At 36.1% G+C, this 124,006-nt stretch overlaps 1 protein-coding gene across 2 annotated transcripts; it reads left to right on the top strand.

The window, feature by feature from the left end:
* Positions 1 to 61,515: 61,515 nt before the first annotated feature.
* On the top strand, positions 61,516 to 110,770 carry LOC145680984 (putative inactive 1-aminocyclopropane-1-carboxylate synthase-like protein 2). Of its 2 annotated transcripts, XM_081752234.1 has the most exons (9): positions 61,517 to 61,837; positions 68,971 to 69,171; positions 76,463 to 76,627; positions 86,063 to 86,220; positions 90,677 to 90,812; positions 93,095 to 93,236; positions 105,022 to 105,198; positions 107,399 to 107,515; positions 110,543 to 110,770. In XM_081752234.1, exons 1-9 carry the CDS (start codon positions 61,754 to 61,756, stop codon positions 110,602 to 110,604), a joined length of 1,242 nt encoding a protein of 413 aa, XP_081608360.1. In that variant the 5' UTR covers positions 61,517 to 61,753; the 3' UTR covers positions 110,605 to 110,770. The 2 variants fall into 2 exon arrangements, with proteins under 2 accessions (XP_081608361.1, XP_081608360.1); XM_081752235.1 differs by lacking the exon at positions 68,971 to 69,171 and having other exon boundaries at positions 61,516 to 61,837.
* The last annotated feature ends 13,236 nt before the right edge of the window (positions 110,771 to 124,006 follow it).

The following is a 124,006-nucleotide window of genomic DNA, read 5'->3' as shown; positions in this document are numbered from 1 at the left end:
TTTCTTTCAGGAAATGGAGATTGATGCTGTTATCTTCATTTATCATCGCATGAAATCAGTTGATTTTAAGTTTAACGCTCCTTTTAGTAGCAAGGCTATATGAGACGTAGACCTACTGATTAAAGTGGAATCTGAACCACATGAACTCCCGTCCGAAATCGAACCCAGATCTCTCACGCCAAAGGTGCGTACGTGGTCAACAGTATTGTGAAGTTTAGTTGACACAATAGTTTTTTTTTTTTTTTAAAATTAAATTGTTATGAGTTCTTCTCGTGAACTGACCGCGACTTCGAATTTATAGGGTAAAATGTTTTTTTTTTCTTGGAAGGACGTCATATCCAAAACATGCTGTTTCCTTTTCAGCCCTAGAATTGCAGTACACATTATTCGAATTGCCAGTGAGCAGAGTAAACAAAAACACAACAGTAGTTAAACGGCAGTTCTATTATTATCAGCGGCACTAGCGCTCTCATGTGGTTTCTCGAAGAGGTACAATTATGGTCAACGATTATGAGAGTTATATTGTTATGTAGAACCATTCATGACGTTAATCTTATATCAAATTGTAGCGTGTTGCGTTATGTTGCGGAACATATCCCCGGTGTTTCTGGATGGGGGCAGCTCCAATTTGGGATATTTTCTTATTTTCTATTATGTGTCCTCTGGGAGAAGTTTGAGTCGGATCTGATCCTGCCTTGTTCTGTACGTTGCTTGTGAGGCACTTAAGAAAGCTCGATGTTCGTGTTCGTCATAAACTCAAAGAAGTTCATTTAATGGCATCATCTGTGATATTCTAATTAAAAGTCATGAATAGGTTTGTTTTCAGAAGCTACTAATAACTGATAATCGTGGCATAATCGTGGGACGTAAAACTAAAGATTTCATTTGCACCAGTGTTAGTCCATCTCATCAAAGGGATAACAACCAAAAATCAAGTATTCTTCCCAAAGTTCAGCAGCGAAAATAGAACCTACTAATTAACGTAAAATCCGAACCGCATTTAGCTCCTTCCGGGAATCGAACTCTGGTCTCCCACGTTAAAGGCGCATACGCTAACCGGTTTTTTTTCTTTTAAATACTTTATTGTACTCTTATTTAGCCAATTACGTCAGAAAGGATTAACAAAGAAAATTGTACTGTGAGCATCCAATTATACCAAAAAAAAAAAGTACAATAGACACATCAATAAATTGCTGCTAGAAAATTAGCAAACTTTTGTTTACGAATTGAAAGTGCTAGAGTTTGCATACGGAACAATAATTGATTGACATACAAAGTCACATTATTATTAAAATCATTACATAAAAGAATATCGATAGTTTGGGACGTGATCCATAAAATTGCGTTATGTTTAGTGCTGGGATAAAATTGATAATCCGGAAGCAGCATGAATGACGTACAGTGAATATTAGAAGGAGTTGTTCTGCAGATACGGGCAATGATTTTTTGATAATGAAACCATATAGCTGTGTTTCGTGGGCAACTTTCGAGCCGGTGTTGGAGAGTATCGAGAACATAACAAGTACCGCAGAAAGAAATATTACAGATACCCAATTCATAAAGTCTCCCGTTAGTAAGATATATATTGTGAACAACACTGTACCAAAGAGATTGCATGGCAGGAGACAATACCGGAGTATGAATGTTTGACCAGATTTTCTTCCAGTGTGTCATTGGGTAATGTTCTACAATACAGGGAACCGAAGTTGTGGTGCCATGATAATGATTATATAATTGTCTAACAGAAAGATCTTCAAGGTGACTCCGTGCGATAAGCGAGTAACTAATATCAAGAAATACGTCCTTGAGGTATGGCACAAGGGAAATCCAAGGTTGTATATGCAGGGGAGCTTGTAACTCAATATGACGTAGTGGTACACATAACGCCTTGCTGGAAAAGGATTCGGAGTAGGAGCATAATGTTTGGCAGACGTGATGAATCAGCAGCGAGTAGCTCTGAAATTTAATGTCTTTAAGGCGAAGGCCACCATCACGTTTTGATAAACACGCAGTCTCGTGACTTACACTTAGGCAGTGATTATGCCACAACAGTTGCCCTGTGTGTTTTCGTATGATACTTAGGTATTTCTTCGGCAAGGAAAAAAATTGAGTCAGAAACCAAAGACGACTAAAAATAAAAACATTTAAAAGGTATACTCTGCCTGCAAGACTGACCTGCCGGACTTTACTTTGGTGTATGAGTGCAACCAAAGTACAGGTTGTGGTATGAAAATTGTAGTCTATAGTATCTGCTATGCGACGTTGCCAAGTTACGCCTAAGATTTTGATGCGATCAGTAAAGGGGAACGTAGACAAATACACGTGTTTGGTCAGCCGGATTTATACACATCAGGCGTGACTTTTGTTTATTGAGAATAGCACCTGAAACGCACTCGTAGTTCGATATGAGAAGTTCAACACGTGACAGTTCCTGTGGACTGGTAATGAAACAATGTATCTATAAATGCTTGCAATTTTAAGGATGTTGCACCAATCTGTATACCTTGAAGTTGTTGTTCCAGTGTTAAAAGAAAGGGAACAAGAACCAAGCTATATAGAATGGAAGACAGGGGGCAACCTTGTGCAATACCTCGACGTACATTGATAGGATATGTAAGTGCACCATTAACCTTTAATCTTACATATCGTTGAGTATAAAGAAATTTAATCAAATTAAGAAAACTGTCTCCGAAACCATAGTTTTCAAGTACCTTAAACATGTAATCATGTGACAATCTGTCAAATGCCTTATGAAAATCAAGCGCCAATAAAGCGACCTGCGGAGAACTTGTTTTCTGACACCAATGAATACCTTCTCGTATATTACTTAGTGCTAAAAATATAGGTTTTGTATGTTTTAAACCATACTGATCATTGTGTAAGACTTGATTCAGAAACGGTTCTAAACGAGAGGCAAGGCAACGAGATAAAATTTTCTGGTCAACATTAAGGAGGGTAATCGGTCTAAAATTATCAAAGTCATGCGCACCTGCATGTTTAGGTACAAGTACCATTATGCCAGCGGTAAAGGAAGAGATGCACGTGGGCGTGAGTCGGAGTTCGTTATACATTTCTGTGAGAAAAGGCGTAAGAATGCTGTGAAATTGGCGGTAAAATTCTAATATAAGACCATCGGGTCCCGGAGATTTATTTAACTTCCCCGCAAAAATAGCTTGCTTGACTTCTCTTTCTGTAAAGGGGGCATTGAATATGTTACGAGCCTCCGGGGTGAAAGTACCGGTCGGACGCTCGAAGCAAGGGTCAGAAGATTGGGTTGGAGCGGGGGAATATAGGTTTTGGTATGCATCGTACAAAGCTGGGATTACCTGATCATGCTCGTGAACTACACCGTTAGGAAAGGAGACCTTGAAAATAAGGTTTTGTTTACCTCTGCGCCTTTCACAGATAACTGTATGTAAAGAGGGAACTTCATGCTGAAGCATCGTTGTTTTGCCTCTCGTGAAAAAACCTTGATTTTTTTCGATGTAAAGTGAGTAGGAGTGCCTTAATTTCCTTAATACGAGGGAGTACGTCTACTCCTTGAGCAAGTTCTTTATAGTAGTCACATAATAAGTGATGGTAATAATTATATTGCTCTTTAAGAAGAGAGGATTTGTCTTTGCAGTGCTGTTTACAGATAGACCGAAAGGACGGTTTAATGTGATGTAACCACCATGAAAACAAACTTTTCTTTTGAGATTTAAAGTGCATTAAATAGTTCCACCTATTGGTAATTAGCAACTGTAGATCCTCGTCAGGTAAAATGCTGTTATTGAGTGACCAAACAAAGGATGATTTTAAGTACTTACGGATGGGTAGATCAATGGTACAAACCACAGCACAGTGATCAGAAAAGCATACCAGTTGAACGTTTATGGAGCGCACAAAATTAATTAAAGTGGTACTGACATAGATCCTATCCAAACGTGAGGATCCATTTCGTCGAAAAAAAGTGTGCCCTGGGGTGTTACCTTTATAATGACGCCATACGTCAACTAACTTAAAGTCTTGAATCAATTTACGTAATGTAGGAGAAGTATTGTAACCAAAACTTGAATCCATAGGATCTAACACTGCATTGTAGTCTCCTACACAAATCAAATCTCTGGCACCAGAATGTAACTCCATTGGAACGTCGGTGAGATAGAAGGAGTTTCGCTCAGCACGTTTGGTATTCCCGGACGGCGAATATAAATTACAAAAGTGTATGCTTTCATAATTGGCTGCGATAATACGTCCTGACGGAAATTTTGAGAAAGCGGTTAATGAGATATCTTTGCGATATATAATAGCTGTTCCAGAACCAGTTTCGGAAGGATTGACTTCCCACAAATGATTAAAAAGAAAGGAGAAATTGTCAATATTGCATTCTTGCAGGAAAATTATATCCAGAGACGATTGGTTGATGTAATCGGCTAGCGCTTTTTGCTTGGTGAGACTAGAAATGCCATTGACATTAAGAGTGGCTATACGCGTGGCATACATATTTAATGGCCACAGAAAAATAAAAAGACACCAAAAAAGCACGACACAAAGAAATGACACAATACACTTGAAAAAACAAAGACGGGGGGCAACACTCGCACACATTCCCATTCTATACTGGAAGGTGATATGATCACTTGTCCGAAGAGGTAGCACTATCATTCGTCTTAGCACTTGCTTCACTATGATGGGGATCTACTCGTGACCTCGTGAAACCAGACACACAATTGTTGTTTACGGGGGCAACACTCTTAGTTTTCTGAAGTTTATTGGCTCTACTGGATGTATCGAGCACGCGAAAGATAAATAATGTTTGCAGGGACATATGAACATCAATCTATTCGATTTCCATGTGCACATTCACAATAATACGGCTTTAGACCCGAATATCCTATTGTATTTGGAGCAAAATCAATATATGTCTTCCTACTAATATGTGGAGATCGTACCTAGAATTTAACGGTGTGAATATTTTCTTTCAGGAAGTGGAGATTGATGCTGTTATCTTCATTTATCATCGCATGAAATCAGTTGATTTTAAGTTTAACGCTCCTTTTAGTAGCAAGGCTATATGAGACGTAGACCTACTGATTAAAGTGGAATCTGAACCACATGAACTCCCGTCCGAAATCGAACCCAGATCTCTCACGCCAAAGGTGCGTACGTGGTCAACAGTATTGTGAAGTTTAGTTGACACAATAGTTTTTTTTTTTTTTTTTTAAATTAAATTGTTATGAGCTCTTCTCGTGAACTGACCGCGACTTCGAATTTATAGGGTAAAATGTTTTTTTTTTCTTGGAAGGACGTCATATCCAAAACATGCTGTTTCCTTTTCAGCCCTAGAATTGCAGTACACATTATTCGAATTGCCAGTGAGCAGAGTAAACAAAAACACAACAGTAGTTAAACGGCAGTTCTATTATTATCAGCGGCACTAGCGCTCTCATGTGGTTTCTCGAAGAGGTACAATTATGGTCAACGATTATGAGAGTTATATTGTTATGTAGAACCATTCATGACGTTAATCTTATATCAAATTGTAGCGTGTTGCGGAACATATCCCCGGTGTTTCTGGATGGGGGCAGCTCCAATTTGGGATATTTTCTTATTTTCTATTATGTGTCCTCTGGGAGAAGTTTGAGTCGGATCTGATCCTGCCTTGTTCTGTACGTTGCTTGTGAGGCACTTAAGAAAGCTCGATGTTCGGGTTCGTCATAAACTCAAAGAAGTTCATTTAATGGCATCATCTGTGATATTCTAATTAAAAGTCATGAATAGGTTTGTTTTCAGAAGCTACTAATAACTGATAATCGTGGCATAATCGTGGGACGTAAAACTAAAGATTTCATTTGCACCAGTGTTAGTCCATCTCATCAAAGGGATAACAACCAAAAATCAAGTATTCTTCCCAAAGTTCAGCAGCGAAAATAGAACCTACTAATTAACGTAAAATCCGAACCGCATTTAGCTCCTTCCGGGAATCGAACTCTGGTCTCCCACGTTAAAGGCGCATACGCTAACCGGTTTTTTTCTTTTAAATACTTTATTGTACTCTTATTTAGCCAATTACGTCAGAAAGGATTAACAAAGAAAATTGTACTGTGAGCATCCAATTATACCAAAAAAAAAAAGTACAATAGACACATCAATAAATTGCTGCTAGAAAATTAGCAAACTTTTGTTTACGAATTGAAAGTGCTAGAGTTTGCATACGGAACAATAATTGATTGACATACAAAGTCACATTATTATTAAAATCATTACATAAAAGAATATCGATAGTTTGGGACGTGATCCATAAAATTGCGTTATGTTTAGTGCTGGGATAAAATTGATAATCCGGAAGCAGCATGAATGACGTACAGTGAATATTAGAAGGAGTTGTTCTGCAGATACGGGCAATGATTTTTTGATAATGAAACCATATAGCTGTGTTTCGTGGGCAACTTTCGAGCCGGTGTTGGAGAGTATCGAGAACATAACAAGTACCGCAGAAAGAAATATTACAGATACCCAATTCATAAAGTCTCCCGTTAGTAAGATATATATTGTGAACAACACTGTACCAAAGAGATTGCATGGCAGGAGACAATACCGGAGTATGAATGTTTGACCAGATTTTCTTCCAGTGTGTCATTGGGTAATGTTCTACAATACAGGGAACCGAAGTTGTGGTGCCATGATAATGATTATATAATTGTCTAACAGAAAGATCTTCAAGGTGACTCCGTGCGATAAGCGAGTAACTAATATCAAGAAATACGTCCTTGAGGTATGGCACAAGGGAAATCCAAGGTTGTATATGCAGGGGAGCTTGTAACTCAATATGACGTAGTGGTACACATAACGCCTTGCTGGAAAAGGATTCGGAGTAGGAGCATAATGTTTGGCAGACGTGATGAATCAGCAGCGAGTAGCTCTGAAATTTAATGTCTTTAAGGCCAAGGCCACCATCACGTTTTGATAAACACGCAGTCTCGTGACTTACACTTAGGCAGTGATTATGCCACAACAGTTGCCCTGTGTGTTTTCGTATGATACTTAGGTATTTCTTCGGCAAGGAAAAAAATTGAGTCAGAAACCAAAGACGACTAAAAATAAAAACATTTAAAAGGTATACTCTGCCTGCAAGACTGACCTGCCGGACTTTACTTTGGTGTATGAGTGCAACCAAAGTACAGGTTGTGGTATGAAAATTGTAGTCTATAGTATCTGCTATGCGACGTTGCCAAGTTACGCCTAAGATTTTGATGCGATCAGTAAAGGGGAACGTAGACAAATACACGTGTTTGGTCAGCCGGATTTATACACATCAGGCGTGACTTTTGTTTATTGAGAATAGCACCTGAAACGCACTCGTAGTTCGATATGAGAAGTTCAACACGTGACAGTTCCTGTGGACTGGTAATGAAACAATGTATCTATAAATGCTTGCAATTTTAAGGATGTTGCACCAATCTGTATACCTTGAAGTTGTTGTTCCAGTGTTAAAAGAAAGGGAACAAGAACCAAGCTATATAGAATGGAAGACAGGGGGCAACCTTGTGCAATACCTCGACGTACATTGATAGGATATGTAAGTGCACCATTAACCTTTAATCTTACATATCGTTGAGTATAAAGAAATTTAATCAAATTAAGAAAACTGTCTCCGAAACCATAGTTTTCAAGTACCTTAAACATGTAATCATGTGACAATCTGTCAAATGCCTTATGAAAATCAAGCGCCAATAAAGCGACCTGCGGAGAACTTGTTTTCTGACACCAATGAATACCTTCTCGTATATTACTTAGTGCTAAAAATATAGGTTTTGTATGTTTTAAACCATACTGATCATTGTGTAAGACTTGATTCAGAAACGGTTCTAAACGAGAGGCAAGGCAACGAGATAAAATTTTCTGGTCAACATTAAGGAGGGTAATCGGTCTAAAATTATCAAAGTCATGCGCACCTGCATGTTTAGGTACAAGTACCATTATGCCAGCGGTAAAGGAAGAGATGCACGTGGGCGTGAGTCGGAGTTCGTTATACATTTCTGTGAGAAAAGGCGTAAGAATGCTGTGAAATTGGCGGTAAAATTCTAATATAAGACCATCGGGTCCCGGAGATTTATTTAACTTCCCCGCAAAAATAGCTTGCTTGACTTCTCTTTCTGTAAAGGGGGCATTGAATATGTTACGAGCCTCCGGGGTGAAAGTACCGGTCGGACGCTCGAAGCAAGGGTCAGAAAATTGGGTTGGAGCGGGGGAATATAGGTTTTGGTATGCATCGTACAAAGCTGGGATTACCTGATCATGCTCGTGAACTACACCGTTAGGAAAGGAGACCTTGAAAATAAGGTTTTGTTTACCTCTGCGCCTTTCACAGATAACTGTATGTAAAGAGGGAACTTCATGCTGAAGCATCGTTGTTTTGCCTCTCGTGAAAAAACCTTGATTTTTTTCGATGTAAAGTGAGTAGGAGTGCCTTAATTTCCTTAATACGAGGGAGTACGTCTACTCCTTGAGCAAGTTCTTTATAGTAGTCACATAATAAGTGATGGTAATAATTATATTGCTCTTTAAGAAGAGAGGATTTGTCTTTGCAGTGCTGTTTACAGATAGACCGAAAGGACGGTTTAATGTGATGTAACCACCATGAAAACAAACTTTTCTTTTGAGATTTAAAGTGCATTAAATAGTTCCACCTATTGGTAATTAGCAACTGTAGATCCTCGTCAGGTAAAATGCTGTTATTGAGTGACCAAACAAAGGATGATTTTAAGTACTTACGGATGGGTAGATCAATGGTACAAACCACAGCACAGTGATCAGAAAAGCATACCGGTTGAACGTTTATGGAGCGCACAAAATTAATTAAAGTGGTACTGACATAGATCCTATCCAAACGTGAGGATCCATTTCGTCGAAAAAAAGTGTGCCCTGGGGTGTTACCTTTATAATGACGCCATACGTCAACTAACTTAAAGTCTTGAATCAATTTACTTAATGTAGGAGAAGTATTGTAACCAAAACTTGAATCCATAGGATCTAACACTGCATTGTAGTCTCCTACACAAATCAAATCTCTGGCACCAGAATGTAACTCCATTGGAACGTCGGTGAGATAGAAGGAGTTTCGCTCAGCACGTTTGGTATTCCCGGACGGCGAATATAAATTACAAAAGTGTATGCTTTCATAATTGGCTGCGATAATACGTCCTGACGGAAATTTTGAGAAAGCGGTTAATGAGATATCTTTGCGATATATAATAGCTGTTCCAGAACCAGTTTCGGAAGGATTGACTTCCCACAAATGATTAAAAAGAAAGGAGAAATTGTCAATATTGCATTCTTGCAGGAAAATTATATCCAGAGACGATTGGTTGATGTAATCGGCTAGCGCTTTTTGCTTGGTGAGACTAGAAATGCCATTGACATTAAGAGTGGCTATACGCGTGGCATACATATTTAATGGCCACAGAAAAATAAAAAGACACCAAAAAAGCACGACACAAAGAAATGACACAATACACTTGAAAAAACAAAGACGGGGGGCAACACTCGCACACATTCCCATTCTATACTGGAAGGTGATATGATCACTTGTCCGAAGAGGTAGCACTATCATTCGTCTTAGCACTTGCTTCACTATGATGGGGATCTACTCGTGACCTCGTGAAACCAGACACACAATTGTTGTTTACGGGGGCAACACTCTTAGTTTTCTGAAGTTTATTGGCTCTACTGGATGTATCGAGCACGCGAAAGATAAATAATGTTTGCAGGGACATATGAACATCAATCTATTCGATTTCCATGTGCACATTCACAATAATACGGCTTTAGACCCGAATATCCTATTGTATTTGGAGCAAAATCAATATATGTCTTCCTACTAATATGTGGAGATCGTACCTAGAATTTAACGGTGTGAATATTTTCTTTCAGGAAGTGGAGATTGATGCTGTTATCTTCATTTATCATCGCATGAAATCAGTTGATTTTAAGTTTAACGCTCCTTTTAGTAGCAAGGCTATATGAGACGTAGACCTACTGATTAAAGTGGAATCTGAACCACATGAACTCCCGTCCGAAATCGAACCCAGATCTCTCACGCCAAAGGTGCGTACGTGGTCAACAGTATTGTGAAGTTTAGTTGACACAATAGTTTTTTTTTTTTAAAAAATTAAATTGTTATGAGTTCTTCTCGTGAACTGACCGCGACTTCGAATTTATAGGGTAAAATGTTTTTTTTTTCTTGGAAGGACGTCATATCCAAAACATGCTGTTTCCTTTTCAGCCCTAGAATTGCAGTACACATTATTCGAATTGCCAGTGAGCAGAGTAAACAAAAACACAACAGTAGTTAAACGGCAGTTCTATTATTATCAGCGGCACTAGCGCTCTCATGTGGTTTCTCGAAGAGGTACAATTATGGTCAACGATTATGAGAGTTATATTGTTATGTAGAACCATTCATGACGTTAATCTTATATCAAATTGTAGCGTGTTGCGTTATGTTGCGGAACATATCCCCGGTGTTTCTGGATGGGGGCAGCTCCAATTTGGGATATTTTCTTATTTTCTATTATGTGTCCTCTGGGAGAAGTTTGAGTCGGATCTGATCCTGCCTTGTTCTGTACGTTGCTTGTGAGGCACTTAAGAAAGCTCGATGTTCGTGTTCGTCATAAACTCAAAGAAGTTCATTTAATGGCATCATCTGTGATATTCTAATTAAAAGTCATGAATAGGTTTGTTTTCAGAAGCTACTAATAACTGATAATCGTGGCATAATCGTGGGACGTAAAACTAAAGATTTCATTTGCACCAGTGTTAGTCCATCTCATCAAAGGGATAACAACCAAAAATCAAGTATTCTTCCCAAAGTTCAGCAGCGAAAATAGAACCTACTAATTAACGTAAAATCCGAACCGCATTTAGCTCCTTCCGGGAATCGAACTCTGGTCTCCCACGTTAAAGGCGCATACGCTAACCGGTTTTTTTTCTTTTAAATACTTTATTGTACTCTTATTTAGCCAATTACGTCAGAAAGGATTAACAAAGAAAATTGTACTGTGAGCATCCAATTATACCAAAAAAAAAATACAATAGACACATCAATAAATTGCTGCTAGAAAATTAGCAAACTTTTGTTTACGAATTGAAAGTGCTAGAGTTTGCATACGGAACAATAATTGATTGACATACAAAGTCACATTATTATTAAAATCATTACATAAAAGAATATCGATAGTTTGGGACGTGATCCATAAAATTGCGTTATGTTTAGTGCTGGGATAAAATTGATAATCCGGAAGCAGCATGAATGACGTACAGTGAATATTAGAAGGAGTTGTTCTGCAGATACGGGCAATGATTTTTTGATAATGAAACCATATAGCTGTGTTTCGTGGGCAACTTTCGAGCCGGTGTTGGAGAGTATCGAGAACATAACAAGTACCGCAGAAAGAAATATTACAGATACCCAATTCATAAAGTCTCCCGTTAGTAAGATATATATTGTGAACAACACTGTACCAAAGAGATTGCATGGCAGGAGACAATACCGGAGTATGAATGTTTGACCAGATTTTCTTCCAGTGTGTCATTGGGTAATGTTCTACAATACAGGGAACCGAAGTTGTGGTGCCATGATAATGATTATATAATTGTCTAACAGAAAGATCTTCAAGGTGACTCCGTGCGATAAGCGAGTAACTAATATCAAGAAATACGTCCTTGAGGTATGGCACAAGGGAAATCCAAGGTTGTATATGCAGGGGAGCTTGTAACTCAATATGACGTAGTGGTACACATAACGCCTTGCTGGAAAAGGATTCGGAGTAGGAGCATAATGTTTGACAGACGTGATGAATCAGCAGCGAGTAGCTCTGAAATTTAATGTCTTTAAGGCCAAGGCCACCATCACGTTTTGATAAACACGCAGTCTCGTGACTTACCCTTAGGCAGTGATTATGCCACAACAGTTGCCCTGTGTGTTTTCGTATGATACTTAGGTATTTCTTCGGCAAGGAAAAAAATTGAGTCAGAAACCAAAGACGACTAAAAATAAAAACATTTAAAAGGTATACTCTGCCTGCAAGACTGACCTGCCGGACTTTACTTTGGTGTATGAGTGCAACCAAAGTACAGGTTGTGGTATGAAAATTGTAGTCTATAGTATCTGCTATGCGACGTTGCCAAGTTACGCCTAAGATTTTGATGCGATCAGTAAAGGGGAACGTAGACAAATACACGTGTTTGGTCAGCCGGATTTATACACATCAGGCGTGACTTTTGTTTATTGAGAATAGCACCTGAAACGCACTCGTAGTTCGATATGAGAAGTTCAACACGTGACAGTTCCTGTGGACTGGTAATGAAACAATGTATCTATAAATGCTTGTAATTTTAAGGATGTTGCACCAATCTGTATACCTTGAAGTTGTTGTTCCAGTGTTAAAAGAAAGGGAACAAGAACCAAGCTATATAGAATGGAAGACAGGGGGCAACCTTGTGCAATACCTCGACGTACATTGATAGGATATGTAAGTGCACCATTAACCTTTAATCTTACATATCGTTGAGTATAAAGAAATTTAATCAAATTAAGAAAACTGTCTCCGAAACCATAGTTTTCAAGTACCTTAAACATGTAATCATGTGACAATCTGTCAAATGCCTTATGAAAATCAAGCGCCAATAAAGCGACCTGCGGAGAACTTGTTTTCTGACACCAATGAATACCTTCTCGTATATTACTTAGTGCTAAAAATATAGGTTTTGTATGTTTTAAACCATACTGATCATTGTGTAAGACTTGATTCAGAAACGGTTCTAAACGAGAGGCAAGGCAACGAGATAAAATTTTCTGGTCAACATTAAGGAGGGTAATCGGTCTAAAATTATCAAAGTCATGCGCACCTGCATGTTTAGGTACAAGTACCATTATGCCAGCGGTAAAGGAAGAGATGCACGTGGGCGTGAGTCGGAGTTCGTTATACATTTCTGTGAGAAAAGGCGTAAGAATGCTGTGAAATTGGCGGTAAAATTCTAATATAAGACCATCGGGTCCCGGAGATTTATTTAACTTCCCCGCAAAAATAGCTTGCTTGACTTCTCTTTCTGTAAAGGGGGCATTGAATATGTTACGAGCCTCCGGGGTGAAAGTACCGGTCGGACGCTCGAAGCAAGGGTCAGAAGATTGGGTTGGAGCGGGGGAATATAGGTTTTGGTATGCATCGTACAAAGCTGGGATTACCTGATCATGCTCGTGAACTACACCGTTAGGAAAGGAGACCTTGAAAATAAGGTTTTGTTTACCTCTGCGCCTTTCACAGATAACTGTATGTAAAGAGGGAACTTCATGCTGAAGCATCGTTGTTTTGCCTCTCGTGAAAAAACCTTGATTTTTTTCGATGTAAAGTGAGTAGGAGTGCCTTAATTTCCTTAATACGAGGGAGTACGTCTACTCCTTGAGCAAGTTCTTTATAGTAGTCACATAATAAGTGATGGTAATAATTATATTGCTCTTTAAGAAGAGAGGATTTGTCTTTGCAGTGCTGTTTACAGATAGACCGAAAGGACGGTTTAATGTGATGTAACCACCATGAAAACAAACTTTTCTTTTGAGATTTAAAGTGCATTAAATAGTTCCACCTATTGGTAATTAGCAACTGTAGATCCTCGTCAGGTAAAATGCTGTTATTGAGTGACCAAACAAAGGATGATTTTAAGTACTTACGGATGGGTAGATCAATGGTACAAACCACAGCACAGTGATCAGAAAAGCATACCGGTTGAACGTTTATGGAGCGCACAAAATTAATTAAAGTGGTACTGACATAGATCCTATCCAAACGTGAGGATCCATTTCGTCGAAAAAAAGTGTGCCCTGGGGTGTTACCTTTATAATGACGCCATACGTCAACTAACTTAAAGTCTTGAATCAATTTACGTAATGTAGGAGAAGTATTGTAACCAAAACTTGAATCCATAGGATCTAACACTGCATTGTAGTCTCCTACACAAATCAAATCTCTGGCACCAGAATGTAACTCCATTGGAACGTCGGTGAGATAGAAGGAGTTTCGCTCAGCACGTTTGGTATTCCCGGACGGCGAATATAAATTACAAAAGTGTATGCTTTCATAATTGGCTGCGATAATACGTCCTGACGGAAATTTTGAGAAAGCGGTTAATGAGATATCTTTGCGATATATAATAGCTGTTCCAGAACCAGTTTCGGAAGGATTGACTTCCCACAAATGATTAAAAAGAAAGGAGAAATTGTCAATATTGCATTCTTGCAGGAAAATTATATCCAGAGACGATTGGTTGATGTAATCGGCTAGCGCTTTTTGCTTGGTGAGACTAGAAATGCCATTGACATTAAGAGTGGCTATACGCGTGGCATACATATTTAATGGCCACAGAAAAATAAAAAGACACCAAAAAAGCACGACACAAAGAAATGACACAATACACTTGAAAAAACAAAGACGGGGGGCAACACTCGCACACATTCCCATTCTATACTGGAAGGTGATATGATCACTTGTCCGAAGAGGTAGCACTATCATTCGTCTTAGCACTTGCTTCACTATGATGGGGATCTACTCGTGACCTCGTGAAACCAGACACACAATTGTTGTTTACGGGGGCAACACTCTTAGTTTTCTGAAGTTTATTGGCTCTACTGGATGTATCACGAGGGGAAGACTGAGATCGACCTTTGCGACGTCTCTTCTCGGGTAGAGAGGGAAGCTGGGATGCTTCTGGAGATGGTGAATCTCTATCGAAAGAATCCGTCACTTCCTGGTGAGAGTCATCAATGCCCACTAACGGTGGGGTACTTACCGTGATTTCAGGTAGCGTATCCATCTCCGATGCGGAAGATGCTGAAACAGTAATGCTCTGTTGTGGAATATCCGAACTATTAGGCGCTATGGTAGTGGAACTGGAAGAGTCACTCTGCGTTGCATTAGAAGCAAGGGTCTGCTGGGAGGCAATAGCAGGAGAACTGGTGTGAGATGCAGCTGTAGAACTAGGGGGGACACCAAGCGGACAAGTGGATTCAGTTTCATTGAGTGTCTTAGCAAAAGGACTTGCAGCAGTTGCAGTTGAAGGTGGAAGGTTCTCCTGTAAAGTTGGAGGACGTTTCTCACTTAACACAGGAAAACTAGTAAACGAATGAACGTTCGGTTGAGTATCCACTTTATTCAAATTGCCGGGCATGGGTGGGGCTCTGGATGGTGAGACACTGGATACTGAAGCTGATACGGTTGGAGGAAGACGACGCTTTGTACATTCCATCAGAAAATGATTTGGTGAGTCACAAATGGCGCAGGTTTTAACTTGACCTCCATACGTTAACCACAAACGTAAACCACAGATAGTCACATAAGAAGGTATGGGGCGCTTAATGCTCATACGTATTATCTTTCTCCCAGTCCTTACTTCATAGATGTGTCCAGTAGAATACATTTCGTCTGCAATTGACTTAATTTCGCCGTACTGAGAAAGCACACGAGAAATATGATGATCTTCCAACTCGGTGGGTACCAAATGTAAACGGACAGTCATAATATTGGAACTGGTAGAATCGATTAAAATGTTATAAGTACCAAGATCATCTGAATAACTAACCTTTCCATTCACTCGAAACAGAATTTGTTCACAAAGCACTTGTGAGATTAACTTAACATATAACTGTTTGCGACTATAATCAAACTCAATACTGACAACTTGATCAGGAAGCAGATGAAAAGTATTGCGGATCCATTCATGCAAGACCAATGTGTTAGGCTTGTTCACAACATCTTGAAATGACAAACGTAAAGTATTCACTCGGATAACAGACATAATGCACTTAGTAGGTAAACCTGTACTTCACACTAGACAATATGATGAAAAGAGTAAATATAACTCGAACTACTTGGTAGTAGAAAATACTCCACTTGACAATGCAGGTTGAGTTGAAGCAAGTTAACACACTCACTATTTCCACTCGAACACCTACCGGAACAACGAGGTGAACGGCACGGCGTCTGCCGAGCAACCCATTAGCCACAAAGGAACTCCAAAATTTTCGAGTTTCATATTAATACTAATACTAATTTATACTATTACTGGGGTCTACTAATTCATAATGTAATAGATCATCAAGAAAGAGATCAAACCTTGTTTTGGTAATTTTATACCCATAAGCTAAAAGCTCCAAGCTAAAAATACCAGTTCAGTGACGTCAAACGAACATATTAGCTCGGACCAACTACCTTTAATTCATTCATACCAGTAGAGGTGCGGTGGCTCAGGTGGGCAATATTACGCTACATTTTCCCCACACTTTCATTCATTTCTCATCGTCACCGTCTCCTTTAGCCTAAATGGCATAAGCGTGGGACGTAAAACTAAATATTTCATTTGCACCCGTGTTAGTCCATAGGATAACAATCTCCAAATTTTATGCCATAAAAGGGAACGAAAAATAAAATGCATTCGTAAACCTGTACTATTTCATAACGTAATGAATCATCAAGACCATATTTTTAGTAATTTTGAAGAATCATCATGACCTCTGATCCAAAACTCCCAATTCTATTACGTCATAGCAGGGCCAAGGTACCTCTGACTCATTTACACCAACGTGCATGACCCCTGAATAAGCATAAGCAAAATTTCAATTGGTGACGCAATTCCGGGCCAAAGCATCCCTAATTCATTCACTATGGTCCATGGGGACCCCCGATTTGGATAATCGAGAGTTCGATAGTAGTGCTCTCAAACGGGTCGGGAATATTCTAAATCAAATCTTCTAAATATCTTGATCTATTTATTGATATTTTTTTGCAACTAGTTTCTCTCATATTTAATGAACTTTCTACTTAATTCATTGTAAAGAGATGTGCTTTGCTCGAATAAATTTTTTCTATCATTTGTGTGCGCCTTACAGGTACATATATACAGAAAGGGAAAGTAAAAGATGCCACCAAAAAGTACAGAAAGTGCTTAAGTTCAAAAAGAAAACATAACAATACAGTGATGACGCCAGAGGGGGGCAAGCGCCCCCCCCCTAGTAGCTACTTCTGCCCCCCTGACTGCCACCTAGACTGCCCCCCCCCAGACTCGTACAATCTTTAAACATTCTTTATGTGGTATTATATATCAGTATCATAACCAATCTCATTGACAAATTGTAGTCTACTTTCCATGAATTTACTATGTGGCAGATTAATCCTCAAGCTTTCTTCTTTGAGCGTCTGGGTATGCACGCATATTTCTGTTTTCTAATTTAGCCCCTTTTGAGGTAAATTTTAGTTATACTTCTTTCTTATGATTTTTAATAATTGTGCCTAGCGAACAATAGTAGATTTGGTCGACTTGTTTTCTTCTCATTGGATCAACTTCGATTGGAAACAAAAGAAAGGTAAAACCAGTTACGTAACTTGTTTGTATTTGTCCAGGTTTGAAGTTTTCAGTTTCATATTTTGTTTTATTTAAAACTTCTTTTTTCTGAAACATTATTCTCGGCTTCCAATATTCAGAGGATGTGCTTATAATAGCTTAGTTTGCAACTACCAGGGCTTAATTTTTTGAAGGAGATAAAAAGAGTTGTGTTTTCCCTTCCTGCAAATGATAATAATAAAATTATGGAATGAAATTGATTCCCAATAAAATGTATTGTCAGAGTGCTGATCTTTAGTTAGTAATTGGTTTATACTAGTGCTCCTTTACTTATTTTGTTTCAAAGTACTGACGTGACGTCTACCACATTGACTAGGAACTGCTGAAAAATTCGTAGCCCAACCCAGAAGGAGTGCACGTGGATTGGTGAAGTTTTACTTCTTCTTCTCTTCTCCCGAGAGTCAATATACTACCTTGTACAGTGCTCCAGCTTTTGCAGAAAAGTTAAAAAAAAAATCTAGATTTCCTCGCACCACTGTTCGTAGCACTACCCCTATCTGATCTAAAATGGCGTCTTTCAAGTGTTATTTAAGTTTGGGAAATAAGTACACGTAATAGTTAGACGGAGCTAAATCTGCGGAATAAGAATGATGATCTAGACATTGAAATCCTAGATTATGCAATGTCAGTTATGTTCGCAGGAGCTTGATGGACAGGTGTATTCTCCTGAAGGAACATAATTCCTTTCTTTTCATTTTCCGCAGCGTTGAACTTTGAATTTTTCTTTCAGTTTTGTAAGTAATGTAGAGATTCTGGATTAAATATCTGACCATTGAGGAGGTAGTCTACCACTCCATACTTATACCAGAAGAATGTTCCAAACAGTTTCTCAACCTACTTCTGTGTCTTGAACTTCTTGGGGCGATGGAGAAATGAGTGCTACTACTCCATTGACTGTTGTTCCGATTCAGGATCATAGTGGTACAACCATATTTCATCTATGGTTACTATTCGTCAGCGAAATTGATCAGCATTACGGTGTCAAATTGGAAGAATACTTCTCTTAATGCCGTTACCCTTTTATTCTCCTGACATATATTTTGGGAAGCCATTATGCCGAGAACTTGCGCATACCCAAGCCATTCTGAATTATGCTACCGAGGAGTTCCAAAGAAATGCCCAGAATCCCTGACACAAGTTTTGCTGAGAAGATAAAAACTGAGAAAGCGGGGTGCAGACCTCAGACTATAATAAATATAAATAGCTTAAATTATTTTTGTCACACAAAAACTGGGGTGGCCTAGGCCCTCCGGCCCCGGCCTATATCCACCACTGGCTGAAATGCTGCAATTTTCAAGAATAATGTCACAAATTGCATCCATGATTCCAGGAAGAGTCATTGCTTTTAATCATCCTGGATGTAAAGCATAATTTGTTGAGAAATTGCTACGTTTATACTAAGCCACTTACTTCTTCACCACTATATATAACGGAGGAGAGTCCCGTGGTGTTTCACTGATTTCCTAATTAATTTACTTCGGTGACTTTCCTTGGTGGAACAAAAATGTTATAACAGTAAGGATCTGGATGTTCGTGAAATTATCTGTTTGGGCACACATAATCACTTCAGAGGCCTGAGAAACAATAAGAATTTCATTATTAATATGAAAATTTATATTTGTACATACAGAGATATGTTTTTCTAAACTACGATTTCATTTTTCTACCTAGTACCTACACTCCTTCTGGATTGGACTACGACATTTTCAGCAGCTCCTCGTAAATTTTCTCTCTGTCTCTCTGTCTCTCTCTCTCTACATACATATATATATATATATATATATATACAGAGAGAGAGAGAGAGAGAGAGGGAGAGAGCGAGTGATACGTAGCATACATATAGACGAATGTGTTACTTGTAGCATACGCGAAAGTAATTCAATTTATGTTTAGGCTTCAAAAGTTTCATTGAAAAAGATTTCATGTGCAGACGTTACTTATTTGTTAGTTACAAATTTTATTTGAAATAAGTTTAATTTATAATCATATAGATCTAACATAAAAACAGCAACGAAATACACAATGTAATGTAAAATAAGTCAAACGTAATAAATATGTTATTTTTGGTATGGCAAATAGCCGCCCCCGAAAATGTATCTGCCCCCCCTTTGTCCCCCTAATAACTTAAAGCTGGCGTTGTCACTGTAACAATGTAGTATGGAGTTCTTGCATACTATTCATTGTTGGCGGAAAAAATTCTTCTTTTACTTTCTTTTCTCCACATCAAAGGATTACACCGAAAAGTTTACAGAAACGAAAATAAGCTTTTCATTGTTGCATTGTTATGTTCTCAATGATTTTGCATTGTAAATATTGGCTTTAAAAAATATTAACACAGTATGTTAAACTTTCAGTTAAAGAGAATTTTCCAAGAATTGTGCTATAGATTTTAAATTATGCTTTATGCTTTATTTTCTAAAATTATGCTTTTAAAACTAGTTTCCCAATGTGAGTGCATTTTGGCGTTCACCCAGTGTCGTGACCATAGTGCTCTCAAACGGGTCGGGTTGACCCGACCCGACCCGTGACCCGACCCGACCCGACTCGGATCGGGTCAGTTCGGGTCGGGTTACGGGTCGGGTCGGGTCGGGTCAACTCGGGTCGGGTTGTCGGGTCGGGTCAGTCGGGTCAGTTCGGGTCGGGTTGTCGGGTCAGGCTACTCGGGTCGGGTTGTCGGGTCGGGTCAGTCGGGTCAGCTCGGGTCGGGTTGTCGGGTCGGGTTGTCGGGTCGGGTCAATCGGGTCAGCTCGGGTCGGGTTGTCGGGTCGGGTTGTCGGGTCAGGTCAACCGGGTCAGCTCGGGTCGGGTTATCGGGTCAGGTCAATCAGATCGGATCACGGTTCGGGTCAGTCGGGTCGGGTCGGGTCATCGGGTCGGGTCAGTCAATTCGGGTCACGGGTCGGGTCGGGTCAGTCTTCAACCCGACCCGACCCGACCCGTTGAGAGCACTATTCGATAGGGTGCTGCAATTACTACTAATGTGTAGTCGGCAATTGGAAAGTTGAAACGGAAACATCATTCAGAAACGTTCAGAACTTGTTAATCGTGAAAAAGTTACGTTTCAGCACGACGATGCAAAATTACATCCTACCGTGGGACGTAAAACTCAAAGATTTCATTTTCAAAATGACACTCAATTTTGATTGTTCATAAAAAATTGAAGCTTTGATAGGATATGTTGTCACATCCGCCAAAGGTGCCTAACCTTGAGCCATCTTACTTCCAGCTGATTCATTCTATTCAGAACTCTGCGTGTAGTATAACGTTCAGTTAAGATGAGGCAGATTCTCGCCGAGAAACAGTTTCTTTTACTATGAACGAGGATTTATGCAACTCACTGAGAAGTGTCAAAATGGTATAGAACAAAACAGCCAATATAGCCTATTGCATATCGATCTTTCCTCTTTACATAAGTAAATAACTTTGAAATACATAGAAAACACGTCATAATTTTTGAAACAACTCAATATTTCATTGTGTGTGGCCAGTAGAGAGAGTATGTATAGTGTACAAAAGTTCTTATTTCAGATATGATATGCACTTTATTGGAGATGAAGTGCTCTCTATGACTGACTTCGATGAAAAACGAAAATTTAATAGCATCCTAAGCGTTAAAAATATTCCCGATCCAAATAATACTCATCTTGTATGGAGTTTGAGTAAGGTAAGTGAAGTTAAAAAACAAATTATTATAATGTATATAAAATACGTTGTAAGAAGGTATATGAATATATATATATCCTATACCAACCGTCAAGCGATTGTATGAACCTAAGTATAAATCGGAATTATGTAGTTTTGATTAAGCACAAACAGATGTTACGTGGCCAGTGCGGTACCGTAGTAAACAGCGCTCGGGGAGAGAGTATACAACGGCACCTCCGTACATATATGTGAGACCAACCATGGTTGGCGCGAAGCGTAAGAAAATTATCAAAAGCAAACCCAGATTTTCCTTGATTTTGAGCACTTTTTACTACTTTCTACCATTATTTTATATGTGTGCACATGCATTTTCCTAGTATAAACCTGGTCAAATTAAATATTAGACTGAAAAATACTGTTGTTGTCCTAAAATATTCCAAATAATTTTTCCTACCTCTTTATTCTTTCCTTCTTTTCTTTTCTCTTTTCCTCCCGAATTTTGTGCCGCCTTACTTCGGCGCCCAGGGCCATTCCCCGCTCACCCGTTCCCCCCCACAGTACAATACTGTATGAAGCAAATTGACGTTATGATAGACGGAAGAAACTGTTTGCGTTCTGGTATAGTTACGTCTGCCGGGTATTGACCAGAGGAATGCTAGAACCTTTCTATTTCAATTGTGCCCTCGATGGCGCTGCTGTCGATATGTGATCTATCTTATCTCCCTCGAAAGGGGAGGGAAAAGTAGTTGCTCCCGAGATCTTTTAATGCGGAAGCGTTGCCACAATGAATTATTTCACGGACTTTGCTGTGTTCTCTTTTGTTAGCCACTCTAACAAGGAGAAAGCTGACTTTGGTAAATGAAGTTCGGGGCCATTTTTTGCAGGGTGATAGTGCGCATTTAAAGTGTTCATATTACAAACTGGGAGTGCGCAATGGCCTAATATAGCAGAGAAAGAGCGTCTTAAAGTTTTCGGCTGGCCGCATATGTCGTACGTTGCTCAAATCTATCAAGGGATGGCGGGGCAGAATCAGTATCATCTGTGACTTACGTGCCAAGGGTCACGGGTTCGATCTCCACAGGAGTCGACTTTTGTTTTTGGCTTCAACCAATAAAGTAGCCACTTGTAGCTACAAGTAAAATGTTAATTCACCCTATATTTATACTGAATTAGAACAATAGAAATATTCAAATCAGTTGTAAAATCTTTCAATGTTCCATGTTAACTAGCAAGGAAATGCAATCTATTTCGTAAATATATTGATATCACGAGTTATATTATGGATACCACAGTCGTTGTGTAAAAATTATTCTTGGCGCTTCGTGTCTACATCTGTTGAGTACTCACAGTATTCAACCTCTGCTCGCCTGTCATGTCCTCTGGGCAATATACAGCCGCCTTGCACTATAGCTGAAATTCCAGTTCCTCATAATGGGTTCAATAGAATTCTGAAAAGTATTTAAGCCCATTCCTTCGTTATAATATGTATTTCAGTGAAAATATAATGGTAAAAAATCATTATGTTACCCCTTCCTACTAAAACCCTTCACTCCTTCTTACTCTATATCGATAGTGATGAACTTGGATTTAAACACTACCGAGAGTCTTATTGTTCAACTCAGTGACACCGTAAACTATGGATTGGACACTAATGTCGGTCGTTTTCGATTAGTGTTACATTTCACCACCTCCATTCCTCACCCTTTCTAATTTCTCATGGTGATAATGCAATGAAAACCTAAGTTACGCAATAATCCACTCATGTACTAAAAATTATCACAATTGGTCCAGCAGTCTAGGAGAAGTGAGCTATCTAATATATTTATAGGCTATTTCATTTTTATGTACTGCATGATGTTATGAACGTTCTTCGCATGAAGACAATAGGATTATGGAAATTATTCGAACTTATTCCCCACTGATGATACACATTTCAATGAAAGTGTAATAATAAAAATCCATAATGCCTTCCATTCAACTTCCCCTCACCCTTTCTCACTTCCATGCCAATGAGGGTGAACTTGGGTATAAACGGCATTGGGAATATCACTGTTCATCTCAGCGACCCCGAAAAATAGGATTTGATATTAATGTCGGTCGATTCTAATTTATTATATTAATGATATAATTATACTAATATATTATATTATTATATTAGTGCCTTTTTTCTTGTCACCCCCTTTCCAAATCCATAAAGATGGACGATGCTTTGGGGCTTAAATGGTATCGAAAGTGTCACTATTCATTTCTGCGATCCTGAAAATTTTCTAATAGATACTAATATCGGTAATTTTCAGTTATGTTGATCATGTCACTTCTTCTCACCTCACCTGTAACTCCTACACGCCGACGAGGGATAATTTTGAACTTAAATGGTATCGAGAGTGTCAGTATTCACTGCGTCTCTAACAACAATCAAACATTTTTGAACGAACTAATAACATTTATTAGGGTCTAATAAGCATTTCACCTCTAAATACAGAAAGCTAAACAATAAAGGTCATAGGGACGTGGTGGCTCAATAGCAGAGCGTTCACCTCTGGGCATGGGGTCCATCGTTCGCTCGCAGCTTGCACCAAGTGAGTTTTGTAGTGGACAAACGCCATAGGCTTGGGTTTTCTTGGGGTTCTCCCGTTTCCTCTCACTTTTTCATTCCACCGTTTCATTCATTTCTCATCATCACCGTCTCTTTTACCCTAACCGGCATAACCGTAGGACGTAAAAATTCAAGATTTCATTTTATTTCAATAATCGTCATGTTTACTATTCTTTATGCGTTTTAAATCCCATTGACTAGCATCACAATTAGCAATGTGATGTAAGAATCATCCGATATCAGCAAAATATGTAAATACTCTGAACCATACGTACATCTAGTGTCGTTGCTTCTTCATAATCCGTTTGTTGCTCTATCATGAGATATTTTCTTATTACATTCTCCGATGCCTGTGTCATGGAAGTTATTGACAGTAGTAGACCTATTTATATGCAATATACAGAACACTAATCAGTGAAGAGAGAAAAGAGGATAGAACAAAATGAAGGAAAAAAGATACGTAAAAAGGTATGTAAAGATGCCGAGGTACGACACCCCTAATTTTAACGTCCAATCGCCGCCACTGTATATTGTATTAAAACTTTCATTGTGATATTACTGTAGTAATATGACAGTATACAATATTGGTAATGAGAAATTATAATCTAAAACTATCATTATTTTTTAAATGTAAACATCTTTCAATTGATCTTTTAAGGGTTGTATGTATTATACATATTAATTACAATATTTACTCAGTGAGACTTATAGGAATATAGTGTTACTATGTACTCACTTCACTTACGTCCGTTACTGCAAACGATTACTCTTAAATAAAATCATTTTTATTATTATTGCAATAGACGGCTAGAGTGATTACCTCAGTCAAGTTCGTTAATGGTGTCAAGGCGTTAAAGTCTTCATGTGCAACGTCAACTTTAGCAGTACGTAACAATTAGGGTTTCCAACTGACCGGTATTTTTGTCAGGCTCAAGTATTTATTACAAAGATAAAATACAACTACTCCTCATATGTTTTGAGAATTATGAGCAACTGTCGGTAATTTTATTCGAGAGATTTGGCAACCCTAGTAGCAATCCATATCCTATTTTCTACTATTGAAGCAAAAGATGATAGAAGTTATCCATCTGGCCGTTAGATGGCAGCAAGCATCCAGCAGTTGACATCTACAGGACGAAATTGAAACTTCTAGCACGCGATTCAAGAATAGCAACGTAGTCATCTCCACCACAGAAGTGTTAAAAATAACGCATCCATAATTTAGTTTTTCTTATGGCTTGATGAAAGTTATTTTATTTACTAAACAAAGAGAAAATTAATTTTATCTGATCCGTGTCTTTGCCGCGAGATTATTTTGTGGGAAACATATATCGTCTACATGTAATATTTTCTATCTTATACTAAATAGAATTTACATTTAATAAAGAAAAAACTCACGTAATTACCCAAGTCCTTTTACTTTAAGCTAAACATGTTTCTTTATGTAGAATGTTTTAGAACCGGAAAAAATGAAATACTTCAGTTTAAGAGCCTGCCTTACTAAAAATAATACAAAATTTACCATTTATCTTTTGCTTGTTTATTCATCAGTGAAAGGAGATAATAAAAACAAATCACCACAATTATAGATAATGCTATTCTACAGCAGAAAATATGAACCTGAAGAATGTTCAGTGTTGCCATCTATAGAAATTACAGTGTTGCCAGAAAAACAATTTCCCTAAAATCTAAGTTAAGGCAGCGAGTAGAGGAACAAACACAACTGCATTTGGTTACGTATCGTATTGTTTTGGTTTCTTGTGAACTACTTTTTAAATAATAGCTGTATTTAGTTTGTAATAAACAAAATAGTTTTAACATACAGTTATTAAAACTAAATAATAATGTTAATTAAAAAGTAGTTCACAAGAAACCAAAACAACAAGATACGTAATCAAATGCAGTTGAGTTCATTCCTCTACTCGCTGTCTTAACTTAGATTTTAGGGAAATTGTTTTTCTGGCAACACTGTTATTTCTATGGATGGCAACACTGAACATTCTTCAGGTTCATATTTTCTGTTGTAGAATAGCATTATCTATGATTACATTTCATTATCTCGTTTCACTGATAAATAAACAAGCAAAAGAAAAATGGTAAGTTTCGTATTATTTTTAGTAAGGCAGGCTCTTAACGTTCCACGATTGTGCCCTTTTAGGCTTAGGGAGACGATGATTAAGGCAAGTGAATGATGATGGATGAATTTGTGGAATGAGAAATTGAGAGAAAAACGGGAGTATTCGTGAAAATCCAGGGACACTATATTGTCCAACACAAACTTACTTGTCTGGGGATCGAACAAGGAATCACAGCAGAAGTAAGCGCTCTACCATTGAACCCATTGGTCCCCCTACTTTGAACCGGAGAATCGCAGCTTCCAGTATTACTTATTCTCTAGTAATTTACTTACTTATATCACAATTGCAGCATCGTATTAATATCAATTTTATCTTTTTCATGTTGTTATTCTCGCTACAACAAGCTTTTTGGAGTACCTGGTTTCCGTGTAGCCACCTTGGTTACGAGAAACGAAATTCTGAAGCAGTTTGTTAAAAGAGACGCTCGTTTTTATGCAGTACCTCGTTTCATCACAAAAATAGCAGTGAATATTCTCAAAGATAAAGGTGAGACTATATGAACGTATTTTTACAAGTAGTATGTGCGACATTGTTAGAGAAATTAAGCAACAAAATACATACAATCTGGTAGTTAATAGTGTATGTTTTTCATATACAGACATAAATAAATAAACATACAGTACATATGCAAGTCGTGTAAAAACTATTAACTGCATTAGACTGACAAACGATCAACTTTTTAGCATGATAAAAATTGGTTTTCCTCATTTTTTATGCCACTGGGTTCAACTCGATGGGAGTCATTGAATATATATATATATATATATATATATATATATATATATATATATATATATATATATATATATATATATATATATATATATATATATATATATATATATATATATATATCGGGTGTTCTAAAGATTGCGCCCATGAGCTACAGAGCACTATTCTATAAGTTAAAATAAAGCAAGAAATAGTCTATATATAATTGTATACGGTACCTTTCGGGTCCTTCTCTACAGACACGAATTACACTACAGAGTCCGAAAGAAAAATGTATACTGTAAGGATCCCCACGTCGCCGTAACCATGCATATCCATGCGTACTGCACGTGTTGATTATAAACACAAACAAAAAGACGATGGTCCCGAAGAGGAGTCGATCACCATCGCCAACAGTCGGAAGGACGAGAATCAACGAAGGAAACCGACAAGACAGGATAAAAAGGCCCTGCACGCCTCGACCAACATCAATCTTCCCGGATTGATCGAAATACCTAAAACCCCTCTCACGACGCTTGGTCACCGAGAGGTACCCATCCTTATACCCACGACGCTTGGTCACCGGGTTCCTTTCCTCTTTCTCACGACGCACGGTCACCGAGAGAGAGATACTTAATCTACACCCCTCTCACGACGCTTGGTCACCGAGAGTACCTCACCTCAAAGCCCACGACGATTGGTCACCGGGCTCCTATCTAATCTTACCTAAATATTAGTGGAATTTCTTATTATAATTTGTGTACATAAACTTTTTATAATAAAAGGTTGAAGGGAAAAGTCCAAATCCCGAGTACATTTTATTGCTCTACCCAAGAAATTTTACATGGTGGAGGCGCCGGGGTAATTTTACAATACACTCTTTGTTATCCAGTATCAGGATACTGGCATTGACAATTGATCTTAATTTAAGTACGTTGTAGTATGGTTTTTCGCCCAACTGATGTCCGCATTGTCAATTGTCAGTTGCGTAGCAGACTTCTCTGGTGACGTTTCAAACTTTTACAACACGAGAGCCGACGAAGTAGGACTTGTTGCTCTAGGTGTTCTTCCCGATATTTCTTTGTGAATATAGCAAATTGTTTCATGCGCCTCAAACTTATCAACAATGCGTTTGATTGTTAGGAGGGTTTGTGGTTCAGCACGAAACTCACCTCTCCACTGACGGTGCACTTCGATAGCATTTCATATGCCTGCCATATGTCCTGTAAAAAAAACGGGACAGTCCCGATTTTGGGCCCGAGTGTCCCGCATCCCTGTAAATTTAGTTGGTACAGGAAAAAGTCCCTATTTTAATCCCTTCCCATTTCTGCTATCAATATCAGCTTACTCGAAAAGTGAAAAATAAAAAATTCTGACATTGGCTGGGAATCCTGTAATTAATAAATGAACAAGAAGCTGTAACATGTAACAGCTTCAAGTAAGCTATCACATCACTCTCTCCGATTTGATAGGAGCAAGCCAATAGACGCGCAGCGCAGAGTTGCAGTTATCTGTCTGCAGTTACAGGGATGTGCAATTTTTTGATAAAGTACACGAGCTGAGCTATCGTAGGAAGAATGCCTAAACTGAAACGTACATTTTCTTCTAATTTGAAGGACAAGTACCCGTTTCTGAATGCAATGAACTTAAACTATGAAGTTGACTACAAAATTTTCAATGGTACTATTTCAATTGCACCTGCTAGGAACTCGGACATTTTGCAGCACTAAAAGAAGGAAAAAAAAAGCAAACATAAGATGGCTTCGAGTGTTTCTGCATATACAAGCACAGGGAAGATAAGTGACTTTTTGACTTTTTCTCCAGCAAGACATTAGATAATTTAACACGAATTATAAATAACCTTTTTGAGAAGCTAGGGCCGGAGAATTGTGCTTTGGTCTAGAGTTTAAATATCTTCTTCTTCTTTCTCACCTCAACCATAGGTTGGTGGGCAACATGGAAATTTAAAACTTTTCTCTCCCTTGGGAGAGCTGTTTTATACTTTGATAAAGTCTCTTCATAACTGCATCTAGATATTCTATATTTGGTCTTCCTCTTCCTGGTTTTCCTTTTGCCTTTTCCTCTATCAACACGGTGATCCAATCAGAGTGCCGAATAAGATGACCAAGCATGCTGTTTCTTCTTTTTTCCTATTATCTTCATTATCTGTCGTCCTTCATTACCTTCTTTTAGTACGTCTTCGTTCCTTTTCTTTTCGGTCCATGGAAAGGAAAAGGTATCTAAATTCGGCCCTGACAATTACATACGACGCAAGGAAAGAAATCAGCTGTTTTCATCAGATTAAACTGACAAACACAATTTTGGCAAATACAGCCATGTAAACTATTATTGCTAAACGCGCGAAGAATATTGAATGCAGATTGTATCACTGATTTAAATAAAATTATATTATTTGCATATTGTTTCCCATAAAGCATTTTTATAAGACGTCATCTTGAGTTTTTAAGGCGATTCTTTTGTAGTTGGATTGTAAATATTTTCACTCCATACAATTAATTGCAGGAAATTGCAGGAAAAAGAGAGAAAAGTAGCTACAGGAGCTACAGTTCATTGGATTGTGTTGGAAAGTTTGTGAGGGGGTTGGGGAATCGAAGATGTCCCGTATTTGCATGAAAAAATATGGCAGGTTTACGATTTCCAAACCTGATAAAACATTTCAAAACGTACTTATGCGGCTCAAACTTCAAGCGTGCCCTTGCCGCTTTTTATCTCACTAACCGTACTGATACAGCTGACATCTGTTGAGCGAAAAAACGTATTATAACATACTTTTCACTGAAACCAATTATAATACAACGTCGCAGATAAAGAACCACAGAGTAAATTTACCAATCTATCAAATAGTTGAAAATGAAATGAAATATTTTAAGTCCCACGCTTCTGCCGGCTGGGCTAAAGGAGACGGTGACGATGAGAAACGAACCAAATGGTAGAAGGAAGAATGTGAGAGGAAATGGGAGAACCTCGAGAAAACCCACGCACAGAGGTTTGTTTGTACACCACAAACCTCACTTAGCGCGAGCTGGAGTAGAACCAAGGACCCCACGCACCAGAGTTGAGCACTCTACCACTGAGCCACCGCACCATCATCAAATAGTTACATCGATTCTTTCCAGATAGCAGTTAAAGTCGATACACGTGGATACTAGCACCACTCATTAACGTAAGAATCGATATAACCCTTGGTGGATGCATAGAGCAATGCTAATGGTTCTAAGGTACAATGCGACGTTGCCACATAGTGAAACTTTTGATCTTCTATAGCGTCTGAAGGAGGCCCCGGTGAATATACAAGTATATCATATTTTCTCTTTATTTTGACCTGAAGAATAGCACTGTGTTGCCCGTGGGAGCCATTTTTAGAATATCTGATAAATATAGAGTATATTTAATTTTCGGATAACATTTTCTTTCGACAGTCATTAAAGTTTAACAGTTAATAATAACTTAGAGCTATATCTCATTCTACATACTACGTACTGATGTCTTGTTACCTTCATAATGAAGAGACTAATCAGTAAGGCCCGAATTTAAATGTAAAAACATACAGGAGTTGGACAAAAAAAAAAAAAAAAAAAAAAATCTAAAACGTTTGCAAAAGTGTGAAAATCATACCTAGTATGGTGTGGGGCCTCCTTTTGCGTCCAAAACAGCTTGGATCCGACGCGGAATGGACGTATACAGCTCCTGAATCGTGGTGTGTGGAATTTTGTATCATTGTTCCTCCAAAACATGCTCCAGTTCCGTAAAGGATGCTGGTGGAGAGTAATGAGACCGAACACGCCTTTCTAACTCAGACCACAATGGCTCAATGATGTTCAGATCTGGTAATTTTGGGACCCATGGGAGGTGTGATAGTTCCTGGTCATGCTCCTCAACCATGATTTCACCGTTTTTGCAGCGTAACAGGGTGCCAAATCATCTTGGTAGATTCCATCACCATCAGGGAACAATATTTGGGCCATGGATAGAACCTGGTCCCCCAAAATGGCCTCACACGCCTTAGCATTCATCATTCCATGCAGGGCTATGATGGGACCTGCAGAAAACCACGATATCACTACCCATACTGTAACAGAACCACACCCCAATGCTTTACAGTTGCGGGAAGACAGTCCGTATCATAGGCCTGCGACGGTGTTCTCCATACGTAAACACGACCGGTTGTTGGAAACAAGGTGAAGGTCGATCCATCGGACCACATTACGTCGTTCCACTCCTCATGAGTCCACGTCTTGTGGTCCTTGCACCACTGGATACGCCTCTTCGCATTTACTGCTGTGACCAGGGGTTTGGCGATAGCGACCCCGCCATGAATTTTCATTTTATGAAGTTACCGTTGCACTGTTTTCGATGAAATCGAGTTCTGTAGGCCGGAATTGAGTTCAGACGTAATTTTCATTGCAGTGGTCTTTTTAGCTGCTACAATCCGTTATAATGCCCTCCGGTCCGGTCCCTATCTGACAGAATTGTCTTTCGACCACTGTTGTGCTTTGCAGACGTCGTTTGCCCATCAATTGTGTATGCCCTTGTGACATTGGGATACCCCCACGATGTTTGCCACTGTTGCCACTGAAGCTCCAACCAGACAGGCACCAACTATCATGCCTCTTTGGAAGTCTGTCAGGTCGCTCATTTTACCGCACCACTTTCACACCACGACACTCTCAGGTGAACTGGTTACCGCTGAAGGAAGAGGAAGATCCACATGACATATTGAAAACAAAAAGTGATCGGCAACCGCAACACGTGTTGTACAGTGAAGGGCCAAACTTACATGTCCTGTATGAAGTGTTTTAGATTTTTTGTCAACCTCTGTATTTTTTCCTAAACACGTACAAACCGAAAACAAAGTTTATTATCTCAATTAAGATTCTGCAAGTGTAAATTACAAATTTTCTTTCACATAAAAAAACATCTTTTCTAAAAAAAAAAAAAAAAAGTTATGTAAATAAATATTTTGAACATTTTGGTAATAAATACATATTTTTAATAATTTTCCGTTATTTTATTCTAAATTTCACAACGATTTTTTAAAAAACTTTCTGTCGAAAGAAATTAACATTGGGAAAAGAATAGGCTACATGAGTCTATCCATCGTATTTATATAAGCAATTTTCCATCTACAGAAACAGCGTTGTCAAATTCTGTTTGTCAACGCTGGGGTAACTTGTGGCAAACAAAGAACTTCCAATGGAGGGCTTTGTACTAAAGTGAACAAGTTATTGTCAAATGAAAAAAAAATCGTAAAACCGCCAGCTAGAATTTAACTTTTCGAAGAAACAAATCCCGATCTCTTTCACTTTCTCCAACACAAGTGTAATCCCGCGGTGGGGTACCTGCCTTAATGTAGCACTATGTTATGTGGAGAATTTTGAAGCATTTGTATCTTTAGTAACTAAACTAAACCTAGACGATACTTTATGCATTGAAATTGTTCAAAATTTAGTAAATGACAGTGGCTTGAAATGTGACTTGACTTTCCTATGTGCCAATTTCGGTTTCTTGACTCGCTCTATAAAGAAACTAGAAACTACAAGAGGTTTATTGACTAGTTCGGTTAAAGAAGTACAGTGCGTTGAAAGAAAGCTGAATGATCTTTCTGCTTCGAATGCTGAAAGTAAGACAAAATTTAAGGATTTGTTTGAGATAAAGATTGGCTATAAAACCCTATGTGAAATATCCGAAGTATTGTAAGGCCAAAATACAAGTGAAATTGATAGTGTGAATATTCGGGATGTGTTACTTTTAAAATACGCGAGGTTAATATAGTATAATGTACGTAGAACGTTCCTTTTCTCAATTTAAGGAATTATTCCGTGACAATAGGCATGACTTTAAGATGGACAATTCGGAAAATACGTTAGTTGTTCACTGCAATGCCTGTGGAATTTGGACATCTGATGAAAAGGAGCTATTTGTGAACATGAGTATTTATTTTCTTACGTTAGTGTTTTCCCATACTTTTCCTTGTTATTTTTTGTTAAATATTTTTTTAAATTTTTAGCAAATATTTTTTTTCAATTTTAGCACATAAAAAATAAATATTTTACAGTTTTTTAGCGCATAAAAATCCGGGCCCTACTAATAAAAATATACTTTGGTATCAGTTTCAGCGTAATAGGTGATGTGGTTGTTGTACAGCCACGAACATAAATAAGCAGAGGTTGGAGCCATAAGAAATAAAGACTCTTTTTCCTACTTATTTATGTTCGTGACTGTATAACATCAATTTTTAGTTTTACTAAATGTCGTTTTTCTCGATTTTCTCAAAAACTGCGCATGAGGTTTTATACTTACATAGGCCTATACCATTTTGTTCAGATGAATGATATCACTCAATTGGTATATGTCTTGCCTTTGGACACTTACCGGTATGTTTTTGTTAAATGCCAATAATATTGTAAAATTAAGCAGTATTGACAATTTTGATGCCTCTGAGCGCGAGCCACATTAACACATTACAACCTGTCAGATATGACCGTTGCCTCCTTGGCCCCCATTTAAAATGGGAATTCTTAAATTCGCTGCGATACGGATTAGCTTATTTCAGAGGAAGAACTGATACGCCAAATTGAATCTTTTTAAGTTGAAAGGATCGTGAGATACTCAATTTTTTACATAAATTTTGAACCCCTGGCCCCCTTAAGGTACGTATTTTAACAAAAGTTGTACGATAAAACGTAGAGAGAGAGAGAGGGGGGAAACACAAATTGAGTGTTAAAAGCTAATTTTTCGTCAAGTATACCCCATACATTGAGGAAGCAGAGTGGTAAGGACCAAAATTGAAGTCTCTGAAAAGTAAGATCCCAGAATTCCTCATGAGAGTATCCCTGAGACCAAGTTGAAAATTTCGAAGGGCAACATAGGTCAAGTGGTGCCCGATCTATATATCTTTGAAAACGAAATAACTTTGGTAGGAAGCAATTGTTGATATGGGGAACCGTTTTGAAAATGGCCGCCAGAAATGTCCTATTTCAGATAAACTTGCATGGTCCGTACTAGGAACACGGTAGGAGATAAACCAATGAAATAAACATTGTAGTAGAGAATGGCACATTGATGACGGAAAATAAAACACTACATTATATAGACCGAAGTAAGTACCGGTACATCATGTTACAAATGATGCTCAATTCACATCTCCGTAAGCGTCGGCGTAGAGATATATGCATATCATATAGCATCTCTATGGTGATTGGTGCACCCGCATGTGAAATACACGCCTTCATATCGGCAATGGTTGGGTACTGTGGACATTATTCGGTTTAAGGAAAGCCAGCGGGAAAAAAATCAAGTAGGGTTAGGTCAGGAGATCGTGGAGGTCAGTGAATTGGACCTCCACGCCCAATCCATGTAGCAGGTATACAATTCAACATGCTTTTCACCTGACGTGTGTTATGTGCTGGAAAACCGTTATGTTTATACCACGTATGCATAGGTTTACCGAGAGGAGTGTCTTCCAACAACTGTGGGAACATACCACTGACAAATGGTATTACCAGTAAGATTTTCATCAAAGAAATGTGGTCCAATAAATGGTCACTCAGGATGTCACACCATACCACTGATGGTGATACGGATGTGTCGCTGCCATAGTAAAGTGTCCGTAGCCCAAAAATGGATGTTATGTCATTTTACGCGTTCTGTATTTGTAAATGTGACTTCATCGCTAAATAATATGGTGAATACTAAATTTTTCCATACTTTCCAACCATACATAATATCACAGCACTCTTGCATTGAAATCGTTTACTGATAGTTCCTGTCGTAATATAAAACAGTATGGATGTAAAAGTTCCTGTTGAAATATGAAATAGTATTATGCAACTTATGCGCCTATTGGTGTAAAATACGTTCTACAGACTTTTCACTGATACACTGTCCTGAGCAAGGCTTCTTGTATTTATATTAAGGTTTACATTTACTGTTGTCAAAATTGCTGTTGCAGGCTCACCATTTGCTATAGAAGGGAAAAGACTCGAACCCCGTCTTTGGACGATTCTACATTTCCGCAGACGTCTCTTCAATCACAGAAATGCCATATTAAAAGGTTCTTGGCGTTATGGGTAACGTATTTCATATTTGTGCTACGTTTCAAGATTTCGGCTACATTTCCCTAACACTAACAGCATATCGACACAATGATTAAAAGCTTCCATTAACCTATAAGTACGTTGCTCGCACTAACAGTTGGAGCACACACGGAATTGCCTTGCAACATTGATACAATTATGTGTCTGTTTCTTTGCATGCAATATTCTTCACCACTTCACTCGGAGAAATCCCATGCTTCTTGGTACTACGTTGAACTCTTCCACATGTCATGTATTCAACTCCAATATGCATACTCCATTACAATGGATACATCCTCACTGCTACTTCTACTTCATGTCACTCACTACCACTCTCACAAACAGCCACAACGTAGATGTTGAACAGCGATGACTTGAACAATACTCAACGAGAACAGACCACTGGTAGTCATGTTGGATTTACTACTTTATGGTATGACGAAAAACGAATTCTCCTTGTGTTCATGTGTCATGGGACAACACAATGCTTTAAGAGTCTGATCACTGATTATCATCGGCGCAAATCTGTCTTCAATATTGAGGGGGACGGGTAAGACCGTTCCCATATATATATATAGTATTGTTGTGCCTGAAATGCGAAAAACTAACAAATTTATTTCGGAGAGATCTTGAGCTCAGCCCGAGAGCTTGTTTTTCAACTTCATAAATATTTTGAACTTCCCTTATATATATATATATATATATATATATATATATATATATATATATATATATATATATATATATATATATATATATATATATATATATATATATATATATATATATATAAGGGATGTTCAAAATATTTATGAAGTTGAAAAACAATGCTGTGAAGGATCAGCAATTGAAATGTTCCAGCAATTGAATTCTTCTCTTTGCTTCCGAATCATCCTCTCTCAAAAGAAAAATTGGGACACGCGGAAATACGTAGGAACAAACCATGGTTCGACCTAGCAGACAAGAGAAAACAGGCAAAATTACGTTTGCTACAAAATCCGAATGAAATAACTACACAAAATTTCATAGACATCAGGCGGGAAACTTCCAAAACTTTTAGAACAAAAAAACGCGATTTTGTTTAAAGCTAAAATTAAGGATCTTGAAGATAATAATAAAAATAAAAACATTCGGGACATGTATAAAGGCTATCAACCTCGTGCTTACATTAAAGAAAGCTGATGGAATAGTTCTCACCGATACAGATAGCATTTTAAATAGATGGAAAGATTTCTTTGACGATTTGCTTAACACGCAGTCAAAAACTAATGTGCGTGCAGAAAGGGAGATACACACCGCAGAACCGTATGTTCCAGAACACAACCGAAGTAAAAAATCGCTATAAAGAAATTAAAGAAACACAAATCTCCGGGTGTAAACAAAATTCAGGCTGAATTAATTTTACCTGCAGGCGAAAAATTGTGGAACAAGATACACAAACAACCTCCTTATCTACAACAAGGAAGAATTGCCACAAGAGTGAAAAGAATCAATCATTGTTCCAATCCACAAGAAAGGCGACAAAAGTGACATCAATAATTATCGAGGCATCTCTCTTCTGTCCACATCCTATAAAATCCTTTCAAACATTCTATTAGCAAGACTGACCCGATACGCAGATAAAATTATTGGAGATTATCAGTGCGAATTTAAACCAAATCGATCAACTATCGACCAAATATTTACCATTCGACAAATACTCGAAAAGAAGTGGGAATACAGTAGCCCGGTACATCAACTATTTATTGACTTTAGAAAGGCTTACGACTCGGTTAGGAGAGAAATATTGTACAACGTTCTTACCGAATTTGGAACACCGAAAAAGCTAATTAGATTAATGAAGGCATGTTTAAATTAATCCCAAAGTAAAGTCCTTGTAGGAAAATTTTTGGCCACGAGCTTTCACGTCGAGAATGGCCTGAAACAAGGAGACGCTTTGTCGCCATTATTATTCAACTTTGCCCTGGAATACGCTATAAGGAAAATCAAAGATAGCAACCAGGGCCTAGAGTTGAACGGTATTCACCAGGTTATGCGTATGTTGGTGATGTAAATTTAATAGGGAATGATATGAGAACAATAGAAAGAAATGCAGAGAAAACTAAATACATGGAGGTGCGTCGGGACCGTAACACGGCAAATTATGAATGCGTTAAAATATTAAATACTTTTGATAAAGTGGATACTTTCAAAAATCTAGGATCAATATTAACAGACGAAAATCATATTCACGAAGAAATTAAATATCGACTAAAAACAGGGAATTCGTGTTATTGTTCAGTTCAAAATCTCTTGTCGTCGCGAATTCTGCCGAGGAATTTGAAGCTTAAAATATATAAAACGATAGTCATGCCTGTTGTTTTGTATGGTTTTGAAACATGATAGTGTACTCTGAGGGAAGAACATAGACTGAAAGTATTTGAGAACAAAATTCTCAGACGAATATTCGGATCCAAGAGGAACGGGAATGGGGAATGGTGAAAACTTCATAACGAGGAACTACATAAATTATACGGCTTACCAAACATTGTTAGGGTCATCAAGTCTAGGAGGCTTAGGTGGGCAGGACATATAGCCAGGATGGATAAAGTATGAATGCTTTCAAATTGTTAGCGGTAAGACCAATCGGAAAACGACCATTAGCAAGACGTAGGAGCAGATGGGAAGACAATATTAAGATGGATCTCGCAGGAATGCAAAGTAGAAACTGGATCCAGTTGGCTAAGGATAGAAGTCAATGGAGAGCTTTTGTGAACGCGGCATTGAACCTCCGGTTTCCATAGAGTTGGCTTACGAAGCATGAGTAGATGCCTAGGCTGATACCACAAATAGATGAAATGCGCATTTACTGAAAAGATGGATTCTACTGACATTGGGTAGTTTATATACTCTTCGTGTTCTAGGGCCTAGGGGAGAGGAGGAGATAAGATTTCACATCAGGTTACGTCACACACAGTCGCACACCTTCATTTTCATTAAAAATGGAAAAACCAAGAGAAACCAATTTCGTCTCACTTTCCTTTGTGTCAGTCGGACAAAAATCATCACACTTATCTGCAAAAAAGCACTTTTCAAATCGGATTATTGGAAGAGCCTCCAGTTCCAATGTTGGGGGAAATGTCTCTCCATTTCCTTGGAATTTGTGCCCGTACCTACAGCTGAGACAACTTTCCAGCATGAGGAGAGGGGCATATCCTCCTCTGGCATTTATTGCAATTTGTGCCCAAGTAGCGGAAGTGGAATTAACACATATTGATGAGACTACTAAACGCACTACAGCACGAAGTTCAGTTTGAATACTATAGTATACGATTCTTTTTAAAAGAAATGGAAAAGTCAAGAGAAATCAATTTCATCTCACATTCCTTTGTGGCAGTCGCACACAAATCATCACACTTTTCCCATAGAGCACTTTTTAAGTCAGATTATTGGGGGGACAGTCCCCCCAGGTCCAAGATTGAGGGGGACATATCTCCCTCGTCCCCCCAGGATTTCCGCCTGTGCTGATTATGACAAGAGTGATACATATAAAATGTTCATTAGAAGTCACAACTTTTTACATTTTAGAGGTGGGTTCGAATTAACATTCTCCGCCATTCTGACGGCGACCTTATTGATACTTGAACTAAGAAGCCTTTACTACGTTCATAGAGTATGATGTTGTGTTTTTACTACGAACCATGCAAGTTCGCAAGTTTATCTGAAACAGAACCGATTTTTGGCGGCCATGTTGGAAACTGTCCGCCACATTGACACTTGTTTTCTATCAGAGTTGCTTCGTTTTCCGAGATGTATTGAACAAGGTATCACTCGAACCTATGTTCCATTTGAAATACCACACCACTTGATGTGCGCCATGCCATTCCAATGTTTACTCCAATGTTTGTTCCATGTTCTTATTACGACAGATGTAGCCAAAGAGTTGAAACTGATACATTATTTCTTCCATAGATTGCACAACCGTATATTCTGTGAACAGTTTATTAAAGGCAATATTGCAGTATTAGATAAGAAACTTTTGGAATTACTTTCGTAGTTATTTTGTAAGGCTTGTTTTCGCTATCTGGAGATCTTTCTACCATATACTTCTTATTAGAGTGTCACATTCTTAAATGATTATGTAATGTGAATTCCAATATGTTTTCTTTCCTTAGTTTTCCTCACATTTTCAACAGTATTGAAATCAAAAATATGGCATGTTGAAACTATGTGGAAAATCGTCAAATGTTTCCCAACACAAAAGAATCACAGTTGTATGCAATCGTAACACTTCTTTCATACCATCTAGTACCTGCAGTTTCATTGAACAACGGATTGACTGTCATGTGTGTCTCTTTCTCAACATTGACGTTATAGGAGACATAGATCTACAGTTTCATGTGGAATCGAATCCATATTTGCTCCTACCAGGAATCAAATCCTGGACTCCAGCATCAATATAGGATCTCTCGTTGTCATGAAGAAAAACAATATTGCTTCATACTAGAGTTTGATAAAGTGCAATTCGCAATCTTATAGCAATTGCAGTACGGTAATTAAAACTAGTGAACCAATAATCCTTATTCGTGCTTCCACTGAGGAGTCAATTTTAGCACGCAGGAAGCTGATAATTTGATTATCTCTTCATTGGCACTACCTAGTACGCTTTACTTCCAGTACGCGAAAATACCGCTCCCTGGAGCTAACAGTTTCAAGAATATTAAATATTTTACTACTTTTCTTCCTTTACAGTGTTAAATTAGAAAACATTTTTACGTATTTCTTTCTTTTAAATCTTCAGATTGGGTTTACGAAGAATATATTCCTCGTATGCATGAGCAACTTCGTAATAATTCATCCATGGTACGTAACACTTTGGAACCACTTGGGGTGTACGTCAAACCAGCTACGGCCGGATTCTTTGTTTGGGCTGATTTCCGTAACTTTATTCCAGAAAATAATTCATCGTCTCAGAAGGGTATGTATGCTCTTATGTTTTCTGATACGTGTTAAGTTGATACAAATGAAATATTTGTTTTGACGTCTGACGCGTAGCTCAACTCAGGAACATAACACAGGGATGGACTAAAGTCACGCATATTACGTCATAAACACTGTATACATCCAACAAACAGACTAGGCTACCGCATAGTCATGAAATTGTGCAATGTTGAGCAGGGTCGTATGAAAAGGAACTATGGCAAATACTGAAATGCGAATGATCTTTCTTACAATTCAAACTGGGACATTCTGCACAGCAAGCTGCAAGAAACACTAACAGTGCATTCGGGCCAAGAATAGCAAATGAGTGTGCCATTTGTCATTAGTGCCTCGCCGTGAAAACCGACCAACATCATATTGGGATGAGTTCCTCAGGAACATCGTAGAAGCGACCCTCGGGAAATATTCATGCGCAGATAAGTTACGCATTCGCCAAACTACTGTTGTTAGGTGGCTACGTGCAATCGATAAGATGAAAATGTTTGACTCATGGGCTTAACATGAGTTGACACCGGCCAACTTTCGCCATCGGGATGTGAACATTTTTTTAAGTGTAGGGAATAACCGGGAAATTTTCCTGCGTTGTATTGTCACATTTGATAAAAAAATGGCTATCCTAAGACAATCGTAAACAGTCGGAGCAGTGGTTAGATCTTGATCAAAGTCCAGGAAAATTTCCAAAATCCCTAGAAAATGTTGTAGCTAGCATACCAGTCTATATAGGGGTCGATCCGTCATGTCTTTCTCTGTCGAGACAGGACTACAACTGCGGATCGTTACAGGACTGGGTTCCATGCAAGCCACTGTAAACTTTTCCGCATGCATCCGACAATAATAAAAAGAAATGTGTTCTCATGTTGGATGACAATCCATGCGCGTATGTCGCTTACAGAACATTGCAGGCTCTCCATGAGTTGCAATATGAATCTCTTCCTCATCAAACGTATTCTCCTGACGTCTCTCCCATCGACTGCCATCTCTCCTGACACCTCGAGCACTTCTTGGCAAGGAAGACCTTCTGATCGGTGTAACATTCCGTTCGCATACCCCGGACTTATTTCGCTATGGAATCCAATAGTTGGCTGAGCAGTGGTAAAAGTATACGGTTGTAGACGGCGACTATTTTGGTTAACTAGGTACTGGAGGGATTTTTCTTTTAAAATGACGCACATAGGCCGACAGTTCATTCGCATCAACCTAACACATCCAAACCTTCACTCACGTAACTCTCTATTTATAGTCCTTAAGTATTAAGTTCGTTTTATACGGTATTATTTGCTCACACAAAGGGCATTAAGCAATATTATACATTGCTCAGTGAAAGTACGTATTGTAAAGGAATCAGCGTGTTTATGCCTGGGCTCACACCGAAGATTGTTATTAATAATTTATTGATTTTATGCCAATGACTATTATTAGCAGACAATGGTGTGGGCAACATGTTTTTGTTAATTTTATTTGTGTTTAGTAAAGTTTATGTATATTTTTAAAAAGGACAAAAATCTTTTAGTATAAGATTATAATTGCTAACAAAAAATATATGTGTAAAGAAAACTTGCGCTCAGAACAGCCAGCAGCCAACTAATCAATGTTTTGCTGCATCAGCATTTTATAAATATAATGTGTGTATAAGTATAATGTGTAAATAAATATAATGTAAAGTGTAAGTATTTACACTTTGCGTAACGACATGTAATATGCCTACCACAGAGTGGATCAACCGGCTAACCCTTTGGAATTATTATTGTTGAGATTATATTGTTTGATACGCTATGTGTTACGAACCATTTCATGTTTGCAGTTAATTTTATGTTCTGATGCCAATGGCCACGACAGATTGTAACTATTAAAGTCATGGTCGCTCTTCTAAATGTTCCGTCCACTACGAACGGGATATTTCTTGTTTAAGTTTTAAAAGTTTACTCTGCAGTTAATTTGTAAATGTTGGTATATTCTAAAAACAGTTCTACGAAGGAAAATAAAAAAAAAAAATCTTTGCGATTATTGATTTATTGCTAACTTACAGACCATAATCGGAAAACACGATATTCTACGCACCTTTGTCTATTTTCCCACATAATCATCATATCTGTTGAGGTGGTGATCCGATTACAACGTACCACAAATTTCTCGATGCCCGTTGCGTAGAAAGCGGACGGTTGATCATGGAACAAACGTATCAACGTTCTCTGCTTTCGCGTCGTTCGTAAACCTTCAATCCAGCCAGTAACTTCTTCAATGGATCAAAAATATGATAATTACTCGGAGCATAGTTTGGTCTGTAAGGGGGTGCTCCATAATCTCCTACCGCTAAGAGTGAAGTTTGGTGATTATTTTGTTCGCCACGTGCAATTTTGTGTTGTCATGCAGGAAAACACATCGTTAAAATTCCGAATACCCTAACGCTTTCGTTTAATGGGACAGTGTGCGACAGTAGCGTCCTGCGTTAATGGTTTCACCTCTTGAGAGAAAATCCAGAAGAGTATTGGCGACTGTCTCAAAACACTGTGAGCATCACTTTATGTGAGTATGGTGTTGCTCGGAATTTATTAGTTACTGGCGAGCCGGGATGCTTTCACACTATGCTATGCTGTTTTGACTCTGGAATGTAATCCAGTATCGACGTTTTGTCGCCAGTAACAATGAGGTCCAGGAAATTGTGTCGCAACTAGGTATAATAATGATGATGATGATTATGACGATTCTCATTTTAGCGGCCCTTTTCAGCAGTGAGGGTATATGAGTCGTGGACCAACAGTTTACCGTAGGATCCGAACCATATGAGCTCCCACAGGGGATCAAACCCGGGTCTCCCACGCCAAAAGCGTGTATGCTAACCGCTTAGCTACAAGAAAGCTCACCCTTCTAGACGTAACGGTGCAAATGGTTCAGTAACGTGAACATTCGCTTGCTCTTGTTGACATCATTACCCGTAAGAAATTTAGGAATTCACCGACATGACACTTCGTGATTTCCTAACGAATCGTGGACAATGTCATAAACATTATCAATGGAGATCTCAAGCTTTCTAACAATATTTTTCAGGTGAACACGTCGATCCGCTTTCAGCATTTCGCCAAGAGATGTAATGTTGTCTGGCGTCAGCAAGGAACGTGGTGAGACCGATCGCTCATTGTCCTGAACCTTTTGTCGTCCATTTTCAACCTGCTTGCACAAGCACTGTATACTTTGCTCAGCTAAACACTTGTCCCCATACACCAGCTCCATTTCCCTGTAGATATCTGTGGTTGTGTGTCACTTGCACTATAGAATACGAAATACGAATGACACTCTTTGTTCATAGTTCGGCCTCGATATCCTGAGCACTTCGGCTATATTTGGCAGCTGATAACAGCCCCATGTGCTGGAAGAAATCAAAAGTTATACACTCGGGTCGTTCAAAGAAAAAGTCTATTGCATCGTTCGTTCGTATATCTCGATTGTATATTAAAATGTATTAAGCGCTCAATAAAAACATGAGTAAGCGCAAAGACTTTTAATTTTTCTCGTATTTCTGTTTGTTTTACGGTATCAATAATTTAATACGTATATTTCTTATTTATTATACTAAATGTTGGGCAGGGATTCGCCATGAAATTTTATATAAGTTTGTAAAACTATTTTTCTTTTGAGATATGAAAATGAGATACTAATTTCTTGCTTTAAGAAGTAAAGATTGATACGTTACTACAAACTTAAAATTTAGGTGAAATTCGCACACAAATACTTACAATATGGCGTAAACCAGGGGCGGATCCAGGACCGACTTCTGGGGGACGGCTGTCATACTGCTATTTAGAGCTACTTTTAAGAGCTTCAAACTCTGGAATGGGTTTTATTTCTATATATAAAATAAAAGTGTACTCTTCTGGGGGGGGGGGAGATCGGGGCGATCGTCTTCCCCTGGATCCGCCACTGAGGTAAACACTGCTTTGTTGTGTCTTAAGTCTGTTTGGTTAATGTAGATAATGTTTTATGAGATTGATGTAGTTGTAATTAGTAAAATGATGGCTTGCTGCTAAGAGTTCAAGCCTAAGTTCAGTAAAATCTGAATCTTTATGCCTTGTATTACTAAACTGCATTCTTTTAAATTTTATCGAAATTGAGAAATGATACGTGTAAATACCATAGGCAGAGATAAGATATTTGCAATCAGCGTTGTTGTACACATTAGTATTTAACTGATGAACCATCGTTATGTGTGCATACTGAGCTATTGAAAAATGAAATAAAAAAAAGACGATCAAGCTTTGAAATAGGCTTTGAGATACTGAGCTATTGAGTGTGGGCAGTATAGAATCTGATGCTCTAAGCTTAATCCTATTTATTGAACGTCGATTGATGTTGATGGTTAGCCAAGCATCGCGTCCTAAAATGTATACGTAATGACAGTTCATTCTGTGAAGTAAAAAATTAGGGTAAAAATTCCGATACGCTTCGCTGCGGTGGAAGTTAATCCCATTTTGCAGGAACTTTATTGAGTAAATGACGAATTTGTATGGAGCCTGTGATTTATCAGTATTTACGTTTTATACAGTCAAAACTGACAATGCTTTGTGGATTACTCCTTACTACCTAGCTTCACTCGGTGTCTTCGGCGAACGATATTCTTAACAGCGCATAGGAGATTGGTAATTTTTTATCAGTTACTTCTTTTCTTCTAAAGCTGGCGGGGGCTAATGGAATAAATGCAATAATTTATGTTGAAAGCAACGTATGTATTGCAATATAAATAATAGGAGTCATCGGTAAAAAGATTGAATTATATTTCTAAAATCTGCGAGGCTAATTGCGACTTCTCATAGAAAGTTTCAGAAGTATCTGTGATTAAGACAAGTACTTAGAAGATGTCAGCGGTGTACGTTGCGCTTGGAAGCAGTTTGCAATAAAGTTGTCTCTTCTGCAAGAATTTATATATATATATATATATATATATATATATATATATATATATATATATATATATATATATATATATATATATATATATATAATCTAGGATCTTACTATAGTTTGTTTTAGAAGCTAGTTTTCATCCCGCAAGTGTATCTTCTTTTAAGTGCACATTTTTTGCTTAAGAAAAGTTCAGATCACAGGAAGTTAAGTAGAAGGTCATGTTGTTACACGGGGCTAGTATAGCCACAGATGAGTGAAATGATCAGAATTGAAGCGACATAACTAGAAAGAAGATCACAGATGAGTATCTGAACGGATTGAATAAATTAAATTGATTGGTTGGATATGTAAAGTGAATTGTTTTCAATTTGTTACCTTACAAAAGATCAAGACAGAGAGGAAAAAAATAGTTGTACATTTATCAATTTGGAAAGTGACCTCCGGACACTAGTTTCTGATCAGAATTCCCTCATGGCAACGTAGTTGCTCGGGAGACCGGAACATGTTCAAATGGTTGAAATCCTAATGGTTGTAAGTACACGTCTCATACATCTCGCTGTTGAAGGAAACGCTAAATTCCAAATCTCCACCACTATTACCACAGTTCTGATCAAAATTTGCTTGTATCTGCTGGATCGGTTGAAAGGATCGATTGAAGATTTATTTACAGATTGTAAAATGCATTTTCTGAGATATGTATCTGTGAGCTGAGATTAATTCCTGTCATTAAGTAGAAGCTTCTAAAACGCTTGGGGTAAAACAAGACTTATGAGAGTATCCATAAAAGAGAAGATTCTTTTTCATAGTAATACATATGTTTTTACCCAGAAAAAGTTCAAATCTGGGTTGGTTATTATGGAGGTGTCCGCTAAGGAAAGTTTCACTGAATATATATATATATATATATATATATATATATATATATATATATATATATATATATATATATATATATATTGTGACACTTCTTTGTACGTAGAGCTAGGTTTAATAAAATTAGAGTCCGGAATCGACTCCCGCTACCGGTTTATTTATAAAATCTTCTATAACAACAGTACTTACAGAAAATACTATATAACACTTTCTCTAATTTGCAAGGTAAAAATTAGGTAATCCTTGATCGTGTGGTCGCGGACAGGACCTCCACAGAGCTCCGAAGCAGGCTAAGCAGAGTGGCGTAGGAATCCCCAATGCTTCGAAGCAAGCAGTGAGGGGTTTGGAAGTCACAGAGCCCCGAAGAAGGCTTAAGCAGAGTGGCGTAGGAATCCCCAATGCTTCGAAGCAAGCAGTGAGGGGTTTGGAAGTCACAGAGCCTCGAAGAAGGCTAAGCAAGTGAGGTAGGAATCCCGACAGAGTCCCGAAGCAGGCTAAGCCAGGAGGAAAGCAATAGCTAACAGTCCCGAAGCAGACAAGAGGCTTTGGTGGTAGGTTACTTCTAATGCTAGTAGTAGGAAGCATTAGTAGGGAGCAACCAGCGGACCGGTACCAGTTCCCTGGGCGTTGTCCAAATTATAAGCGTCCAGAGCGGCGGTGGCACTGCTGCTGTAATGTCGTCGTGTCTTTTTACGAGGTGCCAGTGGTCCGTCGTCTGCTACTTGTAGTAATCCCACGTTGTTTAGCACTTCATCGCAAATCCATGTGGTGACAGGAGTATATGGCACAGTTTGTATACAGAAACACTTGGTCCATTACAATATATTGGTTTAGCAACACCGTTAATCTAGTAGTATTGCAAATCATGTCAAATGAGTATTTCAGACTACAAAATTGTGTCTTTTTTTTTTCATATATAAATTTAAAAGTTGTAATGGAGTATAAAGATAAATGGCAAACGAATTCGTACTGAAACTTGAAACAAAATCAAGTATGGGATGGAGAATAAGAATAATGTTTGCAAGAAGCAGAGAAATAATTCTTTGGAAAAATCTGAAACAAAACTCGCTCCACTCTATGTAACAAGGAAGTACAGGGTGGCACATATGTCACGCATGGGTTTTAATGCCTCATATTTTGTTTGGTAAGTTATTAATGCAAGTTTTTCTTTTTCAGGATTGTAAAGGAATCCTGGGAGATTTATCATGGAGAGATTGAGTCCTCAACAACGTACGAAACTGATTGAACTGTACTTTGAAAATCAAAGATCAATCATGCCTTCAACTGGTTTGCCGACTTGTATCACGTTCCCCTGACTTAACTGTTCCAGATTTTTTTCTTTGGGGATATCTCAAAGAACGTGTATATGTCAACAGACCAACAAGCATCGAGCAACTCAAAAACAACATAAGGACAGAGATCCGTGCGTTACAGCCAGCAACTTTTCGTAAAGTTACGGACAATGTACTGAAAAGAGCCAACCTTTGTGAGGCTGCAAATGGCGGACATTAGAAGGACATAATTTTTCACACATAGTGTTTTCAAATCTCCCAAACATGTACTTCTTTCCTGTGACAAGAATAATTAGTTGCATTTACAAACACAAACGTTATACACTGTTTCAACCCATGCGTGACATATGTGCCACCCTGTACTAGATTAATAAGATCTTCCGTGTTACACGTTAGTATTAATAAATATATTGAATTTCATGTTTAATAATTTCATAAACACATTTCAGATTTGTACAATAAATTGAAGGACAATGGAGTCATGATAAATAATGGAGAGGATTTTATGGGAGAATACGGCTGGTTTCGTATAAATTTTGTTTCGGAACCAAGTGTCCTCCAAGAAGGTAAATTGTTTATGACTATTATTATTATTATTATTATTAAAATAGTGTGTGAAGTTTAATAATGTAATATTCGAAGACAAACTTTAATACAGTGGTTTCCAACCTGGGGGGCGAAAGCTAGTGACAGAAATATACTACAGTCGTAATTAGAAGTATAGCAAATGTTGTAACAACGATGAGTTAAGTTAAATAACGTACAGACACAAAATAACTATTGACTAAGAATTGCGCTTCCATGAAGAACAAAGGTGGTAATATAATAATAATAATAATAATAATAATAATAATAATAATAATAATAATAATAATAATAATAATAATAATAATATACAATACTATGCAGAAGTTTCCTGGAAATAAACTATTAAAATTATTATTATTATTATTGAATACCGATACAGTATGCACCCCGTATTATTATTATTATTATTATTATTATTATTATTATTATTATTATTATTATTATTATTATTATTAACGTCCAATTTAGCAGCCATGAGCTGTTTACCGACTGATTAATGTGGAATCCGAACCACAAGGGCTCCCGCCAGGAATCGAACACGGGTCTCCAACGCCAAAGGCTCGCACACTAACCGCTTAGCCACGAAGGAGCTATTATTATTATTATTATTATTATTATTATTATTATTATTATTATTATAGTAGGTAACTTAAGAGAAGGCATATAATTAAAATTATAGTTGTCACGTGTGCAAAATCTCAATAATTATTGGTGTGGAGAGGTTTAAAATTTTTAATAATTTGTGGCCTCCCGCCAAACATATTTATGGCCTCCTCAAACTTTTGTGGCTGGTTGCGGGCCTGGTGCCACTCCACTGGCTGATTCCCGATCTCAGTATCATAAGTATGGAACAAAGTTTCATCCTCACTCACTAAACGTATTGAAAAAAATAGAACGACAGCCTCGAAATATCCCAAACCTGACTTTTTAGTACCAACTTTTCTAAAACCTTGTGCATGTCCGGTTAACTGTTGATAATGAAATCAACACGCTTTCATGTAATATTCAGTATCTGCGATATTTTGGGTCTGATATTCGTCTGTGCTCAAGGATCACAATCAGTTTTTGGGCACATACTCATGTATATAGTACCCTCGGTCTAAAGGCAGTCACTTGCTCACAAAGGGAAGCTATCCCCGTGTGCGGTTTCTTTTCGTACTGTCCTGTTTGGTTTTTCTCTCCCTTGAAAACTAACTGACGGACAATAAACTGATCCCAAACTGTTGCCAAATCTTTGTCAATGATCCTTTTTCTTTGACACAACCTCACACACACATAGTCATATGGATGGAAAAGAAAGAGAGAGGAAAGGGGGAAACATTTAGCTTTTTTCTTCTTAAAAAGGGACCACAAACTTAATGACGGCTTATCGTCTGGTAGAGACCTGCACGGGCCGAATTTTTCGACCCGAGCCCAATCCAGCTCGAATGTACCTAGGCCCGGCCCAGCCCGGGCCCGAAAAGTTTTGGAGATTTTCGGCCCGAGCCCGGCCCGGCGCGATTAGTTTTTTAAAATTCTTGGCCCAAGCCCGGACCGGGCCCGATAAATTTTAAAAGTTTTTGGCTCGACCCCGGCCCGATAAATTTTTAAAAAAATTAGCTCGAACCCCAATCTTTCTCAAAATTTAGTATTAAACTTGACCTAATCCTCAGAAACATTTTCTAAATTCTGGTTGACAACCTGACGCTTGCCTCCCGAATGGTACCATTGCCCTAGAACTTTGCCTGTCATCGAGAGAACAAAAACTCCATTTCCTGTAACAAAAATCTAACTTAATTGATTTTAGCATAAAGTGACGATGGCAATAATGTTTAGCGACAAGCAAAACTTTTCCACCCCTTCTTGTCATATTTCGGGTTCAGTGAAGATCAAGGTCAGAGCTCAATTTACCGCGCAATGCCTGCAATCCTCTATAGTGAAAGTGGAGCCGCTAAGCAACACAAACTGTAAATAGCTATTGCATTCTTTGTAACATTTTTCACGGGCACACTTCTTCAACGTTTGGCTTTATTCCAATTATCGTTTAACGAAAGTCAATAATTATTAAAGAATTGCAATTAATCGGTCCCAGCCTGGCCCGACCTGAAGAGAAATCAGTGTCGGCCCGCCCAAACCCGGCCCGGCCCAAAGAAATAACAGACTCGGCCCGCCCAAACCCGACCCGGCCCAAAGAAATAACAGAGTCGGCCTGCCCAAGCCCAGCCCGCGGGCTGTTCCGGCCTTCGGGCCTCGGGCTGAGTCCGGCCCGTGCAGGTCTCTATCGTCTGGGTGCGCTTTCTATACACGGTTCGCTTGAAGTTGGAGGGCAACCCACTGAGGGTTTGTCTTCAACGGTAAAATGACCAGTCTTGAAACGTGCATACAGGTTTTCAATGGTGCTGTAGAAACGACATTGGTTCCCAATATTTGTTGCATTTCAGTGAGAATGTATTTTACAGCCTTTCCTTGGAGAAACAAAAACCTTTATGACGGTCCGATATTTTATAGCTGTAGAACTTACTTGATCCTACACCACCACTACTTCAAACCTAAAAAAAAAAAAAAAAAAAAAAAAAAAAAAAAAAAAAAAATGTTAATCACAAGAAACCTATTTTTGCACACTTTATAGTAAGGTAGTAAGCTTTCATATAAATCTATCCTCCACGTTTAATGTGGACGGGTGGGAGACAAAGCCAGAAACTTTTCAGAACCCCCTCGTTTGTGCCAGTAGCTATATATATTTATAGCCTAAGTTCATTTTATTATACAATTAAGTTAAATTGATGTATTTCAGTATTCACGATTATATTTTCAGGTTTAAATCGAATAGTGGCAGTATTGAATGGTACTATGGAACAGGTACAGAATGGTACTGGGGAACAGAATGATACTGAGGTACTGAACACATTTAGAAGTTTTAAACACAAACATTTTGGTAACATAAGATCAAGACTCGAAGAAGAAGAAGAAGAAGAAGAAGAAGAAGAAAATAGTGAAGAAGAAGAAGAAGAAGAAGAAGAAAATTGTGATGAAGAAGATTGAACCAAACTTTCAAAACAGAGAGCAGTCGAGAAAGGGTTTTGGAAACCTAATTACGCTTTAACAAATGAACATTAAACATGTAAAAAAAATATATGATTCATTGAATAAATTTTTGAAATATCTGCCAGCAATTAATAATTTCCTTATTATATTAGCCTCAATCAGTGACGTATTTAGGAGGGTGGCTATCGGACTCAAGTACCCCCCCCCCGAAATAAATTTGTTATATGCAAAACTTCATTAAAATTTGTCAGCAACCAAAAGGAAAAATATAAGTGCAGATTCACGTGTTGTGCATAGCCCCCGAAACAAAATCCTAAATACGCCACTGGCCTCAATCAGGAAAGTACGCAGGGGATGGGTCCTGAGAGGTCCGGACTCCCTCTCCTGAAATCCCTGCTTTCCTGTAAATTTAGTGTAATTTTCGAGGCAATTTTTCAAAATTTAATGTAATTTATCTTCATATTGAATTTGTACTCCCCGAAATAAATTCCTGCATACATTCCTAGCTCACTCATAGCTTTAACATTTTTTTTTTTACAAAATAAAGCTACCCTATTCAGGGAGTTCTTTGTTATTACTTCCTCCGTAGTGTCCTTTATTACAGCCCAAAATTGGTCTTTATTTCTTGTTTAGTATTGCCAGCACATTAACTACGTTTCCCACCAAATAAAAGACTTAAAACCACTAGATACCACTGGAAAGATTTTAAAGCCAATAGAAACCCCTGCAGAAAGCAATACAAAAACTACAAATTTCTCACATGGATTAAACTCTGGCTTATTGAGATTTCTACTACATAATAATAAACAGTGTAAGTGTTATAGAATCAATTATACCTAAAAATCGAAAAGTAAATTGAGTGATGTTGACTCGAGAGTTATACTAATCTACTATTCGTCTTCCAAATATTTAAATTTAATTACTGACTCCCGCTATTAGCTTCATATGTCGAACAGAGTGATACGTTTAAGAACGAAGCACAACTTGCTTCTGTACAATACAGTGTAAGAATCACTAAAGAAGTCAACCAGAGTAACGTTTCATTTGCTTGTACGTACCAGGTGAAATATTTAAGGGGAACTATTTGAGTTTTCTATATTTGTAGCTTTGATATGTCGTCTATAATGTTAGAATATTTCTCTCAGTATTGCTTCATCGAGAAGAGAGGAGGCGTGGTCGGTGAGCAAGATTACATATATCAGACGGCCAGTTTACTACAAAAAGAAAGAAAAAACTAGAGATGCAAAAAACTAGAGATGCTTTTTTGAATCGGTGTTTTTTTTACATAAAAGCCGGCTTTTTTGGGGGGGAAAAAGGAGAATTTTGGAAATTTTGGCTTTTTTCATTTTCATGATTTTCCTATCTAAATAGTTTTCTTATAGTATATTCTATAGTTAGATAAGAATTCCATGACCTAAATGCCATATTTCGCTCTGAAATTCACCATCAAGATGAATGGAGCACATGTTTTACGAATTAAATCTAACATGAAGAATGTAGAATTTGAGGGCAATTTTAAAAGCTATTTAACCTTATTTTAACTTTCGAGTTATCGACTTTTTTTCTTCTCTAGATAATTTTAGTTTGTCATCCGTGTTTCATTTCTAAGAGGTTAGTACTCTAGCTTCTAGCGCAAAAGTTAAACTTACGTTTTTCTATATACCCGCACATCTTAACTATATATAAAACTACATGAACTGACATAAATTATTGAGCACTTCCTGTATGGTTACAATGATTAAATTTGGCATGATTGTAGCTTTCAGGAACTAACCCACAGGAAAATTACCAAAACTGAATATTTTTAATTTTTAGGGGGTCTAAAGAGGGGATGAAAAATTTCCCCATGTTATTTAAATGGGACTTTTTTTTTTACCTATAATCTCATGTTTTAGGTACTTAGAATTGGAATAAAAACTTGAAATTTGGTATGCTTGTACGTTTTCGTTAGCACTAAGTAAATGAGTAAAAATAAAAAATTCCAAATTTAGAATGGTTTTATAGGGAACTGAAAAATCTTTCCCATGTTATTTATATGGGACACCTTTTACACCCCCAAATTATTGAGCACTTCATGTAGTGTTACAATGATTAAATTTGACATAATTGGAGTTTTCGTGACAAACCCATAGGAAAATTCCCAAAAGTCAATATTTTTAATTTTTAATTTTTAATTTTTAGTACTTTGGGAAGGGTTTCTCTGATTGTTTCGTTTTCTAAAAAGTCCTAATTTTATTTGGGAGATGCTTGAAGTTTATGAGCACAGGCATAACTAATATTTCGTTTCCTTTATATGTTCAGCAATAATCATCCGGATACAACCTTGAAGATCATTTTACACTGAGAATCAATGGCGGATTTAGAAAAGTATTTTGGGAGGGTTTTTTTTCTTATTAATGTTTAGTTTTTCTAAACATTTGTAATTTTTATTTGATGGAAGCTTAAAATTTATCAGTAAAGGCATAACTAATAGATATTTCGTTTGTTTTTAGACATTCCGTAACTTTGGGGAACAAGCTTCAGTCCGAAAGCCCGCCCCCCTAACCTTCGCAAAACCGTCACTGCTGGTAATTAGTAATAATAACGATTTAAAAACAATAAGAAATGAAGTCGACCAACACACTATTTCTACATTCACAGATGGAATGAAGAAAAACTTTGTCAGAATGGTCGAATGCTGGGTTGAATCCCGGACTTCCCGATAGAACGCAAAAGCTAACCACGCAGTCATGTTTGTTGTGCAGTTGTATTTAGCTTAACTTAAACATATTCCGTAGTCCTTTTTTTTTGGGGGGGGGGGCGGGTTCCGTAATATAATGAATCCCTCTTGTTAAAAATTCCAAAGCTTGAGGATTGGGTAAACCGTGATGGTGGTTATATAAAACTTAACTGTGGAATGTCAAGAATATACAGAACCCAAAGCTCTGGATGTGCAGCCTTTAAGTGTATCATATAAATCTAAGTATTTCTCTTATGTTTTATTTGAATTTTATTTTGTTTCAAAAAGAGGGTATGAAATATTTTGAAGTAAAAATACTACGTAGAATTTTGCTAGTTATTTGTGTATTTTTCTTAAAGAAGTGCTTACTTTTAGGGTTGGCTTGTTTACACAAGCTGTTATTTTTTCTTCAAATAACTGGTTTAAACGAAAAAAATAAAAAGAACGAAAAATGCGAATCGTGTGGACTTCATGGTGACGTTTCCACATATCAAACCATCTGCATTAGTTTTATTTCCTTTTCCCCTTTTAATCAAGGTGTCCCATGTGCAATTCTCGATCGAACCACAATCCTTCTTTCATGTGTAAACCAAGTAGCGGTTCGGATGTCACTTTAAGCGAAAGTCTTCTCTTTGATAACCTCGGTATTACGTAAGGATGTTAAGCCTAAACATACGAAATGAAGCCAAGGTTGCTTAAATATATTGATAGAAATTGGCAAAATTTATCGATTGCCTAAGTAGCTTCCAACATTAGCTTGGATTGGACTTTCAATGATATCTGCATACTAAATTTGTAATTTAATACCTCAGTTTTAGCGTACTGATTATGATACGTTGACTTTAAATTTTACATGCAAAGCAATAATAGGATTTTCCCGTTATTGTTTTACATTTAAAGTAATGACGGGATTTTCCCAATGACTAGGGCGGGAGTTTCTCGATTTAAGAAGTTTACTGACCAGACTTCTTTAAGCTTATGGGACCTCTTCCAGCATAACCAAGGCGAAACAAACTTATTTCTGTGAATATGTAATATAAGTACATAAAGCAAAATATCTAAATAAAAAAAACTGGTTTAAACTTCCCCTCCAAAACGGTTTTTTTACATTTTCAAAAACAATCATAGTTCTTGCCAACCCTGCTTACTTTTGTATATAGGAGGTTAAAAATTTCTTATTATATACATTGGTTAATCCTTTGGGATTCATAATGTAAATATGTTGAAGAAAAATTGTTTGAAATATCTTTTCGAAATTCATGGTTTATTTTCGAGGTTTTGTATTATTATCGACATCAACCGCTAATTAAATAACTTTTTGTGTTATAAAGAAACGAAACAAAGTCTGCTTTATCAATTTAAAGCAGAATTTTGAAAAAAGCCCAAAATTTCCCAAGCATAAAAGCGAAGCAGAAAAAAACCGAGTTTTTTCCAAAACAGCCGGTTTCTTTCCGAACCCTTGCATCTCTAGAAAAAACATTACATTTCCACCAAAAGTAATTCACGAGGCATTAGATTTTCCTTCTAGCCACCAGATTGAAAATTTCTCCACGAAACAAGCATTCAAGACCACCAAATTTCGTATGAAAAGCACTAAATTGGCAACACTTTTCTTGTTGATATTTGTCAGCCAATTATAAGGGTGAGCATGAGTGACGATGTAAATATTAATAATTGAGGGTAAGGTGGAGTAAGTGTGAGTGTATACTAGTTGACTAAGGCTGAGATACCAATTTTGAACCTTACTTATCAGGCTTCCTTCACATAAAAGAAGATTCAATAAAGAAAAGAAAAGCGTGATTTGTTTCAATTTTTGCAGCATTCAGGAAGGAAAGTCGAAATTTGTTGTTCTAGCTAAAAGAGTCAACTGATACTTTAAGCATAGAGATGAATACACTCACTCAATTTGTCCTCATGAGAGTAATCCTCACCTTCATCTTGATACATTGTGGTAAAAGCGATATTCCAACCCCCTAGTCCTACTGGAACACTATTTCTCGTGAGATAAGCGAAGTTAAGCAGTGCTGGGTCTGGATACAAGAAAGATGGGTGATCATTCCTATTCATCAGATGACATTGGCATTGCAGCATCCATTCAACTTCGTGTGGATAATTAAGGAGCTATTTGAAAGAAAGAAGTAACGAACTCCGATCTACAATGTCAGAATTAACGACAAAGAGAGCCGATCTGCTGACCACGCATAATCCCAAAGGCATAAAAGTGACACAAGTTAACTGATAGGATCGGATCCCTAAGAGCTATTTTGTCAGAGGTTTAGTTTATTTTTTATATACATTTGAAAATAAACTTTATTTATTATTGGCACAAATACAACATCCTACATTATTACCAATTCCTCAACATTCATTCAACAAAAAGTGGAAATTCATAATGTTGTAATAGAACAAAAAGGGAGAAAGCAAAGAAAGAGAAAAAAACGAGACCAAAATACCCAACGCAAATTGGATATCAACATTTCCTTTATTATATTTAATGATAATTACTTAAAAGGAAAATCGGTGCTCTCCAAGAAAACCGATGGAAATTAAATAATAACAACCATAGAATGCACGTCCTCAATATTTCTTTTTCTTCACAAGTTGAGGACGACCGTAAAAGTGCTCTGTCCAGAATGACCATGTCCAATTTTATTTGGTTCCTTCATTCTGATGGAAAGAGTCTCGATGTCTTCTTTTTCGAATGAAGATGATAATATGTTTTATTTATCAATTTTACTTTACCTTGTCATGCTTTAAATTTTCAGGTGTTTTATAAGGCTTTATGTTAGGGCATCGTTGTATTCGGGAAATCTTGAAAATGCTGACAGCTAGAAGCGAAGCGTCTACAAGTACAACAATCGATCTTCAATTTGGCGATTTTTTAGACATGGTCTGGAAGCAATGTCAATTTGTTCTTGTACTTGAACCAGGGAGCAGTAAACAGAGAACATTCCACAACACGTTCCTTTTCCGAAACGAAAAACAAACCGGCTTTCCTAAAAACACCGTTCCTGCTACAAAAATATTTGTATTGGAAATTTGTAGTGTATGTTAAGACCTTTCACATCCCAAAATAGTCAAAATGTAATGAGATTCGATATTTACTTATATAGAAATGGTTGTTTCAAGTTCTGGAATTTTCTCGTTTTTTCACTCACTGGTACAATTACTGTCATGCTCTGCAGGAAAATGTATGCCGAAATAATGTCCCTTCCCTTCTGTGTTCATTGCATCTTACAAAATAAGCATCTCTGCAAAAACTACGTTCAACAAATAAAAACAGAAAATTTTGAAAAATTCAGAAATACTTCTTCGCTAACAATACATGTGTTGTTTGAGTCATGTGTTTCCCTAACAACCTTAAAAAAAATACTGACTGTAGTACATGTGTCTCAAGTGTACACTGTTCTTGCTTTAAAAAGTGAAGCCAGCAGGATCAAGAGTTTCTTGATTGTTTGTTTGTTTGTGTGTTTGTTTCATTTTATCAGGAAGAGAAAAATACGATGTTAAATCGTAAGTTTTATTTTAACTGATTATTGCTATTTAGTATCATTGTATAATTTTATAAATCTTCACAACCTTTCAATAAACGGAACACAGTCTTCTGAATGAAATTACATATAATTACAAAGAAAGTGAAAAATAAGTCCAAGTAATGTTCTTAGCATTACATAACATTTATTCAGCAAAAATTAGTTAAAGAGACGAAAATCTATTGAAAAGTTTTAAGTTTGTTTATTTATAGTCTTCGCTATAATTTGAACATAACCATTATTAACTTTATACTTTATCGGATTGGAAGACAAATGGAAATTTTATCATTCGATTTGACGATTTCTCTGTCAATTTCTGGTTAGTTTACCTGAATTTTATCCAATTTTTCGCAAAGTTTTATGCGAAACAAAAGAAATCAAACGAAGCTGGGAGTTAGATATTTTTTTTATGCAAAGGGAAACTTACGAAAATTCCCTTTTTAATGCAGGATGATCGGCCATAACGATCTGACCTTTTTATGAGATGAAACTAATTTTTCTATAACGTTGTAGAATTTACTACCTGAACAAAAAGTAAACCTCTTGGACACTATCTTTAACAGAAAGTAAAGGTAAGTCAACAATTCATATGGAGAGCTCCCTCATGGCTCGCCTTCGGCAGCTCATGTAGTCCAGATCCCACGTTAAACTATAGGTCAACGTCTCATATAGTATCGCTGCTGAAAGGGATGCTAAACTCAAAATGAAATCAAATCACATCAAGATTCATATAGAAGGATTATTATGTATTGTTATATATATATATATATATATATATATATATATATATATATATATATATATATATATATATATATATACAGTAGGGAAAGTTGCTCATCCCAGGGAACACGGCATCTATAGCTTACCGAATTTTCGAGGCAGTTATCTCTTCCTTCCAGTGAAGCCATTTTTCCAAAATGATTTGTATCATGAAATAATTACATAGAGCAAAGAAACAAGTTAACAAAAAGCCCATTTATGTTTTGCGTGTAGAAAGGGTGCATAAAAATAATTTTTGATTCATCATTTGGAACTATTTTTCTTGCTGTATACATGCATGTAAATGACAAGCAAACACTGCAGGATAATTAAGATCTACTGTTTGTACGTGTCTCCTAGAATTAGATTCGTTTATGATTTGGTCGATGATAGTACTATGAAACATGTGCCATGTACCAAAGGATAGCATTTTGGATATAATGAGCACTATTTGTTATAACGATCTTATGAACGAATCTAGTTTAGAAACCAAGGTGCCTAATTCCATATTCATTGCATGTTCTTTCAACAAATAATCTGATATATTTTCTTGTCAACTCGTATTGTTTCTCTCGTTATTAAAGCTACCATTTGTATTGTAACAAATAAATTTGTTGTTGGAAGCAATCGATTACCATTAGACTTGATATTGTTCCTAGATAAACAATCGCTATCGAATATGTATCAAATGATCTTCGCAGCAAAAATTCCTCTGCTATTGTACATATTGATGTAATTCCCTTGTAACTTATACTCTATGGAGCTATCTTGCTATCAGGAACATTTTTCCCCCCTTAGTCTGACACGAAAATTCTCACGAATATGTAAAGCAAAGTATAATAAATGTCTCTGGGTTGAACAACTTTCTTTACTCTATTTCTATTCTTTATAATTTATAGATTAAAAATAAACCAATCAAGAAAGCCTAAAAATATTTGTTTAGTAAATACAGAGAAGTAAAATTGTGTCATTTATTTCTAACACTACTGACTAAAAGATGTTGTTGACCCTAATTTAAATTTGTGTTAATTTCACTAGTCACTGATAAAATGCATTAGCGGAAATATATTTAACAACATCCAATAGAATGTTCTGGCAGATTATTGATCGTACAGATACTGATTACATGACTGGGGTATGGTGTCCGTACTTGCTGTGGGATGCCGATGGTCGTTGCCGAACCCCGAACCCACATGCCGTTATCCTATGTCCAATAGAATATACGTACGGAGGAATCAACCCGGAAATGAACCAAGTACCTTTAATTTGTTGTGGAGTGTCATATAGCCTTTATGAAATAATACGTCTGAAATCTTTTACTATCCTCGCTTTCTTCATTCCGGTTTTTTAATATCTAGGCTACAAGATCGTTTCTTAGAAGGAAAAAAAAAAAAAACTATTGGGTTGACAAGATTGAAATGTTTACTTTTACCCTATAATGGGACCAATGACTGTACCGAGGTATGTATATAACATCACAACTCAAAACATGTTCAGAGAAAGAGGGTTGGGTGCCCATCGTGTGAGAATGCAGCATGGAAAACGCACAATTATGAGTGACTTTAAATTTGCGAAGTATGCTATACATATAATAATAATAATAATAATAATAATAATAATAATAATAATAATAATAATAATAATAATAATAATAATAATAATAACTAAATCTATGGCCTATGGATCCCGAAGGTTCAATGCTGCGTTCACAAAAGCTCTCCGCTGACTTCCATCCTGAGCCAACTGGATCCAGATTCTATCCTGTACTCCTATTTCTGCGAGGTTCATCTTAATATTGTCCTCACATTTGCGCCTAGGTCTTTCTAATGGTCGTTTTCCGATTGATCTTCCAGTCAAGACTTTGAAAGCGTTTCTACTTTCTTCCATCCTGGCTACATGACCTCTCCACCTGAGTCTCCTACACTTGATAACCTTAACAATGTTGGGTAAACCGTACAAATTATGTAGTTCCTCGTTATGAAGTTTCTGCCATTCTCCATAATAATAATAATAAATAAAGAGCTGAAAAACGGAAAATAATTTATTACTATTGTCTGATAAAAAAAAAAAATGTCAAGCAATGCTAAGCTAAGCATTATTGTCTCATAAAATTACAATCGAAATAATTTTATATAAGTTATTAAATTGTTTTGCTTTTCTTTAAGAATTTCTAAAATATATTAGTAATAAATTACTCCCTACTTTTCAGAGCTTTTTATGATATTATTTTCGTCTGCTTTTTAGCGCTTTTATTCTGTCTTTTAGTGCCTTATTTTTGAAGTCGGTTCACAAATTTTTAAAAAATCTTTTTTTTTTAATCTAATTTAGAGGTTATAGTAAAATGTTCATAGAATACGTTAATACACAAAAAATGAAATGTTAGTGCGCATGTTATTGCTCTTCTACAGACTCATTCTTTTATGGACTGTTACGTACTGATGTTTGTACATGTGAGGGAAAAAGAGATAAAACGTATTTAGGGACCTAGAATTAAGTATCTGAACGATGTTAAGAAAGTTCAACTACATATCAACAGATAATACAACTAGCAAGGAACGGGCAAGGTGCTCAATAATAGAGACCACTCAGCTATTGGTGGGACGGGTCATCTGGTTTGATTGCAGCTGAAGTGAGTCTGTACTAGGCAAAATCTTGATCGTGTGGTTTCTCAAGCTCTCCTACTTTTTGCAACCAGTTCTTCCATTAATATTCACTTCCACTAACAATTCGTCTCCTTTATCCTAAATGGCATAAAATGGCACTTCAAAGTAATAATAATAATAATAATAATAATAATAATAATAATAATAATAATAATAATAATAATAATAATAATAATAATAATAATAATAATAATAATAATAAGTATTCTGCCCTTACTGGCAGGTCACTTGCAGCAGCTGAGAAGCTTCCACACTCCACGGTCCTCCGCTAACCTCTTTGTCTTCACGTATGATCTTTCGGTCTTTATATCATCCATTAATTGTAGTCTCCTTCCCCTCCCTCTCTTTCCCGCCACCATTCCCTCTAGGACTTCCCTCATGATACAATTTCTTCTTAGGGAATGTCCCAACCAGTTTCTCTTCCTCTTCTTAACAATTTCTAAAAATGTTCTTTTCTCCTCCACCATTTCTAACACCCTCTCGTTCGTTTTCCGCTCTACCCAACTAATTCTTTCCATTCTTCTCCACATCAACATTTCGAAGGCTTCCAGTCGTTTTTCAACACTTTTACGTAATGTTCACGTTTCCGCCCCATACAGTACAACACTCCATACGAAGCATTTTATGAGTCTTTTTCTCAACTCTTTATTTAAGGTCCCACAAAACAGACTTTTCTTCCTCCTAAAAGCTTCTGTCGCCATTTCTATCCTTGCTTTTATTTCACGTTCGCACTTCATATTATTACTAAGAATACTACCTAGATATCGAAAACTATTCACTTGTTCTATTTTCTCCCCTCCCACTTTTATATTTGACATAGACCTCTTCGTTCTAATCACCTCTTCTTTCTAACATTTATTTTCATCACATATTCTTCAAAGCCCATCATCAGGTTTTCTAACATTTTATTGATTCCTTTTCAGATTCTGCAACAGGCGCAAATCTTACGCATCTAATCATTCTACCTCCTACTGAGTTGTTGTTGTTTTTTTTAGTTTAGCGTCCCTTTCAGCAGCGAGACTATATGAGACGTGGACCTACTGATTAACGTGGAATCCGAACCACATGAGCTCCCTCCGGGAATCGAACCTGGGTCTCTCACGCCAAAGGCGCGTGTGCTAACCGCTTAGCCACTACCTACTACTGAAACGCCGTCTTCATCATGTAGGCTCTTTTTCACTATCTCTTCTAGATAGACATTAAATAGTGTTGGCGAGAGGCATCCTTTTCGCCATTTTACTGTAATAATAATACTATAATATAATATAATAATAATAATAATTTTCCCTGTTGACTATCAACTTCCGGATGGAGCAAAGGAAGCTATCATTTTTAACACTCAAGAAGAGGAAACATTTTATTCTGGTTATTTCTTTTTATCTTCGGATACGTCACCAATAGTTCTCATAACAGGATATTTTTCTAACTGCGTGATTAAGTTTATTAAGGTGATACGCATATGTAATCTGGTGTATATGTGTGTTAATGAGCTTTTCTAGATAGATGGAAGAAGCACAAAAGGTATAAAGGGGAATAAAGGTAGCTTAAGTGAATTATAATACTTATCGTGTAGGTATTTTGGTCGAAATCGTCATAATAACATGATCCTAGAAGGTTAATGGATCTTCCTATTTCCTCCAGATTAACTTGTGCTCTATCATCCCCTTCGGCAGGATTATAAAAACTGAATACCTTATTCTTGCTACGACCGTAAGCATTTCAGCGAATCTTGCTCTGTGAGCAAACGCTAGACCTACTAGTGTATTCAAATTAATTATTCATCCTCAGAGAAAGGATATTTGGAATGTCTCTAAAATCACGGCGTATCTATCTTTTAATCTACTTCAGTATTGTGACTTCATTCAGTGAATCAAAGGAAACTACAAAGGTTGGTCAAACAACTTATTAACAATTTAATATACCTTGTATTTATTACCATTAGGTGCTAAGTCGTGAGCAGTAACGGTGGAGATTAAAAAAAATAATAATAATAATTTAAGCGTTCTTGAGTGGCAAGGTGCCGTGGCAGCTCAGTGGTAAAGCTCTTACTTCTTATGTGTGGAATACCCAGTTCGATATCAGTTTGCGTCAATTGATTTTGCAGATGCAGATGACACCGTACAGATGGATTCTTTCGAGGCTCTCCAGTTTCCTCTCACTCTCTTCATCATTTCGTACTTTATCATTATCAACGTCTCCCTTGGCCTCGAAGCATAATCATAGCACGTTATATATTTTGTTTCCTTATACTAAGCGAAGGAAGAAGACGATAATAAAATTATTATATTAAATTAAATTTTTAGTTTCACGTCCCAAGATCGTGCCTCTTAGAGTAAAGGAGATGTATGAATAACGAAAGCGAGTATTTATTAAAAAAAAAAAAAAAAAAAAAATAGGATTTAGGATTTTATTTTTCTGGGTTTTCGGCATCTACGGCCCATGTTAGCTCGTCACGTATGGGAAATGACGTCCCTTGGCGATCACACTATCCGGGGAAAGGGAAGGAAGAAAGGATTGCAGAAGGAAGGAAGCGGCCTGGGACCTATATGTTAGGTACCACCATGGCATTTGCCTGGTATGAATGAGGAAAACCTTATTCAGGATGGCTGGTCTGGTAAACGTTTTTACACTTTTTCGACTGAGTGCCCCTACCAGGAATCAAACCCAGGACCGCTTACACAAGTTATAAAATATTTGATGGATTCGCTGAAATGAAAATCTGAGAGGTAATCGAAGAACCCCGAGACAATCCAATGGCCGTGGCCCAGGATCGCAGCAGGAAATACTCGCTCCAGATGTCGGTGCACCACTGAGACAGTATGTCCTCTAAAGAAGCAACAGAATACTATAATTACATTCTTAAGTAACTTTCGTCTCTTTACCAATCGAGTTTTAGTTTAAAATTCAAAGTTTAGGGGTTAATGATAATTTTATCTCATTAACAAGTGATATTATATCTCATTAACGAGTGTGTGTACTGTCGTCTTGCAGGTGTCATATTGAAAGGCTTGAAGGGTGTATTTTTCGTGACCAGTTACATTTTAATGGGAAACATTGATCTCGTATAATACTAATTTTCATATTAACAAAATAATTCGTTTCTCGTGATTTTCTCAAAAACTACGCATGAGAGTATTTTGTTCAGCACGATAAGATTTATCAATTAATATTTCTCTAATCTTTGAACGCGTTTTCTTTTCGTCATTCGATAATAATAAATATTATAATAAAATTTATCTTTGATATAATTTCTTACTCATCATATGTTTTTTTTTTTTTTTTTTTAAGTTAACCATAGTCTTATAAGGAATGCGTCGTGTTGTACGTGAAACGGGTTTATAAAATCAGAAGGATGGAATTATTAGACCTCTCGAGTATGTAATTCCTTCCCAAGTTGTAACTCCGAATGGTCGAAGACGACAAAGTTTCGACATAATAAAGATTTGAGGATCACGAGTTCGAGCAATGGTAGACTTTTCAGATAAATCTGGATATATTCAAACTTGGGGGGGGGGGGGAAGAGTTAGCTCGACGGACACACTTTCTTGTGAGCAGAGCTAGAAATATTTATACTTTATGTTATTCATTTTTTTAAAAATCTATTCAGGAACCGTATCACGGAAATTAAGGTATTTGCCTTAAGTGAACCTAAAATGTATCTTAAAATTAACGGAAAATACATTTCAGGTAACAGTATATCTGAGAGTGAAAAGGTAGGTTTTTCTCATTAATTTTCTTGTCTTTTATGTGATTTTCCTTTTTCAAAAGACTACAAAGATAGTTTATATATTTCATACGTCATCGATAACTCAGCATCTGATGTGAAACAGCGGTGATAGGCATTGTGATAGGCAGCGGTGCTATTCTAATTGTTTAACAATCGGTTCTAGATAGATAGATAGATAGAGAGAGAGAGAGAGAGAGAGAGAGAGAGAGAAAGAGAGAGAGAGAGAGAGTAGATTGGTATATACCACTCCCTCAGGAAACAAGCTATACAAGGTAGTCAAAAGCAAAGTTTTTACTGGATACCACAAGTGACACGTAGAAACCTACACAGCATCCTAATACAAGGTGGTGTGACGGAATTACGTAGCACTACGAATATCTTGGAAATGAATCATCCAAGATAGATGGTTATCAAAAAGTATTGGGAAGATCTTGAATGGATCGACAATTATTGATAATGGTATGTATGCGATTCAAATATATGTAATCCTCGTCACTACACTCATGTGATTCAGCTCTCATTCTTGATATCTGAGCAGTTGAGATTAATAAATAAACGCTCATACCTTGTTCTCAGAGTTCATATGTTTAACTCTGTAGTCGTAAGAATTTCTAAAAACAAAGATAGTTAAACTAAAATTTACTGTTCCTGGATATGACTGGGTAAAATTTACTGTTAGTCTGCGTATGAATATAGCAAGCGGTTCTGCGAGCTTGATATATTTTAAAAACCGGTTCTAGCTAACCGTCTGAATAGCACCACTGATGATAGGCCTTCACGATCGTAGTATTCCCAACTTATACCCCACCGAAGTTAGGGTTTGAACTCAACCAAATTTTCGTTAAAATAAATACTCTCTGGTAGGCAGTAAAAAGGCAGACGGCAGTCTACGTTTCAATTCATCTGGTAGATGTAAACCGCTTGATGACGATTGCTTCCATTTAAGGGCGAAATTTGTAACTTCTATTACATTTACAAAAAGAAGAACTCAAGAAGCTACTTTCATTCAAGAGTTATCCTTTAGAGCAAAGAGCGGACGGATATCACCGTTACCCGTTAAAATGTTAACGGCTTGACTCTGTTAACGAGCTGAGGTGAGATAATTGTTCTAGCTGTCTATTACGAGAACCATTTAAAGTCTCCGTTCAAAAGATATCTTGTAGAGTAGCGGACGGACTTAAGTCATTATTTAGCCTCTAAGGCAGCGTTTCCCAACCTTTCCCCTGTGATAAATCATTATGCATATTTTCCATTCTAATTTAAAACTTGACAACAATTGCAATGAAATATAGGACTCAGGTTTCTAAAAATACAATTCCTTCTTCGAAAACTGTATCCAACTTTCATGAAGAAGGAAGAACAGTAAATAATGAACGAACATATAAATCTCGTTTACTTTTAAAACACAAATGTAGGTAATTTGTATTCACGTTTGCTTTGTCAAAAGGATTGAATGATATTTTAAAATTTCAAGTTACGAAATTGTCTGCAACAATAAAGAAGCAATAATGGTCATAACAATGATAAGAAATACTTTTTTGAACATTAAAAATGTACAGAGAAGTAAGTCAGTATGAAACTTAAAATTGTAGATTCATAGCAGAGGTTCATAGTAATGTGAAATACAAATATACATTTTTCCCTATGTCTTGCAATTTGATTGATATAGAATTAATAATTTTGTTTCAATTTCCTCGCGACACACCAGCGGCCCACTCGCGGCGCACCGGTTGGGAAACGCTGCTCTAAGGTGTTAACGGATAAACTCCATTAACGAACTTAGCCGAGAAAATCACTTTAGGCATCTAGTGTAGAAAACAGAATTCTAAAACCTCATTTCTGTTCAAGAGTTATCGTGTGTATTAACGGATGGATGTAAGTTATTGTTGAATGTAAGCTGTTAACCGATAAGCTCTATTAACGAATTAAGCCGCGATAATCACTTTAACTACCTAATGTAGAAAGGAGAATTCAAAAACTTTGCTTCCGCTCAAGAGTTATCGTGTGGACTAACGGACGGACAAACCTTATAATAATTTGCACTTGCGTGATCCTAATAAAAATAAAGAACTCTGATTGTTATTTGCAGAAAAAAATCGTAGGAACAAACCTGTTAGATGTTAATTTGATGAATAAGAAAGTAAATAGCGAGACGGCTGATTATTTTTATTCGTATTCCACTTTGTTCTTATAATAAAGATTTGGTCATAAAGGACATTTTTTCCTTACTAATTAGGCTTTGACTGGTTAAGGTCTTATTTAGTTTCTAGGTATGTACTGTGGAAGTTCCTCTTAAATCCTGTCCTTTTACCAACGCCCTCTTTTGTAAATCTTGTTAGTTTAATACAGGGCTGCAGAACTGAATTTTCTTACGTTACAAGTGAACGGTGGAGTAACTTCCTAGGTCAGTGATGAGCAAACCGTTTTTTTTTTTTAACTTTTTTTCAATGCAGCCAAGTAAGAAAGAATAAACTTTAGGTGAACCAAGATAATTTATGGAAAACAACAGCAGTAGATAACTCTCAAACGTTAAAGTAACATTCTCATATAGTGGATGAGGAAATAAGTTACCCTGTGGTCACTAAACTAAACATAAAAGGAAGGAAAGAAAACAATAATCCACAATTATTATTATTATCCTTAAATCTACTTCTCATTCGTCAGATTAGGAATCATACCCTAGCCTGGACATAACCTGGTTCGTGAGCCATAATTTGTCCACTAGTATCCTAGGTAATGTGAAAAGTGGTACCTGATCTATATTAAATTGTAATTTCAAACGCATGCTCAAAACTAACAATTCCTAAGCTTTTAAAAGCATATCCATGTGTGAAATGGAAATATGTTAGTGTTTACAGCTCTGAAAATGTCGAATAAAAGAATGTTGCGTGTTATTAGTTTATACAATGTAACTTGATGCATACCAAATAATCGGGCAGGGAATGGAATAATTGCAGTGTTTGTACTCACAGAAGTGTTGCTTGTACGTGGCGCATATAAAAAAGGGAAGGGGAAATAATTATTAAAAAAACACACACACAAGAAAATGACAGTAGAAGAAATTTATTGTGATTGATATACAAGTGCATATCTTGGCTATTTTTCGATGTATAGTCATCATGAACTTCTAGACATTTCTGGTAGCATGGCACAAGCTTCCGTATTCCTCCCCGCTAATTTTGCATAATACGTTGAGATTATTCAGTGTTTGGCAATACACATCTGCTATAGTTGTTCGTCCTGGTTCGAATAATTCTGCAAGAACCACATCCTTTGGTCCCAAAACCCGATTGCTATGCTATGATTTTGTGAACTCATGCTGTTTGAATTTCTTCGCTTTACGAGAACCAGAGTGCTGCTATAGCATTGAGTGTTGCTTCTACTCCCCAGTGCCGTGCGACATCCAGATTTCATTCCCTGTCACTATGTAAGAAAAGAGGACATCTTCATCCTTCTTCTAGTGGCCAAAAAATCACATGCAGCTGTCATTCTTTGCTTTTTGTGAGTGTGTCAGCATTTTTAGCACCCACCTCCACACAGTTTGTGATAGCTCAGCTTGTCAGTTACAATTCGAAGCATTATTTTTGCAGACACTGCTGGAAACTCTTTGGCGAGTTCAGTTACTGTGAACCGGTGGCTGGATAGCACTTTCTCGTTAGTGCCTTCCAATATATTGTCTGTCTGAGCACTAGGCCTTCCACTTCGCTCATCGTCATGAACAGTTGAACACCTTTCCCGAACCTCCTTACATTATTCAACCAAATGTGTGTTTCCATAAGCTTAATTTGGGTTTCCTAGCAAAAGTGTTGTATTACCCAAACAATATATTTCATTAGAAATAGGGATGCGCAGGAGACGAGTCGAGACAAGATTTTCCTGACAAGATTCGAGTCGACACACGGCTCTTCCAATAAAAAATATACATTTTTCGAGTCGAGACATCACTTTTACAGCACATTTTCGAGACGAGACAGACACAAATCTTGTCTCGTGCGCATCCCTAATTAGAAAGTACATAAATATGGAGCATTTCAAGTATTATGGGCGAATTCAAAACAATATTTGTTTCCTGAAAATTCTATCTGAACGATCAAAATAGATGTTCCTTTTAAAATACTGTATTTTCTGAGGGAAATATAAAATGACTTCTACAAATTATACATAGGGATACTAAAGCCGGCTGCCACATAACAGTTGACATTACTACTTGAACACTTCAAATGTAATACCTAAGCGTTCAGATTGCACGTAACATTTGTTCGGTTTGCTCTTACTACCCGGAACGCCTCATATATTAACCCTTGAGAGACGCTATTTTAAATCAGTCTTCCTGCAAAGACGCATATAAACAAATAAATGGATAAATAGGTAAAATAAACAAATAAAACGTAAACAACTTTGAAACAGATTTACTATATTGCTATACATAGAAATGACTTACTCGGTAAATTAAACGAGTGAGGCTTATAAGCCACGCTTGTCCTTTCCGTTCACATTTTGTGTTTATATACCACCATGTCCTCAACGAAACGATTGATTGTGTATATGTTTATATGCCATGCCCGTCTCGAAAGGGTTAAGTCTACATATAACTTTGTTTTTAGTAATGTGTTAAATTTACGATAGTATCTTTGTAATTTTTAAGAAAACATAAATTTAATAGAATAACCAGAACTGTAATCTATTCTAAATTAGATGGTACTATTTATGGAAAACACATACGTTCAAAAGCTAGCGAAGTGGAGTAAACACCAAAATATTCACAATTGAGTGCTTGAGAGTGAGAAGGAGGCTGTGCCACAAACAGATAGTTTTGAGAAAAATGAAGTTTTATTAGACTAAGTACAAAACGCATAACGCATGGTTATTGTTATTGGGCAATGGCTTATTTGCTTTCAAATATCAACAGGTTAATTGGAAAAATTGTTAGCAGCACCAACAGGAACTGTATCTACATCAAAATTTCATGTTGTGTGGCATAGCCCCTTCTCACTCTCAGGCACTCAATTTTGAATTTTTAGTGGGCCGCGGTGGCTCAGTGGTAGAGCGTTCACCTCTGGTGCTTCGGATCCCGGGTTCGATCCCAGACCCCGCCAAGTGAACTTTGTGGTGGGCAAACACCGTGTGCGTGGGTTTTCTCGGGGTTCTCCCGTTTCCTCCCACTTTCTTCATTCCACCATTTCATTCATTTCTCATAATCACCGTCTCCTTTAGCCTAACCGGCATAACCATGGGACGTAAAACTCAAAGATTTCATTTTTCAATTTTGAATTTTATTTATCATTATATTTCAGCGTCCAATAAATCTTAGTATATCCGATAATCAGTTATCAGAGGACCTGATCTTGGAGCGTCTTAACCAAATGGAGGACACCACTGTCAGTCATGAAGATATTCACTATGGTGATTTCGTTGGAGATTTGGAACATAGAAAGGAAATTGCTAATTTTCTCACAAAACATTTGAAAGCAGCAACACGTATTGATCCTGAGAATGTAAGAATATTTTAAAGCATTTTCCAGGTTAATTAATTTTATTAAATATGTAATTTATAAAGTATGATTTAAAATTAGGCACATTCGTAAGTAATTTTTAAAATGTAAAATGTGAGTTAAGTTATTATCATATTCATTACAAGTAATATGTGCATCACTGTAAAGAGAAAGCGAACAATGATGGATACAATATGCTACTGACCGGTTCATATTTTTCTTATATGGTACATATAATAATAATAATAATAATAATAATAATAATAATAATAATAATAATAATAATAATAATAATAATAATAATAATAATAATAATAATAATAATAATAATAATAATAATATTTTTCAGAGCCGCGAACAGCTTGTTGGCAAAATTACAGTAAGTAGTATCAGAGCACTACATTATGATGGAATAATAATACTAATGATTATAATAGCAACAATAATAAATAAGAAAACATTGAAAAGAATAGCACTAATATAAAACACAATATAAATAAAAGTCAATTAAGCAAAAAATAATTCCTTGTCAACGTTGTAAAAATTGTCAAGTTCTCTATCTAAAACAACGAAAAGCTCAGAACAGCAGTATTAAAATTACATTTTAGCTGCATGAAGTTTCCAACATGTAACTTTGTGCACAGTTTCTTATTTGAGGCTAGGTTTAGAACACTTTAAACATCTGAAACGAATTTTATCTGAAATTTTGATTATAGTGGATGCCAAACGAATAACCAGATCTTACGAAAGGAAACGCTTGGAGTAACATATTTTAGGGATATTTTTATAGTAAAAAATAGTTTGTTGTTCATACAAAATTAACAGTTGATTACTTTTGGTTAACACTTTTGCTCGATAATCACAAATTGACATTTCTTACTAGTTTTATATTTAAAACATTATCTTTTCAATATCTATGTATTCTTTGAAGCATTTGCTCTGTAGAACAAAAGTTGGCAGATAGTCTATCGATAGCAATAACGTCTTCTCAAGGCTGTTATAGGATCGCGCAACAATATTCCTGTCCGCAAAAGTTGTCGATGTGTAGTAATAATGAATTTAAAAATGATAAACATGGCTTTCGAGTTTTCGGACCACATGCACTAATGGGTTAATGTTTCTAAACGTCATTGCTTAAAACTATCAGTCAAATCTCATAAAATTTTCACTTGCTTAATACAATAAGTCTAAATGTATATGCTTAAAGAATCTGTCTATCTTTTTAAAATTTCTCATTTCCAATTCAGAGGAACTAAAATCGTGCCATTTCTTATGTTATGATGTGATACTTTCAAACTTATGTTTCATAAACAGTATTCACTGATATAAACCTTGCCTAGTATTTTTCTTTTTTAATGCATACTCTGTCGATTTTTTTCATCTATTCCTTTCAAGACTCTCCAAACCCAAATAATAATTCCAATATTCATACCTCTATAAATAGTAGTTAATTTTCATCTCAAAAAGAAGCATTCGAATAAAATATTTTTGCACAGATTCTATCTTGTTTGTCAAAGTTTTAGAAACGCTGTTCCAATGATGAGATAATAATAATAATAATAATAATAATAATAATAATAATAATAATAATAATAATAATAATAATAATAATAATAATAATAATAATAATAATAATAATAATAATAATACTTTTCCAGCAGAATAAACACTATCAACTGCATTAAATTAGCATTGATACTTTCTTGACACCATAAAAATTTCTTTATCTAAATTTTCTTTAAAACTGCTCATAAGAATTCACTTCATGTGTGTAATCTTGTTTATCTTGATGTGATCTATTGACTGATATAAGTCTTATCATGGTTAATAAAAAATTGAAGCTTAAAAGTTAATCGTAATTTTGGGATATATCTCGTTTAACCATACTGTATACTAGAAGCTAAAGTTTTCCTGCTGACGTGATGCAAATATATCAACCTGTTCTCGGGATAGCGACCAGGTTAAGAATTCGTTCTCCAACGTTTCGAGAAGACATTGTTCTCATCTTCAACGTCAGTATGAAGAGACCAGGCATAGGATTTTGTATATACAGTAAAATCTATCTTTAAGGGACCCTTTATTAAATAGAAACTTGTATTAAACGGAAATATTTCACTGTTCCATGAATTTATTAGCGAAAATCGTATTAAATTCCCTTCATTAAACGAAAACTGTATTACGCGTACAACAGAAATCAAAATAAGCGTCTTAACGGAAAATTTCAAGCAGCACTTAGAAAATTTGTAGATATTCTATGAGTGATCAGATATGCATTTTTAGCAAAACATATAGTGATGTGCAAACCGAAGCAGATGGAAAGTTCGATAGTTGGACAGGAGGTAGGGAAAAAATGAAATGAAATCTTTGAGTTTTACGTCCCACGATTATGCCGGTTAGGCTAAAGGAGACGGTGACGATAAGTAATGAAAAAAGTGGGATGAAACGGGAGAACCCCGAGAAAACCCACGCACACGGTGTTTGTCTACCACAAAGTTCACTTGGCGGGGGCTGGGATCGAACCCGGGATCCCTAGCACCAGAGGTGAACGCAGGAGGTAGGGAAAGAAGAGAAATACAGCATTGAGCTGGAACACGAATGTAAACCAAAAACATAAAGATTTTGTCAAATGCTTAAAGGTGCCTTACGTCGAAATTATATTGTTAGTTTAGTGTGATTTCTCAGACTAAAGTCTCTGCGGAAAGTTGAGCAATTAAGCAGTATGTGTACAGAAAATCTCTCTTGACTATTGGAAAAATTAAGTTAACATCTGTACAGTATTTTTTCTGTTTATTGTAAGTCTTGTGTTATTAATTCCTAGTAGAAATAAATAATGTAAATTGACTAAGGTACGTACAGCATCTTTTTTCATCTTAATATGTCCATCATATGCATGCAGTTTTTTTCTATAGATTTGCCTTCGTTAACCGAAACCTATTATTTTAGCGGGAAATTTTTGCGAGTCCCGTTGAATTCTGCTAAAGACAGGTTTTACTGTACTATCTGGGGTGCACAATATGAGCACTGATCGGCTCATGGATTGTCCAATCAGAGTCCTCCTTGTCCGCTCCAGATAGAATATGAAAATTCTCTTCTTGGTCTCTTAGTACTGACACTGAAGATGAAAATAATGTGTTCTCCTAACATTGGAAAACGAACACTTCACCTGGTTAATATCCCGAGAACATATATTTGCATACTGTATACTGTTGTCTTCACAGTGTCATAATGAAATCCTTGGTCTACTTCAGGATCAGTTTCATGCCAAAAGAGGACGTCATTTTCATAGTGTACATTTTGAGATTTACACACACGCACACACACACACAAAAAAAAGGTTTTATCGTTTTTCTCAGAAACTAAACATGGAGATTTACACCTGCCCATATTATCTATGACGTCCCCCACTTCCTAAAAAAATTACAATGGGCAAAGATATATATATATATATATATATATATATACACTGCTCCACAAAACTTAAGCAACTCGAAGAAAGTGGCAGAAAATAAAACGACACGAACACTGAACCAAGTATAATGAACAACCAGAGGATCCAGATGCACAATGCAACACAAGTGAAGACGAGCAATACAGTTAGGATGTACAGAGTGACAAAAAAGTTCAGCACAACGATACCTCAACAGGTGAAGCTGGATTGTGTGAGGGCATAGGCAGTCTATATGGCGTGTGACCACCACGAACAGCTATACAGACACGACATCTGGCCTCCATACTGCAAATCAGAGTGTTGATCAAGTCTTGCGGCAGATGGCGCCACTCCTCGTGGAGAGCTGTTTGCAGATCAGGGAGAGTGCGTGCTGGTGGACTGCGCTGCGCTATTCGCCTCCTAAGAGCATCCCACACATGCTCGATGGGTTTCAAGTCCTGCGAATATGCAGGCCATGCAATACCCGTAATATTTTCGCACTCCAGATACTCGGACACAAGATGTGCACGGTGTGGGCGGGCATTGTCATCCATGAATAGGAAGTCTGGGCCAAATGCTCCGCGGAAATTGCGCACATGTGTATTCAGAATTTCATCCCGGTACCGTTGTGCTGTCAAAGTGCCATGTTACACAGCATGGAGGTCCGTTTTCCCATCCAGCATAATTCCACTCCACACCATAATGGAACCACCGCCATAGGACGGCCGTTCAGCAATGAAGTTTGGATGATAGCGTGTTCCTGGCTCTCTCCACACTAAAGTCCGACCAGAATAAGACGACAGGCTGAACCTCGACTCATCGGAGAACAAGACACTCCTCCACTGGTGTTCCCCCCACGCAACATGTTCCTGACACCATGTGTAACGCGCACGTTTGTGCTCCAGTTTCAATTGCACACACAGCACAGGCCTTCTTGCATACAGTCCTGCTCTATTGAGCCGCCAACGAACAGTTTCACGACTCACGCGTTGTCCTGTAGCCTGAAACAACTCATTGGCCAGTTGAGAGCACGAAGCTTGACAGATACGTTTGGCAGCAATTGTGGGAAATCGGTCATCGACGGCCAACATCTTCTTCGGACGGTCTCTTCCATGACGTCTATTGACTTCAACTCCATTTTGGAAGCGACTCCACAGCCTCGACACAATTTTTTGTTCACGTTGAATTCCTGCGCCATTTCCACTTGTGATCGGCCCAATTCCAACCGACCAATTATTCGCCCGCGGTCAAAGACACTCAAATGTCGTCTACCAGGCATTGCAAGGTGTGTACCCCACACAAGAACCACTAACTCAATGCTTGGAGCCTCGAACACTACTGGGCTGTGACGTACGCCTCATGGCATAATTTGTTCACCGCGCTTGCAACGGTGCTGATTATGATATAGAGTGGGTGCTCGCCTTGCTTGTGTGTCTCTTCTGTATGTGCATGTCACTAACCAGTGTTGAATGGGCCCCGCTCGTCACTTATACCACGTTCTCTCGGGTTGCTTAAGTTTTGTGGAGCAGTATATATATATATATATATATATATATATATATGGGTGATAGTGGACGTCGTGTGTCCCATTACCTTTTCACATCCACTTTTACCCCTGGTTAAGAGCCTTAAATTCCATTTTGCTATTATCCAAATAAAAATACGTATACTTGCTTCACACAAACCAACTTCATTATTGACTTATCTCGTGAATCAGAATCTAAAAATAATCATATTTTTAAAGCACGAATGTCAACTATCTGAATCATGGCAGGGCGAAGCTGGTAGAAATGCATGTAAGGGTGTGTCCGGTGGAAACAGGCGCGTCAGCGACTGTGACTACGCGCGTAATCTAGGGTAATGAAAACGAGTGATACGAGTTCCAACAACAGTGTGATTGTTTCATTACACTTGTAAACATAAAATATATCTTCTTTACACTGTGCAGAAATACAACGCCAGTGGAAAATATATCTAATACTCATCTTTCATATGCACTCACTTATTTTATCCGTTGTAAAGCACTTGTAATGAGAATATGAACCCTAAACTAGTAACCCTAAACTTGTACATATAAAATACAGCTGTATTACTTTGTATTTAATTCTGCCACCTACAGAAATTGGTTTTTTAACATATCTTTACATGCAGAGAAATGAATTTTAACTGTCAATTTGGCAATATGTGGCGTGCCTAAACTTGACCAGCACCTAATTTTTATTCTAGTCAGTTAGAGCAACTGATCGGTATATGTTCGATCATTGGACAATGCTTTGCTATTAAACATTGTGCCTAAAGAACCTGTATTTTATAATGAATGCCAGGAATCAATTACAAAATCCTTAAGTAGTTATGATGTTTTCAAATATATGACAGGAGTAATACTGATTTTATGTTTTCAAGCTGCCTTTATTCTCTGTTTCTTTTTCACTTATAGATAAAATGTCCAAATTTTAGTTATAAGCTCCTGTGAATACCTTATCATTAGAATATGAGCCATGATAAATTTCGTTAAATTTCTCATAAAACAGGACGTGTGTTTTCTTTAATATTCGTTGTATTACTTCCATTTCTTGTAGTTATTCGAAACAGATAGAGATGAATTCATCCAATCTTCAAAAAGCATGTTTAGCCATAACTTTCCTAAGAGTTACACGATTTTCATGAATATAGATTTTGCTTTCTTTAATATAGACCAGTTTTAGAAGTCGAAATCAACCAGAAATAACGGGACGAACTTACTTCATCCTTAGAAAAGTATATTTAACGCAAAATATGATTTGTGCTTTCTTTGAGACTTCTTATTGGGAACCATCACTAGAGCTCACAATCAGTTAGGGAGAATGTATTTAACGCTAACTTTCTTAAAAATTTCCTGTTCTTCATGAATACGGCGTACGCTTTCCTTGAGACTTCTCATTAAGGACTATTGTTAGGGGCCAAAATCGGTGATGGATAAAAGAAAGAATATATGTTTAACGGTAAATTTTCTGAGTTACCCGATCTTCATAAATATAGTTTGTGCTTTCTTTTAGATGTCTCAATATAAACTAGTTTTAGAAATCGAAAGTAGCACAAGTGGTAAAGCGTTGGCTTCGCATTCGGAAGGTCGTGGGTTCGATTCTAGCTACCGACCATCCTGACTGGGATTTTCCTCAGTTCTACTAGGCATGTGCCGGGATGGTACCGACTAAAACAAGCCCTGGCCGATACATTCCTAAATCCTTTCCATTGTTATTGTTGTTGTTAGATATCCAGTATAAAATGGCCTCTGAGCTGTATCTGGTGATTGTTAAATGAATAAATAAAATCAAACAGGGATAACGGGGACGAACTTCCTCCCTTCCTTATTAACTATATTTAACAATAACTTTTCGAAGAGTTAAACGACCTTTATGAATATTGCGTATGGTTTCTTTCATATTTCTCGTTAGTTACTACTGCTAGGGACCAAAATCAGTGAATGAGGAAGATATAAGTATGTTTAACATGACTTTCCTAAGAGTTACCTGATCTCCATAAATACGGCCTGAGGCTTCTCAATAGAGATTATTTCTAGGGAACGAAATCACTCAGTGGTAAACCGACGAATTTATCCCGTCATTAAAAAGTACGTTTTATGTACTATACCAGGAGCTTCCTAAGAATTACGCGTATCCAACTTTTCATACCTTTTACATTTTCTCTTAAATCAATGTTCCCATTTTTGCAAAGTTTACTTATAATTTTAGTAATTTTATGTTGTATCTTGCTTGTAATTATATTATTAAATCGTAAAATATAGAAACCTTCAGTAACAAAGCTGCATTATTTATATTAAACACGTTTCTATAGTAACAATTAATGAAACAATCTTTTAATCCATAGTTATTTATTTTGAATGGTGCTTCGGCTGTTCTGAATTCCATTGGAAGAAATTTATTCCAATCTGGCGATATTGTGTTAGCTGCTAGTCCAGTTTTTCCTGGTGTTCGCAAATTTATATCGGATGGAACTGGAGTACAAGTTATGGGTATCTCATTAAGACCAAAGGTAATGCTTTTCATATAATAATTATAATATTGACTTTCTTAATAATAATAATAATAATAATAATAATAATAATAATAATAATAATAATAATAATAATAATAATAATAATAATAATAATAATAATAATGTTACATAATCAGTGAACGAATCAAGACTAATGTGTTTCTCTATAGAGAGAAAAATTCATTCATTGATTTTTAGCAAATCCTGATTACAACTGTGCATTTTCAACACAACTAATCAATTGATTTGGCATTCATTTCATGTCCCAAATTAACGTTTAATAATACATTCGAACCATATAATTTAGTTCTAAATAGCGTTTAGAGATTTTTATTGAATGGGGAAGTTCAAATCCCAAATTTGATGGTTGAAACTCCGGAACCAAACGCTTATACTCTACAACATTACGTGTCTGTACTTAGCTTGTCAAGGTCTATTAACGTGAGAAGTTTAGTCAAGATCAAATGAGTTTAATTGATCCCGTAGAGAAATTATTATTATTGTTATTATTTGAAAGTTTGACTACCTCCAAATCAAAATCTTCATCACCCATAACTCGGGAATCAAAACCCTGTACATCTTAATATTATTTCACATGTGATTTAAGCTCGTACAGGACTACTATTACCATGTAGAGCTTGATCAAGATTGGATAAGGTTTACCAAAGTCACATAAAAGTAAAATATTCAATAGATTTTGTTTAATCAAATGATTTACTATTATTCCTGTGTTCTAAATTTCTCTCTCTCGGTTGTAATTTTTTTTTTTTTTTTTTGTAAATTTTTATCTTGCAAACAAACCTAACGATTTTCTTTACTTCGGTACAACGCTGTTAGGGATGGTTTTAGGAAAACTCATTTGGAGGAGGAAGATGAAGTATCCATGAAGCATCCAATAAATATTTCAAAAATAACATAAAGGTTTGATGATCTGTATGCATTTCATAGTCCAATTTGTCTTAAAGTTTATGAGTGATCTTATTCATTGTGATAGCCTCAATTTTAATCAAAAATTTTGAAATAAATAGTATTGCAGTTCATTTTTTAAAAAATAAATACTTATACTTCTCCAGGTTTCCTAGTGTCACCATGTGTTCTTTCTATGCGCGTGATCCCTTCTTCGCGTTACTACATGTGTCCAGATGAAGGTTGAACTGTATCCAAATCTCTGAAAACCTCAACACTGGCAAGGGATGTTACGTAAAGTTCGAATAAACAAACAAATATATTACTTGAACAATTATTTAACATATCAGTGGTATCATGGAATCCATAACTCATATTTAAATAAAACACAGTATCTTCAAAGTAAGTCAATTTTTTTTACGACGTTCACTTCTGTATGTCCTCTACACCCGCATAATTCGCAGGATATCAACGCGACGTCATTCGGATGCCCAGCAGGTCCCATATCTGTTTCGGAGCAGGAAAACTTTAATGGTGATGGAAATATCCCGGGAATTTCTCTGGGAATAGGTTTGGCTATCACAAAACAGTATTTGGATGTTCAAAAATCGTTCTGCGACTATCTCATATAGAACCCAGATATAGTAGATAGCCTATAATCATAGGGGGAAATCGGGTAATGTTAAGAAAAAATAGAGCTGGAAACACATCGATTGCTTTCAGTTTGTAATTTGACTCAATTAAACCAGCAGTTGTTAATTGATGTGTTTAGTCGAGTTTTCTCTGGATTCTGGTAAATACAGTGAGCAGCGGGCATCTTTCTTTGTGGGTAGATAAGTGAACATGTGCCACTATGAACAGTTTGTCTAACTTTGGAGTAAATGAAATCTTTGAGTTTTACGTCCCACGGTTATGCCGATTAGGCTAAAGGAGACGGTGATAATGAAAGATGAGTGAAATGGTGGAATGAAGAAAGTGGAAGGAAACGGGAGAACCCCGAGAAAACCCACGAGCACGGTGTTTGTCCACCACAAAGTTCACTTGGCGGGGGCTGGGATCGAACCCGGGACCCCAAGCACCAGAGGTGAACGCTCTACCACTAAGCCACCGCGCCCCCTAACTTTGGAGTAGTCATATACACTAAGTAATCTTTATCAATTATTCGAGACTAGAACAAAGTGCTTGTCATAGGGTTATTCACATTCAGGAAGGGTTTCAACATAATTAGATGCAGTGGCGATTGTTACGGATAGTTGTCTTAGAAGCAGTTCCGAAAGGAAAAATATGTAATGTGGGGCGAAGCAGTAACCCGAGGTGGGGTGAAGTGGGTATAGTCAGTAATGATGTAAAGGAGGTGACCTGGGAAGAAATGTTGCCGGGGCATATTTCCGATTGTGCTCACGTAGGTCAGCAGTATTTTCGCAGAACTATTCTCCTCCTTCCCTTGTATTGAGAGTTTTCTACAGCAGGATTTTTTTTAAATCTGACGGAAATCAACTAAAATGTTAAAACATACAAACAATAGAACATATGAAGTGCTTACCATCATGACTACTGTATTGTTATTTTCTATAAAAATGAATGGAAAATGTTGAGAATGGGCTTACCTATGTAGTTGGTTGATGCATTTTAGCTTCCATTGTAAAAATCTTTTACTCTAATTACAAACTTGAAGAAAAAACATTATAAGAGCAATCAATCTACTTTCCAGACACGAGAGAGTTTATTGACTTTAGTCTATCAGAATGCGTGCACTCTGTCATTAATGAAATCATATACATTAAAATTGGAACATCGGGTTTTACTTCCCTCTACACTTTCTGGACAAGCACAGAGACTATTTTCCATTATATTTGCAATTTTTACAAAAAGGACTCTTTAATTTACTCCTAGAAGTGTATGTTCTGAATTCATAGTGCAACTACTGTAGAAGATAATGCTGTACAAAAATCAGTTATATTAATGTTATTATAGTGTACCCGCTTCACCCATAGGTTTACTCGCTTGGCCCAATTGTGGAGGAAAGTGTATAATTCTTCTTTAAATCATGTTCTACATGTCAATTTCTGTATAAATTGGCACACTTTCACTTGTGATAACTAATAAAAGAATAAAAATTATGTCTGTATAAAAAACGTTCCAAATATACAGTACCTGCCACGATAATATTGTTGAGTTCAACTGTACCCCATTCAACTCAATGACATTATAACTAACTAGCTAACTCTATGTTCTATAAAACCCTGAGATTCACCGCTTTCACAAAATCTCTCCATTGACTACTGTCCTTAGCAAACTGGATGCACTTCCTACTTCGTTTTCCAATCTCTGAAAGATCCATCTTAATATTGTTCTTCGATTTTCCTAATGGCCGTTTTCCGATTGGATTTCCACTTAAAGCTTTCAAAGCATTCCTAATTTCTTCCATTCTGGCTACATGACCTGCCCACCTAATCCTTTTCGACATGACTACCTTAACAATGTTTGATAAATGGTATAAATTATGAAGTTCCTCGTTATGAAGTTTCCACCTTTCTCCATTTTAGTTCCTCCTGAGTCTGAATATTCGTCTCAGGACCATTCTCAAATCCTTCAGTCTGCGTTCTTTCCTCAGAGTAGGCGATCACGTTTCTCAATCATACAGCACAACAGGCATGATTATTTTAAGCTTCACATTCCTCGACAAAATTCGCTACAACAAAAGATTTTGAACTGAATAATAACACGAACTTCCTGCTTTCAGTCTACATTTAATTTCTTCTTGGATATGGTTTTGGTCTGTTAATATTGATCATAGATATTTGACAATATCAATTTTGTTGCAAGTATTATTTGATATTTTAGCGCATCCATAATTTGCAGTATTACGATCCCGGCGAACTTCTATGTATTTAGTTTTCTCTCAGCATTATATCCCATACGAATCCTACAGAAAGTTCCGTTTTGGGGTCATGAACGGATATCTGAATGCTAGTGGACATGTCGGCTCAACATTGATTCATTACTGAGAGTGTGTATATGGGAACGCTAGGAAAGCAGTGTTAGTTCTCCTTGTGATAGTCTTGATGAGTGTTACGGCGATCACATGTTTTATTCAATTTTTTTTATTTGGGGGGCGCGGTGGCTCAGTAGTAGAGCGTTCACCTCCGGTGCTTGGGGTCCCTGGTTCGATCCCACCTAGCGCCGCGTGGACCTTGTAGTGGACAAACACCGTGCTCGTGGGTTTTCTCGGGATTATCCCGTTTCCTCCCACTTTTTCATTCCACCATTTCATTCATTTCTCATCACCGTCTCCTTTAGCCTAACCAGCATAACCGTAGGACGTAAAACTTAAAGATTTCATTTCATTTTTTCAATATATTATTTAAAGAAAACCATCATCAAATTCTTCAGGGACAGTCTTCCCTCTAAGGAGTCCAAAAAACAAGAGCTTGAGTACGATGGCTCTATAAACATAGGTATTTTGAAATGACAAGTGTTGCATCTCCAGTGCTTTGCTACCTAGCAATTAAAGTGAAATACTCGGCTCAAACCTTCTAATTATTTTAATCACACGAGCGGAATCAAAGCCTTGTCTCATTTTTTGATCAATAAATTAAGAAATTACACAACCGGACAGGTCAAATATATCAAAAACTGAGAAATGGAACAATGTTAAGGAAACGAAAGACGAAAAGCAATTAGAGAATTTGTTTTAAGTTAGACTGCAGTGGAACATACTCCAAGTCTCAGTAGAACCCCACCGTCTAATGAATTTTAGCAGCGAAACGATTTCATGTTGGAAGCACCTAAGCGCAACCAACAAGGAGAATAAATCAGAGCTAGAGGACCAACATGGATTAAAAGTAGCTGAAATTAAATGTAGGAAGTCCGGTGATCTTCTTTCAACCCAGTTACTAGTTATTACTGTCACTTTAAGTACATTCCCAAAATTCGTAAAGGCTGGATACTATCGACATGAAGTTCAGCCACACGTACTCAGTCCACTTTGTTGCTTTAAATATCAACATTTCGAGCACAGCAGCAAATTATATAATATAACGAAGCAAATTGTACTCAGGGGAATCAATGTGCGAAGACCTGTACAGCGACTATACCCTATTGTAATAACTAGAAATTTGATATTGTGCTTAGTACAGGGATTCTTCAAGCCTTTTAGAAGGAGAAACATTTACGAGAGCTCATGGCTGTAGAGATCTCAGCTTCCGATAGTCAGAGTCGATTAGAAGAAAGCATTTCAACCTTGCTTCCTGTCCCGTTTCCCTCCGTTGCAACTATTTCTTGGAAATCTGTGGCAATCCATAATCTGACTTTTGGACACTAAATGAAATATTTAAACAGAAGAGCAATGAACAAAAAATCATATCTTTATCGAATAAATCTCTAAAATATCGCGTGTTTCCCGTAGAGCTTGTCTCAAACTATTATTACCTCATTGTCGGCATCATGCATTCCAGGTATCAAGTTAAACCAGCACATATATTATTGTCTGAACGATGCTCTTCTCTCTCAGAACAAACCAATGTCTTCAGTTCGAAAGCCACTTTCGATTTCACTGATATCTGATATAACGGGAGACGAACTGCTAGTTGGTGGATGGTGATTGGCTTACACGTTCACCTTAAACATTGATCTATCGTCTATGGCACGTTTACAATGTAACCTTAACGGCTTCAGCAATCACCTAGAAAAAATCAAACAAATCATATCTGAGCACTCACTATCCATTATTGGTTTCTAGGAAGCATCTTCACAACTCATTCTTCTCTCTTTTCATATTATGCTCTATAGAAATAAAAACTTGACAGATGTTTATGCTGCTGGCAGCATCCCCATTGATGAATCCAATGATTTCCATTCAGTTCTATGAGCCTAATTTCCCGTTTGGAAGCAGTTGAAGTATGAGTTTGCCCCTTATACATTCATTCAGAGCGACCGATTTATTTCAACTTCGCCATTAGCTCAAACTTCCTACAGTATATTAATTATCAGTGGTCTCAACGCCTACCACCGTTTGCGGTGCTCTATCTGCACAGAAGATCCTGGCAGCTAGATACTAACTTTCTTGTAGCCATACTCACTTCTCTAGCGGTCCTGATAAACATTCCTTTCTTGATCTTACTTTGTCCAGTGTCCCTCATGGCTCATTAACATGGAGTAATCATCCCGATCACTATGGCAGTGATTATTTCCCTACATTCACTTGAGGTCTGTCATTGCTAATATGGGTCATGTTGCACGCTTCAAGTTAAAACAGGCCCATTGGTAAACATTTCGGGAGTTAAGTGAGTTTCACCGTCATGATGATTTCCCTGTTGCTGATTATGTATATATGTTTAAGCAGACAATATATGTAGAATACGATTCCATTCCAGAATGATGGGGCGATGGTCCATCATGATGAGTTCCACGGTAGTCCCAAGACATCTAGAGACTATCCTATCTCATCATAGCGCTTTTAATATTTTTCATTAGGTTCCAACTGTCGAGAATCTCCAATAGTTTTGCATTGCTCATTTCTTTCACCTTACTAGATCATCGAAGCACCAAATGTGGAAATAGTATGTCTCGTCTGTCACTAATTGGGCCACAATGACTACTGTGTGGCTTCGTGTTCGCTCAATCAATGGCAACAGTACTACTCCTAGTGTGTCTGCTTTAAACATAGATGGGATTCTCGAGACTAACCCTACAGATGCAGGTATTTTGAGTCAAAACTTTTATTCTATCACTGAATTTGTACACTATTGTGACGAGTTTAATCGCTTTCATACTAGTATCCAGCGAAACATGTTAAATTTCCTTAGCGCTAATACTGAGAATTATAGCGTTCAATTCATGGCTTTCGAGTTCCACTTTGCCTTACGTGAGTTATTTAATACTTCTCCACGGATTGATCAAATATTATATGTTGTACAATGTTTCTCGCGATACTCAACTCCTGTTATTGCAGTAGGTCAATCGTGTCTGATAGGAAGAGGTTTCTCCATCTCGATTGTGTAAGACTCTGGCTCATCCAATCTTAAAATGAGAGAAAATTAGATGGACAACGAATTGTTCTCATGACTTGTGTCTGTAAGCATTTTGTCTGCACGATGAAGAAGGACTGGTGTGGTATTTCGAGTCAACTTTCTGTTGAGTAAATTTCAGTGTAGCTTTCGTTCATTCCGAAGTACTACTGACAATCTGCTCAATATGAAAGCCAGGTTCAACAAGATTACTTTCATCGCACCTTCGTCACCATCTTGTTTCTATATTTTTTGATAAGATTTATGACGTTTTGATGTTACGAAACTTTAAAGTATCCATATTATCGGGATTTTCGTGGCCAAATGACTCATTTCTTAACAAATATCCTGGATCAATGTAATTTTACGGTTAAATTGGGTAATTGTCTCAGGAGTAATTTCTGCAGGAAAAATGTATTCCCCAAGGCAGTCTCGCAGTCTGTCTGCTGTCGCGATCTACTATACGTTGACGATCTTCTTATAATGGACAACGTTCTATCTCAGATCCAGTCATCTGTCTGTTATCTACTATACGTTGACGATCTTCTTATTTATTGCTGTTCCAGATGCGTTCTCGATATGACTCGACAGCTTCATATTACATTAAATCGTCTTGTTCTCTTGTCTAATGAGAAAGAGGTTTTCTAGACAAAACTCTCAGGTGTGTACTGGATCATACCTGTAGGTGGCACTCTTACCGCCAACGGACTATCTTTATTGATCAGAAGTTGTACCTAGGTGGCATTCGCCTCTTCCTTGTTCATACTGTTCGATTTTGGGTTCTCACTTTGTCTCTTAACACGTGTACCATACGTTCGTAATTCTAAGTGCTTCTGTCTCCGAGCTCTGAACTTGCTTCGAGTATTTTCCGCACCTGAAGTTCTGTTCACATGATTCTGTTACATTTATATCGTAGTCTATTTCGATCCAAGATAGACTGAAGTTATGCTACTTATTCATCTGTATTTTTGTCTCTGCTGAAACACTTACAATTCAAACAATATGCCAGTTGTTCATCACCTGGCAATTAGTACTTTCTGTACTAGTCCTATTGTTAGGCTTTATGAAGAAACATATCAACAAACCTTAGTGTAGAGTCGTGAGAGACTTCTCCTAAATTAAATAGACCATGTGCGTTGTATTTTCGACGACCGCGTTGTGCAGAGATTTTTGGTCAGCATGCAGCATATCTTTGGGCTACACGTCCATGGTACATTCGTGCTTGTGAAAATTTCACCCAAAACGAATTTGTATGACCGTCTCTTTCTTTGCTAGATGGAAGTGTTTGTGCTCTTCTATCATAGCTGTTGACTCGACTTTAGGTTGTCATAAACCAAACAGTATACAGTACCCAGGAATGACAGCAAGAAGTTTCGGGCATTTTTACAATAATACACCGATTGTGTTGCATACATGGGATTCGAAAAGTGAGAAGTCTGTTGACTGTTTTGGTTATAGACGAAGGCAGTTCGTAGTTTCATTTGCATTGCCCATGTTCATTATTTAATACTGAATTAACAACAGTTAAGCTTGCTTTTGATCACGCACTTCAGCTTTCGCTGCAGGTGACTTCAGATAAATCGTTATTAAGAATCATCTTCAAAACTTCTTTACTAAACACCACCTAAAACGAGATATTCGTAGGAAATACTCTCAGGTACAGGAACAACTATGCCCTCCTTATTTACTGGGTGCCGGCACACGTCAGCATTTGTGGAAACGAGCATGTCAACGCAGCAAACAAAACGATATTTTGGCAGAGGTTGCACTGGAGCAGTCTTCCGTTTTCGGATCTCCGTAGCTATTTCCTTTATCGCGTGTGTTTTCTGGTCCACTCTGTGTAACGTGTTTTGGTCAATTGGTACATATTGCCGCATAGTGCTCATTGAGATGAAGTTATCCTAATTTGCTTATGAAACGGACACTTTCATTGCGTGCGGTGTTAACCGTTCAAATGGTAAAGGCTTTAGCGTTTCACTCACAAGGGACGGACATGAACCTGTCATCCGGATATCCGAATCAAACCTAGTCCATTCGATAAACATAACAAAGATATGTTCATGCACAAAATATTAGGTACCATGGACAACGAACTAAGTCCTTGGGGCCCATTAACCCCACTAGTATAACGAAAATCGTAGACTCGCAGTGAAATAACTATTGCATTAATACTATTCATTGGAGAGTCGTGTTTTATAGTTCATTCTCTTCAACATGAAACAAGCTTTCAAGAGGTAAAATTGGGAGAATGTCGGGAAAATTCACTCCAGAAATCCCTCCCATCAACTTTGAACCCCTCTGGAGTGGCTCCGGGTAAAAGCACACAATCCAAATATATCTCAAAAATACTATAGGGGATAAGAAATGTGCGTACCATGTTTTATATTTATGGACAGATTAGGTATGGGGGGAAACTGTGTATTAGTATACAAGCTTCTTTTTTAAATTTTTTGAACACCAATCCATCCCTAATAATTAAATAAATTCCTCAGCAAGATTTCGTATATTGTTTCCTTAGGATTTCAATTTAGCAAGTGATGCTCTGGAGGCGAAAATTTTGTCTTTGAAACAAAATGGATCACTAGTGAAAGGATTTGTCCTTGTAAATCCCCACAACCCATTAGGAGATGTATATCCCAAGAAACTTCTCTTGGATCTAATGCATGTGTGCAGACGGTGAGTAATTTGTTAAGACATATAATAATTTTTATCCAACAATCTAAATTACATTTAGTATTAAGAATAGAGTAGTAGCCTTTGCAATAAAGTAATATTATTCTGAGGAAAATTTGTGTTACTCAATATTATATAGATTATTTTCTGCAGTTGCTCATTGAGTAACTCTCAGACCTACATTTAATATGTATACTGAATATGAAAACAAATCTGAAACATTTTAAAACATAATTTTTATAACATGGAATATCCCAGAGAAAATAGTGGCATTGATTAATTTTACATACACGAAACAGATCATTAATGAAAGAGAAGTTCAAAGAATGAGCAGAGAAGGAAAATAACTTAAGCATCCGTCCTTAGGATAAAGTAGTTGAAAACTTAAATCTTATATTTCTCCAAAGAGATATTCTTTTCCCACTACGCACCTGCATCTACCATATATACTATTCTTTTTGCAAAAATTGTAACTCCTATTTTCAAACAAAACAAAAAAATACATTGATCCACTTTGCTACTAGCAGGCAGAACAAAATTTATCACTTTATGATTGTGTTCCTTGTTCGAATCAAGAACCTTTGCATCGTTATACTATGACTAAGTTGTTCCTAATCAAGCGATAATAGGGCAGTAGAAGTGTAACGTAGAAACAGTGGCGCCCGAAGAATATTTTCTAAGGGGGGCACCTCCATAGTTACTATATTACGTCTGGTATTTCTGATATGTAATATACGAGGTTTGCTATATTACGTATACATTTTTATGAGTTCGCGCCCATGGGTAGAAATGAATTTATAGGTAGCTTGACAATATAAAAATGAAACAGAATATCTATATTTAAAAAAGTGATAGTAAAGAAATAAATGTGTTTCTAAAGTTGATGAGAAAAAGGAAAGACTCTTCCTTCTCAACTCGGTGTAGTTATATTTTCGATGTTGCGGCTGTGGAAGACTCCATGCTGGCTTGAACTCATCGGACTGTTCGTGTCAGTATCTTCTGTTTACTTGTTTTCGGTTTCTACTTCTGAGTTCCAATTCCATCAGATTTTATATGTCCAGAAGATTCATCATAGACTCAGAAGAATCTCCAAAATTCCTCCTTCAGCACACGTCATGGCTCCAAGAAACGTCAGACTCGGTTATTGATACCACTTCTGATCATGATACAGAAAACTGAGTCAGTGGTGGTGAATAAGGTTGATTTGTACATGAAATAGGAGATTATGGAGAGCTTATGAGATAGTTTCTTTACCAGAAAAGCGAAAGTGTGCCTCTGTAATTTATTGTACTACATAATATTACAAGACATAAAACGAATGACATTATTATCACTTTATGTCTAGAAAAAATAACAAGAACGAGTTGTGAGGAGTTTTTTTCGAAGTAAGAGGAAATGATATTTTTCAGGTCTTATGTGTGCAACTATCCGTAGGTTCAATAGGGCACAACAATCCACGAAATCATAACTGAACAGTATACACAGGCATATTGAGTTATAGATGTGTATAATATCACTATTCATATTACAAATGTATTTACGTTTCTGTGTCCATGTTTCGATTCATACAGAATAAAATAATGTTTTAAGAGTAAAATTTTTCCCCTCATCGTTCAAATAGAGGTGGGGAACCTGTCTTAAGATCATAAAGTGTGACCTTTTGGGCTTGTCGTAAAAAAATGCTAATTTATATATAAGGAATATGAAATATACTACAAATCAAGAATAATTTGATAACTGAAATCACAGATGTGAACTTTGAAAGCCAACTGAAGCTCATAACGTCCAAGCTAGAACCTGGTACTTGATGCTGTCTTGACAAAAGCAGTCTCAGAGAAGTCATTAGGTGAGCTAAAAGTAAATTAATGATAAATGTTTCTAGTTCATCTTTTAAATACGTTCTGCTCTATATCTTAATATAAATTATTAATACAACTATATGACTAATAACTGTAAAATATTTGTAAAAATTAGGCCTATTCAAAATTATGTGCGACCTTCTTGGGAAATGGACATTGTCAATGTAGCCTTTAAAACAAAGATACTCCACCCTTTGTAGGTAGTTCTTACACTAGGATAGCTGCCAGAAATCCTGAGATATTTCAGTAGAAGGAATGCTGTACCTAGGGAGAATATGAGGATTCAAAATTCCCAAAACTTTTAAGTTAACAGTTAAAAAAATGGGATTTTAGGCTTTTCGAGTCTGACTCAAGAGGTGGGTTTGTTTTTTATTTCTTTTTCTTCCTTTTAGATATCCTCGCTCCTTTTTCTTTCTAAGTGTAAGTAAGGGTGGACATGTATTGTTCTATTAACCTGAATAGAGTAGGCCGAAAAAAGATGGAAAAGATAGAATTTAAAGTAAGAATCTACGAAGGTAGATAATAAATCCTCATTACAGAGTGTCATTCAAAAGGCTTCCGCTTCCTCCACACTTTCGCGAATTTCTACATCTGTCTTTTACGGACGGTGAGAACACGAGACTTGGTTACTCCCCACCATGAGTTGTCTGGTGATCTTCGTGTGTGCCACTTCAATGAGTACAGAGATGTTGGAGAGCCATCCGTAGGGAAAAGTAGCCTTATTTGGGGAGGTTTTTTTCAGGAAGCTATAAAACGTTCCCTATTTATAACAGCGTTCTAACAAAATATGAATGGTGTACGTAGTTGAATTAGCTAACAAATACAAAGTGCCAATCAGTGACATCGCTGCAAGGTTTTGTGAAAAATGTTGAATGATAGCAGATTAGGAGTTTTTGTTAGTAGATTTTGAGGTTCCTAATTTGGGGAGGAAGCTAAAAATTGAACATAAACTTTTAGGACAGGCAAAATCAAACACAATTGTACTGTATCATTCTCTGTTTACTGCACCCGATTCTTGTGCCACAGCTAGTGAAATACAATCCTTCACGTTTTCGAATCGAAAGTGTTGGATTTCGAGCGATGAATTTTTCAGCCATTTTTCCCCCGCTGCTCCGTCTTTCTGTGAAAACGAATTAGGAATGTCATTAGTCATTACTCTTCGCTAGTTGCTAGGACAGATGTCTGACATCCCGTCTGGTGAGTCCATAATAACGCTCTTCCATTATCTTGCAATAACCTGCTAAGTCCTTTACCAGTTCTATAGGGAGTAGTACCGGTCTTCTTCCTATTGGCAAGTATTTTCTTCATAGCTACATATCGCTCAAACGTAGTCTGTGGCACCCCAAACACTCGTGCTGCTTTAAACGATCTCATTTCTTTCTTTCTGACTGCTTCGATGGCCAACCATACGACCTAGGTCCCACTCTCTTTTCAGAGCCATCTGGAAAACGGAAAAACGTCATGTAATACTCTCTGTTGCGAATGGTTTCCAAAATTGGGTCTCCCCAAATTAGGCACCGCACGACCTCCCCAAATAAGGCTCCCTCCTATTTTCAATTTCGTCATATATTTGTAGTCCTTGAAAGCACAATTCCTTACAATAGAGCGATATATAACAATTCTACAGACTTTACCTACTTCTCAGGGTCCTTCACGCCTTCCCAGCAAGTATCACTGCTCTGTAAATTAAAAGCATTGACGATAGTCCAAAACTTTCGCACAGTCCAAAAACTCACACTTCACACTACTGCTTCCACTATAATAGCCATTCGGCTCCTGAGCTCTGGAATCTTCCACAAAGCCTTTGTACAATGCTTTCAGCGTGCCATACTAGGTGCCAGGATCTCCTCGACTGAGATACGCCTCCTCCCCAAATTAGGAACTCTCCCCAAATAAGGCTCCTTTCCCCTAATCCAGCTGACTGGAAATTGTTCATAGCTGAAATGCTCCAGGTGGCCTCGAACGCATGGATACCAGACAGTGCTGTCTGTGACAACAAGTAAATGAAAGCAGTGTTACCAATTTTACACCTAAAATTATACTGACAATGTGCCTTGTGTTACTCAAACCAAAGGGTATGCGGACTTCTCGGACACCCTATATAAGAAAGTAGCGCAGAAAGCCTCAGTGACAAGTTTTCTCTCTGCAAAGTTAAATTTATTTGTTCCTGAAATCCAGAATTTACGTAAACATAAAATTTAGTTCCAATAATTGTTTCAGAACTGTATGACACTTTCAGTACACAAGGATTTCAAGTTCTCTTTTAGTCATTTTGGACATATTTAATTATTGAGACATCTATCTGAAGCTCCTGTGAGAGTTTAAAAGGTCCACGTCCAGGTATTGTAAACAAATCTTACATTGTAAAAACAAGTCTTACATGCAATAAATTTTACATTGAAGAATATTTCCGTATACTTCAGCTTATTGTACAAACTTATATCTCCTTTTCTGATAACTTTGATGATCGGACATAACTCTGCTCTTGCTCTGAACGCCTCATATTATACTTTTTACTTTTTAACCTACATGTACTATTTCATGTATAAAATAAAATGTGTAATGCAATTTGGTGTATTACAGAAAAGTTATTATTTCAGGTATAACATGCATTTCATCTCGGACGAAGTGTTCTCTCTTGCAGTTTATGATCCAAATGAAGAATTTCATAGCATTCTAAGTATTAAAAACATTCCTGATCCAGACAAAACACATCTGATTTGGGGCTTCAGTAAGGTACGTAAAACGTAGAAACGAATTAATGTGACGCAGATTATGTGAAATGTAGAAACTACGATAACTGTCAAATTAGATTGATTTTAATCACTGCTTAGTCCATATTATGGCTGATTTTAGTGTTTATGTAGACTATGTAGTAGTGTCGGAGAAACTGACTCTACGGCTTCCCTCAAAAACTAAATATCTGCCTCCATGTTAATCGAGTTTCATAACTTGATAACGTCCCTAAGTTTGCGCTCTCCCTGAGCATTGGGGTTTATGGAACCGTTATCGACGCCACTGCATATCAGTAACTTATTAGAATGCATATTAAATTCCTCTAATGAGATTAATAATCTCAATAACGTTTCTGGTTGAACAACTTTTGAACTCCTGTAGCTTGCCTAGAACACTTCAGTGGTCTAGACCACACTTCTCACATTTTGCACATATTCTAAAATGTAGTCCTAAATATATACAGCAAAACCTGTCTTTAGCGGAATTAAATGTGACAACCAAATACTACCGTTAGATAGGTTTCCGCTCAACGAATAGGGGCGTAAATAAGGGCCCTGCAGACCCCGCATTGCGCGGGGAGGTCCTCAAGCCATAAGGGGATCCCAAATCGTGAAAAGGGACGTAGAGAAGGGGCCCCACTCCACGCTGTCTGCGGAGAGGCCCCCAAGCCTTTAGTTACGCCACTGTCAACGAAGGTAGACCTATGGAAAGAAAACAGTTCATGCATATATTGGACATACTGAGATAAAATAAGATGTTGTATGTACCTTAGCCTATTTACAGTATTCATTTCCACTAAGAATTTATACAAATAAATGAACAGAAAAATACTGTACACAAGTAAACTTTATTTTTTCTGATATTCAAGGAGGGTTTTCTGTACATTACTGCTTAGCTGCTCGACTTTCCTCCAACATTTTAGCTTGAGAAACCACATAAGCACATCAGTGTCATGTCGTAATGCAAATTGTTGCAGTTTCTTTAAACTTTTTACAACATCTCGATAAGTCTCTAGCCTACACTAATATTCAAATTCAATAACATATTTCTCTTCTCCCAAATCGTCTTACCCTTTCCGACTTTTTCAACTAAGGCAAATATACCCGCTGTATCTGTTCCGGTTTGCACATCATTGTCTGTTTCGCTGACAACGTAGTGTATTGTATTTAACCTCTCATAGAATGTCTAAAACCTTTCTAAATGCTGCATTCCGAAACTTGAAATTTCTCGTTAAAAGACTTATTTTGATTCCCGTTGTCCGTGTAACAGTTTTCGTTTAATGAAGGGAATTTAACACGTTTCCCGACCCTAAATTATGGGATCCTGAAATATTTCCATTTAAGACAAATTTCCGTTTAATAAAGGACCCGTTGAAGGGAGGTGTTTTTTAATAAAATTGTGGTTTTGAAATGAAATTAAGATTATTTTTATTTAAAAGTGTGCAATCACAGAAAGTGCAAATAAAAGATACAAGTATATTGTTATTATTATTATTTGAACTGGTTTTATAAAATGTTCCTATGTAAATGAGGCCATCCTCGTGCGAGTAAACAATTTTGTTTTAAGTGCCTCTAGCGCAAAACTTACTTATTTTTCGGAAGCGCCAGTATTAGGAGATAGTACATGAATGTTTGGTTATACCCTAGTAAACACTTGATAAGGTGTAATAATATCATTGAGGGATTATTTGGTTTTTTTAAAAAATCAGACTATTTTAAGCAAAAAATGTTAAACAAATAACAAACTTATTAGTTGTATTAAAACAAAGAAACATTCTACTACATTAAACCCGTTAGGTTTCTCCAGCATTTCATTGTTTTTAACTGGAGTAGAATACGTTTATTTGTTTTGTTTTGGATAATAACACATTAGAAGGTACCGGTAAATAAAGTACCAAACCCTTTTGCCTAACACTTTCATTCATGTTGAAATCTATTTCATTCACTGATTTCTTATTAATATGTTTTACCAATATGGCACTTAGGATTTATTACTTGAATTGTAACTAAAGCCACATACCCAGTACACTCCTGATGTCTTACAGTTAGTGCATCTGTAGAACCTTATTCGTTTAGCATCTACGCAGGAACAAACTTACATACACATAGCATTGAAAAGCATGAGCCCAACATTAGCTTTGTTGCAGTGATAAAAAGACCCACCAACATTTTCTATGTAACTTAAATCTAGTAATAATAATAATAGAATTCCGTAAAATATAACATATGTTTTGATCTGAGTTTTGTATTACAATCAATTAATGTTGTTGTGTAATTTTCAAGTCTGTTGGAGTATCTGGTTTCCGCATTGGCATCTTGATTACACAGAACCAAGAATTGAAACGATTAGTTGAGGCAAATGCTCGTTTCACAATGGCTCCTCGTTTCATCACAAAAATGTCATTGAAGCTTCTCAAAGATGAAGGTGAGACAAGAATAATAACTTAAATTAAAAGTATAAGTATTTTATAAATATTAAGTAATTTAGTCTAGTTGAAACACGGACCACTTAATGGCTAAAGGTGTAAGGTAATAAAATATATTTTCGTAATAGAGTTATAGGCAAATTCATTATACAGGCAACACCAAAGAAAACTTTGGGAAATGAATTTTCACAAGAAAACATGAAAATAGTTATGCATGTGTTCAAAATTCAATCATTTTGTAGCTATAGCCCGCCGGAAATTATTGGAACGATAAAATGAAGGCTCATAATTCGAATAGAAAATATCGAATAGATATCGAGTGAAAGAACGTCGCGTTTACTTTGGATCTAGATTCCATTAATGCATCAGTGGATGTGAAACACAAGCGGTGATAGGGATCAGCCTCAGAGTACTGAAGGCGACTCAAAAGGACTTGCAGGAAAGAAAAGTGATAGATCAAAAACTAAAAGGTGTACATATTCCATAGCCGTTGTCATGTTAATGGAATCTAGACACTAACAGTAAGTAAATACAATGTTATTTTACCCGACATTTATTTCTCGAGTTACGGTTCTTTTTTATATCGTGCCGATCAATTTTCGGCAGTAACTCCAAAATGCCCATTTGTGCACCCATGTTGGCCTCTCTCTCTCTCTCATATATATATATATATATATATATATATATATATATATATATATATATATATATATATATATATATATATATATATATATATATATATATATATATATATATATGTATATATATATATATATATATCGTGTGAGGATTCATGGAATCTCTAGTTCGATCCCTGGTTAAGTAGATTAGTAGTTTGTGGTGGACAACATCGTGTCTGTGGGTTTTCTCGGGATATTCCTGTTTCCTCCCACATTCTTATTCCACTGATTCTTCCATCATCATTCACTTGCTTTGATCATCTGTCTCCCTTAATCGTGAGACATTAAGCTGAAAGATTTCATTTTAGAAAAGGGGTTTTTCGTGTGAAGATTCATTCCTCGGAGTGGTTTGGTATATATTTTATTTAGAAACATTGAAGTTATATATAGATTTTACGTCATTAATTCTGACCTGAGATAAATTGAAACTAGAGATGGTATCGGGACGAGACGAAACGAGACTATAGTCTCGGTCTCGTCTCGGTTTATAAGTAGTGGTCTCGGTCTCGATCTCGTCTCGAGTCAAAAATCGCCGTCTCGATCTCGGTATCGTCTCGGTCAACAGATGCCTGTCTCGATCTCGGTCTCGTAGGCCAAGTCTCGGTCTCGTCTCGGGTCTCGTCTCGAAAGTCTCGAAATATATAGTGTGAAATTAAAATTGTGAAAGTATTATTATTGTACAGTCTGTCGTTTCCGGTTCTTATTTTTTTGCCTTCATTCTTGACTTAGAATTATGGTATGATGTACTTCTTCGTAGCTAATTTGCTAGCGCTAATGCTTTCCATGTGTGTGTTCCAGGTTCAATCATCAGTGGGTATAACATACGCGGGATAAAACCATAATAGTAACTCATATTTCACTTTCAGCAATAGACTTTGTCTCAAATAGCTTCAGTACTTCCTATACAATTAAACTCTACTAAATTAACCCCAGTACTATACAGTAGTTTATTTTCTTCATTTGAATCAGAATTGTTCAATACCTCCTAACTGATAACGCAACACATAGCAGCACAAATGTATTTAATCGTACCGAAATTGAAATTTTGCAATTTCTCAGTTATTATCCAATACATTCTGCTTTGACTATCAATTTAAAAACAGAATATAATATTCATTATCTTAACAGATAGAGTAATTTATTACTACAATATATTTTGTTTCAAATTGATCAAATGCTTTATTACCGTTTCACATCTCAGTGTTTAATTGACACTTTAAAACAGGAACTTCCGTATCCTTGTGTTGGGAGCTACGGCACTCATCTTTGCTATCTGTGGTCTAGGGTTGGATCACCAAACAAGTTAGATTCAAAGTCCGATGTTTCGTATAGTTCGCGTCTCACTTTAAGTACATTCTGTTTCTTATACAAATTCATAAGTTCGTAATGTATTACATAAGCATATATCCAGTGTCGTAACACAGATTAAGCTTATTCCTGAGCTCAGCGGTGCATGTGATCTTTATTCGAGAAAACTAATTGTGCGCTCATTATGTTGAAATTTTATATTGATTGAAAATTACTTGCGAAACATGGACATACATATGTAAGTATATAGATAATTCGAGCTATATGTATCTATTTTCTCTGTTCCGGCGATACGAGTGATTCTTAACTTTCTAGTTTTTCTTTTCTATTAATTTTCGTAGTTTTGCTGCAATACGGGTGTATGAAGAGTCAAAAATGTTTTTTCGCTGTACGAATTTCGTTAAATTTTGGATCCGTTTTTACCATACCTTACCCAGTAAAAGTTTTATATATATAGGCCCTATATATATATATATATATATATATATATATATATATATATATATATATGAACTTTAGAGGTAGACTATGCTAAGTCATTCTTTGGTCGAAATTGATTTAACAATACCTTTTTAATAGATTATGTTCTTTCTAGTGGTGTAATAATGTAAGTCTAAAATCATCCTATTACTTTGTAACTGCTTAGTATAATTTGAAAAACAGATCTTACTATATGTCTTACTTAAGGAACCGGTTTTTCGCTTCTCCTGTAAAATTACGAAATTATAACTTGGTTTAGTTTATTTCTGAGGTCCAGATATAATAAAATAATAACCATAATCATAATCAACAATTATTAACCCACTGCTGGTTGAAGGTCTTTCCAAGTCTTCTCTACAACTACTTATCTTGAGCAATTGTTTCTCAGGTTATTCCCCAGTTGTTCTTGAATTCGTCAAACCTTCTTCTACAAGAACGTTTTCTAGGTTGTTTTTATCTCGTGGTATCCTGTCTAGAATTGTTTTTGTTCATCGATCATAATTTCTTGCAATATGTCCAGCACATTTTCCAGTCCATATTAAAAATCATTTCATTAGCATCAGAAATTAGTTGCCAAATAATGCATTTCTACTGCATATATTTATCCTACAAATACCGTAGTTCAAATCCGCTACTTTTGGAGCACAGACACGCTAGTTTTTGATCTTCGAATCTGACAACACTGACTCAATGATTTAAATCAACACAATGTGAGGACTCCATTTAGTCTCGTGGCTAGCAAGCTTGACTTCGGTTCGCGTGGTCCCGAATTCGATTTCGGTGGGAGTACAGTTGAACGACCGAAGTGGTTCGGATTCCATTATAATCATTAGCTCCACGTCTCCTTTAGACAACCTACCATAATCGTGGGACATTAAACTAAAACAAACAAAACCAAAATTCAACACAATGTGTATTACTAACTGTAAGTCCTTGAATAATTGCATACAGCTATGGTATGGATCGAGTTTGAGGTGGTCGGTGGTCAAAATAAAACAAGTGAAATGTAACTAGGGTGTAATTAGAACTTTTTATTAACCATGGTTTTGTGTACATCACGATTAAGGCTTAGGGGAACAACTAGTATTACTGAAAAGTTATCAGTTACATTTAATTTCAGTTACAATTTGCATTTACATGTATTGCTGGAATTAAAACTTTGACATTAACATTAACATTATAAAGACTACGAAAAACGTCGTCTTTCGAAAACATTCTTACACCATAAAACAAATTACGAGTAATTTAAAAATATTTTGCAGTTTAATTATGTTATTTGCACTATATTTAGAATAATATTTAGCAATTTATTTAAGTTGGCAACACTACTTAGAATAATGGAACTGCGACTTGTAATTAAAACCACTAAAAACTATTGTTCTAATATTATAGAAGCAAACTAAAGCAATTTTTATTATAAAAATTTAACACAAATACGTTATTTTAAGCACTACAACAATCACTATCCATGTATTTGGTATCTCTGAAACGGTTTGAAATAACAATTATTGTAAATGGCATTATGATCACTTAAGTCTTTTGAAAGCATCTACATGATGAGACGTGATATATCAGCACGTTTTCGAAATGAAGTCTTTAGAAAAAGTTAAATTTTTCATTTTTTGTAACTTTGATCCTTCATTCATTCGAAATACATTATACCATGACCATAGTATTTGACGCCAAGATACAAATGATGCGCATGGTACCGTCTATGCCACTTGAGTTATTAGAGATCACCAAAATGTTGATGTTGGTGATACTGTATTGTCATTTGTTAGACTGAATAATGTATGTGGTATTGTGGTTTTATTTAATATCTATATTAGAAATAGGTAATACCTTACATAGTGCAATTTGAGAAAATACAACTTTATTTTGCGTTGGCAACACTACTTGTTTATCTAGTGGTATTGCAGAGTATCTAGAAAAATTTTCCCTTCAATATTTCACACACCATGTTACAAATTTTTCAGCATGATATATATATATATATATATATATATATATATATATATATATATATATATATATATATATATATATATATATACGAGGGTTGGGGCAAAAGTCATGGCAACTATTTTTTTTTCTTGAAGATACCAGTCCGGTTGGAAAATGTGACATATACAGACGAAAGGACAAGGTGTTAACTACATAAGTGGACAATGAAGAGCACTGAAATATCGTAACACACTAATTTATTACGGTAGTATACAGGGCAATATAGCCTTCATGGTGCAAAAGAATGACAACATAGTACGCATACAGTTGACACGACAAACCTGGCCTAAATACCCTCAAAGTAGTCCCCTGCTACTTGCTCCACACGCTGCCAACGATGTGGGAAGCGCTGAATACCATCCGCCTCAGCATGTGCCGCACCATGTGTGAATCGGGTCACCTGTTCGCCCACAGCATTAGCAATGTCCTCGCGTGCTGCAAACCGCCTACCACGTAGTGGTTCCTTAATCTTTCGAATGAGATCAAAGTCACAGGGCGAAATGTCAGGAGAGACGGTGGGTGCTCCAATTCTTCAAATCCCCAACGTCGCAGTAGCTGCCCTACACACTCTGCTTTATGTGGTTTTGCATTGTCGTGCAGGATTATTGCACTGTCCACAATATCCGGACGTTTCTCCAGAACGCCACGTCGTACCTGTCGCACTAAGAAGTCCCTTTAGTAGTGTGTGGTCACTGTTCTGCCATGTGGAACAAAGTGGAAAACAATGATACCCCTGACGTCATATGCGACGATCACCATCAATTTGACTGGGGAATGATTCTGACGGAACTTCTGCCTCCTCTGTTGATCCAGCATGTCGCCACTCCGCGGACTGACGTTTCAGTTCTGGTTTGTATTCCTGGCCCAAATTTTATCAATGGCGATTATTCGTGCCAAGAATTGATCGCCGTTCTGTTGCCAGCGTGCAAGGTGGTCGGAGCATATTGCATTCGCATTCACCTTTGAACTTCCGTTAGTGCATGCGGTACCCACCGCAATGCGATTTTGCGTAGTTGCAGCTCATTACGCAATATCCTGTGAACGGTGCATTTCTCGATGCCACTTCCCTCCGCCAACTCCAGTAGCGTCCATCGTCTGTCTTCATCCAAGTGCTGCTCGATGACGGCATGTGCCACGTCGGTCCGCACACTGACAGGTCGTCCCGAACGTTCCTCATCACTGGTTGACACACGTCCTTGCTGAAACTTTCCTACCCACCGTTCTACTGTCCGGTATGGTAGGGCATTATTTCCAAGGGCTTCTACTAATTCACTGTGACATTCCAACGCATTTCTCCCTCGGAGAACGGCTATTTTGATGTAAGCGCGCTCCTCGACACAGGTTACTTCCATCTCGCACGACACTCACCAACTGACTGATTTCACAGCCCTCGCTGTGCTACTACCAGCTATCACAGAGCCATGTGTTGTTTTGCATACACACTATGCCTGCATACCTTCCACACGACACATAGCAGTTTGTGATCTGCTTACATATCTGCAAGAAAAAAAATAGTTGCCATGACTTTTGACCCCAACCCTCGTGAATATATATATATATATATATATATATATATATATATAGATAGATAGATAGATAGATAGATAGATAGATAGATAGATAGATAGATAGATAGATAGATAGATAGATAGAAGATTATATACAACAGCAGTAGATTTTGTTTCAGAAGCTTGAGGAACGGGTAAGAAACATTTGTGTTGTACGTACAATGCGAAAAAATGATCGCAAATTTTTTTTCGGGAGGGGTTTGAGCCCGACACTTACCCCCCTAAATACGCCACTGTACATCAGTCAACCGTTCCCATATTATCTCACACAGCAGCGAAACAAATTTTGTGTAAAGGCAAAATACCTGTCAACATTCGAGACGAGACCGAGACTTTCGAGACTGACCAAGGTCTCGTCTCGATTTATAGGGGTCTGTCTCGGTCTCGTCTCGGTATGTAAAAGTCCGTCTCGGTCTCGTCTCGGTATATAAAGGTCTGTCTCGGTCTCGGTACCATCCCTACTTGAAACTATGAGATTCTACCAAAAGATCAGTTTCTTTCTGTCTAACAATCACAAGGAGAAAGTGTAGTTGATTTTACGTTATGTTCTTGTAAAAATGCTCCTGACCTTATGACTGTTTATGACCTCCCTCGAAAAGATATCATTGTACACTGTGTGTACCTTGAATTATGTTAATAATATTATTGCAACAGTGTATTGTTTATTACGGAAATATCTCATTACTAGTGTTGCTTAAGCACTAGCGGTGTTTGCGACAAGAGGAATGTGTTTCGCTACACATACTGCTTATATTCGAAACAATTCACTAACTTAAGTTTTACAATAATAACGTGCAAGTAATCTTTTTCTGTAAGACTTCTTTTATCTAGATTTCCCGTTTCCTTTATCATTATCAAGCTGCTGTTTCTTTCATCATTATTCACTGTCATTAAACATTCGCTTCCTCTAACTAATTCTACAGAACTCTTTAAAACTGTTAGGCTGACAGTTATACACTAGAATATTGCAGATGCCGGAGGTAGCTAGAAAAGATCTCTGGGACTGTAAATAATTAAGAGCAATCAGCAAGATAAAAATATGGAGGTTCGAGAAAAGATGGCGCCAGGCTACGGCGAAATGTTTCGAACTTGAATTTTGTACAATCATAGTGTTTAATACAAGTTTTATTTTAGATTCATTTTATTTTGTACTAATTTTTTGATACTGTAAGGCATACCTGCCGTCTACATATCTACTTCTTTTGATTAATGTACTTTGTAACAATTCATCATCTAATGCAGGCGGATTTGGACATATGTCCACGCAATTTTAATTGCAACTTGTGCTGACTAATGAATGTTATTTAGTACAATAAGGTTGAATACAATTTTCTTCTTTTAAACAAAAACTACTGCAACAGTCGATTTAATCTAAGTGCTACGACTACAATATCAATAACCACATTTGCTGTTTAAGAAAAGAAAAGGAGATAAGAATATATGTCATTAGGATGATTTCGACAATAGATACACATTTAGAGACTCTATTGTCATCCTTATATTATCTAAATCTAAATTAGTATGAAACAGTATCAACTTCGTAAATTAACAACAATTAATGAAATTGTCAGTGCCAAAGGTAAAATTTATCATATTTATTATTTAATTCAAAACTTCAGTCCAGATATAATTTTACTTCAAGAGACTTAGTGCAACCTCAAGTCCATTTTAAGAATCCAAAATTACACAGTTCTTAATCAATACAGATCAAATAATGACGGATGCATTGCTATCTGCATTAAAAATAACTACTTATATACCACTTCTATACTTCCAAATATTGCTAATTTCCCATCCATTCAAATACTTGGAGTTATAGTAAACAATATCAGATTTCTTAACGTTTACTTTCCACCTAATATTCACATAGATCATTCTTTTTGGGATCAGATTTTAAATAATAATTTAAACACAGATTATATAGAAGGTGATTTGAACATAACCATATTATTTAGAGTTCAAATCGCACAGATACGTACGGAAATTTATTTCTATCGAAATTAGCAGGTTCCCAATATCTTTTCTTAAATAATGAAGCTCCTACCAGAATTTCTTCAACAAGTTCTAGTGCACCTGATTAAACATTAACTTTTATATTGAGAATTAATGGTGTACATAATTTACACCATGTGATAGTGTTCATTCCCCATTATCTTCACTTCCGCGTTTATTTTCTTCTGTAGATATTAACAGTTCAGAAATCACAAAACATAAAACTTAAGGGGATGTCTACCCACTTGCAAGTGTTTCAGGATCCCTATAAGATAACACGTAGATATTTCTATGTGAATATTTAACAAGATATTGCACTTACCGTCTCAAAATTTTCCATGATATTTTCCAACAGCAATACCTATATGTTCATGGTTTCTGTTTTTGATTTAATGCCCCAGATCAATTTAGATTAATTATAATGTATACTTCCGTTTACACTTGGCAACGTAGAGGATAGAATTTCTCCAGGAATTGGAATCAGTTAAATATATAATTGAGGAAATTATTTCAAATTCCTTATCTCGATATATACATAATCTTGCTTCACAAAAGTCCTCATTCATTAAATCGATTGTCTCTAATGTTACCAAGTCTTCTGCAGTTACAGGTTTTCATCACTTTGCATAGAAAGGCCAAATTAACAAGCAAAAACCCGTATAGTGGAATCAAATTTGTCAACAAAGCATAAAGGTTTCGCAATTTTATTAATAATCCATCCAAGGAATTTTTTCTATTATTGCTCCCACAAATTCCAATCAAGAAGAATAATCCAAAGCACTAGACGACGTAGTTGGCAGGAATTTTGTAACAAACGTTCATCTAGGACTTTGCTTCAGTAACTTCGGAGTTTTTGGAGACAGTATACAAAAATCATGTCTAATTTGGCTACACCTCTATATCTTCGCAAGTCAAATTGGATAGACGAATTTCATCAAAATTTATCGCTACCTTTCATTAATAATTCACGTCTTCTATTACAGAAACAACTTTTATATAATCAAAATCCTGGTTAAAACAAGATATTATGATGGGATAATTAGAAATCGTACTTAAAAACATAACAAAATCAACCTCACCCGGAACAGATGGTATCACCTATTTCCAGTACGAAAAAAAAACTTATCAATACTTAAATTATTCTACAATATTTTAATAACATATTAAATACCAGTGTTATACCATTTAAATGGAAAAGTTATTAAAATCCTAAAAACAAAATAGTATATTGGAACATCAGAGAATTATCGTCCGATTACATTACTTCCCTTTTGAAAATCTCATACTCAATCGTTTAAATTGTTTTTAGAATTCAATCAAATCCTGCATAACAATATCACTGGTTTCAGGAAAAAGCACTTCCACCTATGATGCTTTAGTCAGGGTAATATTGGATATTCATTATGCATTTTATACAATATATTTTATCAATTATCATTGACTTAGGAAAAGCACATGACTCAGTAATTTTGGATATACTCATCAACAAATTATATAGCTTAAATATACCGCGTAAGATTATTTGCAATATACATAATACATTTATTAATACAAAAATCTATATAAAAATTGGCAATTCTTATAATATTTATCGTACTACATCATTATGACTGCTCCAAGGTAGCAAATTGTCCCATACTTTACAACATAAATTATATATCAATTATTTATTTACACTAAGCATTGAGTCAATTCAACTAATTTCATTTGCGGATGATATATTAAGTCATATGCTGGCAACTAACTTGGAGATTGCGAAAATGAAGCTAGAGCTTTTCCTTCAATCATTAACAAATTGGATTCAACAAAATGAACTACAGATAAATTGGAAGAAAACCAAGTTTATCATTTTTTTCACGAAGGAAATCTACACTTACAACCACGATTACGAATCTTGTATCAAATATTTAGGATTATTTCTAGATAAAAAATTAAACTGGAATCAACATTTACGTTATCTTACACAGGAAGCTTTATTAAATTTTCAAAACTTCTTGAGTACATAACTTTCAGGAAATATGGTATTAATCCTTTTAGTCTATTAACTATTGTCAAACAAAGTGTAGTGGCTAAGTTTATGTATGGAGGAGTGTTTTATTCTAACAATATAAATCAATTTTATGAACGATTAGAAAACATCATCTATGATTTGCTTAAAATCATTTTTGCACAACCAAGATTTTGTCCAAAGCAAGAAATTTTAGAAGAAACCAATTCACAACCCCTAATTCTCTTATTACAAAGATAGGCTGAAAATTTTCTTTTTATCAAGATAGCCGCACTTCTTCACTAATGATTAGTAAGATACAATATACAGAAAATTTATTTAATAGGAGAAAAAGATACCATATTTGAAAAACCGTTCGTAGATTTATCAAGCATATAATGGTTTAAAATACTTAAATTCCTTCATTCATATGGTTCCCCTTCTTCCTTGTTTTACCTGGCAATATACTACTAATCTAGTCACTGCCACCAAAATCATTCTTCTTTTTGCCCTCGAATAATTTTGACAAATAACTAACTCTTACTGTAGTTGGCAAAATTAGATAACATTAACATTCATGTATCCGCTAATGACCTTTTCGCGTTCTACTGCTGATAGATAATGTAGTTTAGTTTCTAATTCCACTTTATTTCCAACATAACATATACAATTTTACATCATTTGTGGCTAAAATATTCCAGAAATACTTCATATAGGTAGGGGGCATGGACGCGACTTTCTAAAATTATTTTACATCAATTATTTTACTTTAAATAATGACATAATGTGGTCTAGAGCGTTATTTGCTTGGAGCATACGCAAATAATTATGTACAGATCTAAAATGTGCTGACACACTGATATGCCATGAAAACGATTATTCATGGAAAATGAAATGGCATTTATTCCGTTAACCTCCACCGGTTTTTCAACATGGCAAATTAGAAATATACAAAAAAAATCAATCTGAGCTAAAAAGCATAAATGCAATCAGTTCGCTGCAGTACATTCCCGAAGGGACAATACGTTATTATATGTTATTAGTCACTATCACTCTACAGATATTCCCCATTTGCTCAAGTTAGGGCAAGTACTTTAATGTCGTCTAGGTTAGATCAGGACAACAACTTGAACAAGTTAAATATCTTTTAGAGACATTTCTGTTATAATGAATTATGAGTCTGTTTCTGTTATTAACATTATTAAATACGTTTGTTGTATGCGTTTTTCACATAGTACAACATGATTGGAGTTAATTGTGTAGCGCTATTTCTACGTTAATATTTAAGTCAGAGATTGGTTCTCTATATACACAAGTTCCTGAAATATTATTCGTGTTTTTGGATGAACACTACCTGTAAATTTGCCCATACTCCCTATCTGCTCCAAAAATATAGTTTGGAATGTCATGTGATACAATTTGTTCCAACAGCCTAACTTTATCTAATATATTGCGTTGAATGATGATCCCTATACTTAAGAAGAAATATGATGTTATTATTTTATCTTGATTCGTTATGTTTTTATTATCAGATAATTAATAATCCCAATTATCCCAAGGTACGGTAAATGGGGATCAATGTAGTTATATTCTTCTGTGTAGCTACTTTCTGGTATATCTGAATTATATATTAAGCGTATACACAAGAGATTTGCTTCTGTTTTACACAAAAGATTTTTCTTAGGTAATAGGTATAACCTATGTTTCCCCTGCCTCTACGCACTTACAGTAATGGTTTTATACTCTTTATATTTGATTTTAGAGTGGCTCTACGGAAAGTATGTCCCACGTGTACATCAACAGTTTCGTGATGCTGCTTCCACTGTGCGTATGACGTTGGAACCACTGGGAGTGTACATCAAACCAGCCTCGGCCGGATTCTTCGTTTGGGCTGATTTCGGAAATTTTTTTGCAGCACGAAATGAATCATCTGAAATAAGTAAGCATAGACATGTATACATCTCAATATTAATTCATTAATTTATTCTAGCATTACTTTGCTTTTCTGTAACAATATTTTAATTTGTCAAGTTCTATGTATAGCTGTTAGGCCAATGCACCAGGAACAAGGAACAAAAATTAAAAGATGAAACAAAGCAAAGGCATTATATTCTAGAAAGAATGTAAATGCAAATGCACAGATATGCTGTAGCGTGGAACTGCTAAGAAGGAGATGTTAACGGCCAAATCTGCTAAAGATAGAAATTAGCAGCTTCTTCTTGAATATTCAGATCTCCCCACTGACATAATTTCCCGTGTGTGTTCAGGGAATGCTTTATAGAGTCCACAATTTCGTCTTACGCTCACATATTAAGCAAGCCGAACATCATCTGATGAAAGACCACAAAGAATGACGCCAAGTCAAGAATGGAATTACAATTAAAATAAAGAAGAGTTAAACCCGTAAAAAGCATCAAGATTTGGATGATTCGAGGTCTTTTCGATCTCTTGCTCCGGACCTTCAACACCAAATTTGTTGCCGTCAGTTTTTGCTGAAGTAATTGACTGCAGTTTTGCCGTCAGTTCTTGTTTCTCGTTTGTAGTCTTAGCCGGTCATATCGTGACTACAGCCGTTATTAGTCAGTTCTATTTTGATTTTATTCTGAGACCAACTACCACTCAACATCTGGTCGACACAGACTTCAGGGAGGAGAACCAAACAAGTCGCAACGTTATTCGAGTCCATTGCACGCAGAGTCAATGGAAGTCGACAGGTTCATCAACGGTGACAAGAGATTCACCTCAGAGATTTCCAAGAAACATACCAGGAAGAAGCCACAATCCTACTAGGTTAGTCTAGCTCATATGTGATCTTGCGTTAAGTGGCAATTCGTGTATTCTTCTAAGACGCGACTTGAACACACACCCAATCATGAACTTTTGAAACCACATTAAAATCTCCCAAACCTATTGAATCCTTGTTTTCATTTGTACACATACAGAAAACCAAATGAGGTTAGGCAGATTAGAGCTACTACTCACAGTAGAGTGTAAGCGGATATCGTTTCCTTTCATTGGTGTTAAAACTAAGTAGCACTTTTCTCCCCTAAATCATACCAATGACAACCGAAAGCGAAAATTCATTTATTTCTCTTATTTAGTGAGTACATGATGTGATTTGCGCCCAGTACGTCTTAAAACTGTCATTAAAACAGTAAATAGAGACAAATAAACAGTTGTTATTACCTTGAAGTACCATCGAAGTGTTAATCTTTCGAGATTGCAGAAATATTATTGAAGATCAATGACAAATTAAGTCAAAATGAATTTAGCTTAAATTTAACATCTTGCGTTTCTTATCGATATGCTAAAACAGATTACGATAAACGCCAATTATTTACTATACAATTTAAATAAATGATAGCACAACTATTGGAAGAAAAATATAGTATTCTTCCATGAAAAAAATATAGAGAGATCGTGTTTGCCTACTACAATAGTTACACGGATAAGATGCGACCAGTTTAAGTAAATGAAATACTGCATTCTGTTTAGAGTGATATCCAGAATAATAATCGATTCTACGGGTCCTAGTACTAACTTCATTGTCTTAGTTCACCTTCCTTTAATTTTGTGTCTTAACTTTGGGGGCTCTTTATTTTGCCACTGATGCAAAGGAAAGAAAATAAGCCATATGGAAATATGAGATGTGAGAGTTTGTTTATTTCCAGTGTGAAAACTACACACATAGTATAGTATTTGGAGTTTATGAAAATAACAAAATTATTTTAAAATTATTTTTTTACATTGTCATAAAAAGAGATTAGCTATTAATTCTCTCCGCTAAAGTCCTAGGGATGCGCACGAGACACGATTTGTGGCTGTCTCGTTTCGAAAATGTGCTGTAAAAGTGAACTCGAAAAATGTATATTTCTCTATTGGAAGAGCCATGTCTCGACTCGAATTTTGTCAGGAAAATCCTGTCTCGACTCGTCTCGTGGGCATCCCTACTCACCTCCGCTTTTTTCAAATATTAGCGAATATACTTAAAGGCAATAAAGAATGTTAAACATTATTATTATTATTATTATTATTATTATTATTATTATTATTATTATTATTATTATTATTATTATTATTATTATTATTATTATTATTATTATTATTATTATTATTTACTACTTGAATATATGTTTTAGGTTTGTACAACAAATTTACCGCTAACGGAGTTTTATTGAGTGCTGGTGGGGAGTATATGGCAGAATATGGCTGGTTTCGTTTAGTTTTCACACATGAACCACACGTGCTCAAAGAAGGTAAGTCATTATTATTATTATTATTATTATTATTAGTAGTAGTAGTAGTAGTAGTAGTAGTAGTAGTAATAGTAGTAGTAGTATTTAGTAAACGTTTTGAATCAAATTAGTGTTAAGTGTAGTTCCTAAACTAATTCATTGAATCTTCAAATATTCTCGGGGCGTGTTTCACTTTCGTAAATACGACAAGTTGGGTCAAATTATCGCATTTATAGAATACTAAGACCTCAAACGTCTTTCATATATACTTTTTTTTTTTTTTTTTACTTCTTTCGCCTTCGATAGGCACGATAAAGTTTTGTGTAAGTTTATTTGCTTAGTAAGTTTGTTTGTTCTTCTTCGTGACGGCATTACAACAACGATACATCCACAGAGTTGGCCAAGAGTGCTCAAGCCTACAAACGCAATGTTGTAGTAAAATATTAGTTTGCAAGCTTAATCTGGTGATAAGAGATGGCGCTGTAAACACTAGTATTGGGGACCTTTGCTATCAGTTTTTATTCAATTTCTACTATTTACATTTCAATATTTTTGACAATTTTTGTTATTTGTTACAATTTTAATATACTGTTATTCGATTTCAATATGTTCATTCGCCGCTTATCCTTCCTTATGACATTAACAGTGTGGAAAACAATTATAATTAAAACAGGCTAATTCGGCCATTTTGGCACGAACCATCTTAATACATAATCTTCTTTGAAACAATTTTCATTTAAAATAACATTAGTGAAGCAGTCCACAGGGCTCTAAGGCCGCGACTTCCTTTATATAAATCTCCCGTAAGGGAGGTAAATGGAACTGGAAGCTTAATCTGTGTATCGATAAGTAAATTATATCTTTTACTAGCAGCGTTCACCCCGCTTCGCTGCGGTCACCCCGGAACGCAATAAACGTTGTTACTTAGATAATTTTTACTTTTTCGCTTTCAAGTGATATGATAAAAACCATAGAAGATTGCAGTAAATGTTAACATTATATCGCCTGTCATTTATGTTAACCTGCCCCGCTTCGCTGCGGTCACCCCGGAACGCAATAAACTTTGTTACTTAGATAATTTTTACTTTTTCGCTTTCAAGTGATATGATAAAAAACATAGTAGATTGCAGTAAATGTTAACATTATATCGCCTGTCATTTATGTTAACCCGCCGAGTGACACGGTCATGCGGGTTGCATATAAATACGTTTATTTTTACCTATGATGAACTAACAAAGGATTTGTACGTTATGGACACTTGAATGGTCAATTATCTCAAGACACTGGTAATTAAAAATTAAAGTGATATGATAAAAACCATCTAGGGTCCAAATCCTAATAACCCCCCAAAAATGAAAGAAATTGGTTCAGCCGTATTAGCGTGATGAGGGAACAAAGGATTTGTGCGTTCTCTTTTATATATATAGATATATTTTATATAATTTATTTAAATACAAACATATATAAATTTTTACATATTATTACTACTATTCTTTATAATACTAATAGTCATTATATTTTATCTCATTTGGGTTGAATTTCAATCATGTATTTTAATTTTTTAAAAAAAAAAAAATCATAAGTTTAGATTTTCTGTATATATTTCATAGTTTCAAAGTTCAGAAACTCATAGATCAATGACATCTGCAACTTTTAAGACTGTCAACTCAATAGGGGAAAATAAAATTCAAGAAGTGTAAATTTTAAAAGAAGTTTTAACATGAAATATATGTATAACGGAGCTACAGAGATTAGAAATAAATGTTGGTAACCACAACTTTTGGCGAAAAGTGCAGGGCAAGTAAGATATGTCACAACACAGTAGTTTATCTGTTGGTATATTTCCGTTCATTTACAAGCTAAAGTAAATTCCTATGACTTTACATATTCTTAAAATTTGTTCATGTCTCGACGTCTGAATACACTGGGTAGGGTTGCCAATTCTGGAAAATAAAAAAAAAACACCCCCTCAAAATTCCCTATAATATAGGTCTAAGTGTGAAGTATCTCTGTTCGGACCCATCCATGGGAAGAAAATGTACTATCGTGAACAAAAGTGCATCAGCACCTGTATTCTGCATATCCTCAATACATTCACTAATAAGCTTAATAGACACATTGTGCTATAAACGAGAAACTGAAATCTGCATTGATCATTTTATTGTATTTGCCAGTAACTGCCACTTCTTTAAAATTATCGAAACAGATGAACAAAAGGATATTAATCTTTATGTGACAATTTTGGATTTGAAAAATGAAATTTATTCTTTAAATTTATACTTCAACTACAGGAAATTGCTTTCAATAAATGTATAAAATTCCTTAGAAGTAAATTTCAAGTTTTTCCTGATACTGTCCCTGTCATATCTTTAAAATTATCTAAACAGATGAACAAAATACATATATTCATCGTTGATAGATGGTGAAAGGTGAAGTTTTGGATTTACATAATTAAAGTTATTACTTTTTCAATCTGTACTTCGAACTACATGAAATTGTTTCGAACTAGATACAAATTTGAAAAAAAAAAAAACGGTCATAGAGGGGCTGGTAAGAACTTTGTACCGGTCACCGGCTTTAATCAAAATAACAGAAATATATCCGACCAGGCCGGTGGAAAATCGGCCAGTTGGCAACCCTAACACTGGGTGTTTCAAAAGGAGCGAAATCATAGGATTTCCATGTTTCTTTATTGTATCTCTTCACAGTACAGCTTATATTCAATTTGTACTTAAAAATATACTATTTTTCTTTTGTAGATAACTGTACGAGGAGTGTTTTTTTTCTATCACTCAATTTTTCTCGAACATTTATCACTAACGTTAGAAAACCGCACATAGTTTCCAGTAAGGTACAAAGAATTACGTCTTTTCTGCAGCAAAGAAAGCTGTTCTGAAATTGAATCGTTTACTAGAAGTTATCGATATACACATCTATAAAGATTAATAAATACTTTTAATAACGACGGTACCTATTTATAAGCTACGCTTATTATTGTCAAAGTTAATTTTAGTTTAACTATGTTAATTCTTATAATGGTATTTTCAGGCTTAAACCGAATAGTGGATGTACTGAACGATATACAAGCAGACAGAGGAAATACTATGTAGTCAATATGACAAACATATTCATATTGATGAAGAATCTTAAATATGATGGAAACAAAGGGAAACTGTGACCACGGCTTTCGGTCGAGGAGTTCAGTACCTGCACACAGTTTAACAAATAATGACTTTACAAGTGTATATTTCTTCAATAAATTCCTATCTTCAAACATTTAATAATCTAGTTATTAAAAACAGTGCTGTAGAGATGAAGGAACCAAGAAGGGCTGTTCTCCCAACTTCCGATACGTTGGCAATGAAAGTTCAGCATTAATGAAGAAAGAGCAGTTCAAGAATTTAGTGTCACCATTTTGTACAACCCCAAACAAAAAATTCTGGTGTATACTACTTAATTCTGATAGATGGAAAGATGATAAAATAGAAGTCGTTATGTTTTGGTCATATATTAGCTTAATCAGATTAATGAATACAAATAATAATTATGTTTAATCGTAACGTTCACAATGAGTACAGTAAATTATTTATTATGTTTCATATTTACAAAACTACAAACCTTTGGCACTTATAGATAATGCACAAAATTTATATTCAGCTTCCAATAATGAGTTATGTAGCAAACCACTACTCTAATAGATAGATGACAGACTAAAAATGTCTATTGTCTTTATCCTTCCCACTAGTCTATTGACTAGCGCGTGAGCCTTTGATTCGATTTCCAGTTAGATATTCAATGAGAGAGAATTGAAATTTGAACGCATTACGGTGCTTCGATTTCCACCTTAAACTGTAGTAGGTCCACGTCTTATAGCCTCGGTGCTGGAAGGGACGCTAAATTTCAATCCAACTACTACAGGTAATTTACTATCTTGCTGGGTAAGTGAAATTATGGGTTGCAGATATAAATTTGTTTACTAGGAATTTGGAATTTTATTTGATAAATAAAATTTACAAGTTATTTTAGATTCGAATTTAGTGAAAAACAAAGAATAATTTACATATGTTAGTTTCAGTCTGGTTTTTCTGCTGACCATTTAATTGTGGAGGAAAAACGCAAAACTCTTACACAATTGAGAGTTCCAAATCAAAATGACCCGAAACGGAAAATATCCTCTTATCTCAAGTATTTCTCATCAGAGTCTTGTAGTAGAGTCAGCACTGTAGAACAAGAAACGCTTTGATTATAACTCGTATATGAACAAGGAAATTTTGATAGCTCATATAAGGAAAAGTTACAGTAATTTTTGTACTGCAATTCCTGCACATATCAACTATTCTTGATTATTTACTAACTATCCTAAGTCTTTCGTAGATGGAATTCCTATAAAAAGAACTTTAGTAGATAAAGCAATGATATCTAAAAGTTTAATCTATAAATACAAGATACTTTGTAAATCAAGCTGCATTCCAAATCTCTGTAGTTGTCTAGTATGTGGCCTAGCTACGAGTACAAACTAATTGTGGATCTTACCTGTATATACAACCATCTCTTATCTGTATATCTATCGTACAATATATATTTTATATGTACGTATTTTAGAATATCTGTGCGTTTATAATGTATTTTTTATGAACAATTAATCGTACTTCCATTTCCATATAGTTCACATATGTTAGCTATTTATATGTATATTAAAAGTTGTATACAGTATATAAAATATATGATTAGTAGGCTCTACTCCTGTTATATTTCCATAGTACATGTAGTTTCCCCTGATATTGTAGCTTTAAATAATAATAATAACAATTTTTGTGTCACAAACAGTCTAATGGTAATATAATGATAAAGTGCAGTCTACAGCACTTTATCATTATATTGTAAACACATATTGCATACAATGTAACCTGCAATATATATTATCTATTCAAACAATAGAAAAGTGAAAATGCTATCAGATTAAATTATTATTCCTTTGTCATATTATTACAAAATATCTTATAGTCTCAAATTGGAGACATAGTCAAAAATATTGCACATAATGTAAGTCAATATGTAAAATTTTTGCTTACGTGCTGATTAAAACAAAGGTCTCAAGTTAAATTAAAAGTGTTGATAACTCTTCTTAAAATTTCAGTTTTTGGATTCAAAGGAACAACTATTGATCCATTTCTTGTATTATACATTAATACCCTTATACATATTATGTTGGTAGTGATTAGTGTGATATCTGCTGTCAAGCATTTTTAAAATAAAATCTTTTTCAATAATTTTTCTCCTGTTACTTAGTGCCTATACTACTAAAAATTGGCTCCAATAGTCCTAACTATGTGAGTAGTGGTCTCTATTCATTTTACGACATAATAGCCCAATGAAACATTTTTTAACTGATTAAAATTTTGCTTATCATTGTTATAATACATTATTTCAGATAACTCTACCAAACTCTAATCTTAATCTTGCAAGCAGCTTATATAAATAAACATATGCACTAGTATTTCTAAGCTGCTCAGGCCATTGTTTGAATATGAACCCTATTATTCTTCTAGATCCTTGTAGTTTAACATTAATGTGATTGCTAAATTTCATATTTCTAACAAACACTATGACTAAATCTTTAATTTGGTCGTTCTTTTTGCAATGTTACACTATTAACGATATATATTTGCTAACATAAAATTGTATTTTATTAGTAAATGAAATATATTTTATTTTTATTTTTCACAATTTACTTGTTATAAGATATTTTCACACCATGTACTAACAATATCTAAATATTTTTGTAGTTCTCAATCTTACTATTCTAAATAATTTTAAATCATCAATATATATCAGAATATTTGAGTATTTAATTTTTTTCAGGCAGATCATTAATAAATTGGGAATAAAGAAAGGGTTCCAAAAGAGATTTCTGAGGTATGCCATTTTTTTATGCAGTCATGACTAGAAGTTAATTGACAAATTTTCACCCCATATTTTCTGTTTGAAAAATAGCTCTCCAATTTGACAATTCTTTTTGACAATACCCCGTAGATTTAGTATCTTTGATACCATGTATTATTTTCGTTTGTCTTGTTTTCTTACTTGTTAAAGTTTTCATTTCGTTTATCTATCCAGGGGTCTTTATTCTTAAGCCTATTGCTAAAAGATTTCTTAGGTACTAAACCATTTAGAACTTCATACATATTGTTGTACAAAATATTGGTCATCATATTAATATCACTACATCCTGTATCTATCGGATCCATTTCTTTAATTTCATTATAATTTTTATAAACCTAGAAAATCTGCGTTTTTAAAACCATAAATTGTGGAATTGCTTCAAGATATTACCCAAGTTAAGGTATTATTATATTTTTATTATTTTTCATTATTATTATTATTATTATTATTATTATTATTATTATTATTATTATTATTATTATTATTATTATTATTATTATTATTATTATTATTACCGTTGTGGAAGAAAAATTCTAAGATCAAGAACATATTATCATAATAAGGTAGAAAAAATGTGTTGTAATCGAACGACACCTAATTTTATCAGCCATTTACGCCAGCGGTACGTAATGAATTCTTTCTCTTAGGGACTAAATAAACATTGTCTTTAGAAAGATATTGCATTATGTCTTATATTACTCTTTTGATTATTTTTAAGTTAGGAAGAAATTGATATAGATATGTAAAAATTTCCAAATCGGAAAAATGTGAAGTTTCAGGGAGGTAAGAACGAAATTGACGAGAAAAAACGTAGAATTCCCTAGCACTAGATAAAGAGACGTGTGTTTCTCTGTGGTGAGTCTCTGATTCGACTCTCCAATGCAGAAATCAGAAATCATATATCACTAATATAATATTATAGACCTATGTTCGTTATATATATTTCCCGCATATTCTGCGGAAAATATAAGTATCTCTTCTGGAAGTATTTTAGTTATCAACTATGATGAGTGTTCGCATGGTATCCGTTTGGTAGATTTCAAAGAGAGATTTTGCTGGTACCCTATTTCATAGAACTTGCACAGTATAATGAAACTTCTAAATGTATCTATAAAAGTTCTATGCAATAAGGTGACATCAAAAGTACTTCCCTCCTCTTTTGGAATTCACACGTGCAAAAGTCAGATTTTAACTCAATACGTAAGTAAGCACTTGAATATGGAATTATCCCGCCCAAAAGATGGCGAACTTTGATGGGATAAGTCACTGAGTACAATAAAAATTTGTTGTAACACAAATAAATGGAATACATGAAATACGAATTTAAGAAAAAAATGCATAAAGGCATACAATGTAATTAGTTTTAGATTTGTCTCGGTGGTTTTCTTTTCTAAAATAAAGACAGTTCAAACTAATGAAGCTTTAATATATAAAAGATGTAGTAAAGTAAATTATCAGTTGTGTTACTTGTGTACCTACGTATTTTTTTTTTTTTTAATTTTCTTTCTAAGTAGAATATTTTGGTTGTGGAATCCCTGGTTCGATTCCAGCTCACGCTAACTGCGCTTTGTAGTGGACAAACGCCGTCTGCGTGTGTTTTTTCGCGTTCTTCCGTTTCCTACCATTTTCTTCATTCCGCTATTTCGTTCATTATTATTATCGCCGTTTCCTTTAGCCTACACAGCATTACCTTGGGATGTAAAACTTAAAGATTTCACTTTCATTTCTAAATTGTTTCGTAATGACAAGGAAGGTGATTGTTCCTCCTGCCTCCCATAGATTCCTATGTATTTCGTCGCTCAGTAAATCATTTCTTTTTGATCAGATTCCCTTTTGATTACGAAAAGTAACATGAACAATAAATTGGATATTGGAACTTGAAAAATGTATTATTTTCTTCTGTGGCTTATCAAACAAACTGTGCCTTTTTTTTTTTTCTTTTTACATCCCTTTATAAAATTTGATTGAATATTATAACAAACTTTAAGTTTATTATTGTCGCATTAATCGAAATAGAAGCATGACTACATTCCAACGATATGACCTTAAGTTATGTAACTTGGGCTGGTCTGTAATTCTAAAGGGAAACTCTTTCTTCATATTCTCAATGAAGGACAAAGCTTATATTTCGTATAGAAAGATTCTTTCAACACATTTCGCTTTAACTTTCAAAGAGGAATTAAGTCGCAACCGGAAAATTCCCAGTTGTGTCTGTGTAGTATTCAAACTTCTCCAACTCGTATGTTTGTGAGTGTTTATAACAGTTTTAAAACCCATCAATGCTTTAGGGGAGAAAAAAAAACTTCCCCATTCTCTGTAGAGAACATGTAAAGAAGAATCACTTTCAATTTCAGCCTTTTCCCCACCCCGTTACGAGGCCTTTCATAGTCAACTGGAAGACAGCGTTATGGAGCTGCCCGTGGCCTGGCAGTCAACTGCGAGAGTACTAATTCATTCATTGGACTCCAATAGGCATTCACCTAATATAAGAGGAGAAAGAAAGGCCTCTGGTTGTAACAATATTGCAATGTTTGTTATCTGTCATGGTCAAATGATATTCGCACACAGAGCCGTACAAGCACCAGGGTGGTGTGCAAACAAGATCGAAAGAAGAAGAGAAAAAAGTAACATTGTGTCTGTTTTAGACGCGTTTCATTCGGAGGTTAGCTTTTATGATGGATTGCTGTTGACAAGTATAGTCTTTGGGTGTTTACTTAGACTTCCCATATTGCATTTATACTCTTCTTATAGAGACTGTTAACGCCACCCTTGCCTTCTGGTTGAAAAAAAAAAAAAAATGAGGGAAGATTCAGGTCTATGACCAACATGCCCCTATTTTTTCTTTTTTTTTTTTAACGTAATGTTATACATAGGCAGAAGTAAACTAAAATTGAAAGGATATTATCAGTGAGGAACATACACCAAGCCAGCTTACATTTATGATAGCAAAAATGTGTAAAGGAAGTATGGTTACGTTGTCGCGGGTTAACGCGCCAATTCTTCCTGTATTCCGTAATCTTAAGAAAAGGACCAATGACATTGAGACAATTTAACAGAAGACACTAGGAAGATTCAGTGATAATCCTATTAGGAACAATGAAAAGAATGATGACAAATGTGGTTATCCCTTTGTGTCATTCTTGCCACAGAAGCTGCCCGCCAGTAATATATTTGTTGTCATTCAGCCCTTTTAAGTAGACCATAATCCAACCATTTAGGTAAAGCAAGGGTTTCTCGTTGTCGTTGTCATTGCATATGGCAGCCTGAAGGAAGTCATCATTTAGAAAAAAATGTCGCAGGAAGAACATAATAGACAGGGTTGGCAGAGAACTCGTCTTTAGTGCATTTTCTTGTGAACTACGTATATTTTTTTTTCAATGTTTATCTACCCTCTTGTGTCAGCTAGTAGCTTCAGAAGATTTCGTTCCTTTGAAACAAAGAAGGAAGGGCTACCATTTTGTAGCAACATAACACATAGTTACCCCTACTATTGAGGTTGAAGGTTTTTGCTAGAATTTATAGTTCTTATAAACTGACATCAAATTTTCGTCAACATATTTATAAAATGAATTTCAATAACATGTTTATAACGTATGCTTATAGATAATACATTGATTCTTCCTTTGCCTATAAATTATAAAATACTGTGCTTCGGCAGTACATTAATATAGCGAATTATGTCTAAGTTGATAATCTTAGGTTCAACAAAGATCAAACTCATGCAAATGACCAGCTTATAAAGAAATAATAGCACATGCTTATATTGTAATATGTCAAAATCATAACTCCAAAAATGCATATTGTAATATGTAAATTTTCAAATTTTGTTTTGTAAAGTTATGTAAAAATTATAAGTTTGGCTTAAATAAAATTGAAGTATCAACTGTCTAAATTAGATGGTTAGGTCAGGTTTCCAGAATTTGAAATTCAGATTATTGAAACTAAAATACAACACATTTTATTGTATATACAAGACAAGTACGTAAAACTCTCAGACAAGGAAATATGAAAAGCACACAACACACACACACACACACACGACTATCATAAATATATATTTTAAAAACTCTAGATTAAATTAAGTATAATTCGTATGATTCGTTCCTACGTTTCATCAACATTTACTTACTTTAATATTAAAACTTCTGAAAGAGTTATTGGAATTTGTCAACAGTGTTACAAATTCTAACTTAACTCCGCCCTAACACCATGTGCGTGGATTTCCTCTGGGTTCTCCCGTTTCCTCCCACTTTGTTCATTCCCGCATTCATTCCTTTCTCATCATCACCGTCTCCTTTAGCCTAGCCGGCATTAACGTGGGACGTAAAACTCAAAGATTTCATTTTTCTAAACTCCGCCCTTAAAGATCAGATGCAGCAGGTGTTAAAAACTCTACAAAATAAGTGTCTTTATATACTATCTTTTAAATAGTTTCGAACCCTACACCTCTCGTATTCAATTACAATATATAAATACTACACACCTCTATAATGTTAAAAATAAATTTTTACATTAAACTTTCCTTAGTATTCAATTATTATACCTACAGCTTCTTCATAACACTTTGCTATAAAATTCTGTGAGTAATTAGTTTAAAATGTTAAACCAACTTTAAAAAACCGGCAACTGAGAGTTCGACTCTCGATTTAAGCCCTAGTATCGTGTAGTTTTCATAAAATTATACAGGGTGATTCTTTTTTTTTTAAAAAAAAAAAAAAAAAAAGAGTTCACGGATTTCATTTGGGTTTAGAATTTCTAAGTGAAATCCGATTTTCTTGCGGTTTGTGGTAAATGATCAAGGTAGGATGGTAGATTTATGGGACTATGTTTACCTATTTAAATTCATTCGCGGTAATATTGGCCACGCCTTACGAAAAACAGCAAATATTCGTCATTATTATTGCAATGAGGTGCTGTATGATGTGGAGGTTTAAGTTTTCTTCGATAGATGGCAACTTCGTCAAGGTCAATAAGAAACAGGAAACTAGGCCGTTGTATTGGGAATTATGCTATCAACGGTTCCGATTTTCCAAGATTTATGTGGGTGCATATCAATGGCAGGTCGTGTTAGCCTATATGGTTTCAGGGAAGTCTCAATGTTTGATTTATTTATTTTTAGTTAAAATATTTTATGAACACTGTCATAAATGCCTGTGCTGCGATAAAATAAAATATATCTTTACTGTAAGGATAAGTTGGAGCTGCCCTAGCTCAGTCGTTAACAGGCTGACTTAAACGAAAGAGAAACGGATTCAAACCCAGGTCCAAACTAAAAATCTTGTGGATTTTTGTGGGTGCTGGAGACCCGGAGCACCCACATAGTCGGCGCACATATATGCTATACAGTTCTGTGCTATTGTGTGAGTATGATCGGGACAAAGTGAGAATAGTGTGCTCTTTGGAGCAAAAGGAGTTCATCATTAAAAGTTTTCAGAGAACGGAATCTGTTGTTGCTACGCAAAAGTATTTAGAAACAAATTTACCTCATGTTCTGCCCCAGACAGGAACATAATATGGTCGCTAGTGAATAAATTGGAAAAAACAGGATCGTTTCTGAGTGAGACACGAAAGCATCGGACCCCGCAGGCGAGTGTTGTGGAAGATGTTAGTTATCGACTCCTTAGGTCGCCCAAGAAATCTCTCCGTCGTTTGTGACAAGAAAGCGGCTATAGCTATTCAACATGTGATTTTTATGGGCGTTACCACTAACATTTAATTTGTATTCTCACTAACACTTGATTTGTATTCTGCAATTCCGCTTCAAAAATCCAAAACTTCATTCCAATTGTAAGGTACACTGGCGAATATTTGCTGTTTTTCTTGAGGCGTGGTCGATATGACCCCGGATGAATTTAAACCAGTAAACATAGTACCATAAATCGCTCATCCTTACTTGATCATTTGTCACAAACTGCATGAAAATCGGACTTCAGTTAGAAATTCTAGACTCAAATGAAATCCTTGAGTTATAAAAAATCACTCTGTAATATGTATATACACGGTTTTAGAAATATCAAACAAAACAAATCACCAAACTAAAAAAGATAAGTAGGATTTACACTAGGCCTTATTAGTTTTTTCTTAAACACTTTTTATAATGTTTCCACTTCCCGTTCCCTGCTCATGAAGAACATAATTCAATAGAACTTACCAACACCAAGTTGTCTAGCTCCTGGAATTGAAACCCACAAGTATATTACATGTGTATTCAGGAATTTAATTACGGACAACCTGCAAGTTTAAAAAAAACCAAAACCATTTCGTCAAACATTGAAGAAATAATTTGGTGCATCAAAAGTATCATATGAAATGAATTTATGAAAATCATCCATAATGTTTATTTCTGTTCAGAAAATTCATTTTCTGTACTTATTGAGTAAAATAGAACAAAATTGTCAACCAATTTATACCAATATGTCACCGTTTCTAATCCCGTTACTTGCACTCGATCACCAAAACATTTGATTATGCAGAGTGACATGAAACCTTTTATTATTGCTATTTCTCTTTCTCATCATTTTTAATTTGTAATTTCTAAGAGCTATCTCATTTTTCAATTTTGAAACAAAGGTTGACTCAAAAGTCGGTTCCCCTAGGAAAGAACAAAATTATGATGCTTGTAGTAATTAAATCTGTATTTATTGCTGGGGGAACGGTGGTTCAATGGTAGAGTGCTTCCCTCTGGTGCTAGGGTCCCTGGTTCGATCTCCGGCTAAGTAAGTTTGTAGTGGACAACATCGTGTCCGCTGGTTTTCTCGGAGTACTCCCGTTTCCCCCACATTCTCTTTCCATCAATTCTTCTATTATTATTCATTTGTTTTAATTATCCGTTTCCCTTTGCCTAACAGACATAATAGTGAGACGTTAAACTGTAAAATATTATTTTATTTTGTATTTATTGCTGAAGAAAGATAAGTGAATTACAAATCTACCGTACACGCTCCACACGACACCAAACTCTGGCAAAATACGATGCTGGGAAATAAATCATTAATATTTTAATTCTTAGAATTGTGTATGCAGTTTCTCTTATTGGATACTGACTTTTGGGCTATTCTATGTAAGTGTTCTACGCTTTCTTTTATTAATTTTTATATCTTGCAGCTGTGCCCTGTAGGCTAAGGGAGACGGATGACTAACGACAGTGAAGCTTACGAAGGAATTGGTGGGTATAGTGCAATCAGAATGTGAAAGGAAAATGGGAACTACGCAAAAACTAACCGACACGATGTTATCCATCGTCAGTGGTGGTTCTAGAGGGAAATCACATCGGTAAATAAATTAAATTTCGTCACTGCTCGCTAACAGAAGAAAGTTTGTTTATTGAACTACTTCTTGTAAACCGTTTGCTGAAACTGTATGACGGTTTTTCTCTTAACTTGTAACAACAACAACAACAACAAAGTTAAGATTTTTTACCGAATTGACTTCTCTCAACAGTAGCCACTGTCGACCCAGGGCCGGCCCTAGGCAGTTTGCCACCCCGTGCAATGGTACATTTGCCGCCCCCTTTCTCCAGAAAGAATAAATATTAAAGGCAAGGATTTTAAGTATGCTACCTCCTTAATGAACAATGAAGAAGAGGTAAAGTATAATACACTCAAAAAGGCCTAAACACAATAAATACAATCTCGTTGTGTCTTTAAATAATAATCTATTATGTTAGTGAAAGATAAAGCAAACACACTTACAGAGGAAAGAAGATAATACTTTTTATAGAATTCAATATCGAACTTCAATCTCAACATATTAGTAGCTCTTTTATCTATATTTCTTGATTTGCCTTCTACATTTGTTAATTATTTTATTAAATTTGTTTTCACCTTGAATGATAAAGAACTTGTTTGTGACAAAGACAAGACCAGTTTTCTTATCAAAACTGTGATAACTAACTAAATGGAACACGAGTTCTTGTATTTTACAACAATCCAGCAAAATCCGTGTTGAGATTTGTTCTACCATTTGCTTTAGCATGTTCATGTGACAAACTAATGCGATCTATACTCGATTTATGAATGTAGTATTCAAATAAGAGGTCAGCTTAGTAAATTTAACTATCATCATGAAGTCTGTTTCCAACAAGAAATTTTTATTATAAATAATATAGTTATGACAGAATTTGCCGTCTCTCCAAACTTGTCGGCTCGTGCAAATGCACGCGTTGCACATATGTTAGAAAAGGCCCTGTGTCTATCACAAACTTACGTCGCCCGGAATCAAACATAAGACTCCTACACCAGAAATGAGAGAAGTGAGCGGTCTACCACTGAGCCATCATACCTCCCAATTCCTCCATTCGTCATTTGCATACTGAAATCATAATTTCTAAAAGGCAACACCCCTACCTGAGCCTTTCTTAATGGTTTACTAGTATAAGTACATTAAGATTAAACCTAACATTAAGAATAAGCAAAAAGAAGAAAGAAAATGGGCAGAAATTACTGAATAACTTTATTATAATCCAATCCTCATTTTTGATTTTAAAATTCAATTAGTTTACCTAAGGTATAGTAAGAAATTAACGTTATTTTAACCGTTACGTTAAAACGTTCTTATAAGCCAATTTAAGGCTGAATAAACTTTTCCTCTATCATGTGAAAGAAAATAATGCATTTTCTTCTGAAAGCAAGACACCTTTTCTTCCTGTGCCTATTTAATGGTTCATACAAAATCATTCTACCAGAACTTCAACCACGTCATGGTTGTGCAGCTGCATCCTATCCATATTCTAGCCGTTTGTTTACACTGCATTAATCCAGTCTCCCAGTCATTTTACGCCAATTAGTTCCGAATTTACAAAACACCTTGGGTTGCAAATTGATGGCGTTGGGGGAAAGAAAAGAACCAACAAGTTCGATCCAATTCAAGAATTGTCTGGACTTTCCCTTCATTTTATATATATTCCAACTTTAAACATGTCTTCACATTTGCCAACTGACGGTTTGATTATTAGAAACAAAGCGAAATTCCAAAGGTAAGATATAACGCTGTGATTCAGCGTTAGAGCGCTCACTTCTAATGCAAAGAGTTTTCGGTTCGATCCTTGCTCATGCATATTTTTCAGTTGTCTCTTTCTAGCATTGTTTCTCTCTCTTTTTAAAACTGTAAACCACTTTCGTTAGTCAGAATGTTCTACGAATCAATCTACTCTTGTCCCTTTCAAAAGCATATTATTATTATTATTATTATTATTATTATTATTATTATTATTATTATTATTATTATTATTATTATTATTATTATTATTATTATTTGGTTTTGACCATATACCAGCATACTTATATTTTTAAAATACAGTAAAATCTCTATTAACTGCTGTATTTCAACAGTGGACACCTCTTTAATGTATGGACAGACTCTCTTGACCCGGTAAAATATATGTATTGTTATGGGAAAGAACTCTCCATTTTACGGACACTCTGAAATACGAACACAATAGAGACAGTCTTCCTTTTCTCCAAACGTTGTAGTAACGTCTTCATATGAACAGGAATTATTCTAAGCTCGAACTATTTGCACAGAAACAACTAATTCTATGGCCTATGGAACACAGAGGTTCGTACCGCGTTCACAAAGGCTCCCGATTGGCTTCTGTCCTTTAGACTAAAGGAAAATGATAAAATATGAGAGAAAGCGAGACGCAGAAATCGCACAGACACGGTATTGTTTGTCACAAATTCATCTTCTCATTTAGCATCTATGGATCGAACCAAGAACTCGCACCAGAGGAGAGCGTTCAGCACTCCGATACTGACGATCTGTAATCCAGAGAATGATCTGTGAGAGCAATGGTGAAGAACTTGTCCTTGAGACTGACAATCAGGAAGACAAATTATTAAGAAAATAGATGGCAGTTCACCATGAAATGAAACAGAACAACTTCTCAGTGATGTTCTGAATCACGTGAAAAGAATAGACCATCTAATTTGATCTAAATAAAATAAAGAATTTGTTTGTCTGTATGTCTGTCTGTCTATTTGTATGCTGCCTGGGGACTAGGCAAGGGGACAGAGAGTTACCAAATTCGGGTCACGGGTATCTTGGTCCAGACTCCAGACCAAGAGGAAGCGGTTTTTTTTTCTTTTTTCTTTTCTTTCTTTCTTTTTTTTTTAAAAATTTCGAACCAGGATGGATCTTAGGGAGGTGTTTACAGGGACATATAAAAGTAGTAGAAAGTGACCTACATTAGTGTCGAATTCATACTTTTCACGGTCGCTGAGATCAATGGAGAAACTCCGATCGCATTCACTCCTATCGCAAATCTTCTTTCTAAGTATAAAACGTATTATTATGCATCTTTTTAACTAAGATTTTAAAATATGATTCAAAAGATTAATTTTATACAGGATGATCAAAACCACACAGTAAAAAACGGTTGAGTTAATTAATGCAGAGCAGAGGTTCCAGCGTGACTACCAAGAGCAGAGGTTCCAGCGTGACTACCACTATGCGGTGTTAATTCAACACAGACCCCGGGGTGTTGACGTTTAACACAGGCGGTGTGTTACGTTTTTAACACACAACCGGTGTTGAACGGTGTTAAATTCGGATCTGTGTTAGTATTTTCGG

Source organism: Thermobia domestica, chromosome 3 (assembly GCF_964235325.1).
Source record: "Thermobia domestica chromosome 3, izTheDome1.hap1.1, whole genome shotgun sequence".
Taxonomy (NCBI): domain Eukaryota; kingdom Metazoa; phylum Arthropoda; class Insecta; order Zygentoma; family Lepismatidae; genus Thermobia; species Thermobia domestica.
Note: the sequence above shows the minus strand (reverse complement) of the source record. Positions and strands in the feature narration are given on the sequence as shown.

Coding starts and splice junctions, on each gene's coding strand:
- LOC145680984 (XM_081752234.1), top strand. CDS start 61,754: ATGTCTCTAAAATCACGGCGTATCTATCTTTTAATCTACTTCAGTATT. Junction 69,172..76,462: donor CACGTATTGATCCTGAGAAT/GTAAGAATATTT, acceptor TTTAATCCATAG/TTATTTATTTTGAATGGTGC. Junction 107,516..110,542: donor ACCACACGTGCTCAAAGAAG/GTAAGTCATTAT, acceptor TGGTATTTTCAG/GCTTAAACCGAATAGTGGAT.